At 52.0% G+C, this 140,797-nt stretch overlaps 2 protein-coding genes and 1 long non-coding RNA gene across 6 annotated transcripts; 1 reads left to right on the forward strand and 2 right to left on the reverse strand.

Moving 5' to 3' along the window:
* Positions 1-3,411: 3,411 nt before the first annotated feature.
* Positions 3,412-23,978, reverse strand: LOC102961926. The gene is made up of 4 exons (XR_001509847.2): positions 23,696-23,978; positions 23,491-23,607; positions 8,809-8,884; positions 3,412-3,534 (listed from the first exon to the last, which is right to left on the reverse strand). It is a non-coding gene; the product is annotated as an uncharacterized LOC102961926 (long non-coding RNA).
* Positions 23,979-24,148: 170 nt separating this feature from the next.
* IDH2 (isocitrate dehydrogenase (NADP(+)) 2) lies at positions 24,149-42,507 on the forward strand. The gene is made up of 11 exons (XM_042988047.1): positions 24,149-24,358; positions 35,881-35,972; positions 36,078-36,243; positions 37,809-37,969; positions 38,061-38,204; positions 38,886-39,022; positions 39,199-39,350; positions 41,187-41,299; positions 41,474-41,571; positions 41,664-41,756; positions 42,155-42,507. The coding sequence occupies exons 1-11, from the start codon at positions 24,244-24,246 to the stop codon at positions 42,237-42,239; spliced, it is 1,356 nt and encodes a 451-aa protein (XP_042843981.1). The 5' UTR covers positions 24,149-24,243; the 3' UTR covers positions 42,240-42,507.
* A 1,364-nt stretch (positions 42,508-43,871) lies between these two features.
* Positions 43,872-114,341, reverse strand: ZNF710 (zinc finger protein 710). Of its 4 annotated transcripts, none has more exons than XM_042988046.1 (5): positions 114,186-114,341; positions 55,430-56,921; positions 50,783-50,974; positions 50,129-50,303; positions 43,872-46,549 (listed from the first exon to the last, which is right to left on the reverse strand). In XM_042988046.1, the coding sequence occupies exons 2-5, from the start codon at positions 56,891-56,893 to the stop codon at positions 46,383-46,385; spliced, it is 1,998 nt and encodes a 665-aa protein (XP_042843980.1). In that variant the 5' UTR covers positions 56,894-56,921; positions 114,186-114,341; the 3' UTR covers positions 43,872-46,382. The 4 variants fall into 4 exon arrangements, with proteins under 4 accessions (XP_042843980.1, XP_042843979.1, XP_042843978.1 ...); XM_042988045.1 differs by lacking the exon at positions 114,186-114,341 and adding an exon at positions 112,520-112,625; XM_042988044.1 differs by lacking the exon at positions 114,186-114,341 and adding an exon at positions 67,054-67,335.
* Positions 114,342-140,797: the final 26,456 nt, after the last annotated feature.

Here is a 140,797-nt window from a genome sequence, read left to right on the forward strand (position 1 = left end):
GCGAAGCATTAACCTGGACAGTAGGGACAGTAGGGACGCTCTACTCTGCCTGCCTCAAGTAGTTGTTAATGGGCGGCAGGTTATAAGGAAATGGAATCTTATCTGCCACTTCCTTCTGCCTCTGTTTCCCACATCAGGTTAAGCATCCGACTCTTGATTTTGGCTTAGGTCACGGTTGTCACGGTCATGAGATCGAGCCCCAAGTTGGACTCCATGCTGGGCGTGAAGTCTGCTTGGGATTCTCTCTCTCCCTCTCTCTCTGACCCTGCTCCGCTCACCTTCACACACTCTCTCTCAAGGAAGGAAGGAAGGAAGGAAGGAAGGAAGGAAGGAAGGAAGGAAGGAAGGAAGGAAGAAAACGTTCTTGAGATATTTACGGGGCAAAAAGGCAGGTGTTTCGTTTTGTTTTGAGAGAGAGCACATGCACAAGCAGGGGAGAGGCAGACAGAGAGGGAGAGAGAGAATCCCAAGGAGACGCAGGGCTCAATCTCAGGAACTGAAAGGTGAGATCATGATCTGAGCCAGATACTTAATGGACTGAGGCACCCAGATGCCCACGCCCCAAGGTGTTTTTATTGTAGCACAGGGACAGGACCCTGGGCACAAGCTGCCCTGGGGCTGTGAAGAGACACTGGTTATCCACTTTGGAGTTGGGGAGGCAAGACAAAGAACAAAAGGTTCCACATGTTAAGAAGACAAAGAGGATCCTGGAGGCCTAGCTCTGGTCCAGCTGAGGTGGTTTTTCCCTCCGGCCAAGCATTAACATTAAGACAGCTGGCAGTTCCTGGAGGAAAATCCTACTCTGCCTGCCTCAAGTATTTGTCAATGGGCTGCAGGTTGTAAAGAAATTTAATTTTATCTACATTTCCTCCTGCCTTTGTTCCCTACATCCTCCACGTTGGTTTGATCTGGGAAGACTCCTCCTCCTCCTTCTTTTAATGTTTATTTTTGAGAGTGAGAGAGAAAGAGAGCAGGCACGCACAAGGGTGGGGGAGGGGCAGAGAGAGGGGGACCTAGGACCCAAAGGGGACTCTGCGCTGACAGCAGAGAGCCCGATGCGGGGCTCGAACTCACGAACCATGAGATCATGACCCGAACCGAAATTGGACACTTAGCTGATAACCAACTGAGCCACGCAGGCGCCCCGGTGACCTGGGGCTCCTGAAGCTGCCCAGACGCGTGGGGTCCAGCGACGCAAGTAGGGACTGGCCCTTTAGTTCCCAAAGTGCTCTGGGGGGTGAGCGCGGGTGACGCCGGGAGGCTTATGCGAGGGAGGCTCTGTGGGACACGGGAGGACACCGCCCTTCCCTGATGACTGTCCTTCATCCAGGACCACGTTCTGCCGACACACCCCCGCCTCCGCCTGCCGCTCTTTCTGGAAGTTTGTGCAAGCCATTCTCCAGATACCACCATACTGCTCTTTTCATAGTTAGCCTCACGGAAAAGCCCTTGAGGGCTTCCTACAGATCCTGGAGTAATGGTGTCCTTACCTGGTCTTCGAGGCCCAGCGTGAACCCTGCCCATTCCGCCGGAGGCACCACGTCTCCCTTTCCTCTGGCTTCGCTGCACTCCAGGTGCACTGACCTTCCCGCGCCGGGCGCGTCCCAAGCCTGTCTCAGCCTCTGAGGCCTGTGCACTGCTGTTCCTTCAGCTCAGCATGCTCTTCACACGGATCTCCCCATGGCTGGTCGCTTGTCCACTTTCCCTGACAACCCCCGTCTAGAGCACTCTCCTTTCCCTTGTGCTCTATCCCCTCATCCTAGTTTTTTCTTTCAAGTTTATTGATTTATTAAAATTTTAAAATATTTATTTATTTTTGAGAGAGAGAGAGAGAGAGAGAGAGAGAGAGAATGAGCGGGGGAGAGGCAGAGAAAGAGGGAGACACAGAATCTGAAGCAGGCTCCATCCAGGCTCTGAGCTGTCAGCACCGAGCCAGATGCGGGGCTCGAACTCACGAACCGTGAGATCATGACTTGAGCCTGAAATCAAGAACTGGATGTTCAACCGACTGAGCCGCCCAGGGATCCCACCCCCACCCCCGCTGCCCCGCCACATCCCATTTTTTTCTCTTTTCCACGCACACCGCTTTTTGAAGCTTAAGCTTCAGGGCCCCCTCCAAGGGTCAGTACCTAATTTTGTATTCTTTTCTTAAAAGGAGCCCTCTGCCTGGCTGACCCAACTGTGCGAGCTTCAGGTCTCACAGAATCTAAATCCGTTTTGTAGCCAGAGCGAAGGACTAGGCTGCACTGGGGACGCCCTGTGCCTACCTCTGGCTGGAAGACAAACTCAGCATTCCTCCTGCCAAGCTATTTTGACAAACCCTTGCCCCCCCCCCCCCCATCTCCTCAGGCCTGGGTGCCAAGAGTAAGCCTTGCCCAGAAATCTTGGTAACTGCCCTGCTCACTGGGCCCTGGGCTCAACAGGGTGGGGGATATAAAACCCCAAGAGCTGCTGCCGAATGTCCTTCTCCCTTCTGGACCCCCCCCACCCCCACCCCCGCCTTGACTCCCTGAATAGGCATAACTATTCTCAATCGGCAGCCACACTCCTCCAGACTGCTCAGCCAGGAGACAGAAACCAGACTTCTCTGGAATCTCTTCCCCTCCCAAGCTTTTCTGCAAAGCTAATCTTTACAGTTTGTCACCTACCCCACCTCTTTACTAGTTTGGGCAAATATTTAGCATATAGGATTAACTCTCCCCCTGCCTTGCCCTTGGCAGACCTGGCTAATTGATCCCAGAACTCTTTCCAGATGGGCCCCTGTGTAGCCACTCCCCACAGATCAGGGGGGAAACCTATTTGGCCTCTTCCTGAAAGTCAGGTCTAAATTATCGAAGCGGTAAATCTGTTCCAGAGGAAAAGGGCCGGTGCTTGCCATGAAGTGAAGTCCCGAATCTAGGTTGAGACCAGGAGGCCAGTTCCAAGGACGTATTTTCTGTTTGATCAAGTACCACCTTGTGGTCCATCCCGTGACACAGTGGAAAAATCACTGACCTTGAGCTGGAAGTCCTGCCCTGTTCTGGGCAAAACGACTGACTTCCTCATTGTGCACACGGGGCTACAGGTCAGGCTGCTGCAGCGGGTCACCGTAGACTGGGTGACGGCAACAACAGACTGATTTCTCACAGTTCTGAAGGCAGGGAGGTCCACAGACGGATCCTGTGTCTAGTGAGGGCCCTTTTCCAGGCCGCAGACTGGTAGCTCCCACCGACTTCTTGTAACCTCACATGGTGGAAAGAAATCCTCACTTCTTCTTTAACTTTTTGTAATGTTTATTTACTTTTGAGAGAGAGAGAGCATGAGTGGCGAGAGGCAGAGAGAGAGAGAGAGAGAGGGAGACAGAGGATCCGAAGCAGGCTTTGCGCTGACAGCCCAGAGCCCCACGCGGGGCTCGAACTCATGAACCGGGAGATCGTGACGTGAGCAGAAGTCGCAAGTTGGACGCTCAACTGACTGAGCCACCCAGGAGCCCCAAGAATTCTTGCAGAGGGGCCGTGGAGAGCTGTCCTTAGAACCTGGAGAAAATGTCACCTCCTGGGGGCGAAAACAGTCAGAAAGGAGGCGAAGAATGAGTTTGATGAGCTTACAGACCATATGTGCATTACTTTCTACTTCAGCTGCCTCTCCCGGCAGCCTCCCTGCGCCGTGCTCCCCAACACTCCCCTCGATGCCCCCAACTATTCATCCCCCTCACTTATCAGAAGGACTAGAGGCCAACAGGCAGCACCCACTGCAGCTTGCTCCTCCCCAGGCGCCAGGGTGGATGTTCCCCCATCTGCAGCCTGGACCCCGCAGTGCGAGGTCTCAGCTATCTCCCGCCATCACCCTCTTCTCTCGCTGGCATCTTCGGCCTCGCCTCTGCCAGCTCCTTTTCTTCAGCATATAAATTTGCTAAGGATATTCCCAGTTTAGAACAACAACAACAACAACAACAACAACAACAACAGGGGCGCCTGGGTGGCTCAGTCGGTTAAGCGTCTGACTTGGGCTCAGGTCATGATCTCGCAGTTTGTGGGTTTGAGCCCCGTGTCGGGTCCTGCGCTGACAGTGCAGAACCTGCTTGGGATTCTCTGCCCCTCCCCTGCTCTCTCTTGCTCTCAAAAATAAATAAACATTAAAAAACAACAAACTAAAAGCCACACCCCAAAAGCCCTCCTTCCATCTAGCATCTCTCTCGTGCGTGCGTTCTTGCTGGAAGACAGGTCTATACTGGCTGACCTCACTGCTACCTCCCAGCCTTTCTTCAACCCAGTGTGACTGGGTTCTTGCTTGTCCTGGTCCCGCCTCTTCACCGTCTGGTATGGAAATAAAGAAAAGTCCCCTGCCAAGACCAGCGATGGTTTCTGGATCGCTAAATCCAGAATTTTGGTGCCTATTTACTCCTCCACTTTGTAGGTCCCCACCGCGGACCATCGCCTGGACATCTGTGACAGCCCTTCTGGGTCCTCTCTTCCTCAGAGGCTCTTAAGTGTTGGTGGCCCCCAGGGTCTCATCACGGCCCCACCCCCATCCCATTCCGCAGCTCACTCTCTCCTGAGCAATCTTTTCAGACCCATGGCGCCTACTACTGTCTCTACGCCTGAGAATCCTTAGTAGTAAGCAATATGTGAAAGAATGTAAAATAATCGTGCATGAACTGAGGAGGATACCATGTGAAGGAAGACATTTGAGGGAGAAAGGAAAAATAACGGGTCCTTTCCAGACTACCGTGGGCAAGTTAGCACACCACCCCAAGCTCTGACTTCTCATCCACAGGACTTGGGACAAGAATAGTACCTACTTCATAGCGTTGCTATGAGGCTTACGTGGGATAATTCAAGAGCACGCTCCCAGAGCACATACTTGTCAACATTGCAACGGTCTCTGTGACTTGCAGGGGTAGAGGCACCATGGAGAGAAGAGGAGTCAAATGAGAAATGGTAGTTTAGATCCAGGTTTGGGGACGTACAAGGGCAGTGGACTGGTGAGGTCTATTTGTCGAGGGCATTCCTAACCCACGTCATGGGCTGAGAGCCGAGGGGCAGGCTGTTGTTTTCCTTCCGGCCGTCCGGATGACCTTGTGAGCACCTGACCTGGGTTCGGTGAATGGCTGGCCATCGCGCCCTATGTGCACGTCCCAGGCATTCCTGAGACGATCTGTCCTGAAGTGTGTGTGGGGGCTGCTGGTGGTTTGGGATGATAAACAGCTTAGAGCCAGGGAAGGAAAAGGTCACCTACTGGGCTGTGTCGTGGGGGAGGGAACACAGTTCCCAGGGGAACGAACACTGGTATTTAAGAAGTACACTGAGCCTGTTCTTAGCACTTGTCCAGGGCCAGGTTCTGAACTAAACATGAATGTTTTTTGTCCATAATTATAGGCTCCAGCCCTGGGGACTAATTCAGTGGTGGCTGGACCCAGTTTACACGGACCCGTGAGAGTCAATTATTAAATGTGCAGGAATTTTGCAAGCCAGTTGTTAAACACAGCCATTGTTAAAAACTAAGTTACACAGGGGCGCCTGGCTGGTTCAGTCGGAGGAGTGAGAGACTCTTGATCTCAGGGTCATGGGTTCGAGTCCCATGTTGGGTGTAGAGATTCCTCAAATAAACTTAAATAAAATTAAGTTATAGGTGTGCCTGGGTGGTTCAGTTAGTTAAGCAACCAACTTCAGCTTAGGTGACAACTTCAAGGTTCATGAGTTCAAGCCCACATCGGGTGAGCTCGAGCCCCGATTCAGGCTCCATGCTTTCAGAGTGGGATTCTCTCTCTTTCCTTCTCTCTCTCTTTGCCCTTCGTGAGATTCTCTCTCTCTCTCTGCCTTGTGCTCACTCGTGCTTTCTCTCTCTCTCAAAAAAAAAAAAAAAGAACTTCATTAAAAAAAAAGAAGTTATATAAACTTATAATTAAATAAATTGTATTTAGGGAGAGCCTGGGTGGCTTAGTCAGTTAAACGTCCGACGCTTGGTTGGGGCTTCGGTCACGGTCTCACAGTTTGTGCGTTTGAGCCCCGCATCAGGGCTCTGCGCTGACAGCACGAAGCCTGCTTGGGATTTCTCTCTCCCTCTCTCTGCCCCTCCCTAGCTCATTCTCTCTCTCTCTCTCTCTCTCTCTCTCTCACTCTCTCTCTCAAAAAATAAACATAAAAGATTTAAAAAATTATGTTAAAAAAACCAAAACTCATAGCTTCTTATTTAATTTCCTATATTTTACTAGTATCCATTCCCTTGAGGACATTCACACCTGTTGCATCTGTATGACAGAAACACCATGTAACAGAAACACTATTCGACTCTGATCAGTGCTGTCATATCTAGAATTTGAAATTGGCCGGGTCTGAAGTATTTACGTCAGGAAATCAGGGCACGTACACACACTGCCCCCGCCATAGCGCTGGTCGTCAGTAACATCTGCCAGCACCTCGCCGGACAAACCGGGGTCAGGAATTCTGTCTTCTCATCAGTTCCAACATTCTCGATCTGCGCCAGATAAACACAGTCCAGCCTTTTGGGTTTCCGGACTCCAGGTTTGGAGGCAGCCGCCCCAGAGGGCCGTGTCTCACCCATCCCCCACCAGGGGTGTGACCATTGGTGGCTACTCTGGACCCTGGCCCTCGCTGCGTCCTCCCTCAGCTAAGCGCTCACTTGACTCTGACAACACTGCCGGGTTGGTATTGAACTTTGACTTGACCCATTTTATAGATGACAAAGTGAGCCACAGAGAAGTTAAGCAACTCTCTCCTGAGGCTGTCAGCCAAGAAAAGTTGGAACCCTCTCACAACCACTAGCTCTACAGATAAAGAACAATAATCCGATGAGCCGATAAGGGGATGTGATTAAATGGCTCAGTTACCATTCCTTCACAGCTGCCAATGCTGGCTTTAGTTTCCAGCTACCACGGGGCATTGATTCTGATGTACTTGTACTGTCCTTAGTCACATCCAATAAAACAGTGGACTTACAAAATTCGGCCCATCCCAGGTCTTTAGGAGACTTTAATGAGTAAATAAGACTGTTCTAGAGTTAATGATCCATTGTTTCGGTTGATGGTGTGCTTCTAAGTCAATCAATTATTAATTAGGAATTAATTAATTAGATCTGACTACATACCCAACTCAGTTCAAGATCTGGACGCTTCCCATGAGAGCTAAAGCCCAGAGCGTGTAAATAGCTTGTTGAAAGTTACACAGTTTGGAAGAGATTAGGACAGGATATTCACCACGCTTGTCTGATTCCAGAGCTCCTGTGCCAGGGAGAGCCATGTGATGAGTATTCAGCAGCTATTTAAAAACACCTCTTGGGGCGCCTGGGTGGCTCAGTGGGTTAAGCAGCCTTGATTTCAGCTCAGGTCATGACTTCATGGTTCATGAGTTGGAGCCCCACGTCGGGCTCTGAGCTGATGGCTCGGGGCCTGCTTGGGATTCTCTCCGTCTCTCTCTCTGCCCCTCCTCCACTCACGCTTTATCTCTCTCCCAAAAATAAATAAATAAACATTAAAAAAACACATAACAACATTAACAACTCAGGCAACAACAGGTGTTGGCGAGGATGCGGAGAAAGAAGATCTCTTTTGCATTGTTGGTGGGAATGCAAGCTGGCGCAGCCACTCTGGAAAACAGGATGGAGGTTCCTCAAAAAACTAAAAATAGAACTACCCTACGACCCAGGAATTGTACTACTAGGCATTTATCCACGGGATATAGGCATGTTTTTCGAAGGAGCACACGCACCCCAATGTTTATAGCAGCACTATCCACAATAGCCAAAGTATGGAAAGAGCCCAAATGCCCATCGAGGGATGAATGGCTAAAGAAGATGTGGTATATTTATACAATGGAGTATTACTCAGCAATCGAAAAGAACGAAATCTTGCCATTTGCAACTACGTGGATGGAACTGGAGGGTATCGTGCTAAGCGAAATTAGTCAGAGAAAGACAAATATCATAGGACTTCACTCATAGGAGGACTTTAAGATACAAAACAGATGAACATAAGGGAAGGGAAGCAAAAATAATATAAAAACAGGGAGGGGGACAAACATAGACTCATAAATATGGAGAACAAACAGAGGGTTGCTGGAGGGGTTGTGGGAGGGGCGATGGGGTAAATGGGGAAGGGGCATCAAGAAATCTATTCCTGAAATCATTGTTGCACTATATGCAACAACTATAACTAACTTGGATATAAATAAAAAAAAAAATTAAAAAGAAATAAATAAAGGGCAAAAAAAAACCACAAACCAACACACACACACACAGCAAACTCTTGTAGGGGCTCCTGGGTGGCTGGTCAGTTTAGTGTCTGATTCTTGATTTTGGCTTAGGTCATGATCTCACGGTTTATGGGATCGAGCCCCACATTGGTCTCTGTGCTGATGGTGCACAGCCTGATTGGGATTCAATCTCTCCTTCTCTCCCTGCCCCTCAAAAGAAAGAAAGAAAGAAATTCTCATAGAAGAATACTTAATCACAGAGAAAAACGCCCGTAAAGGATTTGGTTAAAAAATGGAGGTGAACACATTACTGTATTTTATCAGTTTTGGATATGTGTTGCTTTTCACCTCTTAACATCTGAAACAGGGTGCATCAAAAACCAATTCCAGGTGAATTATAGATATTCATGTGAAAGGTGAAACAATAAAGCTTCTAGAAGATACTATAGGAGAATATCTTCATAGTCTTGGGGTAAGAAAAGACTAATGAAACAGGAAACAAAGCATACCCATAAAAGGCCAGTAAGTTGGACTACATTAAAATTAAGGAATTTTTGTGCATCAAAAGACGTATTAAGAAAATAAGAAGGTAAGCCCCTGGGGCATGTGGGTGGCTCACTCAGTTAAGCATCCGTATCTTGATCTCAGGTTCCAGAGTTCAAGCCTCGAACTGGACTCCACACTGGGCATGAAGCCTATTAATAAATAAGTAAGTAAGTAAGTAAATAAATAAATATTAAAGTAAAGCCACTGAATAGGAGAAAACTTTTACAGCGTATGTATCCAAAAAAGGGAACTCATACCAGAATATATATCAAACTCCTACAAGTCACAGACGGGCAGAATCCAATGGGAAAAAAAAATGCACAAGACTTGAGACAGGCACTTCATAAAAGAGAATAATCAAATGAATATTAAGCATATGAAAAGGAGCGCAGTCCCCTCAGTTTCCAGGGAAATGAAATGTACAACCACCACAAGGGGCGCCTGGGTGACTCAGGCTGTTAAATGTCAACTCCTGATTTTGACTCAGGTCATGATCTCACAGTTTGTGGGTTCGAGTCCTGCATGGGGCTCTGTGCTGACAGTGTGGGGCCTGCTCGAGATTCTGTCTCTCTGTGTCCCTCCCCTGCTCATGCTCTCTCTCTCTCTCTCTCAAAAATAAATAAATAAACATTAAAAAAAAAATAAGGTAAAACTTCCATAAGTTACCACTGCACACCCAGAAGAATGACCAAAATCGAAAAGAACGACAGTGCTGAGGGTTAGCGAAAATGTGGCGAGACTGACATGAGAGACTGAAGGTCCCATAGGCTGCTGGTGGAAAAGAAATTAACCAATCCCTTAGAAGACCATTTGGCAGTGTTCGTGAAAGATGAACACTTACACAGTAACTTGTGAGCCATTAATTCACTCCTAAGTGTCGTCCAACGGAATTTCATACATACATGGAGCAAAAGACAAGGGCTAGAACATTCACCATGCCTCATTAACAATAGCCCCAAACCAGAAAAACCCCTAATGTCCATCAACAGTAGAACAGATCCGGGGCGCCTGGGTGGCTCAGTCGGTTGAGCAACCGACTTCAGCTCAGGTCATGATCTCATGGTTTGTGAGTTCGAGCCCCGTGTCGGGCTCTGTGCGGACAGCTCAGAGCCTGGAGCCTGCTTCGGATTCTGTGTCTCCCTCGCTCTCTGCCCCTCCCCCACTCATGCTCTGTCTCTCTCTCTCTCTCTCTCTGTGAGAAATAAATAAACATTAAAAAAAATTTTAAAAAAACCCAGTAGAAGAGATCCATAAATTGTGGCAGATTCATAAAATGGAGTGTCAGACGGCAACAGAATAAATTATAACTATTTTAAGCAAAAGCATGGATGAATTTCACAGACGCAATGTTGAGAAGTAAGACACAGCAGAATACATGCGTCTGATTCCATTTCCATCAAAACAAAAATGGGCAAAAACCGGTCCATTTTCGTAGGATTGAGGATGGAAGTTACTTTGGGAGAAGTTGGGACAAACGGTGCCAGGAGGTGCATGAGGAGGGTTTTTGGGGTGCTGGTGATGTTATGTTTCCTGAGCTGGGCAGTGACTGGGGGAACATTCATAAGTTGTACATCAGTAGTTTGTGTACTTTTCTGCATATGTGAATACATATATTATGCTCCGGTAAAAAGTTAAAAAAAAAAAAAAAAGGAGGGAGGATAGAGAGAGAGTTGGACAGAGGATATCAATTACTCACAGACCTTTGTTGAAAGACCCGTTCAATGATGCCTGTCCAACGATGGAATACAAGACACTACCCCGAGCTAAGAAACTGGCAAAACATGCTGACGAATCTACTGGAAAAACATGAGGGAACTTAGAAAACTCACTGGAACTAAAATACTATGGAATAACAACATGGAATAGAGCAGAGAAGAAATTGGAGAGACATCATAGAAGTTTCTCGTATTTGTAAGACCCAGAAAGAAAAATTATCAGTTTTAAACTTTGTAAAGTCAAGTTAAGAATTTAATTTCTAGGGGCGTCTGGGTGGCTCAGTCGGTTGAGCGTCCGACTACGGCTCAGTTCATGATCTCACAGTTCATGAGTTCAAGCCCCACATCGGGCTCTGTGCGGACAGCTCAGAGCCTGGAGCCTGCTTCGGATTCTGTGTGTCTCCCTCTCTCTCTGCCCCTCCCCTGCTCATGCTCATGCTCTCTCTCTCAAAAATAAATAATAAACTTAAAAAAAAAAAGAATTTAATTTTTAGGGGCACCTGGGTGGCTCAATCGGTTAAGCATCCAACTCTTGATTTCAGTTTAGGTCATGATCTCATGGTTCATCAGTTTGAGCCCCATGTCCGGCTTTGCACTGAGTGTGGAGCCTGCTTGGGATTCTCTCTCTGCCTCTCCCCTTCTCACTCTCTCTCTTAAAAATAAAATCTGAAGGGGCACCTGGGTGGCTCAGTTAGTTAGGCGCCCAACTTCAGCTAGGGTCATGATCTCATGGTTTGTGAGTTCGAGCCCCACATTGGGCTCTGTGCTGACAGTGTGGAACCTGCTTGGGGCTCTCTCTCTGCCCCTCCCCCAATGATCTTCCTCTCAAAATAAATAAACCTCAAAAAAATTAACTGTTAAAGTAAATATATAAAATCACAATCAAAAAATTCTCAAACATAGAGTTAGTCATAACTAAAATAGGACGCATGAACATCGGGCTTCCTGATTGTGTGCATTGGGAGTGACACAATTTAGGTAAAATTCCTGTTAAAGGTGTTTAACTTGAATCCAGCCATAAGGAAACCATCAGACAAAAGAAACAATGTAACTGTTAGGATATTCTACCAAATAGCTGACATGGCTTTTTCAAAAATAGCAAGGTTATAAACACCTCCCACCCATCCACACACAAAAGGACAGGGTAGTGCTTTGGGTTAGAGAAAACTAATGAGGCATGATAACCACAGCAAGGCATGATCTTTATTGGATTCTGGACCCCTGACTTGCTCCCTAAATTTCACGAAATTGAGACAACTTGGAACAAGGAATATGGACTACCTGTTACATAGCATTATTGCATCAATGTTAAATTTTTTGTGTATGATGATGTGGTGCCCGTTTTTGTTGCATCACTGGTGCTTTCCTCTAGCATAATTCTCAAACTTTTGGGATTTAGGACCCCTGTACACTCTTGGGAGTTGTTGAGGACTCCAAAAAGCTTTGTTTATAGGAGTTATACAAAACTACATTTACTGAGTTAAAAGTTAAAGCAGATTTTTTTTTTTTTTTTTTTTTTTTAGGCTTATTTATTCAGGGGCACCTGGGTGGCTGCCGGTTGGGTGTCTGACTCTGGATTTCAGCTCAGGTCATAATCTCAGGGTCGTGGGATTGAGCCCTGTGTCAGACTCTGCACACTGGGCATAGAGTCTGTCTGAGATTCTCTCTCTCTCTTCCTCTCCCCCTCTCCCCTGCTCATGCTCTCTCCCTAAAAAAAACAAAAACAAAAACAAAAACACTACATTCTCCCCCCCCCCCAAAAAAAAAAAAAACTTAGTGGGGAGGGTTGTTTGTTTTCATTTTTGCAAATCTCTTCCTGGCTGAGTTAATGGAAATAGCTGGATTCTCATCTCTGCTTCTGCATTCAGTCTGTTGTGCATGTTGTTTTGCCTGAGGAATATGAAGGAGATCCGGCCACACACAGATTTATATTTGGAAAAAGGAAAATGAAGGAGGATTAAAAAAAAAATTTTTTTTAATGTTTACTTATTTTGGAGAGAAAGAGCACCAGCAGGGGAGGGGCAGAGAGAGAGGGAGACACAGAATCCAAAGGAGGCTCCAGGCTCTGAGCTGTCAGCACAGAGCCCTATGCAGGGCCCTGAGATTATAATGAACCTGAGATTATATCCTGAGCCGAAGTGGCCTGCTTAACCGACTGAGCCACCCAGGCACGCCACGAAGGAGGATTTTAACAGCTTTCGAATATTGCAGATAATCTCTCCCCTCCGATTATCAAAGACCACTTAATTTTTATTTTTTAAACTTACTTTATTTTTAAAAAATCATTTTATTTTTTTAAGTAAACTGCACCCAACACGGGTCTTGAACTCATGACTGAGAGATCAAGAATCACATGCTCTTCCGACTGAGCCAGCCAGGCACCCCAAATGTTTAATTTTTAATTTAATTTTTAATTTTTTAAAAATTAATTTTATTTATTTTTAAATTTACATCCAAGTTAGCTAGCATATAGTGCAACAATGATTTCAGGAGTAGATTCCAGTGACTTATCCCCCAACCGTTTAATTTTTTTTTTTTTTAATGTTTATTTATTTTTGAGAGAGGCAGAGACAGAATGTGAGTGGGTTGGGGCAGAGAGAGAGAGGGAGACACAGAATCTGAAGCAGGCTCCAGGCTCTCAGCTGTCAGCACAGAGTCTGATGCGGGGCTCGAACTCATGGAGCTGAGAGATCATGACCTGAGCCGAAGTCGGACGCTCAACCGGCTGAGCCACCCGGGTGCCCCCCAACTATTCAATTTTTAAGGATCCGCAATACCAAAAGCAGACAATGGAGTGGAAGAAAGCAAAACATGAGTTTGAAAAAATTAACAGATGAGACAGCAGGGCCATGCACACACAGGTCAGAGGAGCCAGCATGCCGTCTGAGGCTCCCCAGGTTTCCCTGCACCAGGAAGGAGACCAGACACAGGTGGCTTTTTTTTTTTTTTTTTTTTTTAAATTAAGTCAGTTGCAGGTCCTTGATATTGAACAAGAAAGCAGCAAGGGGCATCAGCAGCAGAGAGCGTGCCTCTAATATGACAGCTCTTCCCCCCTTGTCGCTCCATACCGGAAGGTACAATTTGGGGAGAAAAAAAAAGTGTGCTATACCTAGTTGGTTATGGTATCTACTAGTACACCTTTCTAGTTGGTTTTCACACAAGCAATTCTCCAATCCTCGCAGGACTGAATGTCCTACAATTTAACTCAATTCTGACACCACCTGCCTGGAGACAGCATCAGATCCCACAGGGGAAGGGCTCCTTCCCGTCAGACTGATGCCAGCTGCAGATCTGGGACACTTGCACTTTGGACCAATCGGCTATAAGTTGGGGATTCCCAGGACCCTCTCCTCAGGTCCCATCATCTGCTGGAATAGCCCACAAATCTCAGGGAAATATCGATTCACATGTATCAACTTATTATACGCGATATCTAAAGGATTCCGATGGACAGTCAGATGAAGAGGTACATTAGAGTGAGGTCCAGAAGGTCCTGAGCAAAGGAGATTCTGTCCCAGTTTATAAATAATGAAGGACACTCCTGTCACTCAGCAAATTCCAAGGGGTTTAGGAGTTCTGTGCCAGGGACTGGGGACAAAGACCAAAAATATTTCTATACCACAACTTTCTTATAAGACAGGCAAGGCATTGATGGATACATCTGGCTTAGAGTTGAAGAATCATGAACAGAACATCTAAGAAGTTACATTTCAGGACATAAGACTCACTTGAGTTAAAGTTGAATGCGTGTCTCAACCGCTGATCTTGACTGGGTTAGAGAAAAATGATTGTGATTTTCCAAATTTCCACAGTTGCTTCTGTGCCAAAAATTAGCTTTATACCTTCTTTCATTAAAACATGTTTTTTTAAAATGTTTATTTGTTCTTGAGAGAGAGAGAGAGAGAGAGAGAGAGAGAGAACGCAAGCAGGGGAGGGGCAGAGAGAGAGGGAGACACAGAATTTGAAGCAGGCTCCAGGCTCTGAGCCGTCAGCACAGAGCCAGATGTAGGGCTCGAACTCATGAACTGTGAGATCATGACCTCAGTCGAAGCGGCCTGAGCCATCCAGGTGCCCCAGAACACATTCTGATCAAATAATCTTGCAGAGGAAAGATAACCTAGCTTCAAGGCTGTGACGTGAAAGCAGAGAGAAAATGATAGATTTTCTGCCCACTTATCAGGTTTAGGATCTTTTTAAGAAGTGTTCCCAGAAGCACCGCTATGTTGTCTGTGCCAAAAATTTTATGTACTGTCCTTGAGCGTGAAAAACAGTCAACTGGCCGGTTGTATAGAGTCCGCACTGGTCCTCCCACCAAGAGCCTCGTGACTGTCACATGCCTGTTTTCATCCGGTGTGAAGCAGTGATAGATTCCTGCAGGAGGAGTTATTGGAGTGTCGTCATTTTCTATGAAAGCCTGGATCCCCTCGTCCTCTTTACCTCTTACATCAAAGTATCCACTGACAGCAGAGGGGCGGTGAATCTTCCACCCAAGCCCAACGGCTCCTTACCACGGGCCTTCATCTTTTCTTTGTTTCTTCCAGTTTACCTTTGCGTATGGTTATCACGTGCATCCAAGAGTAGTTTCTCTTATTGGACCCTTTCTCATTCTGGGTCACGCACACACTTGGCAGCTTTCCAGTAAAGGACGCGGAGCTGGCGTGGCAGCTCCAGACTGACCCGGCAGCCGGGCTCTTGGGCGGTGAGGACACCCTGGGTCATCCTGGGACTCACCTCTGTGCTAGGCCTGCACCACGGTCCTTCCCCGGGGGTGGGTACAGCAAGCATCAGGGTCACCCCAACTTGCATGGCCAACCCGGCTCCTTGATCCAGAAAGGCCCAGGTGGCCTTTCTGCTTTGCGTATCTGGGCGCTCCACTGCCCAGCCTTGGTTTCCTGTGTTTCCTGGTTCCTGAGACTGGGTGAGACCCCACCTGGGGATTCTTTTATTGTAACAAAACGTACAAGTGATAGTTTCTTAAAGGTTAACTGTAATGTGGACTCCAGAACAACGTCAATGTGCCTCTCCTACTCTGTTACGTTCGTATCTGTTACATTCAACTGCATTCGTTTAAAAAAGATTTTTAAGCTTATTTATTTATTTTGAGAGAGAGAAAAAGAGCGAGCAGGGGAGGGGCAGAGAGACAGGGAGAGAGACAATCCCAAGCACGCTTTGCGCTATCAGAGTGGAGCCCGATGTGGGGCTGGAACTCACGAACCGTGAGATCATGACCTGAGCGGAAACCAAGAGTCGGGCGCTTAACTGACTGAACCACCTAGGTGCCCCTCAAATTTATTCTTGGACAGATTTTTTAACCCGTGCATAACATTTTAACATCAGTACTGGTCACCTGGAAAATACTGGATTGCTGAGTTATACAAATCTTCTAAAAACTGATACATTTCACTACGCAATATGAAAAAAATCACATTTGGAAATGCCACCAATCTCATTAGCAACATCCTTAAGAACCGGGAAGCTCTCAAGTTCAGGGGATATGTACAAGTTTGACAAAATTTTAGTTTCCCTTGAAAGCTTAAATGTTGGGCACCTGGGTGGCTCAGTTAGTCGAGCACCCTACTTCAGCTCAGGTCCTGATCTCGCTGGTTGTGGGTTCGAGCCCCACATTGGGCTCTGTGCTTACAGCTCGGAGCCTGGAGCCTGCTTCGGATTCTGTGTCTCCCTCTCTCTCTGCTCCTCCCCTGCTAACGCTCTGTCTCTCTCTCAAAAATAAACATTACAAAAAAAAAAAAAAAAAAAAGCTCATATGTTATCATTGACAACAAATACTGTCCATTACTTCCTTGAAATGACTAATTTCATTCATTTTGGAGATAATATCTGCCAGATATTCAAGTCTGAAAAACTATAGTTTCTCTATCAGTTGTTCTTTCCAGTTAAAATAGTGATCTAGGGGCGCCTGGGTGGCTTAGTCGGTTAGGCGGCCGACTTAGGCTCAGGTCATGATCTTGCGGTCCGTGAGTTCCAGCCCCACGTCGGGCTCTGTGCTGACAGCTCAGAGCCTGGAGCCTGTTTCAGATTCTGTGTCTCCCTCTCTCTGACCCTCCCCTCTTCATGTTCTGTCTCTCTGTTTCAAAAATAAATAAACATTAAAAAAATTTTTTTTAAATAAAATAAAATAAAATAAAATAAAATAAAATAAAATAGTGATCTATGGGGGTGCCTGGGTGGCTCAGTCAGTTAAGCTTCCGACTTTCGATTTTGGCTCAGGTCATAATCTCACGCTTCGTGAGATTGAGCCCCATATGGGGCTCTGTGCTGACATTGTAGAGCTTGCTTGGCATTCTCTCTCTCCCTCTCTCCCTTTGCCCCTTCCTCCTTTCAAAAATAAATAAATATTTTTAAAAAATGGTGTTCTATGAAAAAAGCAACTCAAATAAGCCTTTAAATGCCTTTCCAGGAGACAGCCATCTTACCTGGGTCTCCACCAGCAGCCCTTCCTACGCACTTCCCACTTTTATTATCTAGGCTATTTGAAAGAGGTATACCCATGAGTAAATATTTAATATAGGTATTAATTTTTACTGCTTTATTAAGGATACCTTCATACTGTCTCTTAAACCCAAAGAATGCGTGCGGTGTGCAGTCAAATCACTGCTACCAGAGTTTGGTGCCTGTGTCGCGATTCCTGGTCAACTGCCAGCAGTTTTCCCCAGGTGCGCAAACATTAACACCGAGAAAGTAACTTCTCAGTATTGTTACGATAACAGTTTTGCCCTCCGGGATAACCCCATCCTTTCCCCTTCTGGGTCTGAGGGCCACACTTTGAAAACCGAACCACATCCTCCTCTCCTCTCCACCGGACTTTACATTAAGTTCTTATCTTTCGTGCTTCTTGCTCCCAGGAACAGGGCAGCTCCACCCCCCCCTTCCCACTTCCTCCCCCCCCCCCCCCCCCACTCTTCCCTTCCCTGCTCGCTCGCTCTGCTCCAGCAGGTGGCTGCTTTCAGCACTGGGGAGTGGCCAGCTGCCCTTGGTGGGGATTGCCTGAGAGCCCCTCACCCTTCTTTCCTGACCTCACTCCCTCTTCCCCTCCCCCAGGCTCATTAACCCTTCACTTCCCCCCCTCCCCCCAGGGTGGAAAGGAAGCCAGAGGAAAAGCCTCAATATTGAAGGACACAGCCAGAGTGAGTCGTGCCAGGACTTGGGACACTGTAGACCACCCACGTTACTGTGGCAGTTTCTTTTAGAAATGAAAAAAGTATATATCTTGATTGTTCTTTTTCTGGTTATAAAAGTAATAGATGCTTGTTGCGTAATATTCAAACCACCCAGAATTGTATACAGTAGAAATTGAGAGTCTCCCCTAATCCCCCTCCCCCCATGCTCTCTCTGGTTTAGGAACCTTCAAATTTTCACATATATGTATTTTTCATACATATGTATGTATATGACAATGGGATATTTCTCTGCAACGTTCTATGTTCACTTAATGTATTATAATACAGCAATACAAAATAAATAATAATAAATAAAAAATCAGCAAATTAAAGATCTACTTCATTTTTTTAAAGTTTATTTTACTTAATCTTGGGGGGGGGGCAAAGAGAGAGAGGGAGAGAGAATCCTAAGCAGGTTCTGTGCTCAGTGAGGTGCCCTATGCAGGGTTCGATCCCACGTGAGATCATGACCCGAGCCAAAATCAAGAGTTGGACACTTAACCGAGCCACCTTGGTGCCCCAAGAGACTATAAACAGTGCTGCAGTGAAAACCTTCCTCTTATGCCCCTGAGCATCTTACGGTGAGTATTTCTATGGCATCCAGTCACTCAAAGTGAAATTTCTGGATGAAAGGGTATGCCCGTTTTATAAAAGGATGTGTGCTACCCAACTGCCCTCCAAAGGGATTATACTAGCTAACACTCCCTCCAACTACATCCACTGTATTTTGAAATGACCTCTTTATACATCCATTTCCCTGACACCCTCACCCTCACCCCCAGTGAGCTGAGGTCCCTTCAGGAATTGGAATGTGCCCTCTTTTCTATCCCTGGGTCACAACTGTCATGTCACAGGAGCTCATTCATGTGAATGAATGGATGTGAATGAATGAATGGACAATACGAACAACACCACTGTTAAAAAAAAAAAAAGAGAGAGAGAGAGAGAGAGAGAGACAACAGGGGCACCCATGTAGCTCAGTTGGTTGAATGTCTGACTCTTGATTTTGGTTCAGGTCATAATCCCAGGATCCTGGGATGGAGCTGTATGTGGCTCCATGCTGAGTGTGCAGCCTGCTTAAGATTCTCTCTCTCCCTCTCTCTCTCTCTCTCTCCTTCTCCCCCACTTGTGCTCTCTCTCAAAAAAAAAAAAAAAAAAAAAAAAAAAAAGGAAAGAAAAGAAAAAAGACAACAGGCCCCCCAAATGCCAAAAATGGAGTTACTTGTGCTAAATCCGGTGTCAGTAAACCAACACTTAATACCTAACCTAATGGCTGTTTCAGCGTCTCCCAGGGATGTGAACTTTAACCAGTCAATCTGGAATTACCTGTTCAGCACTGGTAAGGTAATCCACCTGATAGACCCCTTGTGTCCTCCATAGGAAGGTAACCTTGTCTGGAAATAATCCACTCTTTGCTAGCAACTTCCTTGTCCTGCTCCCTTCTGCCTATTAAAGCCATTTTATTTCTTTGCTTTTTACTTTTTTTTTTAATCTTTATTTATTTTTGAGAGAGAGAGAGGGAGAGAGAGCGAGCACGAGCCAGAGTGTGAGCAGGGGAGGAACAGAGAGAGAGGGAAACACAGAATCCAAAGCAGGCTCCAGGCTCTGAGCTGTCAGCACAGAGCCTGACACGGGGTTCAAACTCATGAACTGTGAGTTCATGACCTGAGCCAAAGTCGGTGCTTAAATGACTGAGCCCCCCAGGCGCCCCCTATAAAAGCCATTATGATATGATATGATATGATATGATATGATATGATATGATATGATATTATTACTATATTTTGGAGAGAGGAAGTGGGGGAGAGGGGCAGAAAGAGAGGGAGAGAGAGAGCCTGGCACTGGACTCAATCCCACGACCCTGGGATCGTGACCTGAGCTGAAACTGAGAGTTGGATGACCAACTGACTGAGCCATCTGGGCGCTCCAAAAGCCTTTCATTTTGTACAGGTCTTTGGAGCTCCTTTCTACCTGCTAGATAGGACGCTGCCCAGTTCATGAAATGCTGAATAAAGCCAATACAACCTTTAAATTTTACTCAGGTGAATGTCAAGACCGCCAACAGGTTTCTTGCCTGTGCGTCAGGCACCATTTTAAGCATTCAATCTGCACAAATTTCTTTAATCCTCATAACTACTAGGAGTGGGTGCTGTTATTATCCCCATTGGTAGATGAAGAAACTGAGGCTGGGAACGTGAGTGGCTTGCCCAGGCAATGAGCCAGTCGACTTCCGCAAACAGGCAGAAACCTTTACCCTCCAGGAATGATTACCCTCCAGTAATGATGCCTCGGTTCCTTTTTAATGCCCTTTTAATCATTTCTCCTTGCCCCATCTTTTGGATCTCCAGTTTTCTTAGGGATTAATTGAAGCAACCTGAGAGAATATTTCATAAAGGTAAATAGTATTCTGGGGTGCGTGGGTGACTCCACTGGCTAAGCATCTGACTCCTGACTTCAGCTCAGGTCATGATCTCACCGTTTTTGAGTTCGAGCCCCATGTCGGGCTCTGCGCTGAGGGTATGGAGCCTGCTGGGGATTCTCTCTCTCTCTTCTCTCTGCCCCCCCACTTCTCAAAATAAATAAATAAATAAATAAACTTAAAAAAGTATTAAATAGTATTCTGACATCTTCCAAATTTGTGTCGTCCGGACCCTGCCTGTTATTATCCATAGATTTGTTTTACAAAGTTACAATCAGAGTAGCATAGTGTGCTCTTTTATTGGGAGGGGGTCTGGGGAGTTGTCTACCCTGCATGATGACTTAGGTGGAAACGAATGCTGTGTGCCCCCTGCCCCCAGTGCAGGCTTGAAAAGGTGGGCTTGGCCACCTGGGAGTGCAAGGAGTCTACCTGATGGGAGGAAGGGGCAGTGCATCGAGTCAGGGACTGTTTGGGGGAATGGCTAAATTGAGGGTTCTTGGGGAGAGGAAACAGTAGAAGAGAAAGATGGTGAGGAAAGTAAAGGCCAGGAAATGTTATAAGCTAATTCAGACTCGACTGTATCAGGCGTGGGGAGCCAGTGCAGGTATCTGGCTGTGGGGTAAAGCTTCGGGGCTGTGCTTCAGGGTGGCATGGTGGGAGCAGTGGTCAGGTGACTGGGAAGGGGAGGGAACAGACTGCTGGCAGGGAAATCAGTTTAGAAATGACCATAAATAGCTCTGCTATCAACACCCTCCCCTCCCCCCACACAAATACACTTACCCTGCCTTCTCCTCTTTTCGCATTTCTAATAATGGCATTCCTATTCTTCTAGCCCCAGGGACCCAGGGATGGAAGTCTGAGTCACTCTGACTCCTCTCCCTGCCCAAGTCCTGCCAGCTGCAATTTCTGCTGATTCTATCTCTACCCGGTCTCTGGAGTCTTAAGGGTCCTTCCAGGACGTTATGTCAGGCCTGCGCCCGGTTCAGGGACTCTTGGCCTCCCTTGCCCAGTCCTGATCCTCTATCCCCCAACACCCCCTTACAGCTACTGTCAGACTTTACGCCCCGCCTGCAAACATACCAGGAAACTAATGCCCTGGGGTGTCCACCTGGGTGAAGTACAAGCCCCTCACCTCTTCCAGCCTTCTTGTCCAGCCTTCTCCCAGATCTTAAATCTTTTTTTATTAAAAAAAAAATTTTTTTAATGTTTTATTTTTGACAGAGAGAGAGAGAGAGAGAGAGAGAGACAGACAAAGCATGAGCGGGGGAGGGGCAGAGAGAGGGAGACACAGAATCAGAAGCGGGCTCCAGGCTCTGAGCTGTCAGCACAGAGCCCGACGCGGGGCTCAAACTCACGGACTGGGAGATCGTGACCTGAGCGGAAGTCAGACGCTTAACCGACTGAGCCACCCAGGTGTTCCCAGATCTTAAATATCCTTAAGGGCCAGCTTGCTGGATGCTCTGACCCTATGCTCACCAGGCTCTCCTGAATTATTTCTCATCAGAAATAATTTTGGCTTTGAGAGATGCCTCACTGTCATCTAAGCTCTTCTTGGGACACTTGCCTCTTGTGCCTGGTTTGTGGTGATTGCACACATGTGTGTCTGGCTCCCAAAGGGATTGAGCGATGAGCATTTTTGTGCCCCCCACAGGAAACTTGCGTATGACCTAGTCTCAATAACTAATTGTGGTTTGATTAAAAATATGGAAGGGTATGGGGTGCCTGGGTGGCTCAGTCAGTTGAGCATCTAACTCCTGATTTCCGCTCGGATCATGATCCCAGGGTCTTGGGATTGAGTCTCCAGGTGGGCTCCATGCTAAACGTGGAGCCTTCTTGGGATTCTCTTTCTCCCTCTGCCTACCCCTCTCTAAAATACAATTTAAAAAAAATTAAAAAAAAACATGGAAGGGTGGAGTTTCACTTCTGCTGACCCCATACTGGAGGATCTGAGCATTTTTCCTTTAAACACTATCTTTCGGGGCGCCTGGGTGGCTCAGTCGGTTGAGCGCCGACTTCGGCTCAGGTCACGATCTCGCGGTCCGTGAGTTCGAGCCCCGCATCAGGCCCCTGTGCTGACAGCTCAGAGCCTGGAGCCTGTTTCAGATTCTGTGTCTCCCTCTCTCTGACCCTCCCCCATTCATGCTCTGTCTCTCTCTGTCTCAAAAATGAATAAAATCGTTAAAAAAAACAAAAACACTATCTTTCTATGAAGTGTAGTTAATAGGGATTTTGTTTTCTCCTTTTTTCTTAAAAGAGTGATAGACTAGGAGCCACGTACATGGGTAGGAACTAGAGTTCTGCTACTTCCTGGCTCTGTGACTTTGAGTAAGTGTCCTAACCTCTCTGAGCCAAAGGAGTTGACACCAGCTGCCTCGCCAAACAGGCACTGTATGGGGAAGGCTGGCATGGAGCTGGAGCCCTGGGAGGCAGGGAGTAAGAAGCAGTTTAATCTCGAGGCTTTGCCTCAACTGCCCTGGGCTGCTACTGTGTTTGCGAAAAACACATGTGCCCCCACCCTGATCCCTGTGCAGGTGAGGGCTGGACTCTGGAACACACCGAGGCTTCCGTGCTGCCTCTCACTGGGGCCTCTGACACCCTGGTCTACCATGTAAAGGAACAGATGAGCCCCTGGGGACAGGCTGCAAATTCTTCCTGACCTTTTCAGAAGTGGTAGTATGGGTAGTTGACATACATTAACTGAATCTCATTGTTTGGGCCAGAAGGATTCTCAGGGGGTCCATTCTCCCCGTTGACAGGTATGGACACTGAGGCCCAGGTGCCTGATAATATCAGGATGGCATAAATCCAAATACCAGAGGCCTCCAAGGTCTTTGATGGTGTTTTGAGCAAGAGAATTGGGAACGGAGTGAAAGGGATTAGGAGTCATTCTGGGACACGCTGGCCCAAGATCAGGCCTCTGACTGAGACCTCAGACTTTGAGGGGGTCCAAAAGCAACCTCCCCTTGGACCCAGTCTGCTGGATCTCAGGGCCAAAGCAGTAGCTCTGTCTGGCTGGGACAGGGAGAAGCAGCACTAAAGTCGGTAATTCAAGGTCGCTTTCCTGGCCCAGCCCCATCTGGCAATGTTGACTGTTGAGGCAATGTTACAGGAGAGCTGGGGACACAGGGCAGAACGTGGTTGCTAACGTTCGGAGTGAGATGGTGTGACCGGGACAGTGGGGGCTGGGGTCAGATTTTTCTAAATAAAACCCAGCCCGGGCTGGTGTCCCATTTCAAGAACATGGGTGAGGAGAGTTTAGTCGCTGATGACAGAACCAATCAGTATGGTCTTGTGCGTGTAAACAGACAAACATGGACCTGTTTGCCAGGGTGGGGGCTGAGCTCGCTCATTCAGTCCAGGCTGCACGAGGACTCATCCGGATCGTGATAAGCCATCAACCACAACCGCTGAGCACAGGGTGTGCTCGGAGCCTTTTTACTTACGTTATTGCACCCACGTCTCCTGGGAGCCCTGTGGCTGTTACAATTGCCATTTCGGACGGGGGGAAAAAACAGACTCTGGCTATGCCGGATGACTTCGAGGATTAGCCGCTTGACCTTCTGGGGAGAAGCAGAGGAGAGAGTTCGGCTCTTGACTGCGGACGGTCTACGCAACCCGTGGAGGGGACAGGAGTATCTGAGAGCGCACCTGAAAAGAGCCGACGTGCCCGTGGTCTCAGTTCAGGAACACGGAACCCGCGCTTGGTTAAGGCGAAGGAGTTTCCGCCCAGCAAACGCCAAGGGCGCGGGAGTTTGCTCACTTTGGGGGGGGTTTTAAGCTGATTCGTCAGCAACTGACACCCTGGCTTAAATAGGGCGTCCTGGAGAGAGGGGCTCGGCCTCGCTACCTGCCGCCCTAAGCCCCCAGCTCCGGCCCCCGCTCGCGGGTCGGCGCGCGTCTCCCCCGCCTCTCCCCGGCAGTTCAGCGGGGCTGCGCGCGGCGCCAATGGCAGCGCGGGCTGCGCGCTGGGGCGGGGTCGGGCCTGCGCGGGGGCCTCCCGAGGGGTCCGGCTCGGCCCCGGCCCCTCCTCCTCCCCGGCGAGGCCCAATCGGGTGGCGGCCCCCGGCAGCCCCGCCCCGCCCCTGCCCGCGCCCGGGCGCCTGGAGGGCCTTGGCAGCCCGCCGCCAGGCAGCCGGGAGCAGCACCGGCGCTCGGATCTCGCCCGCCGCGGTCGGTTCGCTCGCCTGCTCGGCGGGATGGCTGGCTACCTGCGGGTCGTACGCTCGCTCTGCAGGGCCTCCGGCTCCGGGCCGGCCTGGGCGCCGGCAGCCCCGACAGGCCCCAACTTGCAGGAGCAGCCGCGGCGCCACTGTGAGTGCCACGAGGAGGGTCCGGGCGGGGCGCGCGCCCGGCACCGCGACGTGGCGGCCTCCCGGGCGGGGACCGGGGAGGGCGACTCGGGGCGATCGCGGGCCGGGGACGGCGGGGTTGGCACACAAAGAGCCGGGGGGGGGGGACTTGAAGGACGGTGGCAGCTGGTGGCCCGGGAGCTGCTGGTCCTGCGGCCCTGCGCGGGCGGGGATTCCGGGCTGCTCCGCGCCCCCCCAGCTATTCCCGTGGCGGGTGCTGGGGGTGTCCCGGGCCCGGAGGGTGTCCTGCGCGCCCTGCGCCCCGGGAGGGGCCAGGCCAGCGAGTAGGGGGCCGGAGCGCCAGGCCCGGTCTCCCCGTGAGAGGGAGGGTCTCGGCGCGGTCCTTGCTCAGACAAAGGCGGGGAGACGGCCTCCACTTCCCTTTCCTTTTCAGCCGGGCGCGCTGTAATCCCTCCTCGCTGTCAGGCCCGCGTCAGCTATTTTTGGAGCCTTTTACGCGACAGCTGGAGGAGCGTGCTTTTGATTTTCCCTTTTGTTTGGACACCCCCACCCCTCCCGTCGCACTTAAGTCTCCATCCTGGAGCCTCTCCTTGGCCTGACCTGCGTTTTCTCGCCAGCCGGCTCCTACGCTGCTCCGCCGGCCCCACTCACCCGACTGCCAGACGGGGTGACTGGGCAGCTGCTCCAAAATGTCACTTTCCCCACTAGTTACTCCCTGCTTCTGCGGTGCCCTTAGCACCCTGCTTAGGAAAGAAGACAGTAGTCGGGTCATAATAAGCAGGATTAACTTGAACCCCCATTACCCTCGCAGGCTGCCCTCTGTGGCATGTGGCCTGGACCGTGGCTCTCCATTGCCAGCTACAAAAGGCAGGGAGAATGTAGGTCCCTTGGCCCTGTCTCTTGCCTGTTGCCACGGAAACCCCTTTCCTGACCTGGCCTGGAACCCCTTGGAGTGAGCCAGGACAGTGAGGAAGAGGGAGTGGGGCCCAGGCAGCCTGGCCTTACTGTTCCGGTAGGTAATCTTTAACTAGTGTGGGAGCAGCTGACCAGAATTGGGGAGGGGAAGGTGGGGGCAGAGCTTGGGCCCCAGCCCCCACCTCTCCTGCCAAGGAGAAAGGGACATTTCTGCTTTTGTACTTCTGGGATTTGTCTTGTAAGTGGTTAGCCCTGCAACTCCAGGGTTCCAAGTGCCCCCAGGCCCCAAACCACCTCTAGCAAAACAGCGTGAGAGTAAAGATATTTTCTCCCTTCTTGCCCCCTGCATTGATGGTAAAAAAAAAAAAAAAAGAAAGTCCTTTTAGCTGTAGGTCCTTCCAGAAGTTCCCAAGCTGGTTGGGTTATTAATGGGGAGAAGGCTTAGTGTTTGAGTTGGACATGAGACTTACAGCTGTGGCCTCTTGGAGCTTGTCACCCAGCAACACCACCGGAGACAGAATATTTGGCATTCCCCTTGATGACAAGGAACGGATACGTTTCTTTTGGCTAAAACACTCTGGTGTCTTTGCTGCTTGGTAACGCCACGGCTCTAGTTTGCATTTCCTAGGCCTCCAGCGACGGCTGGTGGCGGTTCTGATGAGCCAGATGTCGTGGAGGGGAGGGTGGGCTGTGCCCAAGCCCTCACTGTGAGAACGACTTATCTGGCCTTCCTTTGCTTCACTCCTTGCCTGGCAACTTCTTACTTTTCTCACGCTGCCTCTTCACTTTACAGATCTTGGTGACTTGCCTGCACTCTCAGATTCAAGGGCAGATTATTATTTAATGATTGTTGAAAGTTCTGGAGGCCCGCCTGGGGAGTTACTATGTGTTCCTCCCCGAGGCTTGTTTCAACTGCATCGGATAAGACCAGGGCTGCCCCATCAGAGGTGTTTTGGGTGGTCATGTTTAGGCCTGGAACGTTTGGAGAAGTCTCTGGAAAGCCTGGGACCTGCCCCCAGATGCTCCAGTTGAGCTGGGAGCCTCTGGCACTTGTTCCATTCAGGGCATGAGGTGCTGGAAACTGCCTTCTGGTTATTGGAAGCCGGGCTCTGGGACCTGCCCTGGAGTTGACACTTGTGTACACGTTTAAAATGCCAGTGGAGGGGCGCCTGTGTGGGTCAGTCGGTTAAGCATCTGACTCTTGATCGTGGCTCAGGTCATGATCTCACAGTTCGTGGGATCGAGCCCCGTATCAGGCTCTGCACTGACAACTCGGAGCCTGGAGCCTGCTTCGGATTCTGTGTCTCCCTCTCTCTCAGCTCCCCGCCCCCCGCCCCTCGCTCACTCTCAAAAATAAACATTAAAAAAAAAAAACAAACAGTATAAATTGTGAGCTTCTCAGGGCAAGTTGCCCATTGCCTGGCAGAGACCCCTGTCCCATACATACATCTGTGCTGGTCTGGTGCAATCTGATGGTAAGAACTCAGTGGCCTCTATGTGGCAGTGCATCCCAGGAGCACATTTCATCCCAACAGGAGGTGGGGGCAGGGCAGCCCTTACTATCGACCAAATAGACTGTAACTTGACATTCATCTGTGACTTCAACAACTATCGTGCTTCTGCTGTGTGCCAGGCACGTGAAGGTGCTGGGGACAGAGCCAGGAGTAAGAGGCAAAGATTTCTGCCCGGGTGGAGCTTAAATGCTAATGTGGGGACCGTTAGTAAAAAGGTAGAAGTTGGCTAGCGCGGCGTATGGAGAACCAAGAGGCCAGGAAGGTGTGCGTGGAGGTTTGGACTCGGGGGGGGTCAGGAAGCACAGAAAAGACCTCCTTGAAGAGGCACCGAAGGAACAAAGGAAACAGGCCATTTGGTTATGGCCAACAGGTGCCAAGGCCGTGATGAAGGAGTGTCTGATGGAGGAGAGGAATGTGTGATGGAGGAGTGTCTGATGGAGGAGTGTCTGATGGAGGAGAGCCTGATGGAGGAGTGTCTGATGGAGGAGAGCCTGATGGAGGAGAGGAGTGTCTGATGGAGGAGAGCCTGATGGAGGAGCGTCTGATGGGGGAGCGTCTGATGGAGGAGTGTCTGATGGAGGAGAGGAGTGTCTGATGGAGGAGTGCCTGATGGAGGAGTGTCTGATGGGGGAGCGTCTGATGGAGGAGTGTCTGATGGAGGAGAGCCTGATGGAGGAGTGTCTGATGGAGGAGAGCCTGATGGAGGAGAGGAGTGTCTGATGGAGGAGAGCCTGATGGAGGAGCGTCTGATGGGGGAGCGTCTGATGGAGGAGTGTCTGATGGAGGAGAGGAGTGTCTGATGGAGGAGTGCCTGATGGAGGAGAGGAATGTGTGATGGAGGAGTGCCTGATGGAGGAGTGTCTGATGGGGGAGCGTCTGATGGAGGAGTGTCTGATGGAGGAGTGCCTGATGGGGGAGTGTCTGATGGAGGAGAGGAATGTCTGATGGAGGAGTGTCTGATGGAGGAGAGGAGTGTCTGATGGAGGAGAGCCTGATGGAGGAGTGTGTGATGGAGGAGAGCCTGATGGAGGAGAGGAGTGTCTGATGGAGGAGAGCCTGATGGAGGAGTGTCTGATGGAGGAGTGTCTGATGGAGGAGTGTCTGATGGAGGAGCGTCTGATGGAGGAGTGCCTGATGGAGGAGTGTCTGATGGAGGAGTGTCTGATGGGGGAGAGGAGTGTCTGATGGAGGAGTGCCTGATGGAGGAGTGTCTGATGGGGGAGCGTCTGATGGAGGAGTGTCTGATGGAGGAGTGCGTGATGAAGGAGTGTCTGATGGAGGAGTGCCTGATGGAGGAGTGTCTGATGGAGGAGTGTCTGATGGAGGAGAGGAGTGTCTGATGGAGGAGTGTCTGATGGAGGAGTGTCTGATGGAGGAGAGGAGCGTCTGATGGAGGAGAGCCTGATGGAGGAGAGGAGTGTCTGATGGAGGAGTGTCTGATGGAGGAGTGTCTGATGGAGGAGTGCCTGATGGAGGAGTGTCTGATGGAGGAGTGTCTGATGGAGGAGAGGAGTGTCTGATGGAGGAGTGTCTGATGGAGGAGTGTCTGATGGAGGAGAGGAGCGTCTGATGGAGGAGAGCCTGATGGAGGAGTGTCTGATGGAGGAGTGTCTGATGGAGGAGAGGAGTGTCTGATGGAGGAGCGTCTGATGGAGGAGTGTCTGATGGGGGAGCGTCTGATGGAGGAGTGTCTGATGGGGGAGCGTCTGATGGAGGAGTGTCTGATGGAGGAGTGCGTGATGAAGGAGTGTCTGATGGAGGAGAGGAGTGTCTGATGGAGGAGTGCGTGATGAAGGAGTGTCTGATGGGGGAGTGTCTGATGGAGGAGCATCTGATGGAGGAGTGTCTGATGGGGGAGCGTCTGATGGAGGAGAGCCTGATGGAGGAGAGGAGTGTCTGATGGAGGAGAGCCTGATGGAGGAGTGTCTGATGGGGGAGCGTCTGATGGAGGAGTGTCTGATGGAGGAGAGGAGTGTCTGATGGAGGAGTGCGTGATGAAGGAGTGTCTGATGGGGGAGTGTCTGATGGAGGAGCGTCTGATGGAGGAGTGTCTGATGGGGGAGCGTCTGATGGAGGAGAGCCTGATGGAGGAGAGGAGTGTCTGATGGAGGAGAGCCTGATGGAGGAGTGTCTGATGGGGGAGCGTCTGATGGAGGAGTGTCTGATGGAGGAGTGCCTGATGGGGGAGTGTCTGACGGAGGAGCGTCTGATGGAGGAGCGTCTGATGGAGGAGTGTCTGATGGAGGAGAGCCTGATGGAGGAGAGGAGTGTCTGATGGAGGAGAGCCTGATGGAGGAGTGTCTGATGGGGGAGCGTCTGATGGAGGAGTGTCTGATGGAGGAGTGCCTGATGGGGGAGTGTCTGACGGAGGAGCGTCTGATGGAGGAGTGTCTGATGGAGGAGTGTCTGATGGAGGAGAGCCTGATGGAGGAGCGTCTGATGGAGGAGAGGAGTGTCTGATGGAGGAGTGTCTGATGGAGGAGTGTCTGATGGAGGAGTGCGTGATGGAGGAGTGTCTGATGGAGGAGTGTGATGGCAGAATGTGTGATGGGGGAGTGTCTGATGGAGGAGTGTCTGATGGAGGAGCGTCTGATGGAGGAGTGTCTGATGGAGGAGTGCGTGATGAAGGAGTGTCTGATGGAGGAGAGGAGTGTCTGATGGAGGAGTGTGATGGCAGAATGTGTGATGGGGGAGTGTCTGATGAAGGAGTGAGTGATGGAGGAGAGCCTATTGGAGGAGAGCCTGATGGAGGAGTACACCTTTGCTTGTGGGAGAAGCAGAGAGGGAAGAGTCCCGAGCCAGGCAGAGGTCAGGGGAAGGGGGTCAGTGACAGATGAGGTCAAGTGTTGTGGGGACCACACATTTTTGAGGACTTTGGCCTTTACTCTGACTGAAAAGAGAAGTTTTGCAAGGTTTTGAGAAGGGTATTGTGGCCTGATTTACATTTTTTTAAAGCTTTTTTAATCTTTAAATTATTTTTTTAATGTTTAGTTCTGAGAGAGACAGAGACAGGGTGAGTAGGGAGGGTCAGAGAGAGAGGGAGACACAGAATGTGAAGGAGGCTCCAGGCTCTGAGCTGTCAGCACAGAGCCCGACATGGGGCTGGAACCCACAAACTGAGAGATCTGAGCCGAAGTCCATGCTCAACTAACTGAGCCACCCAGGAGCCCCCCCCCTCCCCCCCAATTTACATTTTAACAGGCCCATTCTGGCTTCAGGGTCCTGGTAGGAGGGCGTAGTCATACTCTGGCAAGGTTATTGGCCCTGGGGGTGGCAAGAAGTGGTTGGATTCTGGATGCATTTTGAAGGAAGAGCCGATAGGATGTTTCAATGGTTGGCACGTGCGTGTGAGGGAATGGGGAGGAGGGAAGGATGACCCCAAGGAAATCTCTTCTAGATTTGCTGCCCTGCCTTCTTGAGCTCCCAGGAACTGGGGGCTTCTCCCCACATGCTGCTGGGCCACGCCGGCTTGGCGGCTTCTTGGCTGACAGCCAGGGCAGGCATGTGGTTACGCACTTATTCTTGGGGGTGGCCATCTTGGGAGGGACCTTTAGCCTTGAGTTTGGGGCAGCAGGCCGATCCTGAAACGGGCGCCGGGTTTTGAAATCCTTACTTGGTGTTGGGTGCTCGGAATCCCAGACCGGGAGGAGAGTTGGCCTCCCGGACTCCCTGTGGACTGGTGTAACTCCATCCCACACTCTGGCCAAGAGGCCAGTGTGCAACATGTCATCTGAAAATGTCACGGTGGCTGTCCCTTGGAAGCTTTCAGGGAGACCCCCGTGCTGTTCCTTGGGTTTCAGATCGTTCGTCATCTCTTGTCACCCAGAGAGGGGTGGACGATGGGGGTGGCTCTGCCGTATTGGCTGAACCACACACAAGGTCTCCCACTCTGCTGCCTTGGGGCCTGTGTCCTCTGGAGGGTACGCGATAGGCCTGGAATCTTTGTGTAAAATCTCCTGGGTTGCTTTTGTTTTGACTGGTTTAGATTAAAATTTTTTAAGTGTTTATTTTATATTTGAGAGAGAGAGAGAGAGAGACAGAGAGACAGAGTGTGAGCAGGGGAGGGGCAGAGGAGAGCCGGAGACAGAATCTGAAGCAGCCTCCAGGCTCTGAGCCGTCAGCACAGAGCCCGACGCGGGGCTCGAACTCACGGACCGCGAGCTCACGACCTGAGCCGAAGCGGGTCGCTTGGCTGACTCAGCCACCCAGGTGCGCCCCTTGACTGATTTAGATTTTTAAAAACTTAAAAACCGTTATTTCTTATTTTTATTGTGGTAAAAATACTGCATAACACAAATTTCCTGTCCTAGCCATTTGTAAGCGTGCCATTCAGTAGTGTTAAATACTTTCTCACTGTTGGACAACCAACCCCCAGAGCTTCAGCATCTTGCAAAACCGAAACTCTGTAGGTACCCGTTAAACAACAGCTCCCCATTCCCTCCTCCCCCAGCCGCTGGCAACCATCATTCTACTTTCTGTTTCTGTGAATTTGACTGCTTTTAGGTACCGCATGTAAGGAGAATCAGACGTATTTTTCTTTTTGTGACTGGCTTACTCTTCACATACTGTCCTCAAGGTTTATCCCTGCTGTTGCTGTGGCTTGTGTCTGCATCTTGCTAATTTTTAAGGCTGAATATTCCATTCTATGTACATACCCACGTAAAAAATACTCCACTTAAAATGTATTGACTTTCTGGGTAAGGTACGGGAATTGCGCAAAGCTTAGGCCATGTGGTTATGAATTCCTTGCCTATTTGTCACTGCTTCTAATTTATTTTAAGAGTTCAGAAATGTTCATCGTCGCTGGATTGAAAGTGTGTGGGAAATGTGGCCGTGTTGTTTATATGAGTATGCCACAGTATAGGCCTGCTGGCCATCCCAAGGGCAACTGGTTTTGTGGAATTTGAGACGAAAGAATGAGCAGCAAACGCTATTGAGGTAGGTCCAGACCCATCGCTGTTGCTCACAATGGCGGCACTTCCGTTTTCAATTTCTGAGCAAGTACATCCACATTTAAGTGGCGGGGAGCCCAGTCTGGGAGAAGCTCGAAACTGTGAACATCGTTTAACCTTTCGGAGGGACGTTTTTCTTAGCCCTCCTGGATCCGTTTCCAGAGTCCTGTTCTCTCGAAGGCTCATACCACATTCTGTTTTTCCCTTCGTTCCTTGAGGGACACTGGAGTTGTTTCCACCTCTTGCCTATTGTGAGTAATTCTGCTGTGGACGAGGGTGTACAGATATTTCTTTGAGACCCTGCTTTTACTTATTTTGGATAGATATCCAGAAGTGGGACCGCCGGCCAATATGGCGGTTCCATCTTTGATTTTTTGAGGAAGCACCACACCGTCTTCCGTAGCAGCCGCCGCACTGTCCATTCTCACCAGCCGGGCACAAGGGTTCCAGCTTCTCCACATGCTCACCAACACTTGTTGTTTTCGGCTTTGGGGTTTTTGGTTTGGTTTTGGTTTTGTTGGCAGCCGTCCTTGTGGGTGTGAGGTGGTATCTCATGGTGATTTTGATTTGCATTTCCCTAACGCTGAGTGCTGTGGGACAACTTTTCATACGCTTATTGGTCTTTTATATATCGTTTTTTTGGAGAGATGTCGATTCCAGTCCTTTGCCCCTTTATTAATTGGTTTTTGTTGTTGTTGTGTTGTTGAAATCGCCCGATTTTAAAACCTTGGTCACCAATGAATATGCTTTTTTTTTTTAATTTTTTATTTTTTTAAATGTTTTTATTTATTTTTGAGACAGAGAGAAGACAGAGCATGAGCGGGGGAGGGGCAGAGAGAGAGGGAGACACAGAATCGGAAGCAGGCTCCAGGCTCTGAGCTGTCAGCACAGAGCCCGACGTGGGGCTCGAACCCACGGACTGTGAGATCATGACCTGAGCTGAAGTCAGACGCTCGACCGACTGAGCCACCACGCGCCCCTGAATATGCTTTTTTAAAATCGCTGCGTGAGCCAATCAGGAGTCTCTGCTGCTTTGGCTTCCGTGTCCCCCACGCCCCGGTTCTGGGAAGGGCCCTTTCAAGGAGGCTGTGCTCCTGACTTTGATAACTGGGCTGCTTGCTCTCTCTCCGTTACCTGTAGGTTTTCCCTTTCATACTCACTCCTTTAGGCCAGGAACTATTATATTTTTTGGTGTTTCAGGAAGAGGTGCTTAGCGCCTGGTTGTAAATAAGTGGGCCCTGTGGTCTCTGAGGGTTTGACACCTGCAGGCACCACAGGGAGGGCTGCCTGCTATGATCGTGACATTGAACTCCCAGATGGAGCAGGTGTGGAGCCCACAGCCCACAGGCTGCTGGGTCTGAAGCCCAAAACTTGAGTGGAGCCCAGCGAGGCAGAAACCTCTAAGACTGGCCACAAATGAATTCTCCTTAGGGATTATGATTATGGTAGCTTCAGTACATTAAAACAACCTTGATTAGCTCTCATGACATTAACTCATAGGAGATGCTCTTAAAAACTAAGCTAGCTTGGGGCACCCGGGTGGCTCAGTTGGTTAAGCGTCCTACTCTTGATTTCAACTCAGGTCATGGTCTCACGGTTTCTTGAGTTTGAGCCCTGCATCGGGCTTGGCACCGAATCTCCTTGGCGTGGAACCTGCTTCGGATTCTCTGTCTCCCTCTCTCTGCCCCTCCCCTGCTCATGCTCTGTCTCTCTCAAAGATAAACATAAAAAAAAAAAAAAATTAAAACAAAATGAAGCTAGCTCTTCAGTGGCCCAGTAGACTTTCTGCGAGTCCTAAAGCCCTTTCCACTCAAGCTTCCAGCCCGGAAAGGTGAAGGAATTCTGCGGCTTGGGTCTAAAGGCCCCTGTGCCTCCTGGAAAGGGGGGCGGAGAGGTGCCGGCTGAGCTCACCTTGTCCTCCAGGGAATGGAATGTTTGGAGTCTGTGTTTGCCTTCTGCTTCTCCATACGTGACCCGCTGAGGGTGTCCAGAGGCCACACTGGGGCCAGAGACCCGGGATCAGTCCTGACATTGACACAAGCCACGCTTCCTGGGTCTCATTTGTCTTCCTAAATAACCTCCAAGATTCCTTTTAGATTAAGAAAAGAAAAAACAAAAAAACCTGTTTGCACATCTTTGGGAGATTATTTTTAGATTAAAAAAAATCTGCGCACATGTTTGGATAGTGAATCATTTCGCTGCACATAATTCACCTTTTTCTTAGTGGGTTGGGGATGTCAGCACGAGTCATGGCTGTGGTGTGTGTTGTAGGGCAGTGATATGTGGGGATCTGTTGGGTTTTGGTCACTTCTGTTTTAAAATTTTTTAATGTTTATTTACTTTTGAGAGAGAGAGAGAGAGAGAGAGAGGGAAAGAACATGTGCGCGCGTGTGTGTGAGCGCGGGGGTGGGGGGGCGGGGGGAGGTTGGAGAGAGAGGGAGACAGAATCGCAAGCCGGCTCTAGGCTCCGAGCTGTCAGCACAGAGCCCGATGCGGAGCTCGAACCCATGAACTGAGAAATCGCGACCTGAGCTGAAGTCAGACGCTTAACTGACTGAGCCACCCAGGCGCCCCAGTCACTTCTGTTTTAAACGTGCTTAGGTGGTCATGCTTTTTCAGTGTCAGGGCCTGCTTTTCGTAGACGTCCGTTCCTTGCTGTCCACCTAGCAGATGTCACTGCTTCTGACCGTTGGTGTTTTTAAGTGAACATCCTAATCCTTTCTTCTGATTCGCCGTCTCGTGTCTGGTGAGGCGGAAGATCCACGACATCTGTAAGGATTGTGCGTAAACCTAAGAGTAAATGGGCCCTAAGCGAGGGCGGAGGGGGCTCTGCTGGGGACAGAGCCCAGTCAGTTCTCAGCTGTCTCACTCCGGCCCGGGTGTCAGCGGTGAGCGAGCCTTCTGATGGTCGAGGCCCGGCTGTAGGTTTTGCACCTGTCTTGTTGCCCTCCCTACTCTGCAGGGGCTGTTTCTTCCCAGGCCGTGGGTACCTCCGTGCTACAGGCTAAGGTTCAACAAGTCTCGCTCAAGGTAGCCTGCACTGATTTAATTGGATGGGTCATTTTCTTGAGTTTTCTTTGGAATTCACTTCCCAGACTGTTGGTTTTCCTCATGAGTCAGACTTTCCTTGAAGAGCCTCCCCCGCCCGGCTCCTGTCCTCGTCCACTGTCGCTTTGGACCTTTGATGCTTCTCCGGCAGGACTGGCCAGCCTGCCAGCTTGGATCCAGGGTTCGGAGTTCCATTCTGGGTGCCCTAAGCCTCTGCTTGCTGCTGAGAAAGTGTGAATCCTGGTAGCTCTGTTGTCCTCAAGCTGTGTCACCTTTGGCAGGAAGCTGGCAAACTCTCCGAGCCTCAGTTGCACCACATTAAAAAAATTTTTTTTAATGTTTATTTATTTTTGAGAGACAGAGACCAGAGCACAAGCAGGGGAGGGGCAGAGAGGGAGAGGGAGACACAGAATCCGAAGCAGGCTCCAGGCTCTGAACTGTCGGTGCAGAGCCCGACACGGGGCTCCAACCCACGAGCCGCGAGATCGTGATCTGAGCCGAAGTCAGACGCTGAACCGACAGAGCCACCCAGGCGCACCTAAAGTGGAGATAGCCATATTCCCTTTGGGAGTGGTTTGAGGATGAAAAGGAATCACGCAAAGGGGATAGGGGAGCACGTCAGGCACAGAGGAGGTGCGAGTACAGTTTCCGTCCCCGCTTAGATTTAGTCGGACTCTTGTAACAAGGTTACGAGGAAACTCACAGAATCGCTGGGGTTGGGCCACAGCGCCTGCCCTCGGAACTGGGTGGCGACAGCCTGTAGGCATTCCCTCCCCTACTTGCTCCCGGACAGGTGGCCCTGCTTGGCTCTGGACCTCTGGCTCTTGGGCTCCTCTGCCTTCAGATTCAGGCCACCATCTTTCAGTCCTAGCTGGCCCTCCTCAGTGGGGGGTCTGGGTCCCCCCCCCCCCGCCCCCCCCCAGGCGGCCCGGCCCGGGAGCTGGTCCTGCCGAGGGGGAGTGAGTGTGGGTAACCGAGCCCTGGCTGACACTGCTCTCCTGGGTGAAGGGCAGATCCCGCGGGGGAGGAGAGGAGCTCGCCCAGAACACCCCCCCTCCCCCAGAGGTATGATGCGCCGTGTTGCCCGGTTCTAGATGCCGACAAGAGGATCAAGGTGGCGAAGCCGGTGGTGGAGATGGACGGCGATGAGATGACCCGGATCATCTGGCAGTTCATCAAGGAGAAGGTAGTTCCCTCCCAAAGTGGGCGTTCAGCCCCCCGCGCAGGCCCCCTCGTGCCCGTGAGTCACAGTCATCTGGGCTGATGCCTTGGCCTGGTCATCTGTTTCTAGCTCATCCTGCCGCACGTGGATGTCCAGCTCAAGTATTTCGACCTGGGGCTCCCAAACCGTGACCAGACCAACGACCAGGTCACCGTAGACTCCGCACTGGCCACCCAGAAGTACAGTGTGGCTGTGAAGTGCGCCACCATCACCCCCGATGAGGCCCGTGTGGAAGGTGTGAGGGTGCGGAGGCGGGGGGGCTGGGGGCGTGGGGGCCGCGACACGAACCCCGTCTCCCTGCGACTTCGCGGGAGGCGTTGGGGCCGTGGGGTTTCCTGCAGAGGAGGCTGGGAGGGCCGGTGAGGGGCTGGCACCCACGTGGGGTGCGGCAGAGCCGAATCCAGGCCCGTGGCGTTGCTGCTGTGCCGCGTGGCTCTGGCCAGCACCAGTAGGTGTCGTGGGCCACAGACACGTTGCTGAAGCCGTCAGAGGAAGGGCAGCCTCCTCGGGCGCCCCTCTCGCCTCCTGGACTGTCCTGCAGGCAGGTTTACAGAGACACCTCGGGGCCACCTCTGGCCAGCGGAGTGCCGCGTGTCAGCTTGTATCTTTCAGAGCTGCAGCGGGCTCTAGGGAACGTCGCTAGTGTCTTGCCGCTGTCTTGGCCTTGCGGGTCTGTCCCCTGCCCCCTGCGGCCGCGGAGGGGTCTCAGAGAGGTGTGCTCACCAGGCTTGGACCGGCTGCCGGTCCCTGCTTCTGGGGAGCACTTTTGAGGGTTTCCCGAAACAATGGCACCAGTACGTGGATAAAGGGGCCACGTTTGGAAAATTCGAGACAGGGTCGTTCAGGGGTGTGCAGAGCTCTTTCTCTCTGCCTGCGTCCTACGGCACGAGGGAGCTGGAAGGAAGCATTCGAAGCACCTTTCCAAACACTCCAGACCTTCTTCCGTCTTTCGGGTTTGTACCTGACCCTAGGGCATTGGGATCATTTAAGTGCTAAGCTCTTCTTTGTGGGGTTTCTTTTCATTTCTCCTGAACCCTGGGATTTCTGTACCCCTGTTTTATGGAGAAGGAAGTAGAGAGCCAACAGTCCCGGTAACGTGGGCTGGACTCCACGGCTCGTGGCAGTACTGAGGCCTGCCCTCTGGTCTTCTGGCCTCTGTCCAGCGAGACGCCATACTGCCAGAGTTCATCAGACCGAGCTATGTCCACGCATGACGCGGGAAAAATACACTAGCTGAAGGAGCCCCGATGTGCCAGGCACTGTTCTAGGCACTTTACATAGAGGTTTATTTAATCCTGACAGCAACCCAAGATGCTAGGTATTTTTATCAGTAATTTCATTTTATAGCTCAGGTTAACTCACTGGCATAAAACTCACAGTTACAGGTGGTGGAGCTGGACCTTGAACCCAAGAAACCTGATCCCAGAGGGGCGCCTGGGTGGCTCAGTCGGTTGAGTGTCCGACTTTGGCTCGGGTCATGATCTCACAGTTATGGGTTCGAGCCCCGCGTCGGGCTCTGTGCTAACGGCCTGGAGCCTGGAGCCTGCTTCGGATTCTGTGTCTCCCTCTCTCTCTGCCCCTCCCCTGCTCTCACTCTGTCTGTCTCTCTCTCAAAAAGAAATAAACATTAAAAAAAAATAAAAAAGAAAGAAGTATGGTCCCAGAGCCCACATACTGCTATTTTAGACCTTCCCCAGGGTGATTTTTAGGGCTCCCATCTGGCTGCGTTCTTGCTTAGGGTTCAGATTTTGGTTGGAAGGCAGGGGTTGCAGTTGGGTCCCTTCACCTCTGTCCTCCTAGAATTCAAGCTGAAGAAGATGTGGAAGAGTCCCAATGGAACCATCCGAAACATCCTTGGGGGGACCGTCTTCCGGGAACCCATCATCTGCAAAAACATCCCACGCCTCGTCCCCGGCTGGACCAAGCCCATCACCATTGGCAGGCACGCCCATGGCGACCAGGTTGGCCACGGCAGGAGGCGGGACTTGGCTCTTCCTGGCCTGGGCCCCTCGCTCAGAACCCCTGGCCCGAGCCGTGCTCTTGTCTCTGCAGTACAAGGCCACAGACTTTGTGGTCGACCGGGCCGGCACGTTCAAGATCGTCTTCTCCCCGAAGGATGGCAGTGGCGCTAAGGAGTGGGAAGTGTTCAATTTCCCTGCCGGCGGCGTGGGGATGGGCATGTACAACACGGATGAGGTGAGGCCCTGGCGGGTGGCTCCTGCGTTCCCTCCTCCCTCTGGGGCCGCTTCGGGTTGGTGATGCTCACTACTCCCGCGTCAGTGGCTTGAGGAAGGTCCGAGGCCCGTGAGCCAATGCATCTTGGCTGTGTTTCGGGGGGACCAGTGCATCTTGGCTATGTTTCGGGGGGACCTGCTGTGGACCTGGTGTGGAGTGAGGCTGGAAGACAGACCCCCGCTTAGCCAGATGCCCCCGCACTCACTCCCTGACACACCTCTGGGGGCGTGTTAGTTGTCTGGACTCTTGGCTTAAGCAAGCTGGATAAGCAGTCTTTTCCCCTTCCCCGTCTCTTGGCTTTTCGTTCCTTCTGCGGTTGGCCTCATTCTCAGGCTGTGACCAGTGACCACCGGCAGCTCCCGGCTTACCCCTGCCGACTTGGTTACCCTGTCAGAAAAGAGCCTCTTTTGCTCCTGGTTCCAGTGAAAGTTCCAGGCCTGGCTCACATGACCCTCTCTGAGCCAGTCACGGAGGGCTCAGAGAGGATAGGCTGGGACGCGCCGTCAACTCTAGAGACGGGCAGGTGGGCTGCGGGAGTTAGCTTTACCCCAGCCGCACGGCCTAAGACCTGGGGATCCCAGGGAGGGCTGGTAGCCTGCGGGCCGGCCGGGCCCCACGCCAGGGACCTCTCTCCCCCCGCAGTCCATCTCGGGTTTTGCGCACAGCTGCTTCCAGTACGCCATCCAGAAGAAGTGGCCGCTGTACATGAGCACCAAGAACACCATCCTGAAAGCCTACGACGGGCGCTTCAAGGACATCTTCCAGGAAATCTTTGACAAGTAACAGCCTCTCCCTTTATCCCTTCCCAGGGATCCCACAGCCCTTCTCTCCTGTCCCCCCGGGCCCCTGTCCTACGGGGAGGCCGCCGTCCCAGGGCTTTCGGCTCGGCTCGAGGAGAGATCCTCAACCTGGCAGCCTCCCGCCCTCTCCCCACAACCGGCCCTTTTGCTCCCAGGCACTATAAGACCGACTTCGACAAGAATAAGATCTGGTACGAGCACCGGCTCATCGATGACATGGTGGCTCAGGTCCTCAAGTCTTCAGGCGGCTTCGTGTGGGCCTGCAAGAACTACGACGGAGATGTGCAGTCGGACATCCTGGCCCAGGGTATGCTGGGAGCACCTGTTCCCCAAGGGGTGCATTGTCGGTCTTCTCTGGCTGGGGGGATTTTCAGACCCCCTTCGTAGAAAATGTGTCCAGTGTGGCAGCGGGACTGGGGCCGGCCGCCTCATTGCAGGGTTCCCCGTGGACAGCAGGGGGCAGGAGCTCTCCGGCATCTGAGGGAGGAAGGGTCACCAATTAGGTTCGGACTTGTGTATTACTAAGGCTGCTGTTACAGAAAAAGGAGAACCTAGGAATTCAAGTTCTAAGGGGCCAGGTGCGTCAGCTCTGAGGTTGTTCCCGTCCACGAAGACAAGCGACTGTGCCTCCAGGTTTGGGCCAGGGTTGGCTCCAGTAGAAAAATGGTTTTGAGCACAACCGGGTACGTTTCGAATTACAGAGAATTCGTTTTGCACAGTCAACCTGTTGGCTGTAGGAGAATACTGGGGAAGACGGCAGAGCCCCAAGCCCTAGAGCGTCCTCTAAGAGATAATTCAGATTGCAACATAAAGCATGGACGAGACCATTAGAGAAGTAGCCATAAGAAATAGCCCGATTGTGCCCGGCTGGCTCAGTCAGAAGAGCAGGCAACTCTTGATCTCAGGGATTGTGGTTTCCTGCCTCAAGCTGGGTGTAGAGATCACTTAAGAAATAAAATCTCAGGGCGCCTGGGTGGCTCAGTTGGTTAAGTGCCTGACTCTTGATTTCATCTCAGGTTATGATCTCACGGTCGTGGGATTGAGCCCTGCGTCTGGCTCCACGCTGGGCCTGGAGCCTGCTGGAGATCCTCTCTCTCTCTGCCCCTCTCCCTACTTGCGTGCACTCTCTCTCTCTCGAAAAATAGAATAGAATAGAATAGAATTCTAAAGTAAAATCTTAAAAAAAGAAAAGAAGAAATAGCCCAGTTGTGTTGGGCACAAAAGCTGCGCCCCCACAAGAGTAGGGAGTAGACAACGTGTAGAGCAGAGAGTGGAAGAGAAACAAGGGTACGTGAGATGGTTTGAGGTCTAGCTCCCGAGAAGGAAGGTGACGCCCACCCCGGGGTTGCAAGGAGAAAGCATGAGAATTCCTGACGTTTCATAAAACCTTGGCCTTTATTTCAATAAGTGTGGCAGTGGTCCTCTTACTAGAACAATTCCTATCTCGGATGGAAGGACGAGAAGCCATAGCAGACAAGAGAGAGGCATGAAAGTTGCCCTTAAGTAAACAAGGAATGGGTGAGTGCGAAGGTCCAGGAAACGTGGAGAAGGGACCCCTTCCCGAGTCTCAGCAGCAGAACTTCTCAGACAATGAATTTTCCTGGAGAAGTTTTTCGCTTTTTCTTTCCTGGGACCTACACAGTTCTTATTTTGGTGCCATGGGGTGCTTTTGAAGCCCAGGAGACCTTGACAATAGAAAAGGTTGAAGTCTGGATTTGGGAGAATTTGGAGATAAGTCACAAAGCTTTAAAGTAGCCTGCAAGAGAGGCACACAGAGGGATCGTTGTGATGTAGCTGGTGGCAGGCTTTCTGCTTTCTGCGTGAACGAACCGTGCGGTTGCGAGCCAGGCTGGGTGGGCAGAAGTCCTGGGGTCGTGGGCTCTGGGGGCCCCAGGCTCTGGGAACCCAGATGTATGTTAATAGGCTGATGATAGCCACCTTTGAACGCCCCCCTGCCCTGTGCTGGGCTCTAGAGACCCACGACAAGGGTGGGCAAGCCCGAAACAGTGGCTGTCCTCCTGGGTGCCGTTGGGGGTCACGAGCTGAGGGGGTCTCCTCCCAGCAGAAGGGCAGGGGGACTCAACCCCGGTGGTCTGAGGAGGGTGGGTGCCGGCACCGAATGGAGGGTCTTTACACTCTTCAGGCTTTGGCTCCCTCGGCCTGATGACGTCTGTGCTGGTCTGCCCAGATGGGAAGACCATCGAGGCTGAGGCCGCTCACGGGACGGTCACCCGCCATTATAGGGAGCACCAGAAGGTGAGTGTAGGGACCGTGGTCGCGTGCCCATCTGTCCCGGGGGCTCAGAACCCACTGGCCCTGAGGGCTGGGGGGATGGGGCTGACCCGTCAGCCTACGGGTGGGCGGTCGTGTCCGGGTGGCCCCCTTGTCGGCCGGTTCGGCTCCCGATCCCCCTACAACCCCCACCCTCAGGGCCGGCCTACCAGCACCAACCCCATCGCCAGCATCTTTGCCTGGACGCGTGGCCTGGAGCACCGGGGGAAGCTGGATGGGAACCAGGACCTCATCAGGTGAGCGGAGAGGGAGGGGCCTGAGCTGGCCCAGGGCAGCTTCTGGGCGGGCTCTGTATCGCCGGGGCCTCACTCTGGCCCGTCCCCTGCAGGTTTGCACAGACCCTGGAGAAGGTGTGTGTCCAGACGGTGGAGAGCGGAGCCATGACCAAGGACCTGGCGGGCTGCATCCATGGCCTCAGCAAGTGCGTGGCTGGTGGCAGAGGGAGGGGCTGGCCTTCTGGGACCTTCTTCCCTGGGTGGGAAGAAGCCAGAGGACCCTCTTAGAGGCACCTCCCCGCTCCTCATCCTCAAGTCAGCTTAGCTGCCAGGGGCCTGGGGTGGGCCAGGTCCACAGCCCTGAGACCCTGTGAGTTTGCCCCCATCCCCGAGGCTAGGGGCTCAGAGCCTTGCCGTCCCCGTCTGTACAAGTGTCTGAAGTTGTGTGGCCCTTTGGCGACGGGCTCTAGGCAACCTTTGCTGCGCAGCCTGGGCGTGCCACGCCCCACGGGCACGGGAGGGCAGCTCCTCGGGTGCCCAAGTTCAGGCTCTGCCCGGACCCAGGCTGGAGCCGCGCCTCACGTGAACGGTGTTCTCTCGGCAGCGTGAAGCTGAACGAGCACTTCCTGAACACCTCGGACTTCCTGGACACCATCAAGAACAACCTGGACAAGGCCCTGGGCCAGTAGTGGGGGCGGGGCGCGGCCCGCAGCGGGCGGGCCGGGGTGGGGGGGCAGCGGGCCGCGGCTGAGCCTCCCGGCCCCTCTCAGGAGGCCTTTGTAGGGGACGTTTTTTATAAGCGAGATGTTTTTAAGAATATCTGTGTGTTTCCCCTCATGGTGATGTGAGGCAGGAACAGCGTGTTTTACCTCAGCCAGTGAGTTTTGCATACTGTAATTTATATTGCCCTTGGAACACATGGTGCCGTATTTAGCTACTAAAAAGCTCTTCACAAAACCGTCTGCTGTGTTTGTGCCCGAGGGAGGAGGCGGCCCGGCCCGGGGCCCCAGAGAAAGAGGCCCTCAAAGGGCCGGTGGATTCCGCCCACGTCCCAGGCCTCCATTCACAGGGGCCACCGTGAGGCGAGGGGACCGGGCAGCAGGGTGAGTGTCCTGAATTCTACGGGAGCCGCCCGGCCAGCCGCTGGGCCTGTGGTGTGCAGGCCTGAAATTACCAAACACGATCCGGTTCCTATATGCTGATCTCCACTTGGGGATTGTTACCACTTCCTGGTAGATTCTGGTTACGTTGCCATTGATTGATCGATTGATTTTTTTGCTTGGTTAGTTTTAACCTCCTAAAAATCTTGAGACCTCTTTCTTTACCCTTTGCTTGGTCCTCAGAATGGGTTCCACACAGCGGTGGCTTCACGGCCCTCTGCACGGCTGCCTGGGGCTCGGGGCTGGGACTGTGAATGGAGGTCCCGTGTAGTCTAGGCCCATCGGGGTCCCTAACTTGGGTTCCTCCTCGCCATTCTTTGGCAAAACCAGAAAAGTAAGATGGAAAGTTGCAGTAAAGCAAAACAGATCCAACTTGAAGGGCTATCTTTTTGTGCAGGGAATATATTCTACTTTTGGTGTCTCGATGCCTGGGGCGGGGAAGAGTTGTGCCATTTTCACCTGATCTAACAGATACTTGGCGACCCAAAGTCCATTTCCCCAGTTTCCAGGGTTGGGGGCGGGGGAGACTCTCATGGCTCTTGAAACTGGACAGCTGGGACCCTTGGTAGCTCGGAGATGAGTTCCAACCGCCCCTCACCCTGGTGGCCTCCGTGTATTTGAAGGACCGCGCGTCTGCAGTAATCATACTGAACTCCCAGGGCTGTGGGAAGAAAAGCTGGGCTCTGCTTGAGGGCCCAACTCCTGGGGCAAAGCTCAAGGTTTCCGGCCCCTTCTTGCCCGTCAGTAGGAAGGGCTGGCAGCCTCGGAGGCGCAGTCTGGCGTCGTGAGCTGGCTTCTGTCCTGGTACCCTGTCGGTGGGTCAAGAGGAGAAGCGGCTTTTCTCTGCAAGTGGTGGGAATTCTGGGGCCTTGGCCGCAGCCCTCCTCTCTTGGGCTTGGAGCGGCTCCCCGTAGGCGCCTGGCCCTGCAGGTGGCCATTCCAATGCCAAGGATGGTCTGAAGGATGGTCTGCGTTTCTTCCCTTTCTTCCCCTCCTCGGAGAGCAAGCGATGGATGCCCTGCTGTGTGGGGCAGGGCAGCTTTGTTGGGAGTTCCTTCTGGGGGAGGGGTGAGGACCAAGTCCCCAAGAACCACGGGAAGAAGCACTCACAGTCACCTCGCTAAAGAATATTCATTTATTTATAATTATTGCTAAGTAAACTTCTCTCTTAAACGGGAACATAAAAACACAGTAGGGCTTTGCACAAGTGGAATTTCTAAACAGTTGGTTTGTATACACGTCAAAATAAGTTAGAATGGAATTCGTCCAGGAGTTTCCAAGTCACCCAAGAGGCCGCACGCCTCTCTTGAGAGGTTGGGGAGGGGTGAGGACAGGAGCCTTGCCGAGACCACCCCCCAGCTCAAATTGTTTAAGTTGTGCTGTTTCTTTCTCTTAGCTTTGCCTGGGTCCAAGGCACAGGGCAGGGGGCGTTCAAGTATTGAACCTCGCAGAGGGCCGAGCTGATGGCAGGGCTGGGGGAGGAAAGGAGAGCCCCGCCCTGGGGGCCAGACCGTCTCCCTTGGGTTTCCAAGACCAAGGCCACTGCGCTGGCAGGAAAGAGGAGGAGGAGGAGGAGGAGGAGGAGAAGGAGGAGGTACAGGGTTCTTTTTGGTACCAGGGGAGAAAGACATTGTGGGAAGAGGTAGTTTGCAGGGGGTGATGCTTCTGCTCAGCAGGAGAAAATGTCTTCTACAGTGACGGGGTCACTGCCACCTGAGGGTCATCATGGCGGGCACCTGGGGGGCTGGGGGGGGGCGCCTCGGGGTTCTGGAGGGGAAAAGGCTCCTTTGAGCCCCCAGTCCTCTCGTTTGTTGCCTCTTAGCATGAGCTTAAGCAGAGAAGGAAGGGGCACCTGGCTGCCTGATCCCGAGGCCACCTTGTCCTCCCCTCAGTCCTGATCACAGCCACCCTGAAGCCTGGCTTGGTCCTTCACTAAGGGTACAGCTTTGGGGGTAGTCAGCTGCATTTCAAACTGGTCCCCCCCCCCCCCCCCGGCTGTTCCCCCTCCTTTCCTGGTTTCCGGGCCGAAGTTGGTGGCTTCACCTCCTTCGTGCCTTTGGGGACAGCCCTGCCTGCCCCCCCTCCACTGAGGCCTCAGGAGGCGAGTGGGCAGGAGTCCGGGTGCCCTAGCATTCCTGAATGTACTATTTCATGCCCTGGGCCTGTCTTCGGTTCCCGGGGCAGGAGCTGGCGTGGGGACAGAGGCGATGAGAGTAGGCAAGCAAGGGAGGGAGCTGTCGGCTGAGCAGAATCGAGCAGCCTTGGCCGCTGAGGTGGGTGGTGCAGAGCGAGTCACTGGCTGGAGAGGCCGGGCAGGGGCGGAGGGCCTGCCCAGCTCTGCGTCCTGCCTCTCGCCAGGGCCCGAGGCTCCCTGCCAACCCCCCTCCGCGCCGGAGTCCTGCCTGGCGGGCCACCGGAGCTCAGGGAGGCGTGAAGCGCTCACGGCACACAAGGGAGCTTCCATTTGGAAAAAGAAAATGATCTCCAGCAGAAAGAATAGGTGACAGAGTTGGAAAGGAAAAAAAATAATAAATTACCTTCAAAATACCCCTTTTGCTCAAAAATTTTTTTATCTCTATGGTCTTCATTTTCTTTTTAACTATGTTGTTCTTTCTGGGAACCTGTTGAGTCTTGGCTGTCCCCATCCTCAAAATGGATACTTGTTAATAATAAAATACTCCAGCCACCCCCCAGGTGGTCCTTGGCCTCCTCTGGGGACAGCCCCTCTCAGTCCCCGTGATCCCTTCGCTGTGCCCTGCCCCTCACTCGAGGGGGCCCCCATCTGTCTCAGTGTGTGCCCAGCGAAAGGCACATCCCAGCTTTGTTCACATCGGGGGACCCTGGTGCGGGGACCAGTTCAGCACAGAACCGGATGACATTTGTTGAAATCCACTTTAGGGACACCCACTTTTAAATGGCTGGAGGGGGGGCCTTCTGGGGGTTGGCTGGAGCGGGCATTCGCCGGGGGCCGGGCTACACCCTGCTTTCCTAAGGCCAGGACCGGGGCGGCATGCATGCCTGGCTGGAGGAGAGCGCGGGAGGCACCAGGAGGTAGAAGGCAGAGGGCCCTGCCTGGCTGTTTATGGACAAGGTGGGGAAGGGGGGCTCTGGGGCCTGGGCTTTTGGCGGCCCAGGGGCTGGTGAGGGATCGGGGGGGGCAGTGCTGACCAGCACAGGAGCTCAAACATCCCTAGAGGCAGGAGTTGGTCCAGAGGAGAAACAAGGCAAGACTCACGTTCTCTCTTCCTCCAGTGCCGGGACCCCAGGAGGAGCGGACAGGAAGCGATCAAACCCCTCCCCACTGGCTGCCCCAGCTCGGCTGGGCCCCTGGAGAGGCCCAAGGACCCGTGCCCCTGTGGCCTATCCCCCAACGGCCCGATCAGCATTCCTCCCACCCTCCCACAGCAGCAGGCCAAGGAGACCCAGAGCTGGGCCTCCTGTGCTCTCCTTCCTCCCCCAGATGCCTGGGGCCTGGGCCTGGTTCACAGCTGAGGCCAGTAGTACAGTCTCCATTTGGTCTACGGGTCCCGAAGTGGTGCAAACGACTCCGTGGGAGGGGAGGGCTCGGGACAGCGGGGCAGTAGCTTTCTCAGCCGCGGGAGGTGCGCCCGCGGCACGTGGGTCTCCCCCCGCGTCCCAAGCCCTCCTCGCCCTGTGGGCGCCCGGCTTGTGCTATAGCACGTTGTAGTAGGCCATCTCCTTCATGGCCTGCTCGGTGAGGACGCTGGCCTCGGTGCTGCTGTGCACGCCAGCGTACGTATAGGCGTTCTCGAAGTCTTCCGTCTCCTGCTGGCTGTCGAGCTCCGAGGGGTCCGTGCCCGTCAGCTCCATCATGGGGTCTGCAAGAGAGGCGCGCGTGAGGCCCGGATGCCGCCTCGTGGGAAGAGCCGGGCCCTTCTACACGGAGGCAGAGGACCTTCCTACACGATTTCCTAGTCATTGCTTCCAGAGGACTCTCAGCTGCCTCCCTTCCTGCACGGAGAGGCCCCCAGGCTCCCTGTGGCTTCTCACCTGGGTCACCAGACCTGAGCCCTAAAGTTGTGTGGGTGGGTGCAGGGCTGGCCTTGAACTTTTCTTTGTCATGCCTCTCTTGCCCCTCCTAGGGGGTCCTCTGCAGGATCTCTTGGCCACATGCGAGCCTGCTGCTCTCGGTCATATTTCTGCAACACCACTCGCTTAGCACGAACTGCACGCGTGGTACTTCTCACGAATACTCCCAGCAACCCCGTGTAGGAGGTCAAAAGGAAGTTCAGAGAGGTTAATCAACTTGCCAAAGGGCACCCAGCAAAAGCACTGTTGTTTTGTTTATTTTTGAGTGAGCGAGACTGCGAGCAGGGGGGGGGCAGAGACAGAGGGAGACGCAGAATCCGAAGCAGGCTCCAGGCTGTCGGCACAGAGCCCGACGCGGGGCTCGAACTCACAAACCGTGAGATCGTGACCTGAGTCGGAGTCAGACGCTTAACCAACTGAGCCATCCAGGTGCCCGAAAGCACCGTTGTTTTGATCCACTGTTCTGCTCTGCCTCAAATGGCGGGAGGGAGGGGCGCCTGGGTACCCCAGGTACAACAATCAAAAATGTCTCCAGACTCAGCCAAACGTTGGCAGACTCACCCCCAGTGGAGAACCAATGGTGTGAGGGTAACCTCACCCCTTACGGACGAGCGGTTCAGGAATGAATTCAGGCCAGGGAATCACGAGGAAAGGCCTGTGTGTGAAATCTCTGAAGTCACCCAATTCTCACTGGTTTCCTAGAGCAAAAGGGAAGAGGCTCTTACTCTCCCCACTGGTTGTGCACAAGGAAGCACAGTGCCCTGACGACTGTTGGAAGCCATTTTGTGACCATGAGGAAAATCACAGCTAATGCCTCAAACAGACGGAGGGAGGCTCCCCGCCCCGTGTCATTATTATGGGGCCGAATCAGCCAGCTCTGAAGAAGGCCAGCCTGAGTGTGCGTGTGTGTACGTGCACCCAGAGCATCTGACACACTGTGAGTCTTCCTGACTGTCAAGCCTGAGCTGCTCAGATCAAGGTTATACGCGAGAGGCAGGCTGGCTTGCGTCCCAGCCATTCCAGTGTCAATCACCTTACTCCCTGGTACAGCCAGCAAGAAAGCCGTCCTGCACATTCCTGGTGACTGACCTCACGGGACACAGCCTGTGCCTTCACCACCCCCTGGGGACAAGGTGTGCAGAGACCTCTGTTTCCAACGCGAAGAGTTCTTCTCCGCTCCCTCCCGGTAGGTTAGATGCATGGCAGGTCTGCGGGGGGCAGGGGCTCTCAAACTCTACCGCACAGAGAATTATCTCAAGTGCTTTAAAGTGCTGGCGCACCTGGGTGGCTCAGTCCATTGAGCGTCTGACTTCGGCTCAGGTCATGATCTCACAGTTTGTCAGTTCGAGCCCCGCGTCGGGCTCTGTGCGGACATCTCGGAGCCCGGAGCCTCCTTCAGATTCTGTGTCTCCCTCTGTCTCTCTGCCTCTCCCCTGCTTGTGCTCTCTCTCTCATAAATAAATAAACATTAAAAAAAAAAAAAACAACAAAACAGTCTATAAAGTGCCTTAAAGTGCCGATCCTAGGCCATATGCCAGATCAATTACATCTGAATCTCTGGGGTTGCGACTCTGGCATCAGCATTTAAAAAAATTCCCCGGGTGCTTCCAATGTGCAGCCAAGTTTGAGTGCCAGTCCTTTTAGAGTCTAGATCGAAGGTTCTCAAAGGGAGGTCCCTGATCAGCAGCCTCGGTATCCCCTGAGAACTTGCTGGAAATGCAAATTCTGCAGCATGACCCAGACGTACAGATGCAGACACGCTGGGGGTGGAGCCCAGCCAGGTGTTTTACAAGCTTCCAAGCGATTCCAGTGAATACTAATGTCTGAAACCACCACCCTAGCTCCTTGCTTCTGAAACCCCACCGTGCAAACAAACCGCCCTGAGATCTTTTTGGAAATGCAGATTCTGACTCAGCAGATCTGGGGTAGGGCTGAGTCTGCAGTTCTAGCGGGATCCCAGGTGATGCCCACCCGTATTGTTGGTTCTCGTACCACACTTTGCGTAGGAAGGGGCTACAGAGGGCACCGGTCTGCAGCCAACAGGGTTTCATCCTTGCCCCCAAGAACAGAAAACTGAGGACGCCTGTTTCTGCCAGAAAACCCAGGCCACTCCCTGGTTAGCTGCTGCAAAACCCAATCGGGATTATTGCAGGCACCCCCCAGCATCTGACGGACTGCTCGTGAGTTAAGTCCGGGCAAGTCAACTCACCCCTTCTTGTCCAGGCATGTTCCCGGCTACCGTGTCTCAGAAGGTGCACCACAGAGTCAAATAGCTCCTGACTGTACAAGGAACCTCCCTGAAGCGCCATCTCTTGCTTCCGGTAGAATGTCTAAAGTGCCTCCTCCCCTCAGTAAGGCCCGAGAGACTAATGTTTTCCACTACTGACAAGTGTTGAGGGGAGAGGCTATCACTAACCTTACGGATTGGACAACAAAGAGCCTACGAAACCTCCACCCAGCGCAGGGGTGAGGCCCCTTACCTGCGTACGTGGGCTACATTCTCTTTGGCAAGCACTACGGGAGTGTGACGGAGCGCATTACACTCTTTGCCTTGGCTGCTGGGATGCTCAGAGCTCCCCAGGGATGTCCACTGACCCTCCCGTGGTACATCTGGAATTGTGACCTCACCTGGCTTCCCTCATCTTTCCAGCGGCTATTTTCCCTTTTGTTAATTTCTTCCCCCTCCATTTATTTTAAATGTCATCTTCTAGTCGTCCACATAAAAGTGCCTGTCACCTCCTGTGTGTTGTGATCTTGCATGAGTTACCTAACTGCTCTGTCCTCCAGTCCCTGCATCTCAAAAATGGGGATAATAACAGAGCCAACCTCACCGTGAGGACCATGTGAGTTAATAAAGGCCTGGCACACAGTTAGCACTCGATCAATATTACTTATTATTTTTGGGGTGCCTGGGTGACTCAGCCGGTTAAGCGTCCGACTTCGGCTCAGGTCACGACCTCACGGTGCGTGGGTTCGAGCCCCGCGTCGGGCTCTGTGCTGACAGCTAGCTCAGAGCCTGGAGGCTGTCTTTGGATTCTGTATCTCCCTCTCTCTCTCTCTCTCTGTCCCTCCCGTGCTTTCTCTTTCTCTCTCTCAAAAATAAATAAAACGTAAAAAAAAAAAAAAAGATTATTTATTCGTATTTATTATTGTTTATGTGGGCCCACTTAAGTCCTCTGAAGAATACATAAATATCCCATCATTATCACCGTGACGACCTTCCAGGGTGCCTCCTCCCTAGACCTGAGCGCATCCCAGTGAGGCCTCTGGCCTGGCCGGCCTCCCCACGCCCCTAACCGGCCAGGAGGCTCCTGAGTGTGCCGTGACAGCGCTGCTCCCGCTCCGTCCGCTGCGCGTGGCCCACCCACCTTGGCTGTCCAGGCCGATGTCCATGACACCATGCTTGACCTTCATGTGCCGGCTCAGGTTGCCCTTGAGGTTAAACTTGCTGGAGCAGTAGGGGCACTTGAAGGGCTTGCTGCCCGCGTGCAGGTGCATGTGGCCCAGCAGGTTGTACATGCGGTTGAAGGACTTCCCACACACCTGGAACACACCGACTCCTGAGCCCTCGGGGAGCCCGCCGTCCCCGAACCCCCTGCCCGCTCCCGCCTCCCCGGTGCAGCCGGAGTCCCCATCGCTATGCACGGCACTCACTCTGTCCTTTTCCCCTGTGACCCCAGGGGCCTGTGAGACAGAGTGGAAGCCGCTCCTTGCTGGTCACTGTACCACCCTCCCTGGGCTGGGGTTACCAGAAGCCCAGGGCCCGGCTCTCCGACCACACAGAGTCCCACGCCTGGGCTCTTTCCCTGGGGCTGTGCGGGGACCTTCACCCTCTCCCCAGCTTTGAAAAAAATACAACCGCGGCAGCTTGTAGGCTCTGAACCCTGGCATTTTCACCCCAAGCTGGGCTCCCCTGCTCGTGCTGGCCAGGCCAGCTCTGAGTGGGTCTCAGCTGCGGCCGTCGTGCTGACTCTGGGCCGCCCGTGGGGACATCCCGCCTTGGGGCCCCGACAGCCTGGTACCTTGCATTTGAATGGCTTCACAGGCGAGTGTACAATCATGTGCGTCTTGAGGGTCTGCTTCTGCACGAAGGTCTTGAAGCAGATGTGGCACTGGTAGGGCCGGACGCTGGTATGGATCAGCATGTGTCGCTTCATGTTTGCCTGCAGGGTGAACTCCCGGCCACACACCTCGCACTTGAACTCCTTCACGCCCTGGCGGGGGTGGGGAGGAAGGGGTGATGGTCAGGGCCACACGACGGGCACAGCCTCTGGAAGTGTGTGTGTGTGTGTGTGTGTGTGTGTACCATAGTGTCTGAGTGAAATGGCTTCCTGGGGGTGTTCTGAACAGGGACCATGTGTTTAAAGTGGGGGAATGTTGGGGCAGGGCCACTTACTCCAGGAAGTCCTCCAGTCATAGGCAGAGACTGGCTGGGCCTCATGGTTCCTGCCCACACACCCGCTGTCTCCCGCTCACCTTGGCAGGTGTACCTGTAGGTTTGCACCAGCACACCAAGGCGAATGTGTTCATTCATTCATTCGTTCATTCATTCATTCATTCATTCATCCAGCAACTATTCCCTGGGCACCTGCTACAAGCCAGCATCACACACGCCAGGCACCAGGGACATGTGGCCAAGAAGGCAGCCGTAGCCTGGTGGACTGTCCTCAGGTCAAGAGCATGTGTATGCGTCTTTCCCCTCAGTCCCATCCTTCAGTGGTCTTTCTGGTTCACGGACCCCTTTGAGAATATGATTAAAAGCATGGACGCTCCAGGAAAAATGACACTCGAATCTGAATACAAGAAGTCCCAAACCTCTGGAGCCCATCCACTTGACCCCATGAGAGTTCTGCAAGCTTCCCTGGTGATAAGAACCACCTGAAGTTCTCGTTACCCATACAGCCTCTCAGGAGACTCCTCCCTGGAGATCCCGATCCAGTGGGCCCAGGAATTTTTAGTCTCAGCAGGTCCCCCAAGTGATTCCCATCATTGAAGGAGTTTGGGACGCTCGGCCCCAGGAGACAAAAATTCCAGGGGAAAACCCTCTGGTTTGACTGTCAACATGGTCTTTCGTGGTCTGGAGGTGACCCCCAGTGCGGGACAGGGTGCTGTGGGCACAGGGGGTCTGATGTATTGTCCGGGGAGGAAAGGACAAAAGTTGGGGGCTCATCTCTTTGCTGAGTCAGTAACTTAGAAGATCCCCAGTAGGACAGACACATGTCTGTGGTCACAGCTGCTGTCCCAAGTGCTTATTGGGGACAAAGTTTCGTATCATAATGTAACGGTGCCTGTGTCTCTTTCCTTTAGCAGATGGGGACACGTCATATCGCGGGTATGCTTGCTGGACACGCTGAAGAGGTGTCTGACCACCAGGGGGCCCTGCCCCGGGGCCGCCTCCCGCCCAAGTGCATGTTGCACACGTTGTGCAAATTCACGCCGATGACAGAGCTATGTGCGACTTTCTTAGCCTTTGCTTCTTGTTTTCAGTTTTGCTTCACAGTATTATTTCTCTTTGGACGCTTTGCAGACTCGTGGGGGTTTTCGGTAGAGGAGAAAGACGGTACGAACGGGGCACGCGTGCGTATCACTCTCACCCTCACCCCTGCTCTGCTTTTAAGGCTGAGCTCAGACTCAGCTTCAGAGTCCTTCTTAACACGACACTTCCGCAGCCCTACCAGCTGACTGGGGGGGGAACAGCTGCCATAAAACCTACAAATCATCTCCGCGCCGGTAGAAAACGTTCCCGGGGCAGGGAAGGCCTGACGGGCCCTCACTCCCGCACTCACTGCCGTGTGCACAGGAGAGGTGAGGACACAGGCTGGCCCTGGAGGGTCCCTGAGGCTGCCACGAGGGAAGGTGGGAGCTGTGCGCACATTCAGCGTCAAAGCGTGAAGCTGGTCGGATGTGGGGTAGAAACGATGGGGCAGCCTAAGTGCCAGAGAGGGGCTGGGGGACCCGAGAGGCCTCGTTCCGTCTGCCTGGACAGGAGGACCTCTGGGAGGGGGGGGCAGTGGCTGAAGGGACGGGAAGGGCGGCAGGGGACAATGGGTCAAAGTTATGTCTAAGGGACATAGTGGAGCAGGACAGCGTGTTCCATCTTCTAGCCCCACAAACCACTCTGCCTCGTTTGGCCATACTGGACTTCTCCGCAACAAGTATTTCCCCTTACGTCTGCTCTCTTTTCAAACGAAATGTATTTTGGGGCACCTGGGTGGCTCCGTCGGTTAAGCGTCTGACTCTTGGTTTCAGCTCAGGTTATGATCTCACGGTTTCACGGGTTTGAGTCCCGCGCAGGGGGGGGGGGGGGGGGCCACGTAGGGCGGCTCAAAGCCACACTCTGGGGGCCAAGCCTCCGGCTCAGGAAGCAGGATGCTAGGTTCCGGGGCCCGGTCTGGGAAGGGGTGGGGGTGGTCTCAGCTCTGGCTGAGAGTGGAGCCTGCTTGGGATTCTGTCTCGCTTTCTCTCTGCCCCTTCCCCACTCATGCTGTCTCTGTTGCTCTCAAAAGAAATAAACTAAGAAAGAAAGAAAGAAAGAAAGAAAGAAAGAAAGAAAGAAAGAAAGAAAGAAAGAAAGAAAGAAAGAAAATTAAACTTTTCCTAAAGGGAAGGCACAGGTTTTGATACACTTTTGTAATTACAAGGAGAAAGGAAACCCTCTGTATTTCTGTCATGTCCGTTGCCTTGGGGCCTCCTGGCCTCGACCCTCCAGTCTAAAATAGGAAGGAAGGGCAGGCTGCTTCAGTGGTTCTCCAACTGTGTTCCCTGGGGCCTGCAGGGGTTCCTCAAATATTGCATTCAAAAATTTTTATTTTATTTATTTTTTTAAAATGTTTATTTATCTTAATTTTTTTTAACGTTTATTTATTTTTGAGGGAGGGAGCAGGTGAGAGTGGGGGAGGGGCGGAGAGAGGGAGGCAGAGGCTCTGAAGCAGGCTCCATGCTGTGGGCACAGAGTATCCTGGAGGTGGGGGGGGGGTTTCCACAAACCCGGGGATCATGACCTGAGCTAAAATCAAGAGCTGGATGCTTAACCGACTGAGCCACTCAGGCGCTCCCAAAAATGTTTATTTTTGAGAGAGAGAGAGAGAGAGAGAGCGAGCATTAGCAGGGGAGGGGCAGAGAGAGAGGGACAGAGGATCTGAAGCGGGCTCCACGCTGACAGCAGAGAGCCCAATTCTGGGCTCCAACCCGTGAACCATGAAACCATGGCCCGAGCCAAAGCTGGCTGCTCAGCAGACTCAGCCACCCAGGTGCCCCTCACTCAAAACTTTACAAAGTAAGTTTTGCTATTAAAAAACCCCCTAATTTCAATTGTATTTTTTCTAATACTCATCCAAATAAACACGGAACTACAAACATAAGAAAAGTTCATCCGCGTAGCATCTAAATTAGCACCTAGATGATCTCAAGCACTATTTTGTAAGCACCGGGTGGAAGACCTACAGGAGGGACCTCAGATCTGGGGCAGGGCCCTTGGGAAGGGCCCTGGGGGGGGTGAGGGGTCCTGGGAAGGAGAGGGGAGGGGCCCTGCGAGGGAGGGGATGGGTCCTGGAGGGTAAGGGGGGAGGCGCCCTGGGGGTGAGAGGGGCGGGGCCCGGGAGGGTGAGGGGATGGGTCCTGGAGGGTAAGGGGGGAGGCGCCCTGTGGGGGAGAGGGGCGGGGCCCTGGGAGGGTGGGGGAGGGGCCCTAGGGGGTAAGGGAGGAGGCGCCCTGCGGGGGAGAGGGGCGGGGCCCTGGGGGTGGGGGCGGGGCCCTAGGGGACAAGGGGGAGGTGCCCTGGGGGGGAGAGGGGCGGGGCCCTGGGGGTGGGGGCGGGGCCCTAGGGGGCAAGGGGGAGGCGCCCTGGGGGTGAGAGGGGCGGGGCCCTGGGAGGGTGAGGGATGGGTCCTGGAGGGTAAGGGGGGAGGCGCCCTAGGGGTGAGAGGGGCGGGGCCCCGGGAGGGTGAGGGGATGGGTCCTGGAGGGTAAGGGGGGAGGCGCCCTGCGGGGGAGAGGGGCGGGGCCCTGGGGGGTGGGGGCGGGGCCCTAGGGGGCAAGGGGGGAGGCGCCCTGGGGGGGAGAGGGGCGGGGCCCTGGGGGGTGGGGGCGGGGCCCTAGGGGGCAAGGGGGGAGGCGCCCTGGGGGTGAGAGGGGCGGGGCCCCGGGAGGGTGAGGGGATGGGTCCTGGAGGGTAAGGGAGGAGGCGCCCTGAGGGGGAGAGGGGCGGGGCCCTGGGGGTAAGGGCGGGGCCCTAGGGGGCGAGGGGGGAGGTGCCCTGCGGGGGAGAGGGGCGGGGCCCTTGGAGGGTGGGGGAGGGGCACTAGGGGGCAAGGGAGGAGGCGCCCTGCGGGGTAGAGGGGCGGGGCCCTGGGGGTGGGGGCGGGGCACTAGGGGGCAAGGGGGGAGGCGCCCTGGGGGTGAGAGGGGCGGGGCCCTGGGAGGGTGGGGGAGGGGCCCTAGGGGGTGAGGGAGGAGGTGCCCTGCGGGGGAGAGGGGCGGGGCCCTGGGGGTGGGGGCGGGGCCCTAGGGGGCGAGGGGGGAGGCGCCCTGGGGGAGAGGGGCGGGGCCCCGGGCGGCGAGGGGGCGGGGCCCTAGGGGGCGAGGGGGGAGGCGCCCTGGGGGAGAGGGGCGGGGCCCCGGGCGGCGAGGGGGCGGGGCCCCGGGGGGAGGCGCCAGCCGGCCGGCCCTACCTTGTGGGTGAGGGAGTGCTGCTTGAGGTGGTGGATCTGGCTGAACTCCATGCCGCACTCCGTGCACACGAAGGGCCGCACGTTCTGGTGCTTGAGCATGTGGTTCTGCAGCTGGCTGCGGTAGTGGAAGGACTTGTCGCACTCGAGGCACTGGTAGAGGGTGGGGCCCTGGTGGGAGGCCAGGTGGCGCTTGAGCTGGGTCAGGGTGGAGAAGTCCAGGCCGCACTCGACGCAGACGTGGCAGCGGCCGCTCTCGTGCTTCACTTCGTGGGCCTTGAGCTCGCTGGGGTAGGCGAAGCCGCGGCCGCAGAAGTGGCAGCTGTACGGCTTGACCTCGGAGTGCAGCAGCATGTGGCGCTTGAGGTGGCTGGTCTGCGTGAAGGCCTTCTGGCACACCTGGCACTTGTGGGGCCGGGTGCCCTGGTGCGTCAGCAGGTGCGTCTGCAGGTGGCTGGGCTGCTTGAAGAGCTTGCTGCAGTGCGGGCACGAGTGCGGCTTGATGCCGTTGTGACCCAGGATGTGGGTCACCAGGTTGTACTTGGACGTGTAGGACTTCTCGCACATGCGGCACTGCCAGCGCTTCTGGCGGTCACCCGCCTCCACCAGGTAGGAGTCGTCGATCTGCACGTTGATGTCCAGCCGGTCCAGCTGGGCCTTCTTGTGGCGCTCCGCCGTCGAGCCCGCCGAGTCGGCCTCGAACTCGCCCGCCTCCTGCCACACGAAGCCCTGCTCCGGCTTCACGGGCTCCGGGGATTCCATGGTGGGGGCCTCGGGGTCGCTCAGGGGGGCCAGGTGGGGCGGCTCGAAGCCACACTCCACGGGCAGGGCCTCCGGCCCCGGCAGCGCCATGCCGGCTTCGGAGAAGCCGTCCCGGGCCGGGTCTGGGAAGTGGGGGTCGTAGGGGGCCGCGTCCAGCTCCGGCCTCGGGGCTCGGGGCAGGTGCCGCAGCGTCCGGGGCTTGCGGCTGAAGGCGCTGAGGTCGATCATCTTGACGGCGCTGCTCTGCACCAGGGGCTCGCAGCCGCCACTGGCCGCCTCGGCAGGGGCCTCCCCTGGGCCTGCATCCTTGTCGTCACCAGGCACGGACACCTCGTAGACCTCCTGCTCCTCCTCCTCCTCCTCCACCTTCTCGAACTTGACCTTGGGCACCAGCCGCACAGGCGGTCGCGTCTTCCGCCGGGTGTGCTTCTCGAAGGCCGCCTCCACCTCCAGCACCTCCTCTTCCGCCGGCTCCTCCAGGGCCCGCCCGTTGCAGGCCAGCTGGTAGATGTCGGGGCCCGGGGGCCCGGGCTCCCCAATGGCCGGCCCGGACAGCTCAGGCCCCAGGTCCGGGTAGAAGGCTTCGGGGCTTATGGTGGCTCCAAAGAGCTCATTTTCCGAGACCAGGCCCAGCACGGCGGCCTGAGCCAAGGACAGCACCACCACGGCATCCGTCTGTGTCCCTGAGTCCATGAAGCCCTCCATCCCGGGGCGGCTGGCTAGGAGGGCATCGCTGCGGGAAGAGAAGGGAACGTTAATGCCGCACACGCAACACGCAGACACGCATTCGGCGAGCGCTTGGCTGATCCGGGGTGCGTCTGTCCCTGACGTCTTTCTCCTCCTGCCCTGGGAACAGGACACACTTGCAATTACCGGGAGCAATGACACCCTCCGCATATCTGACCATCTTCTCCATCCCCCTGTGGGATCCTGGGTAAGCCCTGCCCCCTTGTTGGCCTCGGTCTTCCCACCTGCCACAGGAGGGTTGAATTCCCTCTTAAAGTAGGTTCCCCATAATGTCTTTCCAAGAGCAGCTCAAAAATCGGATTCAAAATCGCAGAAAGTAAAGTTCTATTTTAAAGTTTATTTATCATGGGAGAGAGCAAGAGAAGGGGAGGGGCAGAGAGAAGAGAGAGAGAATCCCAAGCAGGCTCCGCGCTGTCAGCATAGGGCCCCCGGAGGGCCTGGATCCCACCTACGGTGAGATCATGACCTGAGGGTTATCAAGATTCTGACGCTTAACTGAGCCACCCAGGGCCCCCCCCCCCTCTATTTTAAAAATCAATTTTGGAAAACCCATCTCCCTACATGTAACATATACCTCATTCCAACACATTCTGTAGCTTCACTGGCTTTGTTGCCAAGGCAATTAATTTCGCACAGACCCTCAGACTGTACAGTGAGGTGTTAAACAGCTGTCACCATGTGTAATGGCTTGACCATATGAGTGAGGTGCTTTGGTTAAAAAGAAAGAAAGAAAGAAAGAAAAAATAAATAAATAAGGAGCCGAGGTCGATCTGTCTTTCAAGCCTGATGCTATAAGACTGTGTCACAACAGGTTACTGTTCTGGATTAGCTGAGTATAATACATTCAGATATCCAAATGTATGCCAATTAAAAATACAGCTTTTGGGGTGCCTGGGTGGCTCCGTCGGTTAAGCGTTGGACTTGGGGTCAGGTCATGATCTCGCGGTTCAGGGGTTTGAGCCCCAAATGGGGTTCTGTGCTGACAGCCCAGAGCCTGGAGACAGTTTCAGATGCTGTGTCTCCCTCCCTCTCTGCTCCTCCCCCCACTCGCCCTCTGTCTCCAAAATAAATAGACATTAAAAAAAATTTTTTTTTTTAAATACAGCTTTTATCTGATTTGTACAACTGGAACCTCATGTGAGATCTGATTTGAAGGAAGGGCCTCGTGATGGCTAACATGTTTGAGAGAAGGTCTGAGGAGCCAGCTCCCAGGTTCCCAGGCATGCTCTCTGACCTACCAGGTCCTTTCACAGAAGCCAAGGCACCCACCTGCCTGGTCCAGACCCCGGGTGCGCTGGCCTTCCTAGGGACGGAGTAGCCGGCCTTGCACAGGGTTCTCGCACCCGCACCCGTGCGGAGCACCCAGCCCCTCCCGCCGGCCTCCCAGGCTTTCCTCAAATTCCACCTGTTCCTGGGACTTCCCGGCCCTCCCCGCCCACCCTGGCGCCCTCTCCGGGCCTCCCCAGGACCAGGATGTGTGCCCCGGATGTGGGAGGGCACGGTTAGAACGCCCACCCCGCTCAGCGCCTGCTCCAGGCGAAGGGGAAAGACATTCCTGGGGTGGCTCCCGCCTGCCTTGCCTGGTCTGGTCTCAGGGTCACGGTCAGGCGCATGGCGCGGGCTGCGGCCTTTCCTCAGGAAGCCGGCTCCGAGCCTGGTGTCTCCCTCCCCCCACAGGCCGGTGCAGCTTCCCCTTCCTGAAGCGGGCTAAAAATAAAATACCCCAGACAGGAATTTAGCTTCCTTGAAACAGACACTACAGATTAAACTATTAATCTTCAAGGAAGGCTCTCGTGGAAGGGGTCAGATGAACAGAACCTGACACGGGATTCAGGGTCCACCTGGAACAGGCTGGAGGGGCTACACCTGATTCAGCCCACCCCCCACTTCCCCTGCTGGAAAGAGCACGGAAATGGAGGTCAGGCAGCTCGGCCCCAAGTCCTAGCTCTGTCACTTACAAGTGACAAGAGTCACTCTGAGGAGAGTCACTTCAAAGTCACCTCTGCACCTCAGTTTCCCCATCTAAAAAATGGGAATGGAAACACCTACCCCTGCGAGGAAGGGTTGCAAGGGCCCAGGTCATAACCCGGTGAAGGGGGATTAGGTAATTATAAAGCCCTCACCAAATGTAAACAATTAACTTCGTTATTTGCCCAGACCTCTGGAAGAAGATTTTCCTGCCGGTAAGGCCACAGAGCCTAGAGATTTCTCCATTCCAGGGCCCCAAATTCTGCCAAGGTTGGGGTGTTTCTGGGACAAGAACTCATTCATTCCAGGAACTAAGAACTCATTCATTTTCTAGCGCGACAAAAACTTTGCTAAATCCCTGCTATGAGTTGGGCCTTGCGCTCAGACATTCGAGGGAGGCGAGGCAGGGTCCTGCCCTCAAGGAGTCCTCAGAGGAGACCACTGTGCCCCCTCGGGCCGCCCGGTGGGGCAGTATCCTTGCCTCTGCTCTCGGTGGCCAGTGTGACACAACTCCAGGTGATAGCCTTCACGCCCCGTTGTGGGTTTGAGCGAACCACAAACGCAGCACTTTTTCTAGACTTCCCTGAAGTCAGGGCCAGCGGAGGGAGGAACCCATCCCCAGCAGCGGAGCCTACGCTAGGTTTGGAGTTCAAATTCGCATTTTGCCCTTTTCTCGCTGGGGCAGATCCCACAGTGTCCCGAGCCTCAGATTCATTGCTGTGGAGGGGACGCAGTGCCTGGCCGTGGGGTGGTAAGGACAGGTGAGGACGTCAGCGCAAATGTTCGTGCCCTCGGGGCGCCCGGGCGGCTCAGTCGCTTGAGTGTCTGACTCTCGATTTCGGCTCAGGTCGCGAACCCGCGAACCCGGCGTCACAGGCTCGAGCCCTGTGTTGGGCTCCGTGCTGATGGCATAGAGCCTGCTTGGGATTCTCTCTTTCCTGCTCTCTCTGCCCCTCCCCTGCCTGCACTTGCTCACATGCTCTCTCTCAGAATAAATACACTTAAAAAAATAATTTAAAAAAAATGTTAGTTTTCTCTTTGTCTTCCTCTCCTCAATCCCAAAGCTGGCACCCTCCCTTCCTGGCAACCTCAAGGGACCTGGGGAGCGGGAGCAAAGAAATCCTCACTCTGGCGGCAGAGGAGCCGTGGGGAGCTGGAGCTCAGGTCTGGTGTGGTCCCCCCCGAGGGGCGGGTCACCGTACAGGTGACCATCCTGTTAGGAGTGACCTTTAAGACCGAAAGGGGCCACTCCTAAGGATCACCCCAGCCCCCGACCAGGCAGGCGTCCCCTTCCCGGGGGAGCAGGCAGGCAGTTTTGACTTTGGGGCTGGACTCCAGGTTTCTGTGACAGGAGCCCATGCCTGGGTGTAAAAGGGGACCTGCTCAGGGGTCTGTGCCCAAGCGGGGCGGGACGCAGAGGGGCCAACGAGCCACAAATGTGGGCAAAAGGGCTACAGGTCTGGCTTTGCTGAGCGCTCAGAAGGTCCCAGGTGAGTCATTTAATCCGAAAAACCACCCCATGGGGAGTGGGCGTGGGGGTCGCGTGCCCTTCGTTTCACAGCCCAGGAACCCTGCGCCTAAGTCACATGCTTAGCGTCCTGTCGGGGCACAGCTGGGTCTGCGGGCAGGCCTGTGGGCCCTCCAGCCCGGCCCCATCCGGGCCCGGCGCGCCCAGCTCGGTTCCTTTGCCTGTGCACCCTGGCAGGTGGCGTCAGGGGTGTGGGCCTGGCCGCAGCTCCCGGGTGCTGCCCTGGGGTCCTCAGGTCCCGGGGAGACAGCAGGTGCTCATGGGCCCCGGGCAAACTGCGACTGGGAAGCCTCGGGGCTATTCCTGTCTGGCTGCTCCGGGGTCCCCTCTAGGGCGGCCAGGGGCCCCTACCGGTCTGCACCCCGACCGCACTTCCTCCTGGAGTCCGCACGAGCCCCGTGCCCGCCTGGCCAGGCCAACCCCTGCCTTCCACTTACACGGGACAGACACTTGCCTGAGCAGAACACATACCACCCTGCGCATGCGCGTGCGGGTTGCGCAGGGGCCCCGTGTGCGGAGAGAGAGGCCCCGAGAGAGGAGACAGACGGTATCTGATCCCCCTGCATTTCACGTGCGTGTTCCGTCCGCCACCCAGAGAAACGGGTAGCTGGGCAGGCGGGGGCTCTGCAACCCAGTGTCACTACTTCTCCTCCTCCTGGGCCACCTTTTAGGTCTCCCCTCCGCACACACTGGCTCTCGCCCTTGTGTTTAGGCCCCAGCTTGAGGCTACCCAGGGCGGGAGCAGAGCCTGCCAGGTGCGCACCACCTGGGAGCCAGGCACCTCCCCCAACCCAGGCCCCTTGTGTCATCTGCCTGGAGCCCCCTGGTGGCGCTCCCCTCTCAGGGCAAGGCCTTTGCCCCACCACTCGTGCCGGGGCTCAGAACAAAAGCTCACCAGTGTCCAGGAGAGAGGGGAACTGGGACCTTCGCGGGCTCTCCACAGCCTGCTAGGAGGAGAGGGGCATCCATCCGGGCAGGATGGAGTTCAGCCTCCTGCCAGGGTACCCTTGGTTCCCCAGGGTGCAGAGAAAGGACATGGCTCCGGCAGGGAAACGAAGGGGAGGGAATAGCTTAAACCCTGGAGCTGGGAGTGGGGGGAAGGGAGGCCACAGCAGAAGTGGGGAGGCCGAGGAGGTGAGAGGGGAGAGAAAGGGGGAGGGAAGAGTGGGAGAGGGAGACTTAGAGGGGGAGAGGGAGAGATGGAGAGAGGGAAGGAGGGGAAGGGAGAGAGGGGGAGAGGGGAGGGATGAGGAAGTTGGGGGAAAGGGGAGGGAGAGGCTGTGGAGGTCAAGAAACAAAAGCAGAGGAAGGAGAGGGAATGAGCAGTCCTATTTCCCAGGGCACCAGCCCCCTGGGGAGGGCCCTAAGCCACACCCCTGAGGCCCAGCAGGAGGCCTTCCCCAGCCAGACAGGGACCCGTGCCCCCCACCCCCCCAGAGCGCTGTCCCTGCTGTCCCTTCACCTACTGGGTACTACAATGGTCCCTATAAACACGGACACTCTTGTTAAATGCATTAATGAGGGACTTGCTGTGTGACCCCGGACAAGTCACCTGACCGCACAGGGTTTCGGTTTCCTCATCTGTCAAAAGGGCACAAGTGGCTCGTTGGAACCTTGAGCATGGGTTAATCCTTGGCCTACCTGCCCGTCACCCAGCATCACCACTGCATTTCTTCTCCCCACACTGCTCTGAAAGCACCTTTCCTGTCAGGGAGTCCCCTGCCCTGTGCACATTCCCCTCTGAGAGCAGGAGAGGGCTGGGGCACTTGGGGTGGCCAGTGTCCCCAAAACACAGACTGTGGGGCGGAGTTCGGGTGGAAGATGTGGGAGGCCTGGACTGGCTTGGGGCTGCTGGGATAGGAGCCTCTGTGAAGGAAGTGACCACCGGCTTATTCTCGGACTAAATTCTACCACCGGGACATCGTCTCAAAATCCAACTGCCGACCTAGGAATACCCTGGGCCTTCTGCCATCCCAGCCTTGGGATGTCCCCACGCGCCCACGATCAGTTCACTTTGATGACCGACCACCCGTGGAGGGTCTAGTAGGTGTCAGGACCTGTGCCCTGACCCGTGCTCCACAGAGCTCTGGGGCTTCTGCTGGGAGGGCGAGTTTACCCCTGGCCCCTTCATGTTGGCCTTGAATCACCAGGTGGCCCAGAGGCAAAGTCTCCAGTCCTGCCACGGAACCACTGACCCAGTTACAGCTACTGGGGACCCACAAGGTGCTGGGTACCAGTCTCGGTTGTAGGGATACTGTTGACAGCAAAATGAAGTTCCCGCCCGCAAGGAGCTGCCCTGGGCGGGCTCTCTGGGTTGGGGGGTGCAGCCCTGGGGGTGGGGCCCTGGGGAGACAGTTCGGGGGCCAGTAGAGAACAGAGGATGGTCTCACTCCCATCGGGCATTCCCACCCCATGGCATCCGGCTCCGGCTTCTCTTTCTGCCCCCGTCACCAGCTGTACTGCTGGGGCTCTATGTGCGTCTGGGCCCCTGGGTCCAGAGAGGCTGAGCCTGGCGTGTGCGCGGCAGGTGGCTTCTCCAGGGAGGGCGATCCCAGGTGTAAGCACTCATGGACTTCAACTTGTGGCAAAACCGCCCTCCATTTCCCCGGCCGTCTCCCTCACTGAAGACTTAAAGGTAAATCCGCTCACGTCCCCAGAAAGGAAGAGGAAGCAGAAGCCAGAGCTGGAGTCTTGTGCAAACCTCGGGGCTCCTTGCCACAGTCTCACTTCTGCCAGCCCCGGGCCTCACTGGACTCAGCAGCGTGAGGCCCGCAATGAGGGAGCAGACAGGGGGGTGGGGTGCGGCGGCCAAGGGGGAAGTGTGTGAGTCTCCCTTTGTCTCAGCTTCCCCTTTTCTCCGTGGACAGATTTGCTGAGCCCGCCTCCAGGAGTCAGAGTGGCTGGGCCACCAACACAGTGCCACCGGCCCACAAACCGCACGTACAGCGTGCCCGACCACTTCTTTTTACAGATGAGGAAAGGGAGGCCCAGGGAAGGGACTGGTCCAAGGTCACACAGTGAGAGGGCAAGGCAAAGACAGGTTGTGGCCCCAAGCCCACCCTCAGCCATGTGGCCTATAGGATAAAGTCCTCGTGCCTTAGCTGAGTGCTCGGTGCTGTTCCCAGCCAGGCTCTGCCTGACCCTCCACTAAATCTTCCCGTACCTTTGCAGTGTGCACAAACACCTGTTTCCTACCTCAGGGCTTTTGCACAGGCTGACCCCTCTGCCAGGCCTGCCCTTCCCCTGCACTGAGTGAAAACCCCCTCATCCTTTAAGGTTCATCGCAGGCACCGCCTCCGGGGAAGCATTCCTCAGCCTGTGGGGCAGGGCGAGGGCCTCTTCCACAGCCTGAGACCCTCAGGTTAATTTTACTGTACATTTGGCCAGGCCGCGGTGCCCCGCTGTTTGGTCAAACACCCGTCTAGATGTTGCAGGGAACTATCCTGTGGGTATGATCAACATCGTACAACCAGTTTACTTTAAGCAAAGCAGACTGCCCTCCGTAATGGGGGCAGGTCTCATCCGGTCAGCTGAAGCCTTAGGAGAACATCGGAGGTTTCCCAGAGAAGAAGGAATTCTGCCTCAAGACGGAATCCTGGAAATCCTGCCCAAGTTTCCAGCTTGCCAGTCTGCCCTGCAGATTTCGGACTTGCCAGCCCCCACAATTGGGTGAGCCAATTCCTTAAAATAAATCCCTCTCTCTCTTTGTGTGTGTGTGTGTGTGTATATATATATATATATATATATATATATATATATATATATATCTCCATCCTACTGGTTCTGTTTCTCTGGAAAAGTCTATACGATCACGCTGATTCATAACTGTATGTTTATGATCATCTCCCCTACCAGACATCCCACCCAGAGGACAGTGACGGTGGGGGAACACGGTGGGCCCAGTGGGGGAGAGTGCTGACAGAAAGACACTGGGGTAGGCAGGCCAGGAGGAAAGAGCCCACGGTCACTGAGGGCTCTGGAATGAACGAATGAAGGAATGAGTGGGACCTGGGTGAAATCCTTGCCAGAGTTCCACAGATGCTTTGCTCTTCTCTGCCTCTATACCTGCCTCAACCTCAGGACAATCCTGCCTCTTCCACAGGGGGGGCCTCCAGGCTGCACAGAGGAGGCCTTGCTCAGAGTCCCCAGGGGTTCAGGCCCAGGAGCTCTGAGTAATTCTTACCTGGGACACCCTCGCAGGCAGGACAGTTCCTCCTGCAGACCTGTGGCAGCAAGGCCTGGTCTGAAAGCCCTTCCCTGTTTGGCCTCCCAGGCCTGGGGGCACCCAGACGCACCCACCTTGGGAGCCACACCTCTGCTTTACAAGCTGAGGGCTGAGGAGGGCCTGGCTGCCCTAGAGTGGCCACTGTGTGAGGCCCCCTCCTCCAGGGAGGCCACAGGGATCCCTAAATTCAAGAAAACAAGGGATGGAGCCCCTGTGGCAAGAGGGACAACCTTGGGCCCACTGTATCTGTGTGACCTCTCTGCCTCAAACTCTCCCAAGGGCAAACATCCTGGTTTCACAGGGTCCAAAGGCATCGTTTGATTAAGAGTGCCGGTGCCCAGGCCTTGGGTATCTGGGAATGGGGCCCGGGGAGCTATTTTTTTTTTGTTTGTTTGTTTGTTTATTCATTTATGTATTTATTATTGTTACATTTTTTTTTAGAGAGAGAGATACAGTGTGAGCTGGGGAGGGGTAGAGAGAGAGGGAGACACAGAATCTGAAACACACCCCAGCTTCCGAGCTGTCAGCACAGAGCCCGACGCGGGGCTCGAACCCACGAACCGCGAGATCGCGACCTGGGCCGAAGTCGGATGCTTAACCGACTGAGCCATCCAGGCGCCCCTATTTATTTATTTTTAATAATTGCTACATCCAACGTGGGGCTCGAACTCATGACCCAGAGATGTCACAGGCTCTTCTGACTGAGCCAGCCAGGCGCCCACCCTACCTTACTTATATGTAGAATTTAAGAAACACAACAAAGGGGGCAAAGGAGAAACAAAAAGAGAGAGAGACAGAAACCAAGAAACAGACTTCACGCTAGAGAACACACTGCGGGTCACCAGAGGGGAGGGGGATGGGAGGGATGGGGAAACAGGGGATGGGGACTAAGGAGGGCACTTGTGATGGGCGCGGGTGATGTATGGAGGTGTTGAATCACCGTATCGTGCACCTGAAACTAACGTGACACTGTATGTTAACTGTACTGGAATTAAAACAAACAGAGTACTCTACCTTCCTGAAGCTGTGACAAACCATCCCACGTGGGCTCCTTCCTCCCCCTCCCCTGTGGGCAGCTGCCTCACTCCCAGCCTGGGCCACCCCACACAGGCAGTTCACACAGGAGCCGGACCCACACTTTGGCCTGCTCCTCCCGTGCCCCAGATGGGCTTAGGCGAAACGGGTTCCTCTTCTGGAAACAGGGCTAGGCACCAAGCCTCACAGCCTCACCCACAGGAGCAGACGTACAAGGAACTCACGAAGACCTGCCATTAGATGGAGTCAGGCCAGGACACGAGGGGGCAGAGATCCTGAGCAAGACTGGGGTACGGTGAGTGGGGGCTGGGGAGGAGAAGGAGGCTCCCCTCCAGAGGAGCGAGGCCCTGGTCAGAGATGGACTGAGGCACCTTCGGGAAGGCCCGGGGAGCCCTGGTCGCTGGATGGGGCCAGCCCCTGCTTCTAGCCTGGGGAATCCCTGCCGACAGTCAACCCCCTTTGTCCTGAGGGAAGGCAGGTGGGTCTCTGATCCTTATAGAAATGAGCCTAAATACTAACCGGGCATCCGATGCACAAATTATGGGGGCAAATGCCAGGCCGCCTGCAGAGCTGCCCACAGGACACAGGGAAGCTTCCCCTTGATGCCAGTATGGGAATGATATGGTGTCTTTGATCTGAAGTCACCAGGCCCCCAGAAGCCGTGGGCCTTGCGTCCTCCTGGCTGACACCCCACCGGCTCCCTGGCCAGATGCATCTGTTTCTTTACCACAAAGCAGGAAAGATGGGTTCTCCCACAGCAGAACAGTCGTTCTGCTGATGGCCCTTGGCCTCGGCCACTTGGGCTGTGTACCCTCCTCAGTGGTGGCTTTGGAATCTTCATTGGCAAGGCTGGAAGGAACTTTGTGGACCCTCTTGTCCAATGCCAAAGTTTAGAGATGTGGGAACTGGGGCCCCAAGCCCCCACCCCACAATGGACCCTGATTCCTGACACGTTTCTGTCCCACCACATCAAATATGGTGGCCACTCGTGCTCAGGCTCCCCCGCCAGGGCGTCTGCCTTCCATTGTCTGGTGGCGGTGAGGGTGGGCACGGTGGGACTGGGCAGCAAGGGATTCCCACCATTCAACCAGCCTACAGGAAGTGTCCTGAGCTCTCAAGAGTTCGGCCTCACAGCTGCCTCTTGACCTTCAACGCTAAAACAATCCTGGCTTCTCACCTTGCCGAGAACCCCAGGCATTTCCACTGCTCCCACAATCAAGAGCAAACACCTCACCCAAGGGCTTAGAAGAACTTGCATGATTGGTCTCTGCCCCTGTGGCAACTTTACAGCCAGCGGCAAGTCCCCTTACTTATCACCCTCCAGACACGCGGCCTTTTTTCCATCTTCTTTAACAGACTTGCCTGAACACGCCTTTTCGCATGCCGTTCCCGTGCCTGGAATGCTCTTCCCGATTTTTCACCTTTCAGCTCGCAGACCTTCCTCGGGAAGCCTTCCCTGACTCCCTCCGTGTCCCCGATCAGGTCTGCAGCCCCAACTTCTAAGAAGTTATATGTTGAATACTCTCCCTTTCTCTTCCTCGACCTTATTACAATTTTTAATGATATATTGATTTATACAGCTGTTGGCTTACTATCTGGAACTCCAGTTAGATGACAGACTACAAAGGTGGGGCAGGGAGCTTGTCTCTGTACCCCTCCCCCCTCCCCCCACCCCCCTCCCCGCTCTGCACTCCCATTATCTGCTGTAGGTGCACATATAGAATAAAGGTTGTCCTTTTGAGAACACCCATATTCAAATGCAAAGAAAAATAGAGGTCCCTTGCTGAGCCCCAGGTGGAACCACCCTCCTCCCCTGAGCCTTGACTTCCTTCCTTGAGCTTCAGGACCACCGTCTGTTCCCAGGGGAAGGGACAGCTGGCCTCCTGTTTCCGGAAGACTCCATGTCTTTCCTCCGATCCCTGAAGCAAAAAGCACATGTTGCCCTCCAAACGGCTACGCTACGCTGGACCCAAAGATCACCAGCTTCACGTAACAGGGGAAAACAAACAAACAAAGATAAGAATCACAGCTGAAGGAACGGGCATTTACTGGGCCTGAGCTTCGTCACACACAATTTCTAGGCTTCCGGGTGGCTCTCTGGGGTTGGGAGGACCGTTTCTGTTTTACAGTTGTGGAAACTGAGGCTTGGAGAGAGGCAGGCCCCCCCTGCAGGGTGGGTGCAGCCGACTCCAGCTGGGTCTCCCCAGGGCCCAGGCCAGCCCTGGGCAGGGATGAGCTTTCCGGGGCATGTGTTTTTCCCCTGCCAGCCTCAGTTTCTCCTCCAGGGCCTAATTCAGCCCTGGGAGCCCCTCGTGGCTTTCCTTCCTCCTCACCAGGCCCCGCCCTCACTGAGACCTCAGCTTTCTCCATCCCGTCTTCCTCTCCCTCCATCCCTCCCCTCCTCCTGTTTCCGTGGCAACCTCATCCTCCGCTCTGCCACTTGGTCCCGCGCTCCCATCTCGTTCTTTCCTCTTTCATCTCTCCCCTGAGCGTGGGGTAAGGTCCAAATGCCCCCCTGTCCTTTGCCTCTGGTCTCTCACCCCCTTTTTGCCGTGTTTTTTACCTCCTTCAATGTTCTCTTGTCATCTCAGGGCAACGTTTATTTACCTCTTGCTTAAGAAAAAGGAAAACAGAAAAAGGAAGGAAGAAAGGAGGGAAAAGAAACCCCATTTCACCAGCAGCCCTGGCCTCTCCATTCAGTCCCAGCCACCGTTCTCTTTCTTAGGTAGCCCCCAGACGCAGACACAGATGCAGACACATCCTAGAATGGGCCCCCTGCCTGCCACCACGCAGGCTCCTTTCTGGCCTCACCCGTGGAAGGGAGGAGGCAAAGGCACAACTCAGGGGGGACAGCTGTGAGGGGCCCAGGTGAGGGCTCACTGGGGGCAGGCACTCCAGGGGGCTGGGGGAGACGCCAGAGGCCTCCCCCCACCCACCCCAGGATGAAGCAAGGGCAGGACCTAGAGTTCGGGATAAGCCAGGTCCAGAATCCCTCCTCAGTGCAGCCCTGGGACCACCCCGCCCCCCTCAGCACACGGCAGGGGGGATGCCCAACATACCAGGCCCTCCCCCTCCAAACAGGATGCTGGATTCATTCATTTGTCAAGATTCACTCTTCACCATAATCTTAAATTGCCTCTGAGATAAGGAAGTGTCCACTCTTGTAACCAGGTCTGCCCAGGGAGATGGGCATTTTAATTTTCACTTTACAGATGGGCAAACCGACGCTCGGGAGGGCTGTTACTTGTCCAAATCACACAGCCAGTAAGAGGTAAAGGGGGGCTTTGAATGGATTATAATCATGTTTTCCCCCTTTTAATGTCCCTTCTTCCCATGTTCCCAGGAGGGGCAGGTCAGGCCGCCCCCTGGCCCAGCCCCCCTGACCTTCTTTCTACATTTCTGTGTTTAATCTGGAGTGATCAGAAATGACAGGAGAAACAAAGAGATTTACCACAGAAATTACAAGCAAGCCGATTATCACTGTGGCCCCAGCGTCTCAAAGCGACAGACAGAATAGACGGGCTGGTGGAAAATGGTATTACTCCCCTGTGAGACAAGAGTCACATGGAGAAAAAGAGGTCCTGGGTCTTTGGGAGCCCCGCAGGCTTGTGAGCATCTATGGGAGCTGTGACCAGTTCCTGGACCAGGGCATTAGTCCTGGTATCGGTCCCCTAAGCCCTGGGACCAAGCTGCGGGAGCAGGTCCCGGTGGCGGCCTACCCTATTGGCTGCAGCTGGCAGGGCCTGGTCACAGAGGTGTCAATGACACAACTCAGCTTCTCCACCGAGGCTGGCTTAGGACCTCAAGAACCCCACGAGCAAGGCCTAAGGAGGAAGACATAGGAAGGGAAGGACAGGTTTCGGCTCTGCAGAGGATCAGAGGTGAGGAACCTGGCTCTCAGTCCGGCAGGTCTGGCTTGCACCCCTGTCTCTGCCACTTATGAGCTGCATGGCCTGGGGCAATTTCCTTGTGAGCTGGAGTAGGCGTATGGACAGGATCTACCTCGTACCAAGGTTCTTCCTTCAGGTCAGGCTTGTCCCGGATGAGATCATGTATCGAAAGCATGGAGTCCTGCTAACAGAACCCGCTTTACAGAGGAGGAAACCCGGGCACAGAGAAGTTGAGCCACCTGTGCAAAGTCCCCAGATACGCCCAAGAAAGCTGGACTTTGGGTTTCCGCTCTTGGGTCTCACTCAAATGCTCGTGCTTTTAAGGTCAAGGAGACCAGGGAGATAGAATTTGACAACACGGCTGGGGCACAGGAAGGACTCAGTTTCTAGGAGCTCTCATTCTTATTCTTTCTATCCCCATCCACTCTGTTGGGGCCAGGCCAGTGCCGGGTGCTGGGGGGACCCAAAGACCCCCACTCTGAGGGACCTCCCGATTTGGTAAGAAAGACGAGACGAAGAACTACGAAACAGTAGAGCAAAGCAGCAGACAGGAAATAAGCAGTAACGTGCGGGGCACCACAAAAGGGACAGAGCTACTTTGCTTTTTTCTCCATTTCCACCTAAGGGGTCAGGAACATTTTTCCTTGTAAGCTGGCCCTTCAGAAGGCGGCCACAGACGCTCAGGGAGTGGACCACAGAGCCGGCCGCATCCCAACACGTTGGTTTGCGTGCGTGCCCATCCCCTCATCTGCGACAACCATCTCCCCGGGCTGTGGGCAGGTTTAACTGAGCCCACCAGCCCAGTGAGCTTGATCCCTGGTGCTCAGGACACAAAGGTCGGCGGTGGCAGGGGGAGGGCTGGGGAGGCTGAAATGCAGGAGAGCCGAAGAGGGCCCGGCCAGCTGGAGGCCCAGGATGGAGGAGGGGAGAAGAGCAGCGGGCAGAGAAGGTGCGGAGGGGCGAGGATGGGGGAGGAGCGGGGCCTGGGCCCAGAGCCCTCCTCTTCTTTCTCACAGCAACCCGTGTGAGTCGCCCCAGGGACTCCATCCCGGCAGAGCCCCTGGCACGCCTGCCTGCTGATGCCCATGCCGTAATCAACATTTATTTTGCAGTCACCCACACGCCCGACTCGAGAACAGATTTATGCCAGGAGAGGAGGGAAAAAAAAAAAAAAATGCCTCTCTCATTCACGTAATGCCTCCCTGTATCTCCTGGGGGGAGGGACAGCTGGTGCAACACTTAGGCTGACAGTGTGCGCGCAGACATCAGGCACACACGCCGTCCACACAGGCTGGGATCAGCGGCAAGCCGGAGCAACTTGCAACTCTGTTCTCTCCTTAGTCACCTTCACGCAGCGAGTTGGGGGACAGGACCCATGTGAGGAGTGGCAGCCCATGTGCATACTTGAGGACCCCGCGGACTGGCCCGGGCGGGGGGGAACACACGCACAGGGCGGGTGGAGGGAACCCACAGTGCAGCTGTGAGATAAGAAGTCAGGCGAGAGACTGGCAGGGAAGGCAGGTCGGGCATCCCAGCCGGGTGCTGCTGGGTCCGTACGGTACCGGGAGCTAACGGGGTGCGCCCCGGGGGGCCTCATCTACGGGCTGGAGGAGAGGTGGGGGGGAGTCCTGGAGGACAGGGAGAGCCAGGAGAGGGGCCTGGAGGCCAGGTCCCCAGAGGGGGGCGGTTCCACAGACTCAGAGGAGGTGTCCCAAGCGGCCAGCACAGCCCAAGCGGGACCCGGGTTCCTCTTCAATCCAGATCGCTTCAGAGACCTCATCTGCGTAGGGGGGGGCCCCAGATGCTGCAATTCAAACGCGTGTGGGGCCGTGACCCAAGGGCCAGAGTGATTTTAGTGGAGGTGACAATTATAAAACGAGCAAATATCTGCCTTCCCCAGAGGTGCTTGTGGTCCAGGTTGAGGATGACCGCTGTCCCTGCTGTTGGGAGTCAGCCTACGGGGGCGGCAGTCAGCCTGGCCACCGCCTGCGTCATCTCTCAGAGCCTCAGTTTGCCCAACTGTAAAACGGGGATGCCAGCTGCCTGTTCCACAGAATGATGGAGAAGATTAAAAAAGAATTGAGTCGGGGCGCCTGGGCAGCTCAGTCGGTTGTGCATCCAACTTCGGCTCAGGTCACGATCTCACGGATCCTGAGTTCAAAGCCCGCTTCTGATCCTCTGTCCCCCTGCTCTCTCTGCCCCTCTCTGCTCACATTCTCTCTCTCAAAAATGAACAAACATTAAATATATATATATATAACTGAGTGAAAGTACCTGGCACACGGGGCTGGAATTTGGTAAATGGTGATTTCTTGGTTTCACCAATATATATGTACAAGATATGTATGTACACACACAAGGTGAATCACCTAGGACCCTAGAATATTTGGCATATACTTATTACTACTAAAAATATGCTCTTACCACTCCCATGAATGAGCATGACCACTTGGAAAAAACAGCTGCGATTCTGAGGAAGAAAAAGTAGCCAAATCAGGTGCACAGGGAGAGAGGCTGGAAATGAACCCGACCTTATGGAAGATTCTAGCTTAGTTGTCTGTCCACAAAGAAGCCCCCGCTTGCTTGGGGTTGGACGTTCCCGACCCCATGCCTGTAGGGCCATGAGGGTCCCTCGGGGCCCAGGACGTAGCGTGGAGCCCTGGAGAGGCAAGAGTGTCTTTCCTGGCAGGATGTGGAAGCTGTCCTCATAGATGCCACACATCGTCTCTTCTGTGGAACCCATCAAGGCGGCTCAAAAAAGGCCAAATTCCCGAGGCACTAGGGTGGCTCAGTCAGTTAAGTGACCGACTCTTGATTTTGGCTCAGGTCATGATCTCAAGGTTCATGGGTTCGAGCCCCACATCGGGCTCTGCTGGCAGCAAGGAGCCGACCTGGGATTCTCTCTCCCTCTCTCTCTCTCTGAAAATAAATTAATAAACTTTAAAAAAAGACCAAATTCTGAAACAAATCACAAAACTCCACTCTCCTCACAAGTGTAGCCTGCTTCTGGGGCCCCCGGGCACCTTCTCAGTCTCTAACAGCTGGGATGACCCACCGTCCACAAACACAGCCCCGGGGGGGGGGGGGTCACAAGGGGAAGGGAGAATTCGAGAATGAGATCCCCTGTGCTTCGCCCGATTCCCTGAAACGAAAATGCCCGAGAAGTTTCTCGTGTGAGAACCACACGAACTCACACGTGCACAGGCCAGGGGGCAAGGGTCACCCTGCTCCCCACGCTGCAGCAAGGCCTGGCTGGGCAGCGTCCCAGCTCAGAGCAAGCGCTGCCTCCGGGAGGCCTGGCGCAGTCCCTCCCCCAAACGCCCCCAGATCTGGGCGCCAAGCACATGATGGAACACAAGCTCGTCGGGGACTCAGGCCGGGGAGTGAACTCGCCCGCTCACGCAGGCACAGCCCTCTGCAGTTTACAAAGCCCTCCCAGGCACAATGCCATTGGATCCTCCCTGCTGGGTGCCGATCTGGCTGGCATCTGTATGGGCATCTCCTCCACTGGACAGATGGGGGATGACGACCCTGATGTTAGCAGACCGGCTGGCGGGTGTCGGTGCCCGCCGGGGCCAACTCTACGCGCATTACCTAAGTCAGTACTGACCACTGTCTGTGTGCACCATCACCCCCACTCTACGGATAAGGAAACTGAGGCACGGAAAGATTAAGAACATCTTTAGAGCAGTGCTCCCCGTGACTGCCTCCATATTGATGCCTGCAGGAAGCATTTAGAAGCTTTTACAGCAACTTGAAGTTGCCAGGATGGGGCGCCTGAGTGGCTCAGTCGGTTAAGTGTCTGACTTTGGCTCAGGTCATGATCTCACAGTTCATGGGTTCAAGCCCCGCCTCAGGCTCTGTGCTGACAGCTCAGAGCCTGGAGCCCGCTTCGGATTCTGCGTCTCCCTCTCTCTCTCTGCCCCTCCCCCGCTCACACTCTGTCTCTGTCTCTCGAAAATAAATAAACGCTTAAAGAAAAAAAAAAAAAAAAAGGAAAGAAATTGCTAGGACATCCAGGCAGGGTTGAAAAGGTGTCGGTCTGTGAGGGTTACAAATACTAGGAGTTTTAAAAGTAGAAGCAGTCACGTAGAGCCCAGACTGGTTTCCGAAGGCCTGAGTTCAGTCTGGCCTCTGCTCCTTCCCAGAGGTGTGATTATTCCTTTTCTCTCTCTTTTTAAAAGTTTTCAATGTTTATTTGTGAGAGAGACAGAATGTGAATGGGGGAGGGGCAGAGAGACAGAATATGGATGGGGGAGGGGCAGAGAGAGAGAGAGAGAGAGAGAGAGAGAGAGAGAGAGAATCTGAAGCAGGCTCCAGGCTCTGAGCTGTCAGCACAGGGCCCGGCGTGGGGCTTGAACTCACGAACTGTGAGATCATGACCTGAGCCCAAGTCGGAGGCTTAACCGACTGGGCCACCCAGGTGCCCCATATTCTGATTCTCTTTACTAAGCTGGGGTGGTTCTGACAGCACCTGCTTACAAGTTAACAAATTCAAGGTGCTCACAGAAGAACCTGCCACGCCTATTTGCTACTATAATTAGCACCTGGCAACCTGCTGGGGGCCATACTGTTGGTCACTGGAGGTGCTGTGGTCCTTGATGTAGCTCTTGACCATCAGCTCCTCTGCTGTCCTGGTAGCTGGGGGCCCATGAAACATGCCTGCCTCCGAAAGCCTTTCCCCAGAGGCAGACCCTCACCCCTGCCCCCTGCCCCCCACCCCCAGGATCTGCTCCCCTTTCATCTCTAGGCCAGGGTGGCTGTGGGGGCCTTAATAGGGTGTGAGATGTTCTTGCCCAAACCGGAAATACCTGACGGGCAGCCAGCACCCCTAACTCCTGCAACCTCCAGGTTTGCCAGCAGGTGTCTTGAGAAGCAGGTGGGGTCAGGGAGAGCAGTGGTGGTGGCCTCCCCGCCTGGCCCCAGTCTCACATGTCTCTCTGCAGCGGGGACAGCACCTGCCCCCCAGGCATCTCCGTCCTTCCCCGGAGTACAAATCCCAAACTTTCCCAGATAACCACATTCCTTGCTGCCTTTCCCCGTTGTCCCCCAGGCCCTCGGGGAGGACACAGCCCGTGCTCCAGGCACGCTTCCTGAATAAACCACCCTCCAAGGGGTTCGGGTGGACCTCCCCGAGCCCCTCCCTCCACCTGGACCCCAGCCGCTCCTGCTTACGCCACCCTCCCCGTCCGCTGCTGACTTGTCCCCTCTACCTTGCTCCGCAGATGTGGCTGGAACCCTGTCTCCATCTTCCTTGGGAAGGAGACCACCCCCTTCCCTCAATACCCTGTGCCCTCAGCGGGTAGGGGACGGGGTCCCGCTGGGAATGCAACTTTCCGTTCTACACAGCCCTCGGCTGTGTGCTGTGCGGTAACCATTAAAACATCTGCCGAGGACAAATTCAGTTCACACTTCAACAAACATTTATGCGGCATCGTCTGTGGGCCAGCTGTGCGGGGCGCGGCAGAGGACACACACAGAGCTCGCCCTTGGGAGTCACCCCCTCGCCCAGGCCTCCACTTTGGCCTCTCGGCTATGCCAGCACCCTTGCTCTGCATCGTCCAGGCCACCCACACCCCAGGGCCCCTTCCCAGAGACGCCCGTGTCCCCCGGGCTGTCCTAGCCGGCTGCAGCCCCTGGCGGCGCCCAACTTCTTGCCTTCTCTCTACCCCCCAAACAGGGGGTCAGGTCCTCTACCCCCTCTTGGACCCCTGCTCTCTGTTTCCCCCGCTGGACGCCATAGGTGACCACTTCCAAACACAGAGGATCCGGGGCTCTTCCCTGACCAGGCAGCAGCCCTGCATCTTCCCTGGGCTCCAGGCCGCTCACGGCTTCCCTCTACCTCTGTTCCCTCAGCTCAGTGGCGTCCGCTTTCCCATCTTCCCAGGGCTTCCTCCGACTCTCCCCTCCGTGCTGACATCACTCAGCCTACACCTCTCCTCCCTGTTCCCCCCCCCCCCCCATGCTTCCTGGGTGTCAAACCTTCTGTCAACCATCCCTCTAAACTCCAAGGATCCTCCTCTCCAGTTCCGGTTTCCCAGTCTCCTCTCCAGGACTCCAGGTCCAGCCGAAGCAGGGTCCCCCGCCTCTGGGGGCCGAGGCCACACCGGACAACCGTGGCTCCGTGTGGAACCCGGCCCTTTTTCCGACGCTCAGCCTACGCACCGCGTTCCCACGGCCTCCACCGGGCCCTCCCTTGCAGGAGAGCGAGGCTCCCACAGAGCAGGGTGGTTTGGTGGGGAGGGGGGTCCGCATCCACCTCGGACCTTGACCCTCACGTCAAGGCCGCCCCTAGGGCCAGGCAGAGAGGGAGCAGGTCCCCAGGGTTATGTCTGAATCCTGCACAAGGCAGGACCAGGCCAGCCCCTGGTGACAGACTCTCAGGACTTCCCAGTGAGAACCATCTGCCCGTGAGTGGCTCCCTCTGGTCTGGCGGAGCCTCTTTTCCAAACACCCTTCCCTCTCGGAGTGGGAGCCTGGAGGAAACCATGTCCCGCACGGGGATCTTTTTTTTTTTTTTTTTTTTTAACACATTTGGAGCCACGGAGGAAAATGAACACATTCACATTCTCTCTGCTCAAATAAACCGACTTCTCTGTTCGTTCTCTCCCTTGAAAACAGAAGCACTATTCAAAAAGAGAAAGAAAAAAGAAGAAAGAAAGAGGCAACAAGAAAAGAAGTGAATAGAAGAGGAAGAAGGGGAAGGAGGGCGGGAGGAGAGCGTCCCCGAGGGAGCCGGCAGGGCTCAGAATGAAAGGCAGAGCGTGAAGGGAAGGAGAGCGCACAGACAAAGCAGGAGAGAAAGACAGGAGCTTTGAAAGGAAGAGTGTTCCTCGTGAATACGGCGTGCAGGGGAGAGGGAGCACTTGAAAAGGAGCAGCCGAGGCAGTGACCCCTCATTCACACTCGGTGCCAATCACGGCGACAATGCAGACCCTTTCTTCTTTTTTCCTTCTCTCCTTTCTGGGGAGAAAGGGAGGGAGGGAGAGGCTGAGAACTGCAAGTTAATTCCTAAAAATACAAAAAATAAATTCAGTTCCACTGGAGAAGCATCAAAGAGTGGCTTGAAAGGCTTTCCCCGAAACTCACTACACCCGCGAGGGAAGTGCTCCCTCTCGGGGAGCGGGGGCACAGGCCGGTGGCCATCGGCTTTATTCCGGGGTCGGCCTCCTCCCATTGGGTCCTGGGTGAGCCAAGGTGGAGAGGGGCCCCGGGCTGTGACACTGTCGGGGAGGCCCGGTCTCCGCGGGCGGCTTGGCCCTCGCGGTGGAGAGCTGGCTGAGAGCTGAGGGCCCAGGCCCAGGGCGACAGAGGAGGGTCTGCGCCGGGCAGCTGTTCTGGCTGGATGCCGGCCTGGGCTGCACAGCCGTGCAGGAGGCACATGCTACTTGTGGAATGAATGACACTGGCGGCTCGGGCATGGGGCACCCTCTCCAGTGACGGCGCCAAGGAAGCACTGCTCAGGCCTGCTCGGGTCAGGCCTCGTTCTGGGAGGGTGAGAGGCGGGTGAGTCGTTTTCATTAGCCGCCGGCGGTGGGATCACTGTATTTACAAGGGAGGGGCCTCCGTGGACACATCACAGATCAGCACTTTCCTGAGTTAGCCAAGACCCAAACACTGCAAGGTATACGGGTGCCGCAAGAAGCCCAGGTCCTGGGGCGCCTGGGTGGCCTAGTCCGTTAAGCGTCCGACTCTAGGTTTCGGCTCACGGTTGGTGAGATAGAGCCCCACGTCGGGCTCTGTGCTGACAGCCTGGAACCCGCTTGGGATTCTCTGTCTCCCTCTCTCTCCTCCCCTCTCCTGCTCGCACACACGCTCTTTCTCTCTCTCAAAATAAAGATCAATTAAAAAAAAAGAAAAAAAGAACTCCGGGTCCCTCTTTCGGAACAGTCTGAGATCTGGGCTTCTGTCCTTCCCTCCTCCCTGCGGTCAGACATCAGTAACGACTCGCACCTACTGTGTGCTCAGCTCCAGGTAACCCAGCGCACAGGACTGTCCCTACTTGCACAGTCCTCAGTCTAGTGACCAAATGGCTCCCAAGATGTCCCTCTGAGATCACAGGTGAAGGCCCCTGGTCCCCCTGTCTTTGTCTTTCCTCGTCTCGCTCTCTTCCTGTCTTTCAATACTCATGGAGTCATGACGAAACCCAAAATGGGGTCACCTTTACGCAGAGGTTCCTTTTTCCCTTCTGATCATCCAGACGCTGGATAATGAGAAATGCCTGGGAACAGAGAGGCTGGGCGCGGGAAGACTGATTGGTTTATTGACTGATTGATTGAGCGAGCCTCCATCTCACTTCTCCACTGAGCCATCAGTCTGTGCCGAGCTCAGTGGCGTGGGCTGGGATTAGAGAGTGACAAGGACCAATCAGAGGCCCTGAGATGCTTGAGGCCAATCTAGTAGGGGGTGGGGGTGGGGTGCACCGCAGAGCTGGGAAAGGAAACCCTGCCTTTGCTAGCTTCATCTGGGAAGGGCTGTTCAGTTGGAACGGGCCCAGAAAGGCCTCCAAACCCAACAAGGAAGCCGAGAGAACAGGCACCGGGAAAATGCAAAGGAGCGCAGGGTCGGAAATTTCACTGAACCGCCAGGAGCATATAATTACTCTTGCATTTCAATCCAACAGATGCAAATTCCAACAAATATTTATTGAGCGCCTGCTATGTGCCAGCCAGCTCTTGTGCATTTCTAGGGAGGAGGCAGTGAACCCGACCAAGGCTTGCCCTGGAGAACTCACGCTCATGGTATATAGGGGGCGCGTCAGGCAATGAAACAGGTGATTACAATTTAGGGTGAGGGGGCTGTGGGCACCCTGAGGAGGGGCAGCCTCGGGGAGCTGGGGGTTCAGAGAAGCCTTTTCAGAGGAGGGGGCATCGGGTTATTGTAATACGTTCACATGAACTAGATTTTCAGTTGTCTTGAGAAAGCTTTAAAGAATTTCACCGGCGAGATACCCCAGTGCCTAGGAAAAAACCAGAATTGATCAATGAGCTATAGATAAAAACACCTGATAGATGTTTTCTCAATCCTTTGGTGTACTGGGAAGAATGAGTAATAGACCCAGAAAACCAAGCTGCCGAGAACAATAATTAACTTTTTTTAAAGAAGAAATAGAGCTCAGCACTCGGCTTAGCCGTGAACAGTATGAACATTGTGAGTTTAACCCCAAATCGTGATAGAACGATATTGGCAGGAAAGGCAAGAACATGGAAGCAACAGATAATGTCCCAAATTGCTAACTGGAGAAGTGGTAGGATAAACACAGTCTTTCAAAATATGGAGGTGAACAACAGGAGAAATATGAAAGAGCTGAGAGACTGTTTATGGGTCTGGAGGGCTGGGGTGGGCGAGGAGGTGGGTGGGGCCCGTGGCTGTACCCTTACCAGACCTCCAGTATTGTTTGACTTTAAAAAAGATGCATATGCATTCGTTTGAGAAAAAACAAAACCAAAAGCAAGCAAACAAGCAAAAAAGGCTTGGCAGAGGACTCGTTGTTAAGTCAAATTGGGATCTTTCTGGAGGACTCAGCCAAGAGAGACCCAGAAAGGGCACCATGCGTATACATTTATGAGAACAGAAATTTCTCCGAGAAAGAACAGAATTCAGCGGGCTCCTGCCCAAGGTAACATAATTAGACAGAACAGAATGGAGGGAAACTGCCTTGGGAGAAAAATCTGCAGAATATTGGCATGTGGTTTTAAAAACAAGATCCAAAGCACCAGGGATCCTTTCCTGGGGGGGGTGGCGAGGAGATCCAGAGACCCAGACATGGCTCTCCTGCAGGGGCCTAGATCCTCGGGAAAACTGGGGTCCGTGTTAATACAGCCCACTGGGGCAAGGGCAGCATGATCTATGCGCAGGGAGGGAGGCGGTCGGGACACACTGGCCTGAGCCCTGGGACGCCCTCACCACGCCCCCACCCCTCAGCATCGAGGCCACCGTGCCCAAAGTGCCCTCCTGTTCTGGCCCTCACACGTGCATGCTGTTCCCACCAGCCACTATGCTGCGCCTTACGGTCTTTGGTAGGCCTTTTAAACTCGAAACACATAACAGCAAAACCCCACTTGTCCAGAGGTCCCTTCTCCGGCAATCCCACCTGTCCCCCAAAACAGAGAACAGCTGAGCAGACCAGACAGCTCAGAACTATAGGAAAAAACCAGAATTGATCAATGAGCTATAGATAAAGCTCATTGATAAAGCTCATAAAGCGCAGAAGTTGATCGGACGAGCGTGCCTCCGAGAAGAGTCTGTGCTCTTCCCTCCTGGACCACGCCCCTCGCTTGCAGCCTCTGGACCCAGTTCTAACAAGCTTGTGTATCTGGCTTCCCAGGCCGGCAGATGCGAGCTGCAAATGAGAAGGAGGAGTGGGGAGGTGGATGGGGTACCACTGCTGGAGGCTGTGACGGCGAGGGTGCAGGACGAAAACTACCAGCAGGCAGTGTGGGGCCAGCCAGGGTGGGACAGGCAAGTTCGGCATCTCCGCACCCACATCACTCACTAAGCTGAGTGATGAGTCAAGACAGGGTAGATCTGGGGCACCTGGGTGGCTCAGTTGGTCAAACGCCCGACTCTTGATTTCGGCTCAGGTCGTGATCTCAACGGTTCGTGAGTTTGAGCCCCGAGTTGGGCTCTGCGCTGACAGCGTGGAGCCTGCTTGGGATTCTCTCTCTCTCTCCCTCTCAAAATAAATGAATAAACTTAAAAAACAAAACAGGGGCGCCTGGGTGGCGCAGTCGGTTAAGCGTCCGACTTCAGCCAGGTCACGATCTCGCGGTCTGTGAGTTCGAGCCCCGCGTCAGGCTCTGGGCTGATGGCTCAGAGCCTGGAGCCTGTTTCCGATTCTGTGTCTCCCTCTCTCTCTGCCCCTCCCCCGTTCATGCTCTGTCTCTCTCTGTCCCAAAAATAAATAAAAAACGTTGAAAAAAAAAAATTAAAAAAAAAAAAAACAACAAAAGACAGGTTAGATCCTATTAGAGTATATCCAACATTCTGTTTGGCACTCAGGGATGCACGTGTTGGGTCCAGGGCTGAGGTTTGGGGATGCCACCTTGTCACTTAGCCAGTCTGGAGCAAGCAAAGCACTGCCTCTGCCCAGTCTCCCAGCTGCCACCTCTGTGCAGAGGCACAGGAAGCCCCAAGGCGGGTCACAAGGGCCGGGTTCTGGCCCAGGTCTGCTTACCGCATGGACCTGTGCACAAGCTCAGTCTCTCAGAATCCCATCCACCAACTGTGGATAGAGAACGCCTGCCCGCTCCGGGCAGGCTTGGCGGGGATCAACTGAAATAATCTTTACAGCCAGCGGAAACATTTTATAAATATAATGTAACATTGCTAAAGCCACCTCTTTTACTGGTGGCTGGACGGGGCATCCCATGACTCACACAAGGTTAGGGGACAAAGGAGATACCCTCGACCGTACCCTCTGCCTTAGAACTTTCTTAGACACAATGAAGCAATGATCAGGCCAGTTTCAAAACTATGCAAACTGAACTTGTGCACACTCACTCGAAGACAAAGCCGGAATCTGTTCTACAAGACGGCTGGCCTGCCTGGACGCTTCAAAGCCACTGGCCCACGCAAGGCACAGGGGGACTGTTCGAGATTAAAAGAAGTTTAAAGAAAAATAACCACCGAACATGATGCGCGAGCCTTTTGGGATCAGGAAAAGAACCTAAAAGACGTTTTTGGAGGTCAACGGGGAATATTATATTATGATATATGTCACACTATATTATTGATTAATGGTAATTTTTGAGGCATGATAATGGCATTGCGGCTATACAGGGGAAAGTCCTTGCTCCTAAAAGCCACCTGCCGAGGTACTGAGGGGTGAAGTGTCGGGCTGCCTGTACCTCACTTTCAAATGACTCAGCAAAACCATCTCAAAGAGAGCGAGATAAAGCAAACGTAGCAAAATGTTAACAACTGGTGAACCTAGATGAAGGTTCTTAGCTTTTCTGTGAGGCTCGACATTTTCAAAATAAAAAGTTATGAGAAAACAGAACTTCGCCCCGCAGGCGGAGTGTGACTTTTTCTTTGCAGGCGCTGGGCCAATCTTTGGTTTGTTACCCAATCTGCCCGATGCAGAAAGTGAGGTGCTCGTGGCGAGGACGGGGCCATGCCTTGCTCCCCGATCCGCACGCACACGCAGAAGACACACGGACTGTGCATTGGAGTCCGCAGGCAAGCCGGCTCACAACCCGCCTTGGCCCCAGCTACCCCGGCCCTGCCCAGCCCCGCTGCTTGAGGGCTGAAGGAAATTCAGTGCCTGGGCACAGCTTCCTCTCGGGTCCGTCCCCAAGGAGCTCATCTCGTCTCCCTCAGGCCCATCTCCTGTGTGTCCAGATTTCAATATTTTATGCCCGGGCCCATCGCCCCCCTGGATCCTGAGTTCTTACAAATTCTTTCAGGCCCAGATCCTGCTGCTGAAGATGCTCTAACAGTCAGAACCACAAAGTACTTGCCGGAGATCATTTCGACTGTGACTTACTAGCTCAGCCCTCACTGCACCGTAGCCAGGCCGTGGCGAAGGCCGGAAGCCCCAGGCTCTGCTACCCAGGGGTGATGCTCACAGGTGATGGGGCCTCCGTTTCCCTTTCTGAACATGGGTCCTTCCAGCTGACTCTCTAGGGACCCCAGCTCTGCTTAGCGCTCTCTTAGTTCATTCCGGCCGGAGGTTCGGGGCTGGTTGGGCAAGGCAGCCTTCCCATCGCCGGAGAAAGGTCCTAGTGCATTCTTGCTGCGGCCAGGACTGGCAGCTGGTTCCTGCCACCTTCCTAAAGTGCTCCCAGGGGGTTCCCGGACTCACCGCCCTGGGGGAGTAAATGAAAACACCCAGGACGAGCCCATCCCCAGAGGCTCTGGTGATTTTCGAAAGCCCTTGGGCGATTCGAATGTGCACGAGGGTGGAGTACAGCCCCCCAAGGAAGCCCCCAAGGAAGCCGATCAGAGCGAAGACAGACCTTCTCCCAGTCCTGCTGCCCTCCTCCCCAGCCATCCTAGGATTCCACCTTCCGCCTGTCCTCTACAGGAGCCGTCCCTTCCTTGTAATGTGCCCTCCCATCCCCCCCTCCCCAGACCTCTAGCATCCTTCAAGGTGGGGCTCCAGTCTCACTTCAGCAACTCCGGGCTGCCTGCTTCTTCAGGAGGACAGGGCCCTGAAGGCAGCACAAGGGTCTGGACGCCATTCTCAGGCATCAGGAAGCCAGGGGAGGGCTTTGGGCAAGGAAGGATTGTGATCCAATGGCTGTGTGCAAAGTCCTTCTGGTTACAGTGTGACGGAAGGTCACGACGACGGTGTCCCCGCTGGGCTTATCTGTTTAGATCTTTCACAGTCCCCACCCCTACGGCTCTCAGCTCTCTCTCTCGGCCCCCCTGGAGGAAGCCTGGAAGCCTCCAACTTTTGGAGCCGTGGCCAGATTTGTCACCAGGGCTCATGGGGTGTCACAGGGAAGAATGGAGCAGGCTTTCTCGCCACCATGGCCAGTAGGGCTGACAGCTGAATGTGGGGAGGCCGTGGTGAGTGACAAATGCTAACAATGAGAACTCATTCCAGGCTCCCAATGGGCAGAGACCATCTGGACAGAGCCAGAGGCCACCGAAGGGACATCCCTCAGTGGGGGAAGGTGGTTGCTTGAGCCACTTCGGGGAGGGGCTTTGGAAATCCAAGGAGCATTCGCGCTCATTCAAAGGGAGGTGAAAATCAAACAGCACCTAAGGGATGGTTGGGAGATGCTACGCAGCAAACACGGGAAGGGTTTTGCCCCAGACGAAAGCAATGGGGAGAGGACGAGGGCAACAGAGGCGGAGGGAGGGTGAGAAGGAAAGGAGGAGGAATGGGAGGGAGGGTCCAACGTTTCTGAGTTTACCAAGAGAGGGGGAAACGGGGCAGAGAAGAAAAAGAGAAGTGGAAGTCTCTCCAACCCTTGAGAAAAGCTGGCCTGCCCGTGGGACGGGGTGGGGAGAGCGTGTCTCAGAGCTCACAGCTGCTGTGGCAGTAAAGTCCCTCTTCTTCCAAAGAGAAGCCCAGTTTGGTCACCCCAGAAGCATCAGAACTCCATGAGGCTGGGAAATGCTGACCTCAGGGTGTGGTCCCCCCGGGGGCACCAGGCTCCCGGGAGGGCCGGTGCTGGGTCCACTGAGCTCTGCTGTAGCCATCTTGAGACTCTTACTAATTTTCACACACGGGGCCCTCGTTTTCATTTTGGAACAGCAAATTATGTGGCCGGTCCTGGCTGACCTTTCCAGAGGACATTTTTGCTGGAAAGGCAGGGAGCAGGAAGGCAGTGGGCCGGCTCCGGCTGCGGCTCCCTGTTTGCTAACCAAATACACAACCTGGCCTTGTTGACTCAGCCAGCAGGTATCAAGTACAGGGCTTCCCATCCCCGGCCTGACTCCTAGGGAGCGTGAGAGGCTGGGGGCGCTCAGGGTCCGCCACACCCTGGGCACAATACGGTCCTGACCCCATCCCTCGGTGTAAGAGGCGCGGGTGGCACTCAGGCGCAAAAGCCAGGCTGAACGCCCGCCCGGTCCTGGAGAACTGCCGTCCGCAGTCGGCCAGCGGCCGAGGGTCCACATCCGGGAACAGCTGGGCTCCTCTGCGCACAGTGGAGACGCCACGTCTGTGGTTGCTGAGGGCTCCATGCAGGGAGCCGGAGAGCTGCGGTGTTTGGGGGCAAGGCCACAGCTTCAGGCGTGTGGCCCCCACACCATTCAGGGGACCACTGTGTGGTCACGGAGTCTCTAAGTGAAGTGGCAGGGGGGCGCCTGGGTGGTTCAGTTGGTTAACCGACCGACTTCGGCTCAGGTCACCATCTCGCGGTTCAGGAGTTCGAGCCCTGCATCGGGCTCCTCACTGACAGTACAGAGCCTGCTTGGAATTCTCTCTCTCTCTCAAAATAAACAAACTTCAAAAAAATAAAATAAAATAAATGAAGCAGAAAAGCAGATCCAGCCCAACATGGTGACCGTGGGCCTGACCCGCGCCCAGCCCGCATCCAAGCTCCCCTTTTCTGCTAGTCCTTCACTCAAGGGCCAAGGTGCAGACCAGGGACCCCAAATCCTAACACACTGGCCTCTCCCTGCTGCCAGAACTTTCCTTCTGAAGACCAAAGGCATACACTCCAAACTCCCCTTCTACCAGGAGGGAAATCCTAGGGTCTCACCGCTCCCACTTTGGTGCTCTTCTGGAGCCCTGGCCATCAGCCTCCTGCTCCCAAAGGGCAGAGGACCCCGACAGCATCATTTCCAAGGGCTTGCAGTTCAGATGATCAAAACCTCTCGGGCCCAACCTGGGGGTGACATGGAAGCAGCCTATGTCCCCACAGGTGACAGGTGTGCAAAGGAAACACACCCTGGGACAGAACTCCAGGCAGCTGGGACCTGGGAGCCCCACCCACGGCCAGGACAAAGCCAGGCTCCAAAGACCTGCAAAGGTTGTCCTGGGCCCCAGGGTGGCAGGAGGGCAGGTGGGCCTCTTAAAAGGGGCCAGGAGAGTGGAGGCAGGAGGCCGGGGCCCCTTCACTCCTAGGGAGGGCCCTCCAGGAACTGAATTAATCAGCAGGAAACTGATGACTGTTTCCCCGGAGCAAGGGCACAACACACACACACACACACACACACACACACACACACACAGGAATTCAGAAACAGGGAGGGCAGCTGGCAACTTCCTGGAGACCCACAATGCAATCTACTTTTTCAAATAACACAGACAAAACAACACAAAGAACCCATCCCCCGTTCTCAAGCGCGGAGTCCCTTGTATTATCTCATTTTTATCTCGCACGAAAGCCCTTCCAGGAGGGACCGCCACTCCCCATTTTCTGAACCCCTGAGACACGGAGAGAGAAAGCCAGTGGGGCCAGAGTCCCAGCCGCCAGTGTCTATTTGCAAAGCCAGGCCTGCAGGGACTCCCAGGGCCATCTCTGAAACCACCCCGCTCTACCCCTGGACAACACGTCTCTCCCGCAGGCTCCCCGACCAGGCTGTACACAAGTCCTCTGGGACAAGTAGAAGGGCTCACAATGGAGCGGACAGCTGGTGTGGCAGCCAATCGCCTTCTGCATGAACTGGCTTGCTGAGATCCCTGGAAGAACTAAAGCTAGGGGCGCCCGGGGGGGTGCTCGGCCGGTTAAGCGTCCGACTTTGGCTCAGGTCACGATCTCATCGTTTGTGGGTGCAAGCCCCGCGCTGGGCTCTGTGCTGACAGCTCAGAGCCTGGAGTCTGCTTCGGGTTCTGTGCCTCCCTCTCTCTGTTCCCACCCCTCCCTGTTCTGTCTCTCTCTCAAAAAAATAAATAAATAAATAAATAAAACATTAAAATAAATAAAGCTACCGGGCGGCCTCCTCCCTGCCGCAGGTCAACGACGCCCACAGTGGTTCAAGATACAGCCGTAGGCCACCCCCCGGGATGTCGTCCAGGTAGCATCACACAGGACAAGTTGCTAAACCCCGTTCTCAATTCCTCTCGGCCAGGTGACACCCTACAGAACAGCACACCCTCAGCCCATGGCCCGTCCTTCTGTGTGGCACCGGCCTGAGAATGTGTGACCGTGCTCCTACACTTGAGAGATTAAAGGTAGATGTGTATCCAAAGATACACACGTCCAAAGATACACACGTTCTCGTGCGAACGGTGCTAGGTGAGAGAGCCTCCAATCTGCCTTCTCGAAGGTCGTCTTGGCGGCCCCTCCTGTCTCTTCAAAACAGAAAAATAACAAACGTTTAAGTTTCTTAAGTGTTCTCGGAATTTACATTCAACTGCACATGGCCTGCTGAGCTCCACGGAGCCGAGGTTTGAAGAGAATGTTCTGTCAATGGGAAATCCACAAGTGTTCAGTCCGAGTATGAAATTCGCAATCCTTAGCCGCATTCATCGCTCCGCTGGGTTCCTCTAGAAGGAAATGAGCTTCGGTGTGGACTAGCCCAAGCATTCGCAGGTTTACTCACAGAAGGAAAAGGCCACTGAACAGTTCAAGGTTGGCCCACGTTGGCCATAACAAGACTGGCAGGTAGGAACCACCTGACGTTATTTCAAGATGTGGTCTCTTGGGGGGGCTGCCTGGGCTCGGTCAGTTGAGCGTCCGACTTCGGCTCAGGTCATGATCTCATGGTGCGTGGGTTCGAGCCCCATGTCGGGCTCTGTGCTGAGAGCTCGGAGCCTGGAACCTGCTTCGGATTCTATGTCTCCCTCTCTCTGCCCCTCCCCCACTCGCACTCCGTGTGTGTGTGTGTGTGTGTGTGTGTGTGTGTGTGTGTGAGTGAAAAATAGATACGTCAAAAAAATTTTTTTTAATTAAACACAGAAGAAAAGATGCGGCCTCTTGGGCCCTGCCGGGATCCGGTGGATTGGGGGCTGGATGCAGGGAACTGTAACGTAACAAGTTCCCGAGCAGTGTATACCAAATGGTGTGGCCACTGAACATGCCCCTGTTGTGTAAGACCCGGGGGTGACAGGGTGTCACCAGGGGCTAAAAAGTTCTGGCCTTGTGAACGTAAGACAAGCTTAAACGAACAGGACCAACTGGGTTGACTGCACGGGGGCAGCGTCCGTCCCTGGCATTGAGAGACCAGTGTAATAAATCCGGTTTGTTGGTTGAAGGCGGCCTCACAATCTCGGCTCAGTGGGCCTGGAACGGAGTAAATGCTCAACTAATGTCAGCTGGTGCTGTTCATAAACAAGGGACCTGAAGCCCAGAAGGCTTGTGATTTGCTGACAGTTCAGTTCCTGGCAAAACCAACACTCGTCCCGGAACTCATGCCACGTTCCCCTGTGCCTCAGTTTCTTCATCCATAGAATGGACGTAATAGAGTTCATAATCCTTACATGGCTAGCACTCAATAAACAATAACTGCCCATATAATCCTTACTATCCATGTTGCAAGTCTGAGAAGGACATAAAATCTGTTTCTGTCTGACTGGAGTTTGTTTACTCTGCATGGATATTAGCACTAAATGCCATGGTGATGCTGAACGGCCCAAATGGCCCCTATACCTTGACGGGGGCCCTTTCTGGTGGCGCCGGGAGATCTCCCCCCGCTGCAAATACACCACCCCGTGACACATGCCTGGTCTGTGGCTGCTCTTGGGGAGGCCAGCTGGCGGAAATTGCAAACGCGTCCCGGGCCCTGAGAGGTTTCCCAGTGGGCACTCTTCCTGCACACTTATTATGCCCGTAATATGCCAGGTGTGGGCCTGGGCACCGGGAAATAAAAGAACAGCAATACACAGAGCAGAGCCTTCCCCTGCCATGAACTTACAAAACTGGAAAGTGGGTACAAATTTCTTCTTCTGATGAAAAATTTCTATTATAAAGTTGAAAAAAAAACAAAAACAAAACAACCTGCCCATTGCAAAGAGTCTGAAAAAGATGGAAGAGAAAAAAAAAAAATTAAGGGTCACGTGGATGGCTCAGTCAGTTAAGCTCTGACTTCGGCTAAGGTCATGATCAGTCTGCGAGTCTGAGCCTTGTATCGGGCTCTCTGCTGTCAGCACAGAGCCTGCTTCGGATCCTCTGTCTCCCTCGCTCTCTGCCCGTCCCCCGCTCGTGTTCTCTTTCTCTCTCTCTCTCTCTCTCTCTCTCTCTCTCAAAAGTAAAGAAACAGGGGCGCCTGGGTGCCTCAGTCGGTTAAGCTTCTGACTTTGGCTCAGGACATGATCTCCTGGTTCGTGAGTTTGAGCTCCATGTCCGGCTCTGTGCCGACAGCTCAGAGCTTGGAACCCGTTTCGGATTCTGTGTCTCCCTCTCTCTCTGCCCCTCCCCCACTCATGCTCTGAATCTTTCTCTCTCAGTCTCAGAAATAAATAAACATTAAAAAAAAATTAATACTCCTTCTGGCCCTAACCCAGCCACTTCTCGTGTATTTCTTCTAGGTCCTCCCCAAGCACGTGGTTTTCGCAAGGCGTTGATCATGGCGTATACAACCTGGTGTATTGCTCGTGGCCCCTCACCTGGACCACCGAGCAACTTTCCATGTCGCGCGTTCATTACAAAAATTGACGTTCATCGACACGGCACGTCCGCATGAACACACAGATCCCCCCCTTCGCCTGTCCACACCCACACCGAAGGGCACTCAGATTGCTTCCGGTTTGTCCACACTGCCCACGAGATGCCTTCCTACATTCATGCAGAGAGAAGATAAAGGGAAGAGGCAGACGTGTAATTCGACAGTGTCAGATGGGCCTGGGTTGAATAATGCCACGTGTGAACTCAGACAAGTCACTTAACCTCCCTGAGCTTCAGTTTCCCCGAAAATGGGCATAACACCCCCTTCGTACAGTTAGGACTGTTGAAACTGGAGGCCGTCAGTAAAACACCCAGCGCGGGGCCTGACAATTAATTACGCACTTTCTTTTCTCTTAAGTAACAGAAGGTCACAGCTGTGGCTCCTGAATGCCTTCTAGGACAATCTGCAGAGACACTCTGGGAGGACGACGCTCCCAGATCCTCTGCACAGCTAGCTAAATTCTGGGAAATTTGGGACTCACAACTGAAGTAATTTGTTACTTCAAGAACAAGTTGTGTTCTGCAACTCACTTCAAAACGGCTCGGAAAAAAACCAAACACACACACACACATGTACGTATGAGGCAAATAAGGCAAATGTCAGTATCTGTTCTCTCTAGTCCTGGGTGTGTAAGTATTTCCTGTACTATTCTTTCAACTTTTCTATAGATTTGCAATATTTCATGATAAAACCTTGATGAAAACTCCTGCTTTAAATTTAAACGGTAAAAAACCGTATAATACTTTAAGAAACCTTGCACTACATTAATTTATCTAGAGAACTGACCTGGTCCCTGACCTCACAGAGCTTACTTACCACACAGCATTTCTTCGGGCAGCGTATTTTCTTGCTAATTTTATGGGCTGTTCAGTTTTCACTTCAAGCTTAAACCTCGATTTTTCTTTTTTTTAAACAAATATATGCATGATCTTAGTAGAATAGAAATTTTAACCCTTTAGGTATCTCATGATAAAATCTTTTCCCCTGGGCTGTCGATTGTTTTGTAGAATTCACATAGTACTTACAATTACTTTTAAGTTTATTTTGAAAGAGAGCAAAGGAGGGGCAGAGAGAGAGAGAGAGAGAGAGAGAGAGAGAATCCCAAGTAGGCTCTGCTCTGGCAGCACGGAGCCCAACTTGGGGCTCAATCCCACAAACCATGAGATCATGACCTGAGCTGAAATCAAGAGTCCCATGCTCAACCACCTGAGCCACCCAGGCCCCTCCCCCCATTTGTTTAATGTAGTCAAATCTGCCGGTTTTTTGATGACTTTTTTATTTCTAAACTTTGGAAATCAACCTCTAGCCCAAGACTTGGTGCAGGGTAAACTGTACATACGAGACGTTTACTTCTTCTTTATTACGTATTTCTGTTTCAGTATTATTGTATTGACTAGGATTTTAAAAGCGAGGTTCAACAGTGAATATGATGGCAGGCCTCCTTAGTTTGTTACTAGTTTCAACAGGGATGCCTCTAGTGTTTCACGGTTAATAACAACATTGGCCATCAGTTTGAATTACATCTTTTTTTTTTTAATGCTTATTTATTTGTTTTTTAATGTTTATTTATTTTTGAGAGACAGAGAGAGACAGAGGGTGAGCAGGGGAGGGCAGAGAGAGAGGGAGACACAGAATCTAAAGCAGGCTCCAGGCTCTGAGCTGTCAGCACAGAGACCGACTTGGGGCTCGAACTCATGAATTGTGAGATCATTGTGAGCCAAAGTTACACGCTTAACGGACTGAACCACCCAGGCGCTCCAACGTTTGTTTATTTTTGAGACAGAGAGAGTGTGAGAGGGGGAGGGGCAGAGAGAGAGGGGGACAGAGGATCCAAAGTGGGCTCTGTGCTGACAGCAGTGAGCCCAATGCGGGGCTCGAAGTCGGGACCTTCGAGATCGTGACCTGAGCCAAAGTCAGACGCTCAACCGACTGAGCCCCCCAGGTGCCCCTGAAATAGATATTCTTAATCACGCTATGAATGCACCCTTCTATTCCTTTTTTGGTGTATTGATTAGGTAGAAATTGTTGTTCGACTTTAATCAATTTCCCCCCCACATATATTGGAATCAATTCGGTTGTACTTCTTTAACCCATTAGCATGACGCGGTTACTATATTAAGCTTTCCTGATATTGACAATTGCCCCACTGGGTTATGGTGGATGACTTAATACATTATTGAATTTTATTTCCGAGATAACATTTCCATCCTTTAATATGGTTTCTTTGCCATGCTTAATATCAGGCTTATTTTCCTTTGTAGAATGAATTGGATCATTCCATCAATCTTTTGCTAAGCCATGGAAACTGCTTAATGTTATCAGTACCATCAAATTTAAAATAATTACCTAGCAAAAAACACTTGGGACCGGTGTCTTCTTTGGGTAAAGGGGGCAGTGCTTTGATAACAATCACAATTTTTTTTCTCATTTAGCAACATATATATATTTTCAGAGAAGCCTCCATTTATTTGCGATTTTCACACTTAAGGCAATTGTGCTTATATATACATATCCATATTTTTAACTCTCTATTGCAACGTTCCCTTTCTTATTCCTCCTATTTTTTTCTTTTCTTTCTTTCATTTCTCAAGTCGATTTGCCAGAGGTTAGTCTACTTTATTGTTTGTTTAAAAACAGAATCAGCTCTTGGATATATTTGCTAATTTCACTGTGTTTCTGTTTTCTAATTCATTTATTTCTGGCTTTATTCTCCGTTTCTCCCCGTTTTCCTTAGGGGCTGTTTTTTATTCATTTTTTTTTTTTTTCTCTAAGATCTCAGGCTAATGCTTGGCTTATTCCCTTTTTCTGTTTCCCTTCTTCATAATAAAAGCATTTAGGTCTATGAGACTAGCTGCAGCTGCCTCCCAGAGGTTTGGTTATGTGGCATTCTGGTTTTCGGTGCTTTCTAAATATTTGTCACTATATTCTTTATTTCTTCCTCGACCAAATAGCAGTTGAGGAGAGGGTTTTAAATTGTTTTCAAGCGGTTGGCTTTTTAGTTTTAGTCCGTTTAAATGCACAATTATTTTGGCTACGTTTACTGCCTGGTGATCAAAGGACTCCCCAACTGGCACAATTTCTGTTTTGGGTGGAACGTGAGTTCTTACAGTTGGTTCCTGGTGGCTGACAGAAATGTCTGCAAAGCATATGCTCGCTTGCAAAGCCCAAGTGCGTTTTAAAAGTTCTTGCTTGCCATAATGTTATGTCAAATGAAAAAGAAAGAGGATATGAAGTTCAATGTGTTTGTAACCATGTTTAAAATACAGTATATTTACATATGTGCGCTGAAAAAGGCTGTGAGGAAATACATAAAGGTACTCAACGGTGTTGGTAAAAGTCTACTTGAGGAGATTAGGGGCAATTTTTACTCTTTACACTTTCCTGTATTTCTTGTAAAAGCTTATTTATTTTGAGAGAGAGGGAGAGCGAGAGAGAGCGCATGAGGGAGGGGCAGAAAGAGAGGAGAGAGAATCCCAAGCAGGCTCCACACTGTCAGCACAGAGCCTGACGTGGGGCTCGATCCCACGAACCTGGAGATCATGACCTGAGCCGAAACCAAGAGACACGGGGCTTGATCCCACAACCGTGAGATCATGACCTGAGCTGAAATCAGGAGCCAGATGCTTAACCAACTGAACCATCCAGACGCCTCCACTTGTCTCTATTTTTAAAGGTTTCTATGTAAGTGTAAGAATTACTATTTTAATAAGATTTCTTTGAACGCTTATTTGCCTAAGGTTTGGGGACAGAAATGCTCTGTGGCTGAAACTGATTTTGCAAAGCTCCCCCCGGCCAGAGTGAAGGAGGTCACCATGAAGAACCAGAAAGACTGGATTTGGACCCCCAACAGCAGTAACACCTGAAAACGGTGGCCCTTGTGAGGGACCCAGTCACTCTGGTGCTGGAGGTCCCCTCTGGAAGAGGACATTCATTCCCAGGGGGCACCCAGGAGGGCCACCCTCATCCTTTGTGGTCCCCACTCGCATATGGGCGCCCCTCATTACTGTGATGGTGGAGCCATCCCTCGAAGGAAAAAACAGCAAAATCCAAGTACCTCAACATGATCTCAAAGGCCCACTCCCACCCCGCCCCCCATCCCCCACAATGCGTTTTCAGCCCCACTGTCGACTCCCAGAGCTGAATTCGGAGCAACTCTGGCCAAACCCCTCCCCCGCCCCACTCCTATTTGAGTCCTTGGAACTGGAAAAGGTGGCCGACCTCCCCCTCGACTATCCCACCGGCTCCGCGGGTCACCCCAATACCAGCGGCTCTGGAGACTGAAAGATCCAGAGAGATCCAGAAGCCTGCTCCGTGACTGCCCACCCTGACAAGGAAGCAGGGAGGGGAGAGGGAGTTCAGGAGTTCCTGGGAGAGCCACCCTTCGATAACCGTGGGCCAGTGAGCGCACTGCACAAGCACCCCAGCCCAGCCAGCCACCCGGGCTGACTCCCCTCTCTCGTTCATTACCTGGAGTCGCCTCACACTGGGGTCTTTCTCCTGTTTCCCTGCCCTCCAATCCCGCTGACTTGAACCCTCTGCCCTGGAAGACAGCGGCAGGGAGGAGGGAGAAAAGCGTGCTGGGGAGGAAGGGGCACCGGGAGGACCTTCAGATGTCTCGCCTGGCTTCCAACGAGCTGCTGCCCAGTCTGGTGGGTAGTCTGGGGTCACCTGTGTCACAGGGAGGAGACACTTAGAAAGCCGGGGAAGAGAATCCTGAGGGAGGTGCCCTTCCCCACCGGGAATGGATTAAGGTGGCCAAGCAAAGATGGACGCGGGCAGAGAGACGCGGGTGTGCCCTGCTCCCAGCAGTGTCGTCTCTGGGGAACGCTCGCTGCCTGGCTTTGGCTCAGGTAAGGGGTGTGGACGAGGGTCCCATGATGCCACCAGGAAAAAGAGCCAAGAACATCCTTTCTCCAAAACCCCGTCCCACTGTCACCGCCTCTGTTTCTTCCTCTGTCCAGGCAGTTCTGCCCGCCACCCTGGAGGTTCTGGGCAGTGACCTTCAAACAGGTCTACATTCAAAACTGACTCCCCTTCCGAAGAGGCACCAACTTCCTGCCCTCTGCTCCGTGCAGCATCTACACGGCAGGCTGAAACACCCAAGTCAGAGTGCAGCCAAGGACTTGCAGCCACGGCCTTCTGGAAGAGTGCTCTCCAGGAAAGCTGTGTTCTTGCCACATCAGCCAGCAGAAGGACTTACAGAGAGAGAAAGGGAGTGAGCTCGTGGTTTCCTGTTTGTTTCTTTGCTTTTTACATTTATTTATTATCTTGAGAGAGAAAGGGCACGCGTGGAGGAGGGGCAGAGAGAGAGAGCGACAGAGAGAGAGAGAGAGAGAGAGAGAGAGAGAGAATCCCAAGCAGGCTCTGCACTGTCAGCACAGAGCATGACGCGGGGCTCGATCCCACGAACTGTGAGATTGTGACCTGAGCTAAACTTAAGAGTTGGATGCTCAACTGACTAACCCACCCAGGCGCCCCTTGGTCTAATTTTTATCTAGAAGTCAAAAGGCTCTCCAGTGGCTCATCTGGCCCAGCCTCTACATCTCCTGCTTTACTGGTCTGTTATGCCCTAGGGGCTGGGTGGCAGGGTGGTTCAAATGGATGGAGTGTGGACTCTGGACTCAGTCACACCGTGGGTTCAAATCCCCTTACCATCCCTTACAGGTGCAAGCCCTTGGGAAAGTGGCCACCTTTGTGAACCTGTTTCCTTGCCTCTGAAATGGGTCTGGAATGCTGTTTCTTGCAGGGTAATTGAATTCAAAGAGTCTAGCCCCATGCCTGGCCCAGAGCAGGTGCTCAACAAACACTGGCTTTCTTTTTCTTTCTTTTGCCAGATTCTGGGAACCCGAGCCTGAAGATCTCATGCACTCAGGCAACATTTCAAAAGATCTTCCTACATTCTCAAATCAACTTGGTAACTATAAATATGTATTAGGAACACACCCTGGTGGAAAAATTTTACTTGGGGTTATTTCTTGATGAGGGTTTTTTTTTTTTCTTTTTAATTTTTTATTCTTTGTTTCTTGGTGAGTTTTAAGAGAAACAACGAAGCATAGAGAATGTACTTTTGTAAATGATCTGTAAACAATTGGCACAAAGCTGAAATTTTAGGTGAAATGAGAAGGAATTCAGGCAAAAGTGCCATACTTATTCCTCTGGGGGGTTTCTCAACTCTCAGATCAACATTTCCAAGGGGATTTCCCCACATGGAGTTTTAACAACAACACAAGCCCCAAGTCCCCCTGGTTTATGCCAGCGATCTGTCATGTTGTTTTTTTTGCTCAGAACCCACCGGGGGCTCTGCCTGGCCTCTGGATTAAGTCCAAACCTTTGGACACATTCCCAGATCGGCCCCGACCTACACCCCCAGCCCCATCTTCCAACATCCCACCTGCACATCCTACCTTCCAGCCACACCAACACCGCACCGCCCCCCCCCCACGCCCCGCCCCGCCCGAGTCTTCAAACGTGCCTGTTCTTTCTGCCTTTGCATGTTTTAGTTACCCAGTGGAATGATCTTCCTCCTGCTCCTGGTCTGCTGGGACCCTGCTAAATACCACCTCCACCAGGCAGTCTTTGCACACACCCCCGCCCCCACCACATTCCTCACTTCCTGTTCTCATGTCTACTTCTCTAATATTCCTTCTGGCTGAGGGCTTGCCGGGGACAAAAACCCTGTCGTTCCCCTTTAGATCACAGAGTTTAGCCCATGGTAGGTGCTTGGTAAATGTTTGCGGATCTGATGAAGGAATAAAGAAACGAATAAGGAGATTTGCAAGAGAAAAGAGAATCCAGGGTGGCGCAGGCCTCTCCCTGGACTTCACGGCCCTTTGGTACCCAGGTAGTAATGATAACCATGTGTTTACACAGCACAGAGCACAGCTATAAAAAAAAAAAAAGTAGGCTCATAAACCTATTTCACAGGCCATGAAACCAAGGCTTGGTCATGGAGGCTGTGCCTCACTGGGGCTAGGAGATGGTGAGTCATGCTTCCTGTGATCCTGAGTCCTGTGGGTTGAAGTAACGTCCTCCCCTTTGCCTCTGGGCCCACTTTGGTGGGGAGCCTGTGGGAAAAAGAGCAGCTCTGTGTTTCTGTGTTCCCTTAGGCCGAGAAGGTGTCAGGGCAGAAGCTGGACCACGCACGGGAGCAAACCTAGGACTCTCTGAGGCCATCCGGAACCGAGACCCCCACCCTGGGACCCAGCACTCTCCACCTGCTAAGGGTGGGCTGCCACACCCCCTCTAACAGGACACCAAAGTTGCCCACTCCTTGCGCCTTGGGTGAATCCAACATCATTAAAAGCAGACCCCCGTCTTCCCCGGATCTTAATCGGCTAAGAAGCAAAGTGACAAGTTTCATGGAATGTGAGGTAGCAGGATGGGATCTAACCATGTGTCACAAGTCGGAGAGTGGGGGATGGCAATGGGCCATTCAGGGAAGAGAGGCAGGACCGGGCAGATAAGAGATCTCATCCACCAGACAGATAACGGGGCTAAAATGACAAAGGACCTAGAAGCCATCGCTGATGGGTCGAGAGAGAAAGGAAGAGCATATTAAATTTTAAACAAAGCCCACCCCAGGGAAACCTCCAGCCTCCCTCTCCCAACCCGCGCCTCTCATTTCCAGAACAGGTTCATAGAGACGGAAACGTCCGTCCCTCCTCTCAAGGGGGTGAGTTTCGTGTTTTTGTGTTTTTGTAACCCGACGGGCAGCAGCTGGCATGCTGTGTCTCTGGGTGGGGCGGGGGGTGCAGCCTGGGCCTCCAGGAGCCCCGGTGGCCTTCCTGCCAGGCCTGGGAAAGGAGGGCAGGCTGGGATCGGGCCTCGGATGGGACTGGAGGGTGGAGGGTGGCTGGGAGCCACAGCAGAGCAGGTGCAGGGAAAGAGTAGTGGTCAGCCTGCATGTGCCGGATCCAGGAGGTGGGCACCAGCCTGGGTGTCACCAGCGGCGAAGAGGAAAGCTAAGAAGTCGGGAAGGTCCTCAGCGGCCACACCAACTAAAACTACCATAAAGAACATGCTGACACGGAGGAGGAAGAGAGCCGAAAAGGGGGAAGAGTGTGGAGCTGGAACAGGAAAGCCCGATTTAGCCTAAGCAAATGCTACTTCCTCAGTAATTCCATCAAACCTCCCTGCGGTGTCTCCCCCCCCACCCCCCACCCCCTGCCATGGTGGAGGAGTCAGGCTGCCAGGGCTGAAGGTCTGGGCAGATGCACGCCCTCCGGGACAGACTCTGGGGCCTGGATAGGAAATCCCCCCCACCCGCAACCCCAAACCCCAACCCAGGTCAGGACGAGCAGCCTTGGTCTCTGGCGTTAGGGTAGGATGTTTGTTTTATGAGCATCCTCTTAGAAGAAAGGCTTCGAGAAATTTCCCCAAGAGACTCCGGAGCCCTCAAAGCCAGCACTGTCCCGGGCATGCTAAGGATGGGCATCTTGGGGCTTCCCACCTGCCCAGATGCCTGCAGTCAGAGACTCTTAAGAAAGGCCTCAGCCCTCGAGGATGGGAGGTTCTCTTTCTCAGCTCGGCTCAGGTCTTTCCCCGGCCACTTACTCTTAACAAACAGGGGCTCAACATTTGGAAAGGGATGTCGGAAAAACGCACAGCCAGGTTTTAAAAGAGAATGACTTAAGTCTTCACCCCAAAGGAGTAAAATCTGCATACGGTCTTTCTGGAGGGCAATTTTACCTTCTAAATCAAGAGCCTTTAGAATGGGTCCTCGGCCCAGGGATGCCCTTCTAGAAACAAGTCCCAAGGAATAATCAAGGCCGTGGGCAAAACTGCCCAAGGATGTTTGCTGCAGCATTCCTTAGAAGAGAGAAAAAGGGGAAAGAATGTAAATGGAGGAGTCTGCTTATATGTATTATGGTCCCTCTGCTCAGAATATAGCCCTTTAAAGTGAGCTGGAGGGGAGGGGGAGCTCTGCAATGTATGGAAACGTGGAATCACTATATTGCATACCTGAAGCTAACACAACACCATATGTTAACTGTGCCGGAACTGAAAATGAAAATAAAAAAATAATGTGACTTGAAGGAAGGGGTTTAACTCAATGAAAATTTTAATCACATATTGTTAAGGAAAAGCAAAAAATGGGAATGCCAGCTGGTGCAGCCACTCTGGAAAACAGTATGGAGGTTCCTCAAAAAACTACAAATGGAACTACCCTACGACCCAGCAATGGCACTACTAGGCATTTATCCACGGGATACAGGTGTGCTGTTTCGAAGGGACACACGCACCCCCCATGTTTATAGCAGCACTATCGACAATAGCCAAAGTATGGAAAGAGCCCAAATGTCCATCGAGGGACGAATGGCTAAAGAAGATGTGGTATATATATATATATATATACAATGGAGTATTAGTTGGCGATCAAAAAGAAGGAAATCTTGCCATTGGCAACTACATGGACGGAACTGGAGGGAATAATGCTAAGTGAAATTAGTCAGAGAAAGACAAAAATCATATGACTTCACTCATATGAGGACTTTAAGGGACAAAACAGATGAACATAAGGGAGGAGAAACAAAAATAATATAAAAACAGGGAGGGGGACAAAACAGAAGAGACTCATAAATACGGAGAACAAACAGAGCATTACTGGAGGGGGTGTGGGAGGGGGGATGGGCTAAATGGTTAAGGGGCACTAAGGAATCTACTCCTGAAATCATTGTTGCACTATATGCTAACTGGGATGTAAATTAAAAAAAAAAAAAATGTATATGCTTTAATAATTAAAAAAAAGAAATTGGCAGAGTGAATAAAGAAAACAGACCCCCCAAAAAAAGGAAAAGCAAAAAAAAAAAAAAAAAAAAAAGGAAAGAAAGAAAAAAAAGCAACATGAAGGTACACACGGTATGATCTCATTTGAATTAAAAAATATATGCTGGAAGGGTATATAACATACTAAAATATTAATAATTATAGATGGTTTTTGCTCTCTTCTTTTTGCTTGTTTATATTTCCTAAATTTTCTGCAAAAAATCATCAATCTCTTTGTAACAAGAAAAAAAAATCAATAAAATCGATTTTCTTAAAAAAACAAAAGGAAGAGATCCAGGAGTCAAGAGACCTCTCATTCCTTGGACATTCAAACCTGGAGTGGAATTGAAAAAACAAACAAACAAATAATAATAAAAAAACCCAAACCCTGAATGGAGACATCTTAAAACCACCTAAGAATATTTTCAACAAGGGGTAGTTTCCAGTGAAGGGGAATGAAAATCTCCAGGAGGCCTGAATGAGTACAGGGAGGGTGTGAGTCATAAGCAAAGAGCCAACTCCCCCAGAATAGCCAGAAGTCCACTTTCCTGTCTAGCTCCTTCGAATAATGGTCACCAGGGGAGGAAGAGGACAGCAAGCCGAGGGGCCAAGGTGTGAAAAGGCAAAACAAACGTTACTTTTGTCCTTCATGGAGGACAGGGCAGTGGCCATCTCTTGAGACAGTATATTCAAAAAGGAGAGAGAGAGAGAGAGGCCAGTTCCTGAGCCGAGATTTGTTAATCTACCTGGTGCTAGGAAATGAATTTTGACCACCCAGGTACAAAAGCTCTAAAACAGGGGTTTGGAAGAGAAATTCTCACAAGCCTTTGTAACCAAAGCAAAAGAACTTGGCTGATGTTACGTGGAAGTTTTTCTGGAGAATGAGCTAGAACACAGGCAGATAATGGATGGGATTGCTGGGGAGAGTTAGTAAGAGCACAGAGTGTACCATTTACAGAAGTTGGCCTTTGTCTAAAGAGAGATGACCTACAGCGCAAGGAAGGAAAAATTCCATGGGACACACTTAATTATTCAAGAGTCGGGAAAATCCACGGAAGCATAATGGCAGACGTCTACGTTTCTCGAGTCCTCTTGATGATCGAAAGCTTTAAAGTCTACCTCCAATGTCAAAATGTGTCCATCTGAGGAACGTTTACCGGGCGCCTCCTATCTGTTCACGCGTTCAGCAAACAGCTGGGTACGAACTTCACATGGGGACAGCTCTGTGACATTCAGGGCACTTCCACGTCCACCAGCCAGACAAACAAAAACGGACAGGGTGGGTCATTAGGATGCATCCCTCGTAAAGATGCCAAGTAGCACAGTGACAGGGAGTTGGAAGGTCGGCTCAGACCCCGGGATCCTGAAGACTTCTTACCCCCATGAGCCCTGCTTTTTCCTTAAGAAATGACGACTCCAACTCTGCAAATAAATATGACACCACACCCCAGGACAGGTGGTGCTGGATGATTTTTGTATCTCTTAAAGACATCAAATTCTTCCCCCGGGTGAAGCCGTACCTATAAATTACAGCCTCGTATTATATACGGCCAACACCTTTAGCTTTGTTCTCCTACAGCATTTCTCCTTGACAAAAAGGAAGCAGTCAATACTCTACTTTGAAAACAGCAGAGGAGGTGTTTCTGTGAGACAAAAAAAAAAAAAAAAAAGAGAATAAAGCGAGCAAGCACTTTTCCTTCCCTTTAATTAAAGGGATGCCATCCCATCGCACCTCTAGATAGAAAAGTTGAAACAGACATTTTTTTTTCTTCCAGAATCTTCTAAGTACCCAGTGCCTTTAGCCCGAAAAACTTCTCTGCCATATAACAAAGCGAAGGCACCAGCTTAAGGCACCAGGAAGTGTTCCCTCGGCACCTGGCAGCAGCTGGTACCTACCTGAGGCCAGTCCACAGACAGTAATAAAAGCTCCCTTGAAATAATGTTAAGGTTCAGACACTCTGATAAAAGCTGGGAACTTCAAAGGTAGGACTGCAAAGCCCATCCCTAATCCTCCTCGTTGTGTCTGATGTGGCTGGCTGGGTTCTGGGCTGGCTCCACCACCTACTGCCTGAGCTTTGCCCCATAGGCATTTGTCAGCCAGCGAGCCAGCTGGGGGAGGTGGGACAGAAGTGCACATCCACTCCCTCGGGAGGGGTGGGCCTCAGGCCACGGTGTGCGGGTCACTGGGCTTTGACCAATGAGATGGCAGCTCGAAATAAAGGACGAAAACCGGAAAAAAGCCCCCAAAACAAGAAGCTGATCTACAGACAGGGGCCCAACGGTTCTGGAGCGAGAACTGGACTCAAGGCCAGTTTCCAAGGCTCTGTCCATGAACTTGGGCAAGTCATTTCGGACTTCCAGCCTTCGGTTTCTCGGTCTATAAAAATGGTAACCTCACTGGGGGTTGCTGAGGGGAGTAATAACTAAAACAGCCTAAGTGAAAATGCAGAGCAAAGGTGAGATTCTTCTCCCCTCCCTTCTTTCTTTCCTCCCAAACTTCTTTCTTTCTTTACAAATACATTTGTTTTTGAGAGAGTGTGCGTGTGTGAGAGGGGAGGGGCAGAGAGAGACAGGGAGACTGAGGATCCGAAGTAGGCTACGCGCCGACAGCAAAGAACTTGCAAACTAGGAGATCGTGACCTGAGCGGATGTCAGACACATAACCGACCGAGCCACCCAGGTGCACCTCATGCACTTTGGATTTTAATAAATATCGTCTCTATACAACAGAGACTTTTTAATAAAAATCCTCTCGGTATACTGTGTGCTCTATCAACAATTATCAGAACAACTGTTCCCAGTGTCACTTCTCCATAGTAGACTTCCATTTCTCTAATTAGTAGTGGGATGGTTAAGTGCCGTTTGTATTTCCTTCTCTGTGAACTGCCCATGTTCTTAGCTTAGTTTAAAAATTGAGTTGCGGGGCTCCTGGCTGGCTCACCTGGGTGGAGCATGCAATGCTTGATCTTGGGGTCGTGATTTTGAGCCCGACATTGGGTGTAGAGCTACTTAAAAAAAAGAAATAAAATATAATAAATAAATAAACAAAACATTAAAAAATTGAGTTGATGGTCTTTTTCTTCATGATTTGTAGGAGTTCTTTAGATATTAAGGAAACCAGTTCATATCTGCGACCTACGTTGCAAAAACGGTCCCCTAGTTTTGAGAACTAGCAGACTCTTTTGACTCCATTTATGATGATGTTAGCCACACAGAAATTTTTTACTTGCATACAAGTATATTAATCTTTTCCTTTATGACTTCTGGGTTTTAAGTCACAGTATTTTCCTGAATTCATTTTTTATAGTCACCGTCTCTAAGCCATCTGAAATATACTGTGTTATAATGTGCTCGTTTTTTTAGAAGGCCATCAAGTTGCTGTCCCAAGTCACAAATTTTAAAATGCCATCTTTATGTCATATTAATTTACCTGTAATTGACCTCTAAGTCCCTTGTCTTTTTTCTCTTCCAAATCCTGCCCAATTGCCTCACATCATGCTCTTTCTCTCTCCATGGTCCTCACATGCCTTCGTTCCGTTTGTGAGCCAAGGGCTGGTCCGTATTACCGTGACTGATAACCATACAAGCGGTGGTGAATTTCGGCATCTTAGAACAAGTAGAGACCTTAGAAGCATCCTTTCATTTCATAGGTATGGACGCTGAGATCCAAAAGGGTGAACTAGACTTGTCCAAGATTACAGGGTGGGTTAGCACTTGGATTTTTTTTCTTTAATTACTACCCAAGAAGAGGAGAAGAATTGATTTTGCCGTAAATTCTGCTCAATCAATAGGGATCTACTAAGCCACTACTACGACCAACAGGGAACTAGGCACTGGGGCTCCAGAAATAAATAACAGCTCCGAGTTTTCAAGAAGCTCAGAGTCCAGCATGGGGACTAAACACACACACCTCTAGACTGAGCGGTAAGGGAACAGTGGCCAATGGATGTGGAAGAACAGGTCAGTTTTGCAAGGGACGGCATGGGGAAGGCTCAGAAGATTCACAGTTTTTAATTGGGCCTGGCGTGACCAGGACTTGCCCAAATGTGAAGTGAAAGTATTTGGCAATAGGGGAACGATGAGACAAAGTGGGGTGTCTGGTGGTATACAGTCAGGAAGGAAGTAATCAGGCTTAGCGTTAGCTGTGGGTGGACTTTCAAAAAAAGTTCCTCTGAGGACCTGTGGTCATTGGCAGGCCCTCAAAACTACACGCTAAGAATTATAAATAAATGGACCCATCTGGAGGGCCTTAAGGTGTCTGGTAGAAGGCAGCATACCCTCTGTGGAAGAATGTACTTTCATCCCATACCTTGAAGAATTATCAGATAGAATTCTAACAAACATAGACTTGCAATCAAAAATCATGAGACACATACGGAAGCAAGCCCTCAAGAGTGGGAACCAGCCAGAGGCAGCACACAACAGAACTAACTATACCTGCAAACACTTCGGTATTGGAATTACTGGATACAGAATACAAAATAAGTATGTTTAATGCGATCAATAAAATGGAGAATTAAAAACACAACTAAGGAGTAAGAGATAATTTAAAAAACACAAATCACCAGGCATATTAGAAAAGGATAGAATAGAAACACGGCAATAAAAAAATATAATCATCCCGGTTAAAAACCCAAAGCCAAGGGGCACCTGGGTGGCTCGGTCGGTTATGCGTCTGACTTTGGCTCAGGCCATGATCTCACGGTTCATGAGTCTGAGCCCCACGTCGGGCTCCATGCTGATGGTGCGGAGCCTGCTTGGGATTCTCTCTCTCTCCCTCTCTCTGTCCCTTCTACATGTGTGTGCGCGCTCTCTCTCTCTTTCTCTCTCAAAATAAAGAAATAAACTTAAAAAGAAAAACCCTCAAATCATGAGCATCAAAAATAATAATTGCAATGGAAACACATCAAATATATTACAATTTGTGAGTTAAGCCTGATACTAAAAATACCTCTGTGGGTGGACTAAACAGAAGATTAGAGATAACTAAAGAGAGAATTAAGAAGCTGGAAGACAAGTAAGATATTCCCCAGAAAACACTACCAAAAACCCAAAAGATTGCAAATGAAAAAGTTAAGAGACATATAGAAATAAGATCAAAACACATCTAACTGGAGTTCCCAAAAGAGAGGCCAGAGAGAGATAATGACGGAGAGACAATATTCCAAGAGCTAATGGCTGAAAAGCCTCTAGCACTGATAAAAGTCACCAATCTCTGGTTTCAGAAAACCCAACGAATGCTTAGCCAAATAAAATCTAATCCACTCCTAAGTAAATAATATTGAACTGCAAAACATACAAATGAGCGCATACCCACACACATGTAAACCACCACCACCACCACCACCAACCAGGGAGACGAGATTACCTACGAGGAACAATAATTGTGCTACCAACTTCTCAACATCAACAATGGCCAGAAGACAATGGAAAACTATCTTTAAACACTTAGGGAAGATAACTGGCAAGCTAATGTTTTATACCCACTAAAACAGTAACAGTAAGGATGACATAAAACGTTAGCCAAACAGGAACGAGAAGTTTATGATGAGAAGATCTTCACCATATGTTGTGATATCAGAAAGTAGGTCTGAGATGCAAGGAGAAACGTTAAGTAAGCAAAATGGAAAATATGCGGAAAATGAAAGCAAAGGCTAACTGTATAGAACATTAAAAATAAATGCCCGGTTTGTGGAACTGAAGAGAGAAACACGATGCAGCTAAACCACTGGGCGACGACTGCATGTGTCACAACAGTGACTTTACAGAAAGCATTCCCAAGGTCCTTGCATTATTTGAGAAGAGATAGACACCAACTAACTTTAAATCTTCTGCAGTCTGCAAGGATCAAAAGAATAGAAACAGAGTGTGTAAGCTGCAAAGCAGTAAAGAAAAAAACAGTGAAGGAAAGAAAGGGAAAAAAAAAAATCTTTTTTTTTTTTTTAATTTTTTTTTTCAACGTTTTTTATTTATTTTTGGGACAGAGAGAGACAGAGCATGAACGGGGGAGGGGCAGAGAGAGAGGGAGACACAGAATCGGAAACAGGCTCCAGGCTCCGAGCCATCAGCCCAGAGCCTGACGCGGGGCTCGAACTCACGGACCGCGAGATCGCGACCTGGCTGAAGTCGGACGCTTAACCGACTGCGCCACCCAGGCGCCCCCCCAAAAAAATCTTTTAATCAACTTAAAAGAATGAACAGCCCGGCTGGCTAAGTCAGTCGGTGGAACGTGCGACTCTTGATCCTGGGGCTGCGGGTTCGAGGCCCCTGTTGGGTGTAGAGATTGCTTAAAAATAAAATCTTTTTTTTTTTTTTTTTAAATTAAAGAATGAACAAAGAATCCGAAAAAGAAGAAACAGAAAGCACAAAATAAGATAGTACAAAGAAATCCACATGTATCCAAAACTATAACCAATGTAAACCCAGCTCTGAACTGTGTACAGGAGACATGAAGACAGAGATAGATACAGGACAAGAGTCCTGGCCTTGCAGACTGAAACCATAAGCACAGAAGGGGAAAAAGTAGCAGAGAACCATGGCCGAGGCACCAAAGTGTTGGCAGGAGAGGAGGGAAGGGCAGAAAACAGTAAGTCGTAAGAGGAGGGCCCAGAGTGACGAGCCAGTATTTGCCATGGAGAAGTCAAGTAAGCAGAGGCCACAAAAGGGACTGCCAGGCATGCTCAGGGGGTGGGTCAGGGGCCTCTGCAAGAGCAGGTAGGAGTGGGGGTTGAAATACTCTGCTGTTTTGGAGCTGGAGAGGAGAGAGGGAGAGGAAGCAGGGACAGAAAGGGTGAACTCTTCTCTGTGAAGTTTTGGGTGGAGTGACACGGGAAGTGGGTTGGGGAGAAGCAGGGCCAGAGAGGAGGGAGACAGGTGTGTCTGTATCTGTAGGCAGGGAATTAGGGCACGGGAGGATGTGGGGTGCTCAGGCCTACGGGGGCAGCCAGGGCAGGACACAGGGGACCTAGGGATGGGGTTGATGCTAGACATGTTGCCCCGGTGGGTAGGCATAGGTTTCCCAGCTTGGCGCAGGGGTGTTCAAGGAGGGAAGTGCGGTGGGGAGATGGGAAGAGTTCAGAATTTCAGAGGTGACCTGCTTCCCGGTAATAGCAAGTCCGCAGCGAACTTGTGGTCTGTGGCTAGTGAACGGAGGCCTGATGGGAGAGGAGGCATGTAAACTCGGGGGCCCCGCGATCAAACATCGCAGGGTGGGGCTGACCTACCAGCACCACCAGCTTCCAAAGGGAACCTGATGCTTTTCAAGAGGCCGGCTTGGATGTGGTCCTTTTGAGGACATTCCGATGTGGTGCGTAAAACAACCACTGAAGTTCGGCTATTGTTTCTTACCGAATACCTGCAGGATAGCCTCCCCATCTGGAACCCCGTTCTTCCATGGCTGCCCCACTGGGAATGGGATGGGGTCATAGATGGCATTCGGGCATGACCAGAAGACAAACCACACTGAACCAAGAGTCGTTACAGAAGTGATAGTTTCCCCTGTCAATCTGGAGGGTGGACATTCCCGCTTTCTGTGGCGATCCTTCCTACCTGACCTTGATTCCCTATTTATTACACACTGAGGGTATGGAACGGAGAAAGGGAAGGTGGTCGGGCTACATTGTGATTCCCTGGTCTCAGCTTCTGACTTTACTGAAAATCCTCCCGCTTCCAACACCTCTCTCAGTATTCCCAAAATATACACACAATAGAGCATATATATTTAATATCACAGACGCCTTTAGGATGACGGTTATAGAAGACAGAATTAAAACCCCCCTAGAGGTCAACCCACTTCTAACAGTCCTTCACTCCATTTATAAGTATATGAATTATAAAGATCATACACACTGATAAAAATTCAAACAGCACAGAAATGAATTAAAGAGAAAACACAAGGCCTCTGTACTTGGGGGTAAGGCATTAGGGATGGGGGAAGGGTCAGGTCTGTGAGCTACACGCATTAATTAGTAAGTAATGAGAACCAGTCCATTTTACCTTTGGAAGCTGCCGATCCGACATACATTTTTGGCCCTGCTTTGGCTTCTAATATCCTTTAATCCCCCTTTCAAAATCTGTCCCAATCTCCTGCTACCACCCCACCCCTTATTCGACAGTGCACTTCTTCAAGCATCTTCTGGCCGAATCCAGAATCTTTCATTTAGCTTGCAGTGCTGCGGCTGTCTTGTTTCCTAATTCTTTTTTCTAAGCAAACAAAATGACTTAGGCCCAGTAGTGACACAGACTCTCGTGGGCTAGCCTGGCAACGTGGGGAAAAACTTTTCTGTCTTATGGACGAGCAATTGGGAGACACCTGGTTTTTTGTTTTTAATTTATTTTGAGGGAGACAGAGAGAGAGTGGGGGAGGGGCAGAGAGCGAGGGAGAGAGAGAGAATCCCAAGCAGGCTCCACGCTGCCAGCGCAGAGCCCGACTCGGGGCTTGAACTCATGAACCGCGAGATCATGACCGGAGTTGAAACCAAGAGTCACGGGCGCTCAACTGACTGAGCCACCCAGGCGCCCCTGGGAGACACTTGCTTGTAACCTAGGGACCTTTGTCATCTCAATTTCCATTCTCCTAAAAGTGCTCTCCCCTAGTCCCACCTGCCCTGCTAGGAAGTTAGGCTTTGTGAGCCGGGACTCTGGGGCCCAACAGTCCAGTGCCAGGCCTGGTTCTGACGCGTGACCTCCAGAAAGCTATTCATCCTAAATGAGCGGATGTATGGAAAGTGTTTAGGATGGTGCCTGGTCCATAGTAAGTGCTGTGTAGGAAGAGAGTTGGGTGCAATGAGCTAAGAAAGGCATTTGCCCCTAGTTCGGGGAAGTCGCAGGTCCCTTTGAGGCCGGCAAAAGCTCTGGATGTTCTCCCCAGCAAAGCACGCACACGTCCACACAACACTCTGCACGGCTGCACGTGCACAACCGAAGCCCTCCCTCCCCCACCCTCCCCAGACTGCAAGGCTCAAGCACCACGGGCCTTGGCCCTCTGGTCCTCTCCACACTGATGTGAGGATCTCAGGCACAACACTCCGTGGCCATTCTTGAAGTATTATGTTCACAAGCAAGGAACTATTGAGCAACTCCCTCGTTTTAGGTTCCGCTTTTGGCAGAAATGGTGTACCTTTCTTCCCCAAAGCCCTTCTGACCCTTGAACAGTTTTTCTCTCGATTCAGGCCAAATCCTCCCTGGGTCACCTTAAGACAATCTCTCTGCGTGCAACAAAGCCCCACAGGCTCTTTGCGAATTATTCTGATCCTTCCCCAAAGCTCTGCCGGTCTGGCCGCTCTGCAGCATTTATGGGAAGTCAGACCACCACACGGACTAGCGCCTGCTGGGGGGGGGGGGGGGGGCGGCCACCAGAGGCACCGCAGAGGTGGATGCTGTGGACGCCCAGGCCCTCACTCTTAATAAGCTTGGAAACAGCACACACCAGCAAAAGCCAGAGATGACAGAAGCCAGAAGGAACTTTGCGAGATGATCTAATTCCCTCATTAACCAGAGAAGTGACTCTCCCGTGGTCATCCAACTCATTCACAGCCAAGCCGAGAATCCCCCCCCCCCCTCCCCGTTCAGAACTTTGATTCCTTTGGCATTTCGCAGACTTTACCACGCAGGTGAGTCGTGTTAGAATGCAGATTCAGCAGGTCTGCTGAGGGCCAGAGATTATGCATTGCTAACAAGCTCCTGGGCGGGCCGGGCAGACGATGCTGGTGCTGCGGGTGCAGGGCCCGGGGTTTACATCAAGGTTAACGGACTATCCCACCCTGGCTAAGGCCTCTTCACCCACCTTTTTCCTGTGGCTGTTTAAATGCCCTTTCTTCAGGAAAGCCTCCCTTCCCTCATCCTCCCTGATTATCAGCTCCCATGGCCTCTGTACTTTTCCCTTTGAAGCGTTTATAACAACTGTAATTAAAGAGTATTTGTGTAATTATTAGTTCAGTGTCTGTCTCCCAGGGAGACTACAAGCTCCATGAGGTCGGGCCCAGCACAGAGGCTGGTAAATCACACCGTCAATGAAAGGGTAGCTGTTGTGGTCTGGAAGAGCCTGGGCCAGCATCCTGGATCAGGAAGGGAGGGTTTACACGTGTGGGAAACACTTTCTGGAGCCCTCAAGGCCAACAGCCACACTTCTAGCTTTAAAATCCCCGCCGGTTTCAAATACATGCCAGCCAAAATTGAAGTCGAAAAGCATGCTTAAGAAAAGAAAAAGTCTTCTAAATCTTTATCAAGTGCGAAATAGTCCCGACCTGGTGCTAGCCACTCTGCTCGGGGGACAGGGAGGCCTCCCAAAGAAGCATCCCTTCGAGTGTACGTTGGGTGAATGGTCTTCGAGCGCGGTGCGGGTCCCGGCAAAGGGAAGCAGAGGGCAGGCTCCCTGACTGGCCTCGCTCCACCGCAGACCAACGATTTCTTTTTCAGTGTTTCCGCTGCCATCCTTTCGAGGAACCCCAAAGCTCTGAATGCTCAGCTCCTTGGTGTGGGCAGGGATCCCCGACCTCATTGTTCACTGCAGGGAGGCAAAACCTGAAGTCAGTCAGCCTGGGTTCAGGTATCAGCTCTGTGCCCCTGGGCAAGTTATTCAACTCCTCTGGGCTCTAGTTTCCCCATCTGCCAAACGGGAATAACGATTTAGTACCGGCACCTGCAAGGACTAAGGGACACGATATACACAAAGCATGTGGACAAGCCCGGCCCAAGATACCCTGATTATTATTATTCTCCCGCGATCCAGTCCAGTTCAAGATGTCTCTATTGTTCTGCACAGTCTCCACCCAGTGGCTCCACCTATGCAGGATCGACTCTTCCCAGCTGCTCCTGCCTTACCTGTCTGGAGCTTGTTTGAAGCCATGACTCACTGCAAAACTCTGCAGGTCCCATCAATCACCTCCCTGTCCCCACCTCTGTGTGTCACTCGTGGGTTCCTACTGGGAGGGAGGTCTTTTTCCTAATGCCCGGTCCACTTATTCACCAAGGATTATCGAGGGCCCACCACGTGCCAGGCCCTGTTCTGAGCACAGGGGCTTAGCCACGAACACAGACCTCTACCCTCACGAGCTGACATTCTAGTAGGAGAGCTAACCCACGAAGAGACATCGGTTCCTTACACCCCCGTTCTTCTCCGCAGACCAATCCTAAATAAATCACACACAAGAACAGGGCACGAAGGAAGCATTCCGGATCAAAAAGTGCCGAGTGTGACTTGGGAACATCCCGAGAACGAAACCGCTTGCCTCACTGAACTGGCACACTTTGTTCCTGGTGTCCCCTAGTAGTCACAGTGGCCCGTCAAAGCCTCTGGAATAGTATGTGTGTAACAGAGCTGGACAATAAAGTGCCCTGTTTACCCGTCTCATGCAGGGAGCATACGCCCACGGTTTCATGGTCTCGGAGCCACACTCTCTGGACAGAGCCTGATTCGGGATCCCCAGCGAGAACAGAGGCCAAGGCCCTGTGTTTAAAAGCACCGGAAATGGACTCTGAAGGTTCTGGTTCAGGTACTGGCATTGCCACTTAGAGCACAGCCCCAGGCATGGAGCTTTTCTCATGCCTCAGTTTCTTTCAGGCCATCTCTACGGTGTCTTCCGGCTTTGAAGTCTGAGGGTTGAGACCAACCATCATTAACACGAGACTCAGCAGATGCAGAGATTCCTTCAGTCAGCAACATGAGCCCCTCTGCCCTGGGACCTGGTGGGGGAGCAAGCCCAATGAGGAGCCTGTGGGGAGCATCCTGCGGGATACACTTGACTCCTCCTTTGTTTACTTCCTCCCTTCTACCTTCAAACTTGAGCAAACTCAGATGGAAATACCTCCGGGCCGCAAGGCAAACCTAAAATAGAAGTCGTGCAAAACCTCTGGTGGTCCCATTAGTCTCCCTTCTGTCCACTCGAAAACCATCCCAGACCTTGTCTGTCTCCTGGTCTCTAGACAGCGAGCCTAAAATAAGTCTCCCCGGTAGGAAATGCCTGGTCGGGATGGAGGTGACCCAAGTACAGAACAAACGGCCTGCTGGCCGCACACCCCAGGACAAGGACTCACCTAGGAATCTGCCCAGAGAAGAGTGAGCATCTGTTCTCACTTCAACTCACTGCGTCTCCCTCCAGGCGAGCCTGGAGGAAAGAAAATGTGACCCAAATGTCCAACACCCCCCTACTCAAAAGAGAGCTGCTCTCTCCCACTGCCCTCATGTGAGGAAGCCAGGTCCTGCAGGTTTCTGGAGCACTAATGCAGCTGGAACTATAGGTGACCAGTTAGGGCTCAAACAGGTGCTTGGCACAGGGTGGTGACATGTGGCCCATGGGCCGGTTGACAAAACCACCAAGAAAGCTCTAGAAAACAATATTCACTTAAAACAAACAAGAAACATACAGTCATGCTCGGTCTCAAAAATCAAAACCAGACAGGCCCACGGCTTGATCGCAAACACTAAAAATACATGTTCTAATGTCTAATGGCAATTAGGGGTGGTTTTCTTCCCTTCTCCCACAAGACCCGGCAGGTCTTTTAAAGGCCCCTGATAAGAGCACACCAGGGATGCAGGCCCAGGGGCCCTCTACTTGGCAGAAATGAACTTTGACTGGTTTTGCTTACACGTGTACAAAGGCAGGACTCAAAGAGTAGCTTCAAAGTTGGCTGGGTGACCCCCAAGGGTGCAAAGTCCTGCTTCGCACACCTGTGGGGGAATTTTTGTGACTCTCCCAGACACCCACGGGACCCGGCTACCGTCCCCTCCAGGTCGACACCGGCTAGGAGTTTCCATTTTGCCCAGAAATAAAGGCGTTCAGATAGCCCTTGGCAGTTAGGCACTCGGCCGGGCAGCCCGAAGGTGGGCCACCAGGATGGCCACTCACTGGACCGCTCCGACGGGGAAGGACGGGCACCTCGCAGTGTCCCAGTGAAAACGCACCCAGGCTACGGCTCTGCCTTCGCCCCAACCAACGCAGAGCTGAGAGATACATTAAGGACCGTTTCGGGGTAGTTAAAACCCACGCAAGCACCGCCCTGGCCTCTTAAATCTTCCCAAACTACAGCTCAGACTGGAGGGAAGCAGTTGCTGCGACCATAAAAGTCATCTTAAAAGGCAAGTTGGAAAAAAAAACCCGATACGCACTAGTTAGCAAGTCCGCAGTTAGGGGGGCGGTGGCACTAGGGCCGGGTCTGTGGGATCTGCGCGCCTGCAGGGGCTGCCCCGTCGGTACCCGGGTCCCCGCGCCCACCCGGCAGCCTCGGCCCCCCCCCCCCCGCGTCTGACGCCGGCGATCACACCCCACAGCTCCGTCCAATTAGGAAAATGACCGCGAGGAGACGGCGAGTGGGCAACGAGGAAGGGGAACTGAGACTAGGGAGGCTAGGGACAGGCCGTGGGGACCCCGCCAGCCGGCGAGCACCTTCAACAGGTCCCCGGCCCGGGGCGCCCCGACGCCGGCCAGGCGGGGGTCCCGCAGCGCACGACGTGCGGCCGCCGGCTGCCCTCGGGGGGCACCCCCAGCCCCCCCCCCCTCAGTCCGCTCGGCCCTCCCCCGCCACCACCACCCCCCCTCCCGGGACGGCGGGGACGCGCCGTAACCGTCCCCCCAACCCCCCCCCCCCCCCGCACCGGAGAATAAAGTTTGTGGGCAGCCGCAGGGGCGGGGCGGCGCGGCGAGGGGGTGAAACTTTGAGTCCCGGGCCGGGTGCGGGGGGAGCGCGCGGGGCGCCGGGACACCCACGTGCGGGCCCGGGAGCCGCCGCCGCCGCCGCCGCCGCCTCCCCGGCCTCCCGCTCCGCCGCCGCCGCCGCCACCGCGGCGCTTTCCTTTCATTTCTGCTTCTCTCTCTCCCTCTCTCTCTCTCTCTCTCTCTCTCTCATTCGCGCGCTCTCCTCGCTCTCGCCCTCTTTCGCTCGCTCCCTCCCTCCCTTCCCCCTCCCCCCCCCCCCAGACGCCATCTCTCCCTCTTTCCCCGGCTCTCCCTCTCTCCCTCCAGCTCCCCGGCATGAGGGAATGTGGAAGTGAAAGGAAAAGACGACATGTTTGCAGCGCGGCGCGGGCCTGCGCGCGGCCGTCCCCGGGGAGAGGCGGGGGGCGGGTCGGCCGCCGCCGCCTCGACCCACCCCCGCGCCCCCCGCGCCCCCGCCGGCGCGCCGCCCGGGGCTGCGGGGCCGGGGGCCGGGGGGCCGCGCGGGACACTCACCCTGGTCCGGGCGCGGCTCCTGCGCTGGGGGCCCTCGGCGGGCCGGGGCCGGGGCCGGGGCCGGGCCGGGGGCTCCTGGCTGCCCACCGCCCGGGCTGCTGCTGCGCGCCCGCCGCCCGCCTCCACGCGCGCCCGCCGCCTGCTCCTGCCGCCCTCCCTCCGGCTCCTCTCTTTCTCTCCCTCTCTCTCTCTCTCTCTCTCTCTCTCCCCCCCTCCTCTCTCCCTCTCCTCTCTCGCTCTCTCTCCCTCCTGCTCGCTCTCTCGCTCGCTCGCTCTCTCTCCCTCCCTGGAAGAAGGGAATGAGGCAGGGCTGACGTGAAGGGATGCAAAACAGCTCCTCCTAACCCAGCTCGCAGAGGAAGAGAGACAGAAAAGCAGCCCTTTTATCTCTCTTTTGTTTTCTCACTTCCTTCCACCCCCCCCCTCCAGCACCCCCCTCCTGTCAGCCCAAGTTTTCTTTTCTCTTTCTACCGCAGAGAGGATTTTTCTTCCTTTCTTTCTCTTTCTTTCGGTTCAACTCTCCCACTCAAATTGAAAGCCTGGAGGGTTTTCTTTCTCCTTTTTTTTTTCTTCCCTCTTTTCTTCCTTCTTCCTCCTTTCTTATTTCTCTAAAAGGGTTTTGTTTGCTGTGGGAGTTTCGTTTGAAAATCAAGTCACGCCTTTTTTCCTCCTTTTCTTTCTCTCTCTCTCTCTTTTTTTTTTCTCCTCTCAGCAGAAAAGGGGAACAAAGATTAACTGAAGCGGGGGAGAGGGGGAGCGTCTGAACCTCGCATGGAAATGGGGGGCCCGGCCCTGCCCCGCACAAAGGGGGCCCGGGGGCTGCGCGCCCCCTCCCCCCTGGGAAGCCCGGGGCGTCCTCCCGAGAGGAGGGTCGGCGGGGGCGGGGGCCGCGGCGGCGGCGGCGGCGGCTGGGTGCCGGCTCCTTCCGAAGTGCGGGCGGGGGCCGCCGAGTCCGCCCCTCCCCAGCCAGGGGTGGAAGGCTGGGTGTGTTCTTTACTTATATATTTTTAAAGTAGGCAGATGGGCTTGGAACAAACATCCCCGCAGAGCACTGAACTGTAAAAGAGCCTTTAAACAGCTGTTTGCAGAGCCCTGGACGGCCAGACTCGAGGGAGCGGCGCGGGCTGCGAGCGCCGGGGCCGGGGTGGGAAGGGGCTCGGAGGAGGCGCTGGGATCGCCGCCCCCCCCCCCCCCGCGCCTCCGCCCCCGAGGGCTCTCCGATCCCGGGGCCTGGGCCGCGCCCCCCGTCCCCACCCCGGGAGCGAGGCTGGGGGGCGCCGAGGCGTGGCCGTTCGCGGCGCGGGGGGTCGGGCCCCAGGCGCCTCCCCGCGGGGCCGCGGGCTTTGCCACCGCCTGGCCCCCCCCCGTTTCCCCCCCCCCCCCCGCCAGACCCCGCTCCCCGGGCAGGCCGGACCTTCGGCTTCCAACCTCCCGAACGCCCGCCACTCGGAGCCGCTTCTCGACTCCGACGCTGGGCCGGTCTGGAGTCCTCGGACTGAGCCGGGCAGAGTCGCCAGGAAGGGTCAATTATTCATGGGGCGCCTGGGCGTGCTCCCAAGACCTGCTCTGCCCTCAGCTTCTCCGGAGAAGTGGGGAGAAGGCAAGGGAAAAGTTCCCTGAGCAAAGTTGGCCACATTTCTCATTTTCCCAAGTAAGCTTTGAGCACCTGCTGGATGCCTGACCCACGGACGGGGGCTGCCGCCAAGGGGCTGGGGAGAAACGTGAGGTCTCCGTGGGCCCCCAGGGTTTCCGCAGGAAACAATGCCGGAGCGGGCTGCAGCCCGGGACCGGGTCATCGAGAGGAAGGAAAGCCTGAATCCTCACCCCTCCCTCTTCTCTTCCTTCCCCTTCTCTTCCTTCCTCCCGGCTGCTTCTCCTTGGCTCCACCCCTTCTCCTCATCAATTCCTCCCACACTTCCCTGCTCTCCCTGGCTTTTCACTGGAGGGTCCCTTCTCCCAGCGGGGAGCAGATGCTGAGCCCCATTGTCTCTCCCCCAGTGACTGCAGCCTCCCAGGGACGGGACCTGCCACTCTTCACCCCTCCCCCCAGCCCAGAGGCCCGGGCCTTTAGAGACTGGAGCCCCAAGGCCACTGCCCCTCGCCCCACCCTAAACCGGCTCCCGGTGTTGTGAGCAAGGACTCCAGTCGCTCAGAACGTGGTTTGTTTCTGACTGGGAGTGAGAAGACAGTAGCCCGAGACTGCTTCAGCCAGGGGGACACCATGGTTTTCACATCAGGGCACTGAGCCCGGTGTGACCCCGGCGCACTCGCCCACTAAGCCCTCTAAATAGGATAGAAGGGAAGCCACATTGCTGTCATTATTTATATACTCCCCCCTCGGCGCACCTCAGCTGTGTCCTCCAAACAAAGCAAAACGCAGCTCTGACAATCAGACATTCATTTAACAAATGCTTACTGAGTCCCTACTCTGTGCCCGCTCCTGTGCTGGATGCGGAGGAACTGGCCATCAGCACACGTGGCCCTCGCTTAGGCTTTGTAGACCCGCAGGGGAGGGGAAGAAGCCAGGAGGCCGGCAACCGCAATGCCATGAATGAACCAAGGAGGCGCCACAGAGCATTCTTGGAACCGGGGTGATCAGGGATGGCTTCCTGCGGGAGGTGACATCGAAAAGTAGGCCTGTGCCAGGCAAACGCATGGGAAGGTACAGCCTGTCCAAAGGCCCCAGGGCAAGAGAGCACATTCTCACAGATTCTTGGAATAGCCACAAGTATTTGCTGCGGTGTGGAGTACAGTGGGGGAGTGGGGAGTGAGGAAGGTCAGGGCACACAAGTCAGGGAGGGGCGAGTGGGGACTGTGTCAGGGCACAAGTCAGGCAGCGGGGCCCTATCAGCGAGATGTTCAAATTTTAGCTTCTCCCACTGCTAACTTCAAGAACTTGGGTGAACAACAGTCCCAGTGAATAACTTAGACTCGGTTTCCTCACTTATAAAATGGGGTCAAGAAGTCTTGCGCGGTGCAGAGACGGGGTCTTGTGTCTTAAGGGCGGGGGGCTCACTGGCTGCATATCCTGGGCAAGTTGATGTAAGTTTCCCATCTGTAACATGGGCATGAAAACACCTGACCCCCAGCGTTGCTGTGAGGCTTAACTGAGCCCATGCCTAGCGTCCGGTGCATAAGTGCCAATACCTGGTGGCTTTTATTCATTATTATTATAAATCGGGGAGTGACTGCCAGGGAGGTGCCCTTACAACCTGGGAATGACTTTACGTTCTGGGCCGAAACCAAAATGACTCACCGGGTCAGAAACGTGATGGGCTCTCTGTGGAGGAAGCATTCCTTCAAAGATGGCCTGTGTCCCAGTGGGTTCACTGGGACTGGGGAACGCTTAAAGCCTGATCGGGATGGCCAGGACATCCTGGATGTCTCGGAAATTTCACATCCTGGAAATGGGAAGACTGCAGTTGCAGAGGCCTGGCCTGCTCCGTGGAGTTGTGGCCTGCCTGAAGAACAAACAAGAATGAGAAGAGGGAGGCCTCATAAAATCCAGGAGGGCCCCTCTGAGCAGACACCTGGCTGTGTTTGCTCAGCAAAGAGAAGTAGACACAGAAGTTCACACTGAGGGGGGGAGAGGGAGAGAAAGAGATTATCGACTCCTCCAGAGCCCGAATTAAATCTCTTAAAACCTCTCAGGCCTTTGCTTGGGTTCCTCATTCCCCCAGCAACCTGCAGATGAACTTGGCACCAGGAAAAACGCCCCCCGGTTGGAGGCAGACACCGACGTTCCAGTTCCTGCATTGTAAACATTTTATACTTCTATTATTTCTCTGTGACACAAGTTCATTGTGAAAGAATTTGAAAATCAGCTAAGCCAAACTGAGAAAGAACCCCCTGTAGAGACATTATATTTTGGTGTATATTCTTGGGTGTTTTATACCCACATATCCACATGTAAATGCACATCATAATAAAACTCCAAAGTCAATCTCGTTAAACAGATGAATGATTACACACGTAAATATGCTATTTTTACAAAATTAACAAAAATGGCATAACCCTATACCAACTGAATTACAACCACTTTTTAAAAAAATTTTCTTTAATGTTTTATTCTTGAGAGAGAGAGAGAGAGAGAGAGAGAGAGAAAGAGAGACAGAACACGAGTGGGGGAGGGGCAGAGTGAGCAAGGGACACAGAATCATCGGAAGCAGGCTCTAGGCTCTGAGCTGTCAGCACAGAACCCAATGCAGGGCTTGAACCCACGAGCCTTGAGATCATGACCTGAGCCGAAGTCGGACGCCCAACTGACTGAGCCCCCCGGGCGCCCCTACAACGATACCTACCCAGAGATAGGCCACAAATATCTCTCCCTGTTTAGAAACACAAGGTCACTGCTAATGAATGATGCCATTCCATATATACATATATGCAGGTATCTTAATTTGTTTAAACAAATTAATTGTTGCACTTAAAAAGTGGATGTTTCCACTTTTATGAACCTACTATGATAAACAGATTTCTACAGTCACCTTTACGCCAGGTAGATGTCGTATTCTGGTCATCCTTTTGCATACGAGGAGACTGACGCACAGAAATGTTACAAAAAACCCACAAAACTTCCCAAGGTCACAGCTATGGAGCGACTGAAGCAGAGTTTCTGGTTGGGATTTCTTTCCAGCAAGTCTGTTTTCTCCTTTTCTTCTTCTTCTTTTTGTAAAGTTTATTTTGAAACGGCGGGGGCGGGGGGGGGTGGCGGCAGAGAGAGAGGGAGAGAGAGAATCTCAAGCAGGCAACGCACCGCCAGAGCAGAGCCCAACGTGGGGCTCGAACCCACGAACTGTAACATCATGACCTGAGCCGAAATCACTGAGACACTTTTAACCGACTGAACCACCCAGGCACCCCTGTTTTCTCCCTTTCTTTAGAGTAACTGTGCTCTCCACCTACCTCCCTGATACCTTTTTCTCTCACAGATTGCCGGTGAGAACCGGTCTGGGCAGGTGACCCACTTCCTTCTCTGAGACCTTTTTAATTTCATCAGGGTCCACGTCTGGGGGTAGTTGGGAGGCACGAAAGCAGGTAATATGTGAGACGGGACCCGTGGCGCTGTAGTTCATAAGTTGTAAAGCTTATGTGAATGTCAGGAGCTACCAGCAAGGGCCTAGATACAGAGTCAGACACCTGCCAAGACTGTTCAGCCAAGTCCCCTCTACTTCCCCAACCGAGGAAGGAACGCCAGATTCCCATGAGAGAGGAAGAAATCAGCAGTTGTGAGGCAGACTCAGTAAACGGAGGCCTCTCCTGGGCATGCCATGGTTGCCTGCCTAGAGCTGAAATGGGAAGGAAGGTTTGTTATTATAAGGTTTACTAATCCTCATGATTTCCCCGAGGGAGGATGCATTCATGCCACAGGCCTTCCAGAATGTTCATGCCCATCTCTGAAAATCTGAGGAATCTTGTAAGCTGAGAAAAGGGATGAAACACAGCTCTTCAGTGTCTCGATTGATGTGTTCGCCAGAGTAACTGCTTGGAGATTAGCAGGTGAATATTAAAATGTTTCTTTCATTGACAGAACAGACATTTAAAAAATATATCAGTGCCTTTGCAGTGTTCAACATCTGGATTTTTAGTATCAAACCTCCCGACTGGAATCCCGCCAATGGAAGGCGTAGGACCCCAGGGTTGAATTAAAAGGGACTGCGGAGAGCGGAGGTGGACGGACGGGCTGGATGCCGGGAGACCCAGAAGGGGTGGAGGGTCACTGAGAACGGGGCTAGGGACTGACGTCCCACAGAAAATGGGCACCCACTCACAGTCCTCAGAAGTATAGTAATAATTTAGGAATCACCAGGGTTTGCAGGGCAAACCCAAAGAAAAGCAAAAGTCTGTGTGGACAGGTGGGGGCAAACATCTGACATTTGCAAATTATTTTCCCAGGAGGAATGACAGGGTGCCATTGAATAATCCAGCTCCTCTGACCCCTTCCTTGTGACCGATGGTGCACATCTGCGTGAGTTAATTCCCATCATCACTTGGATCCATAACTTCACTGGCCTTATTTGCAAAAATATAAGAATAAAAATATGCCCAAAGAAACAAAGGCCATCGACCATAAACAGGAAACTGCCAGCTTCACCAAACAGTTAAAAACAAATACATAAAAGCCACAATGACGACACGTATGGCTATGGGAGGGCTAATCAGTACCCAGCCTGGAAAATAGGTTGATACTGGAGACTAAGACAAATTTCAAAGCTACTTTAATTCAGTAACTTTCATTCTAGAAATCTGAGAGAAATGGGTGCATGGGTGTCTTAGTCATGTTAAGCATCCGGCTCTTGATCTCTGCTCAGGTCTCAATCTCAGGGCTGTGAGTTCAAGCCCTGAGTTGGGCTCCATGCTGGGTGTGGAGTCTACTTAAAACAAAACAAAACAAAACAAAACAAAACAAAACAAAACAAAACAAAACAAAAAACAAAACAGCACACTGGTGTCTAGAAATCTGAGAGAATCAACAGGGTGGGGGATGGCCTGACTGGCTCAGTCAGAAGAGCCAAACTCAAGTCATGTGACTTGAGGTTGAGCCCCATGTTGGATGTAGAGATTACTTAAAAATAAATAAGTGAACTTAAAAAAAAAAAAAAAAGAATCAGCGAGGTGGACAAAAACGTATGTTAAGGGTGTTTATCAAAGTATTATTTATGTTGGCAAAAATTGCAAACAAAAAAATAAGGAGAAGGAAGGAAGTAACCTAAGTATTCAACAATGAGGAAATGTTTGAAGAGCCTATGGCATGCACATTTGATGTAGTACTTTTTGGCTATTAAAAACCATGTTTTTGAAGAATATTTAATGACATGGGAAATGTTTGTAATCTGAGCGAGATACAAAATTGCATAGGCATCAGAATTATATTTTTGTACAATTTTGCATATACATATAGATTTATCCCAAAAAACACATATAAAATGCTGAAAAGGAAACAAACAACTTTCGAGAGTTATTTCTGTCTGTGGGAATTATAGGTGATTTTTATTTTCTTCTTTGACTCTTAGTCTGTTTGCCGAATTTCTATGCTGATAATAGTCTTATTTTTTTAATGTTTTTTTTTTGGGGGGGGAGGGCAGAGAGAGAGGGAGACAGAAGATCAGAAGCAGGCTCTGCGCTGTCAGGGCAGAGCCTGATAGGGGGCTCGAACTCACAAACTGTGAGATCGTGGAATCGTGACCCGAGCCGTAGTCGACGTTTAACCGACTGAGCCACCCAGGCACCCCTGATTACATTATTTTAAGCAATGAAGATCTCCTCTCCTTAGGCGACAGTGAAAAGACCCAGGCCAGACCCTCAAGGGGCCTCCAGTCCCTAGAAGCGACAGCCAAGCAAACAGGAAGTTAATTCTGCAGGACGCAATTAGGTCTCCTCCCTTGGGAACGTTCGAAGACCTAATGGTAAAGAGGAACCAGCATTTTGGTTCCTGCTGGTTTGGGCTCCGGGCTGAATAGACTATCTATTGTGAAAGTGTATTGTGCACAAGGAGAATGGGGCTTTTTATGAAGGGAAATCAAGAGGGTGCCCGGTGGTAGGGTGGTAACTGCTAGGCGCCGGGAGGAGGAGGCAGGCCTGGGGGGTGGTGGGTGGGCCGTGGGCAGGGCTGCCCTGGAGGCCCTTCCAAGGCGTCCTCCCGGCCTCCGTGCAGGTCACGGTGTCCAGGACTCGCCGAGTCCTTGGCGCTGTGTTCATCGACAGGAGCTCAGCAAATGTCTACTGTCCCTCCTAAGAAAAGATGAACGAATAAGCATATGGCATCAGGGATCACGCTCGTGAATTTCCTTTAAGGCATTAATTAAACATGTTGTCTGGAAAAGAAAGACTCCATTGTGAAGCCATGATGCCAAGCAAGACAGGAGGCGAATTTATAGTCTTCACCAAGGCGGCAAGGGGTGTGTGTGTGTGTGTGTGTGTGTGTGTGTGTGTGTGTCTGCTTTCACGTCAGGAGGGACCTGAGTTCAAGTTTGAATGCGGCAACGAGTTGAGTCTCAGGAGCTCTTGGCTGTGGCAACTTGCCAGCTGTGTGACCTTGGCCAGACTCTGCCTCTGAAAGCTTCACTGCCTGGAAAATGGGCTGAGGGCAACCTAGGCTCAAGAAGGTCAGATGAGATGATGCCTGCAAGGTAATGCTGTGTAGACAGCAAAGCACTCCGCAAACGGAAGGAGCTTTTAATGTTAGCATGATTACCTATAACACCCCCAGGCATCACCTGCTTGGCAGGGACAGGGGAGGGGTACCTCAGGGTGATGGCTTGGCTGTGTCGAATCTTCAGACACGAATTATCTTCTTGGTCTCCTTCTTTTGCCTTTAATCTTCTCCTCATCAACAAACATTTACTGAGAATCTACCCTGTGCCGGCCACCTTCAAGGGTCTCCCAGGCAACCAAGGGTGACACGTGTAAGACTAGTGATGACTTATGCAGGAACAGGAGAGCCCAGCTCTTGGCTTTGGGAAGACTTCTTAGAAGTGGTGACATTTAAAAGGCGTCTTGAAAGAAAAGCGGGAATCCGCTCAGCAAAACAAGGGAAGAGTTTGAGCTGGGAATAGACTTTAGGAAGTTCCTTACCCCCCAGTTTCCTGCTCTGAGGCATCCTACCTCACTGCGGAAGGAGACAATCCATGCAAAGGGCCTTTCCCAGAGCCTGGCCTCTAGTTGCTACTGAAAAAAAGCCCGTTCTTTGTCCTCTTGGCATCAAAGTCACTTCCCCTTAAGCTTACTTCTTGTTCACAGACTGCTCTTTTCCCCCAGTTCCTGGAGGTACTGACTCTTGGCTTGGGCTGCACGCTACTCAGCCCATTTTCCAGGATCCACAAAATACTTCTAAAAGTGGAATTTTCGGGGCACCTGGGTGCCTCGGATGGTTGAGTGTCTGACTCTTGATTTCAGCTCAGGTCACGATCTCTCGCTTGGTGGGATCGAGCCCCACATCTGCCCTATCAGCACAGAGCCTGCTTGGGATCCTGTCTCTCCCTCTCTGCCCTTCTCCCAGCTTACGAACTCTCTCTCTCTCTCTCTCTCTCAAAACAAATAAATAAACTTAAAAAAAAAAAAAGGAATTCTTTTTGCTTTTTACAAAAATGTTTATTTAGGGGCGCCTGGGTGGCTCAGTAGGTTTATTGCCTGACTTCGGCTCAGGGCATGATCTCTGTTTGTGAGTTCAAGGTCCACATCAGGCTCTGTGCTGACATCTCAGAGCCTGGAGCCTGCCTCGGATTCTGTGTCTCCTTCTCTCTCTACCCCTCTCCCGCTTACACACACACTCTCTCTCTCTCTCTCAAAAATAAATAAAAATTTAAAAACTGTTTATTCATATCGAGAGAGAGAGAAAGCGAGACAAAGAGAGAGAGAGCACGCACAAGTGGGGGAGGGGCAAAGAGCGAGTGAGCGAGAGAGAGAGAGAGAGAGAGAGAGAATCCCAAGCAGGTTCCACAATGTCAGCACATAGCTGATCATGGAGCTGGAACTCACGAACAGTGAGATCATGACTGAGCCAAATTTGAGTTGGAGGCTCAACTAACTGAGCCACCCAGAGCCACCCGCCCCCCCCCCTCAACAAACTGGAATTTTCAACCTTAAAGAAAATTCCAATAAATTTGATTTTTTTAATTTAGAGAGAGAGAGAGAGAGAGAGAGAGAGAGAGAGAGAGAAAGAGAGCACAGCGGGGGAGAGGGGCAGAGGGAGAGAGAAAGAGAGAGAGAGAAAATCATAAGCAGCCTCCATGCTCAGTGTGGGGCCTTGATATGGGTCTTGATCCCATGACCCTGGGATCATGACCTAAGCCAAAACTAAGAGTCAGACGCTCAACTGACCGAGCCACCCAGGTGCCCCCTTCAATAAATTTGAAATAGAGACATCATATGGGCCACATCCTTTGTTTACGATATGCTAAAAGTAGACATAAATGTTAATTGACAATTTAAAATTCTCCACAAGAGCTCTTAGATAAAGGAGAAAATGAAGAATAAAATGTTCGTTTGGAAAATAACAGGAAGAACCAAATCTACCAAAACCAACAGTGTATGTGCAAAGCTTTACTCAAAAAGTTATTTAGCTTTTAAGATGATTTTACTATTAAACTCAGAAAAAGTTAAACAAAACACTCATCACACAATTTAGAAACATTAAAAAACAAAACTCCAAACAAAAATAAGGAAGCGATCAGGAAAAAAGCCAAAAAGAACAGGAAAATGGAAAACAGTCCCATTGATGCATGTGTCCTTGAGTTGGTTCTTTTTGTAAGAGTGAGGTCTGAAAAATACAATGGATAAACATCATGAAGAAGAAAAAGAAACAAACACAAGAACACAAGGTGAAAATGGTGGGAATAACAAACAGATCTTAAAAAGAAAAATATAAAAGGATCTTACATGAAGTTGCTGACAAATCTGAAAACTCCAACGAAATAGGTAATTTTCTTTCTTTTTTTTAAAGTTTTTTTGTGTGTTTTGTTTTGTTTTGTTTTGAAAGAAAGAGAGAGAGCACGAACAGGGGACAGGCAGACAGAGAGAGAGAGAATCCCAAGCAGGCTCCACACTGTCAGCACGGAGCCTGATGCAGGGCTCGAACTCACGAACCACGAGATCATGACCTGAGCCGCGATCAAGAGTCAGACCAAACCAGGCGCTTAACCCACCTCGCCACTCAGGCACCCGGAATAGGTAATTTTCTGGGGAAAAGAAAAAATGGAGAAGTTCCTCGGTTTGACAGAATCAAAAGTAGAAACTCTAAAGTACTTCCTTCAGTTTCTGCTCAGAAACACCCTGGACAGACAGCGGTCCCCGGGCCCACTTTCCAAAGCCCCGCGCCCCCCACCCCCCTGTGTTTCCATTTTGCCCACAGCGTTTCACACCATCTGATATGACATATGCCTAATTGCTTACTTGTTTCCCTTCCTCTCTCCCCACTGGAATATGAGCTTCCTGCGAAGAGAGAATTTTTTTTTTAATTAAACTTTTTATTTTGACATAATTGTGTTTTTTTTAATTAAATGTTTTATTTTGAGATAATTGTAAGAAAACCGTGTGGCTTCCTGCTGTATACCTACTGCACAGAACCTGGGCCTGGCACGCAGCAGGCATTTGAAATAAATACTACTTTAATGAATAAATGCATTGAGGAAGGATTTAGGAAAGATATCAAGAACACTCTCCCCAGAATTCTCGGTCCAGAGGGTTTTATTGGGGCGGGGGAGGGTGTCTTTTATAGTTTTGAGGTGTGAGGAACCCCGTGTTCTATAAGTCAAACCAGAATATAGCATTTTCTATGTGAAGAAAACTGCCTTTTTTTTCTTTTTTTCCAAGAGAAGACTTGAATAGGGAGAGACAGACCCTGCACCTGAGGTAAAGGTTGAATAATGTGCATGTAGAAAGGTCAAGTGAATTTACAAGCTTAGCGCAAATCTGAATGTGATTCTCTTTCAAACTTTTACAAAAAGATTATAAAATTCATTGAGCAACACAAACAGGTAGAATTTCAAAGACAATTTTGTACAACGCGAGGAAGAATGGAGGGAACAGATCTCTATATAAAACATATTGGAAAATTACAATATTTAAAATTGGGTGCTATTAGGGCAAAGATGTAGTTATTTTATTATTTTTTTGTTTCAAGTTCTTCTTGAAAGGATGTACAATTATTTTAATAGGTTAAATTAGGTAGCTCAGAAGACAACAATCCACGGACTAATTTAACAGGTCACCAGGTACTGTCATCGGGAGAAGAGGGTTATTGTTATTTTTACTTTTTAAAGTTTATTTATTTTGAGAGAGAGAGAGAGAGAGAGAGAGAGAGGGAGGGAGAGAGAGAGAGAATTCAGGAGGGGCAGAGAGAGAGGGAGAGAGAATCCCCAGCAGGCTCTGCACTGTCAGCACAGAGCCCGACTCAGGGCCGGAACTCATGAACTATGAGATCATGAGCTGAGCTGAAACCAAGAGTCGGTCACTTAACAGACTGAGCCACCCAGGCGCCCCCAAAAGAGGTCATTTTAAAAATTATTTTGGACTGGCATGCCTGGATGGCTCAGTTGGTTACATGTCTGACTTTGGTTCAGCTCATGATCTCACGGTTTGTGAGTTCGAGCCCCACGTTGGGCTCTGTGCTAACAGCTCGGAGCCTGGAGCCTGCTTTGGATTCTGTGTCTCCCTCTTTCTCTGCTCTCCCCTCCTCACCCAGTTGTACTTGGTCTCTCTCTCTCTCTCAAAAATAAATAAACATTAAAAAAACCAAAAAAATTATTTTAGGCCAACAGCAGTTGAGGTGGGGGGGGGGATTCTATTCTTACCTTACATAATAATACAGCAAATAGCTTCTATTTGGACTTTAATAATAATAATAGTAATAATAACAATAGATCAAACCATTAAAACATTAAAGACACTTTCTTTTTTCTAAAAAAATTTTTTTAACGTTTATTTATTTTGGAGACAGAGAGAAACAGAGCATGAATGGGGGAGGGTCGGAGAGAGAGGGAGACACAGAATCTGAAACAGGCTCCAGGCTCTGAGCTGTCAGCACAGAGCCCGATGCGGGGCTCGAACTCACAGACTGTGAGATCATGACCTGAGCCGAAGTCGGATGCTTAACCGACTGAGCCACCCAGGCGCCCCTTAAAGATACTTTCAAACAGCTGGAGAAGGAATAACTTTTCAAGCTTAGGCTCAATGGAGGAAATCAACAGAAAAAAGAACATTTTTGGTGATGTAAATAAGTCAAACTTTGCCATGCTAAGAAAACAAAAATTTTCTCTAAGATCTATTAGTAAGTGAAGAAATCAAGTTGCAATTAGTATAATGTTCACAAAAGGAAGAAGAGTGCACACAAAACAAAGCTATATATTTCTGTGCAACTATACCATGTGTATAAATGTCTAGAACATGGTGAGAACAGACATACACAAACTGATAGCATTTGGGGTGTGGAGTGGATTGGAGAAGAGGGTGGGCCAAGGGGACATCTGCTTTATTTGAAAAAAAAACACCCCCCCCCTTTTTTTTTTAAATGTTTATTTATTTTTGAGACAGAGAGAGATAGAGCATGAGCAGGGGAGGGGCAGAGAGAGAGGGAGACACAGAATCCAAAGCAGGCTCCAGGCTCCGAGCTGTCAGCACAGAACCCGATGTGGGGCTCAAACTCATGAACCTGAGAGATCATGACCTGAGCCGAAGTCAGATGCTTAACTGATAGAGCCAGCCATGCACCCCATATCTGCTTTATTTGAAGCATGGGAATTTAGATTTTTTATATCAAGAATAGGCTCATATTTGCTTGTGTAATTTTTTTATTTACCTATTTATTTATTTAAGTTTATTTATTTATTTTGAGAGATGAGCGAGAGCGTGAGCAGCAGAGAGTCAGAGAGAGAGAGAGAGATTGAGGAGAGAGAGAGAATCCCGAGTTCTGACAGCGCAGAGCCTGACTCAGGGTTTGAACTCACCAACCGTGAGATCATGACCTGAGTCGAAATCGAGAGTCAGGTTGATGCCTAATCGACTGAGCCATCCAGGCACCCCTGCTTGTGTAATTTTAAAAGATAAAGTGAGGACAAAAACAAAAAGGTAGACTGTGAAATATTTTTAAATATTTTAAAAGCCATATCTAAAAATTATATAAAGAGCTTGTATAAATGATTTTTTAATTAAAAAAATCTTTTTTAAATATTTATTTTTGAGAGAGAGAGAGAGAGAGAGAGAGACAGAATGAGCAGGGGAGAGGCCGAGAGAGAGAGGGAGACACAGAATCCGAAGCAGGCTCGGGGCCCTGAGCTGTCCGCACAGAGCCCGACGCGGGGCTCGAACTCACAAGCGTGGGATCATGACCTGAGCCAAAGTCGGCGGCTCCACTACGGAGCCCCCCAGGCGCCCCAATTTTTTTAACTGTAAAATCCCAATAGATAAATGATGAAAAGATACCATGAGCCAGGTCGCTCAAGAGAAAACACCAGAAAACAAAACTCGAAGAAAATGTTCACACTCACAGCTGTTTCAACGAAAGGCTAGCCCGGCGGGTTCCGATTCCAGCTTGCCTTCTGGGCCCCAGGGCCAGCTCCATCTTGGGACGTGGGCACGTTGGGGGAGCCTGCAGCAGAGGGAGGAAAGGGGGCAGTGCCAGAAGGGGGCCCCCTGCCCAAATCCTCCTAGCTGGAGATTTTGCCAGAGTTGGCCTCCTGTGCAGCGGGCGGCCCTGTCCTGCCTCCGCACGGCCTCCCTGCCTTTTCTGCGACAGGGCCCCGTGTGGGGAGCAGATCTGGTGGGATGGCCAGGCTCAGACAAAATAGAATTCTTTGCAGAGGGCTGACCACCTGACAATGGGGAAAGCTTGGCTTTGGGGCTTCCCAGAGCTAGGAGGAAACAAGGGGACAACGCGGACAGGCTGAAGAAGGCAAAGGGATTTTGAGTGTTTTGTTTTGGTTCTTGAGATACAGCGCGCTTGCGTGTGTGGGGGAGGGGCAGAGAGAGAGAGGAAGAGAGAGAATCCCAAGCAGACTCCGCCCTTTCAGTTCAGAGCACCAATGTGGGGCTCGAAGTCAGGAACGGTGAGATCATGACCTGAGCCAAAGTTGGATGCTTAACCGACTGGGCCCCCCGGGCTCCCACGGGCCTGGGCCAGCTGCCCTGTAATAGCCTTCTGACCCTCTCTCTGTGTCCACCCTGGAGCCCTCTGACCAGTCTTTAAAGTCTTACTGTCTTAAATCCTTTTAATGGATGTCTATTGCTCTCAGGATAACTCAAGGTAAAAAGCGACATTTATTAAGCAACTACTGTGTGCCAGGCACTGTGCTTTATCTCCTTCAGCTCTTGCAACCCTGTTAGGCAGATACCATTACTCCCAGCTGGCTGGGCCACCGTCAACGAATTCATTTAGTGACTCAGTTTTATCACCTGCTAAGTGGGGATAATACTTTATCTCACTGGGTTATCATGAGGATCAAATTAGTTACATCACGTCAAGTGCCTAGAGCGTGCCCAGCAGGTCGCAAGTGCTTGTTAAATTTAGCTAGGTGTTCGAGAAGATGCCCCCTTTTGCAGCTAGGGAAGCAGAAAGAGAGGTTAAGAGACTTATCCAACCCACCCACCCCCCGGTTGCTAACTGACCCAGTCGGGATTCACACCCAAGCCTGCTGACTCCATCACTGTGCTGGGGTTTTCAAGGAGAGTCCCAGGGGCCCTGCCTGTTACTCGCCAGCCCCCTCCAAAGCCATCTTGGTATCCTTTGCCTGTTGCAGCCCCTAAATACGCCTCGACCCTCCCACCTCTGCCCTTCACGGTCCTGTCGCATCTCCTGTGGGCCTTTGTCTCCTCCAGGAAGCCCTCCCCGGACCTCCAGGCCAGATTAGGGCCCTGGTAAGTTCCTCCCATAGGTCCAAACCCTCCCCCCACTTCCTGGCAATACTTTGTGCCCTAGCAATTATTGAATTGTTCGTAACACTGTGTTTGCTGTCTGTCTCTTCTGGCCTGTGGCTCTGTAAGGGTGGGGGCCGTGTCTTTTTGTGTGTGTGTGTGGCAGGGTGGGGGACCATGTCTTTCTTAAAGCCCCCAGTGCTCAGTCAATATTTAGAATGAATGAATAAATGTCTGAATGAACCTGGGGTCAATCATCCTTGTCAACTAGATGCTGCAAAGCTCTTCTCGGAGGGAAGGAGGTGATGAGGGGGGACTCGGTTGGAGATCCAAGCCAGGCAGAGGCCATCTAGGATGACCATGAGGAGAGAGGGGTTCATTGGTACGAGGGACTGTGGGGGCCAGCTGAAGGGCTTATCGAAACACAGAAGGCAACGTATCCATGGTCAGAATCTTGCTCGAGCTCTGACGCTTGAGGGCCTGAGTGCAGAAAACTGCATAGAGAGGGCCCCGCACATAGTAAATGCTCAGTAAATGCTGGTCGTTCGTATTAACAGAATAATCATCTGAATGGAGTTTCTGGGAAAGGCTGTTTTACTTGGGAAAGGGGAAGGAAGGAGGAAGAACACGTATAAAAATATAGAGAAATTGAAAGCACAAAGCGTTTGTGTGTGTGTGGTCTGTATGGGGGTGACCAGGGTGCATCTGTGGAAGCACTCTGGGTGGCGAAGCTGGGAGAAGGGGTTGTGGCCAGAACGGAAAGGTCTTGGATGCTGTGTTAGGCTATCTGGGCTTTATCTTTTAAGCCAGCGATTCCCAAAGTGTGTTTGTTAAATGACAATGCATGAGGGGCACCTGGGTGGCTCAGTCGGTCAAGCGTCCGACTTCGGCTCAGGTCACGATCTCACGGTCCGTGAGTTCGAGCCCCGCGTCGGGCTCTGGGCTGATGGGCTCAGAGCCTGGAGCCTGCTTCTGATTCTGTGTCTCCCTCTCTCTCTGCCCCTCCCCCGTTCATGCTCTGTCTCTCTCTGTCTCAAAAATAAATAAAACGTTAAAAAAAAAAATGACAATGCATAAGAATGGCTTTGGTCTCAAATGAGGCGAGGGATTGACGGAGTAAGAAATAATCAAAACAGGTCCTTTACCGGAAGACTGCTTGGAGCGCTTAACTTGTCATTTTGTGTTGGGATTCTGTAAGAATGCATGAGGTATAAAGGGTTTCTTAAACTTGCCTGACCCAAGAATGAGGGTTCTAAGGAACATAAGGAAGGTTATAAGAGATGATGCTGTGGGCCCTAGGCAAACCTGAAAGGTCTTGGGGGGGGGGGGGTTGCAAATGATGGAATCAGATTTGTGTTTTAGGCAGAGAAATTCTGTGGCGTGGTTGCACGGGGGGGAGAGCACAGGGAAAAGGAGAGGGAGGGAAGTGTGTAATCGGTAGCTCTTGGGAAACAGAAACGGCACAGAGAATCACCTTCCCTGGCCAATGTGGGGGGGGGGCGGCTTTGGCCTAGGCTCAGCTGGGGTGCTGTCGCCATACTTCTAGATGGTCAGAGAAGGGAAAGGCTGAGTGCTGGAGACACGGGGGTTTGAATGCACCTGGGGCTGAGACTGGCCCCCTCTCCCGCCTGTTCCCTCGCACAGGCTCAGATAATTCCTTCATAGGCCCACCTTTTCGCCTTCACTGTGAACAGGTGTCCTCCAACCCGGCCCGATGCACCAACCCGGTCCTATGGAACCACCTCCTGGATTATGGCCCCGTCTCCTCCCTTGGATTCCACCCGTGGGCCCCAAATGACCCAAATCGTACTAGAGTTACAAGACTCACCTCCGCACACATCTGTAAAAAGAAGATGTAAGCCAAATGTTCTCCTTGATGTACCTATGCCAAGAGAAAGGAAAACCATAACATGTGGAGGGAAATTCAACATGGCAGAGAGCGCTGGGAGCCCCTTCAGAGCCTCACTGGGGTCTCCATCTGGAAGCTCATTCTCATTCATTAGTGTGCTTTTTCCCAGGCAGCAGCACTCATAGCAAATAAAGGCAAGGTTTCAGATCCAAAATCCTTTTTATTTGTCATCCACTGTTGGAAGTTTTGCTCTCCCTTTTTCATTACAAATATCCCAGCATTTCCACTCTATTATGGGTTACATTTAAAAATGTTAGGCTAGTTTGGGAAGTTTACAATAAAAAACTCCCCCTCCCTTCTCCCCACATGGCTAGAAATGTGCTGAGCTCAAAACCGATTTAAAAATGAATTTCTGGAGGATAATTTGTCTGGAAGCTATTTGGCATATCTCTGTGGCCACAAAATTGTGGATCTGTTCATGAATTTGTTCACCCCAAGGAGACTTTTGCATTCTTTTTTATTTTTTTTATTTTTTATTTTTTAAAATTTACATCCAAATTAGCATGTAGTGCAACAGTGATTTCAGGAGTAGATTCCTCAATGCCCTTTCCCCATTTAGCCCATCCCTCCTCCCACGACCCCTCCAGCAACCCTCAGTTTGTTCTCCATATTTATGAGTCTCTTATGCTTTGTCCCACTCCCTGTTTTTATATTATTTTTGCTTCCCTTCCCTATGTTCACCTGTTTTGTCTCTTAAAGTCCTCATATGAGCGAAGTCATGTGATTTTTGTCTTTCTCTGACTAATTTCACTTAGCATAATACCCTCCAGTTCCATCCACGTAGTTGCAAATGGCAAGATTTCATCCTTTTTGATTGCTGAGTAATACTCCATTGTATAAATATACCACATCTTCTTTAGCCATTCATCCCTCGATGGGCATTTGGGCTCTTTCCATACTTTGGCTATTGTGGATAGCGCTGCTATAAACATTGGGGTGTCTGTACCCCTTTGAAACAGCACACCTGTATCCCTTGGATAAATGCCTAGTAGTGCAATTGCTGGGTCGTAGGGTAGTTCTATTTTTAATTTTTTGCGGAACCTCCATACTGTTTTCCGGAGTGGCTGCACCAGCTTGCATTCCCACCAGCAACGCAAAAGAGATCCTCTTTCTCCGCATCCTCGCCAACATCTGTTGTTGTCTGAGTTGTTGATGTCATTAGACTTTTGCATTCTTTTCCTTTCTTCTCCTTTCCTTCCTTTCTCTCTCTCTCTCTCTCTCTCTGTTTTTCTCATTCTTTCTGATATCCAAGACCCCCCCGCATCTTGCTTCTCTTGATGCAATCCCAATATTGCTTGGAGGGCTCCCCCCCCCACCGTTCTAAGGCCATGCCTGGGTGGGTATTGACCCCACCCCAAGGGTGGCATGTGCCCAGCCAACCAACACATGGTTCCCTGTGTCAGTGTTGAGCCAAGTCAGGCCAGCTAGAGCCAGTGAGACTCAACCAGTCGTCTGACTTGTTGGACTACCTTTTCCCTTCTCCCCAGAGGGTAAGAGGTTTGGAGCTGTGGCCGCCATCTTTCCATGATAGGAAAGTGAAGCCATCATGGAGGAGACCAGAGGTGAGGAGCTGGGATGGGACTCAGCCTTTGATCCAGGCTGCGCTGGAGACTTTGTTCTATTAGCCCATAAACCCATTTGGCTTAAGCCAGTTTGGGTTGGGTTTTCTGCCACCTGGCAACCAAAAGAGCCCTGACTAGTTCTCTCTCTCTCTCTCTCTCTCTCTCTCTCTCTCTTCTCTCTCTCTCTTCTCTCTCTCTCTCTCTCTCTCTCTCTCTCTCGTCCACTGGTCTCTTCTGCATTAGTGAGCCTCCTGGCAGATTCGCCGATGCCCCACTGTTGATTGAAATGCACTACCCTTCTCTCTCTCCTTGTAGGATGAGCAGTGCATGCACGACTTGCTGAAAGAAAAGAAACTGTTTTTAAACAGTCTGAGCTCCTGTCTCCTCTGCACCTGCAAATAGGCCAGTCACATACGTTCCCAGGGCTCCAGCAGACATTAGCTGTCCTCTGGCAACTGTCCTGAAGCCTGGAGTAGTTCTCCTGCAGGGACAGGCAGCCAGCCTGGGGCAGAAGCAAGGAGACATGAACCCAGGGTGTTCTGAGCCTCCCGCTGGCCAAACTGACCAGACCTGCCTCTCCTGCCCCTTCTCTGGAGGCAGGAAGAATTCGAGCCGTGTTTGGAAGAATAGTGAACCCGGCTGTTAGGAGGGGAGAAAGGTGGGGAAGGCATCAGCCAGATCTGGGTCCAAATCCTCATCTCACTGCTCGCAAGCTGCGTGCCAGGGGCACGTTACTGAGACTCAGTTATCTCATCTGTAAAATGGGGATAGCCGTCTCCCCCTCACAGAGCATTTGCGGGGACTGAATGACCTAATGGGGTAAAGCATGATGCCTGAAGTAAGCAGTCAGCACAGAGCCCGACCCGGGGCTCAAACTCAGGGACCGTGAGATCATGACCTGAGCCGAAGTGGGACGCTCAACCGACTGAGCCACCCAGGTGCCTCTCTGAGTGCCTTTTTCTGAGCCTCCGTTACCCCATCTGTAAAATGGGCAAGTGGAAACCCATCTCCGAGACGTGTGAGGAAGCAATGAGCTAATGCGTGCACCTCTCTGGCACCTCGTTCAAAGCTCGGCAAGCAGTAGGGTACCCCTCGAGCGTGTCCATAGCTGGCTCTGCAAGTGATGGTCCGTAATTATGTGAGCACAGGAACGAGGCTGCTGTTATCTTTATTTAAGCGGAATTAATTATTCCTTAGACGAGGGATGTAATTTACGGTGAGAGACAAGGAAGAGAAGCAAAAGGAGGAAGAATAATGAGAAAACAGCACGTGCTAGGGAGGAAGAGCCACGCGAAATGCCACTGTCTGGAGATCTTTATGCAGACGGCTACCCTCTGCCAGCCGATGCCAGGGGCGCTGGCCCAGGTGTCGGGGAGCTGGGTCCCAGCCTGCGGCAACTCCTCCAGAAACTCACATCCCTTGGGTTCTGGCTGAGATGCTTTCCTCAACTGCGTGACCCTGCGTGGGTCACAGCTTCTCTGAGCCTTGTGTTATATCTGGAAAATGAGGGTATCGACGCTTGTCTCTTTCAACAGGATGGATGTGGGGACTGCAATGTGGAACGTGGAAACACTTGTAAAATTCCCTAGAATCCTAATATGGCCCCAGATGGCCTAAATATGCTATGGTTTGGGTCCTGCCATCTTCCAATGCACATTAAACAAACGTTTTTAACATGCTTTTTCTACATCTGTTTCGTGCCCTGGAGGATGGGTATGGTGGGGACAGGGTGGGGAGGGCCGCAGCACAGAATTGGGCTTGGGCTGGGCTCCCTGCTGGAGGAGGTGGTTGGGGTGGGGGCTGTTAAACGGGGCAGGGGCTCAAGTGGGAGAAAGAAAGCAGGCTAGCCACTCAGGGGTCAGACAGACCTGAATCTGAATCCTGGCCTCCTTCTGGGAGATTTGGGACAGATCACCTCTGAGCGTTCCGGCCTCCATTCATGGTCATGAGAACGTTACTGTGCAGACAGAAAGAGAAACATGTGTAAAACACTTAGCACGGTTCCTGGCGCCTTTTCAGCCTCCCTGAGTTTTGCTTTGTTACCAAAGGAGGAAAAACTAATCAGAAACTCAGGAACCCCCGAGTCCAGCCTGGGTTAATTCGGAAATGAATACTTAACCCTCCAAGGGCGAGTCTGACTTTCAAATGTACTGGTCTTCCTTCATCGAATACTTCTTGATTGGCTTGGAATGGCAGAGTGCGGACTCTCACGGTTGGAAGGGATGTTAGCAGGGCCTGCAGCCTTGGCCTCAGGGATCCTGGGCTCTGCAGAGTTGCATCAGTGCCAAGAAGGCCCAGTGGGCAGGGATCCAGGCTGTGCTGTTGAAGGAGGTTTACAAACCCCAGGGCTCCGTGCGAGAGTCCATTACGGGGCTCCTCCGGTGAGGCCGAGGCCCTTCTCCGAAGAATCCTGCAGGAGTAGACTTCATTCAGTACCTTGCTTTACCGGAGCAAGAGTCTAGTGTCCCGTCACGGGCAGCCGTGTCCAATTTTATTTTATTTTTTTCAAGTTTCAGATATTTATGTATTTAAAAGTTGATTTATTTATTTTCAGACAGCGAGAGAGAGTGCGTGCCCACAATCGGGGGAGGGGCAGGGACAGAGGGAAAGAGAGAATCCCAAGCGGGCTGGGTGCCGTCAGCGCAGAGCCCGACTCGGGGCTCGATCCCAGGAACCGGGAGATCATGACCACAGCCGAAATCGAGCCAGATGCTTAACCGCCTGAGCCACCCAGGCGGCCCAAGTTTCAGCTCTGTATTAATCCGTGTACAACCCAACACATACGAGCACCGTGTTGTGCCTTTGGAAGGGACGGATTTCCTTGTATATGTGGAAAACCGTGTGGATGGTTTCTGGAAGAGCTTCCTTCTAAGCAGCTTTACAGTGAAACACGTTATTTAGAAATCTGGACCTTCCTTCTTCAGTTTGCTGTAATCTCCATGCCCTGAATAAAACTTGTCTTGATCATTGGAACCCAATCTGTTCAGAGCTCTGGGTTATTTTTCTGATCCTAACTGACGTCTGGAGGCCAGGCACAAGACATACGGTACTGCCCCGGTACCTCCACCCCCGATAAATGTGAGGAGGGAGGTCAAATTCGGATGCTTCTTGGCCTGATGAGGATCTGGCGTAACGTGGTCGTGGCAGGGGCCTCAGGTCCAGAAGGAGAAAAGATCAAAATCTGCAAGGCCAGGCACTAACTGGTCTCTACACCCTGTGTCCAATTTTAGATAGATTTCTCGAATTCTCCATTCCTAAGGAGCAGGCTCCAGCATAGCCTACCAGGAGCTCCAGGATTCTGCCTGATAGGCCCTCCTGGGGATGAGCTGGAGGGGCTGAAGGCTCATGCTGAACAGCAGAAGAAGGAGAGATTCCAGAATCCTTGAGAAGTCAATCCTTTTGGCTGGACTGTCTGGGTGCCAGAGGCCAATGGAGCAAAGAACACTGTCCTGAAACCTTACGCTGTAATTAATATCACTGAGGCTCCGAAGGACATCCCATCGTTCTAATAAAAAATGAAAGCCGAAGAGGCTCAGTGCCCAGACTGGCCGGCAGACACTTGCCAGACCAGGCGCCTCCAGCAGAGGGCGCGCTCAGGGATGGGAGGTGCCCCCAAGCCCTGTCCCTTCTGATCCGGCTCAGCCAGAGCAGGGCAGATCCCAGGAGACCCGCTGCCCAGGGATATGAGTCATTCAAAGGAGAGGCCTGGGAGTGTTGGGGGTGGGGGAGATAGAGAACGGGGCACCTGCTTCGGGGGTTGACCCCAACTTTGCACATCTGTTTGTTACTCATTTGTCCCTCATTTCGCACTGACTGGGTTTCCACTTAGTGCAGGGCACGGTCGGGTCTTTTCCGCACACAGCTTCCAGGTTCGGCTGCTAAAGACGCCACTCGAATCACACGCTTCCGCTCCAGGACCTGTAATGACTCCCCATGTCCATGGGTATCATGTGATGTCTCTGCCTCGTGTCAAGGCCTTTGATGGCCTGCCTTCTCCCTTCCAATGTATGTGCACCGTTTCCCTCAGGCCGACTGGGGCCCTCACTCATTCTTCCCAAACTGCCACCTGCCTTCTCGTCCGTAAAATGGCACCGGCAGGCACCCCCCCCCCCCGCCCCCGCCGCCCGCCACAGAGTCGCTGTTGTATGGGTTACATTAGAGAACACGAGTGAACCACATGCCTGGCACACAAGGGACATTTATAATAAACGACCGTGCTGATGATAATGATACTGCTGCTAAACTAATTCTTTCCATTTTTAACATCCTCCCCCTCCTCTCTGCCCAACCCAGACGTCTCTGCCCTTTGCAGCCCCGCCTACGGCCACCCTTCTTTCCAGAAGCCACGCAGAGTCCCTTTGGGCCAGTAGTTTGCAAATCTGGGGCATTGGGACTCACCTGAGAAAGTCTTTTTTCCTTTGGCATGGCTTAAATTTTTTTCTTTCGGTGGCAGAAACGCGTAATATGAAATTTACCACTTCCATCGTCTCTAAGGGCGCAGTGCAATAGTCTTAAGAATATTTACGTTACTGTGCAACAGATATCTTTTGAGCTTTTTTACTTGCAACAGTGGCACCGCATACATTAAACAAACACTCCCCACTTGCCGCTTGCCCCAGCCCCTGGCACTCACCCTTTAACTTCTGTCTCTGTGAATTCGTCTACGTCGGATCCCTCGCATAAGAGGAGTCGTACAATATTTGTCTTTCTGTGACTGGCTTACATCCCTTAGCCTGATGTCCTCAAGGTTCGTCCATGGTGAGCATGTCACAGGGTGGCCTTTCTCTTTAAGGCTGAACAACGTTCTACCATACAGCGTATATACATACACGCACACACATATTTGTAAACCGCATTTGGTCGATTCCTTCATCCACTGATGGACATTTGGGTTGCTTCCATCCTTTGGCTCTCGTGGCTAATGCTGTCGTTGACAGGAGTGTACGAATATCCGTTTGAGTCCTTGCTTTCAATTCTTTTGAGTCTTTACCCTGAAGTGGGACTGTTGGATCTAAATGGTGCTTCTCTTTCACTCTTTGAGGAGCTGCCCTTCTGTCCTCCTTGGCTGTTGTGCCATTTTGCAATCCCACCAACAGCGCACAGGGTTCCGATTTCTCCACGTCCTCGTCAATACTTGTGATTTTCTGTGCTTTAAATGGGTGTGTGGTGACCATCTCATCTGTCTGCTTTTGCTTTTGTTTTTGTAGTTTTGGTGCCGTGTCCCAAAAAGTCATCGCAAAATTGAGCGTCGCGAAGCTTTTGCCTGATGTTTTCTTCAAGGGGATTTGTAGTTTGGGGTCTTACGTTTAGGTCTTTCGTCCATTTTGAATTAATTTTTGAATTGTTTTAATGTTTATTTACTTTTGAGAGAGAGAGAGAGAGAGAGAGAGAGAGAGAGAGAGAAACAGAGTGTGAGTGGGGGAGGGGCAGAGAGAGAGGGAGGCACAGAATCGGAAACAGGCTCCAGGCTCTGAGCTGCCAGCACAGAGCGGGGGGCGAGGCTCCAACTCACAGACCGTGAGATCATGACCTGAGCCAAAGTCGGCTGCTCAACCAACTGAGCCACCCAGGTGCGCCTGAATTAATTTTTATATGTGGCATGAAGTAAGGATCCACCTTTATTTTTTGACATGGACATCCAGTTTTCCTAGCACCATTCGTCGAAGACGTGGTCCTTTTCCCACTGAGTGGTCCTGGCATGCTTCTCAAAGATCATTTGATCATACATGGCTATCCAGTGTTGCTAGAGATCCCAAGTGAATTTTAGGATGGATTTTTTTTTTTTTTTAATTTCTGCACACACACAAAAAGTCATTGGGATTTTGAGAGCGATCATGCTGATCTGTAGGTCAGTTTGGGTAATAATGACATGTTAACAATATGCAGTTTTCTTTTTTCTTTTAAAAAAAAGTTTTTGTGTTTATTTATTCATCTTCAGAGAGAGAGAGAGAAAGCACAAGCAGGGGAGGGGCACAGAGAAGGAGGGAAAGAATCCCAAGCAGGCTCCACACCAGCAGAGCAGAGCCTGACATGGGGCTTGAACTCACAAACTGCAAGATCACGACCTGAGCCGAAATCAAGAGTCGGAAGTTTAACCAACTGAGCCACCCACGTGCCCCGACAATCTGCAGTTTTCTGATTCATGATCACAGGACATCTCCATTTACTTGTGTGATCTTTGTATGTTGGACCATCTTTGCATTCTGGGAATAAATTCCACTTGGTCATGGTGTATAATCTTTTTTAATGTGCAGTTGAATTTGGTCTGCCAATGTTTTGTTGAGGATTTTGGCATCAATATTTATCAAGGATATTGGTCATGGTTTTCTTTTCTTGTAGTGTCTTTGTTTTTTTTTTTTTTCTTTTAAATGTTTATTTGTTTATTTTGAGAGAGAGAGAGAGAGGGCTCATGGGAGAGTGGGGAGGGCCAGAGAGAAAGAATTCCAAGGAGGCTCCGTGCTGTCAGCACACAGCCCAACATGGGGCCCCATCCCACTAACCGTGAGATCGTGACCTGAGCCGAAATCAAGAGTCGGTCGCCTAACTGACTGAGCCACCCAGGCGCCCCATGTCTTTGTCTGGCTTTGGTATATGCTTAACTCTGGCCTCATAAAACAAGTTGAGGAGTGTTCCCTCCTCTTCAACTGTGTTGGAGAAATTTGAAGAGGATTTGTGTAAATAGTTCTCTAAATATTTGGTAGAGTTCTCCATGAAGTCATTTAGTCCTGGACTTTTCATTATTGGAAGGTTTTTGATTACTAGTTCAAGCTCCTTGCTGCTTATAGGTCTGTTAAGATTTTCTTTTCTTTTATTGAAGTGTAACTGACATAGAACATTATATTAGTTTCAGGTGTACAACGTAATGATTCAGAATTTGCATAATTGCAAAATGATCACAATAAATCTAGTTAACATCCATTGCCATACATGGTTTTACACTTTTTTCTTGCAAAGATGATTTTTTTAATGTTTATTTATTTTGAGAGAGAGGGAGAGCACGCATATTAGCGGGGAGTGGCAGAGAGAGAAGAGAGAGAGAATCCCAACCAGGCTCCATGACTCGGGGCTCAATCTCAGGAACCATGAGACCATGACCCGAGCCAAAATCAAGAGTTGGATGCTTGACCAACTGAGCCACCTAGGCACCCCGAGATCTATTCTTTTAGCAACTTTCAAATATGCAATACACTATACTCATCATGCTGTACATTGCATTCCTCAGATTTTCTTTTTTATTATTTATTTGTTTATTATTTTTTTAAGATTTTATTTTTAAGTAATCTGTATGTCCAATGTGGGGCTCGAACTCACAATCCCGAGATCAAGAGTAGCATGCTCTACCAACTGAGCCAACCAGGTGTCCCTCAGATCTTTTTTAACAGTTTTTATTTATTTATTTGGAGAGAGAGAGAGAGAGAGAGAACGAGAGACAGTGTGTGCATGAGCGGGGGAGGGGCAGAGAGAGAGGGAGAGAGAGGGAATTCCAAGCATGCTCTGCATTGTCAGCACAGAGCCTGCAGGGCTCGAACTCATAAACTGTGAAATCATGACCTGAGCAGAAACCAAGAGCTCAACCAACTAAGTGACCCAGGCCCCCCAGATTTTGTTTTTTATGATGATCCAGTCTTTTTATTTTATTATGTGTTTTTCAAGAATTTCAGTTTAATTAACATACAGTGTTATATTAGCTTCAAGTGTACAACATAATGATTCAACAATTCTGTACATCAACCTAGTGTTCATCACAATGAGTGTATTCTTAATCCCCTTCATCTATGTCGTCCCATCCCCCCTCCCAACCTCCACTCTGGTAACCACCAGTTTGTTCTCTGTATTTAACAGCCTGGTTTTTTGTTGGTCTTTTTCTTTGTTCTTTGTTTCTTAAATTCCATATATGACTAAAACATATGGTATTTGTCTTTCTCTGATTGACTTATTTCACTTACTGTTGTACCCCTTAGATCCATCCATGTTTTTGTAAGTGGCAAGATTTCATGCATTTTTATGGCTGAATAATATTCCAGTGTGTGTGTGTGTGTGTGTGTGTGTGTGTGTGTGTGTGTATCACCTCTTTATCCATTCATCTGTTGATTGGCACTTGGGCTGTTTCCATAATTTGGCTGTTGTAAATAATGCTGCAGCAAACATAGGGCTGCATATCTCCTTTTGAATTAGCGTTTTCATATTCTTTGGGAAATACCCAATACTGGAATTACTGGATTATGTGGTAATTTTATTTTTAATTTTTTGTGGCACTTCCATACTGTTTTCCACAGTGCCTGCACCAGTTTGCATTCCTACCAACAGTACATGAGGGTTTCTTTTTCCCCGTACCCTCACAAACACTTGCTGTTTCTCGTATTTTTTATTTTAGCCATTCTGATAAGGGTGAGGTGATAGCTCACTGTGGTTTTGATTTGCATTTTCCTGATGATTAGTCATGTTGAGCATCTTTTCATGTGTCTGTTATCCATCCATAGGTCTTCTTTGCAGAAATGTCTATTCATATCTTCTGCTCATTTTAAATTGGATTATTATTATTATTACTATTGGTGTTGAGTTGTAGGAGTTCTTCATATATTTTTATACTAACCCCTTATCAGATATGTCATTTGCAAATATCTTCTCCCATTCAGTAGATTGTCTTTTAGTGTTGTTGATTGTTTCCTTCACTGTGCAGAAACTTTACTTGGATGTAATCATACTAGTTTTTATTTCTCTGCCTCTGCTCTAATCTTTATTATTTCCTTCCATTTGCTGGTATTACATTTTGTTTGTTCTTCTCTTTATAGCTTGCTTAGGTGTATGTTTAGGTTGTTTGAGATTTTTCTTGTTTCTTGATGTAGGCCTGTGTTGCTATAAACTTGCCTCTTAGAACCCTTTCTGCTGCATCCCCCAAATTTTGGACGATTGTATTTTCATTTTCATTTGTTTCTACATAAATCTGATTTCTCTTTGATACCTTGTTTAGTAGCATGTTATTTAACCTCCATGTAGTTGTGGTCTTTCCAGATTTTTTTTTTTTTTTTTTTTTTTTTTGTGATTGGTTTCTAGTTTTCTGGCATTGTGGGTCCGAAAAGATACATGGTATGACTTCAGTCATTTTGAATTTGTTGAGACTGGTTTCGTGGCCTAATATGAGATGTATTCTGGAGAATGTTCCATGTGCATTTGAAAAGGATGTGTGTTCTTCTCTTGTAGGGTGGAATTTTCTGACTATATCTGTTAAGTCCATCTGGTCCAGTGTGTCATTCAAAGCCACTGTTTCCTTGTTGATTTTCTGTTTAGATGATCTGTCCATTGATGTGAGACGTTAAAGTCCCCTACCCATATTGTATTACTATTGATTAGTTCCTCTGTGTTTGTTATTAACTGCTTTACGTGTTTGGGTACTTCCATGTTGAGTGCATAAATATTTACAATTGTTATATCCTCTTATTGACTTGTCCCCTTTACTATTAT

This window comes from Panthera tigris, chromosome B3 (genome assembly GCF_018350195.1).
Source record: "Panthera tigris isolate Pti1 chromosome B3, P.tigris_Pti1_mat1.1, whole genome shotgun sequence".
Classification (NCBI taxonomy): Eukaryota; Metazoa; Chordata; class Mammalia; order Carnivora; family Felidae; genus Panthera; species Panthera tigris.

What these genes read in the sequence shown, in the direction of transcription:
- ZNF710 (XM_015535775.2), bottom strand. Translation starts at nt 57,085, where the DNA reads ATGCGGAGGGTGTCATTGCTCCCGGTAATTGCAAGTGTGTCCTGTTCC. An exon ending in AGCACTCCCTCACCCACAAG is followed by an intron (nt 50,975 to 55,429) that starts GTAGGGCCGGCC and finishes CACCCCCGCCAG; the next exon opens with GGCGTGAAGGAGTTCAAGTG. An exon ending in CATCGGCCTGGACAGCCAAG is followed by an intron (nt 46,550 to 50,128) that starts GTGGGTGGGCCA and finishes CCTCTCTTGCAG; the next exon opens with ACCCCATGATGGAGCTGACG.
- IDH2 (XM_042988047.1), top strand. Translation starts at nt 24,244, where the DNA reads ATGGCTGGCTACCTGCGGGTCGTACGCTCGCTCTGCAGGGCCTCCGGC. An exon ending in CGATGAGGCCCGTGTGGAAG is followed by an intron (nt 36,244 to 37,808) that starts GTGTGAGGGTGC and finishes CTGTCCTCCTAG; the next exon opens with AATTCAAGCTGAAGAAGATG. An exon ending in TTCCAGGAAATCTTTGACAA is followed by an intron (nt 39,023 to 39,198) that starts GTAACAGCCTCT and finishes TTTTGCTCCCAG; the next exon opens with GCACTATAAGACCGACTTCG.